General features: G+C 34.1%; 1 protein-coding gene and 1 pseudogene across 3 annotated transcripts; both read right to left on the reverse strand.

Annotated features, from left to right (window-relative positions):
* Positions 1-7,847: 7,847 nt before the first annotated feature.
* Positions 7,848-70,721, reverse strand: CLINT1 (clathrin interactor 1). 3 transcript variants are annotated; one of them, XM_003756766.4, is made up of 12 exons: positions 70,539-70,721; positions 34,147-34,251; positions 33,383-33,479; positions 31,479-31,587; positions 30,418-30,582; positions 27,092-27,269; positions 24,422-24,668; positions 22,463-22,535; positions 15,380-15,454; positions 12,392-12,669; positions 10,370-10,574; positions 7,848-9,593 (listed from the first exon to the last, which is right to left on the reverse strand). In XM_003756766.4, exons 1-12 carry the CDS (start codon positions 70,577-70,579, stop codon positions 9,247-9,249), a joined length of 1,920 nt encoding a protein of 639 aa, XP_003756814.1. In that variant the 5' UTR covers positions 70,580-70,721; the 3' UTR covers positions 7,848-9,246. The 3 variants fall into 3 exon arrangements, with proteins under 3 accessions (XP_003756814.1, XP_012407581.1, XP_031809462.1); XM_012552127.3 differs by having other exon boundaries at positions 9,247-9,593; positions 10,370-10,520; XM_031953602.1 differs by lacking the exon at positions 70,539-70,721 and adding an exon at positions 70,326-70,415 and having other exon boundaries at positions 9,247-9,593.
* Positions 70,722-116,804: 46,083 nt separating this feature from the next.
* Positions 116,805-117,815, reverse strand: LOC100929021 (annotated as a pseudogene).
* Positions 117,816-144,179: the final 26,364 nt, after the last annotated feature.

A 144,179-nucleotide genomic window follows, 5' to 3' on the forward strand; every position in this document is an offset into this window, starting at 1 on the left:
TTAGGTTCAATTGCCTTAGAGACTTCACTTCTCTGAGAGTAAACTTGACTTGTTCCCTAAGTGGTCAGATCCCTCCTTCCTCAAATTATCTCTTACCTCCTCATTTATACAAATGTTGTTTCTCCCAGCTAGGGTAGAGCTCCTTGAGGGCAGGCACTGGCTTTCATTTGCTATTATGGTTCCAATACTCAGTTCAGGGCCTCACACACAGTAAGCACTCAGTAAATTCTTGTTGCACAAGTGACAAAACTAGGAAGGCCTGGACCCAAATCTAGCTGGGTGATTATGAACAATTATATCATCACTTTACATTAGTTCCCTCATGTAAATGGGAAATAAGGAGAATGTGCCTAGCTCACAAGATTGTTGTAAGGTTCATACAATGAATGTAAATATTCTTTAAATTCTAGAGCACTCTAGACTAATTTTTGTTGCTGTTGAGTCATTTAGGTCATGTTCAACTTTTTGGAATCTTAATTTTAGGATTTTCTTGGCAAAGATAATGAAGGAATTTGCCATTTCCTTTTCTGGCTCATTTTACAGAGAAGGAAGTGGCTTGCCCAGCTAACGAGTGCCTAAAGATGAAAAGGAACTCAGAACCTAATTCCAGTTCACCTCTGCACCACCTAATGTTCCATATGTTAGTTGAGCTTGAATAAATCACTTCACTTTTCTCTTCAAAATTTTCCATTTGTAAAATGGGGATTATAGTACTTAGCTCTAATAATAATGAAGCACCCTGTGAACAGGAAATGCTTTCTAAAAGTGAAAACTCATTAGAAATGAGCTGACTCCCAGATATTAGACAGGAAGCTCACCTTTTCACATGTCTATGAATCAGATGCATCATGGCACTGAAGAATGACTCTTTAAGAAAATATATATTACTTTTATTACATATTATTATGCCCAGTTCTCCCAATCTAAGTAATTTTGATGAAAATTAAATGTAACAATAAATCTAATTATCTACTCTTTCATCATGTCAGATATTTGCCAATGAAGACTTTCTAATGTCAGTTGGGGATTATGCACTGCTTGAATTTTAGCTACTTATGGAAACTCATATATCTATATTTTACCAAAAAAACCAAAGCTTAGAATCCTTAATAAACTCTGAACTTAATATTTGTTTGCCTCACAAGAACACTCTGAGTTAGTGACCTTTAGAGAATCCAAATAGTCTATGTAAATACTGCAGAGCTTACTAAAAACAGTATTTGTCTTCAAGCTTTTAATAAATGTCTACCGAGTGGCTCACTGTCTCACACTAGACATATGGGGAAGAAAGCCATGGCAGGGGAGGGGGAAAGAAATAAATCTCTACTTTAAAAAAATTTAATTTGAGATTTCAGATCTCAGGGATGGTCATTTTTTAGTTTACAACATAATGTAATATAATGTCATATCTGGATTATTATAAGAACTATTTTTAAAGGATTAGGAGGACAAATGGAATTTCTGAGAACATTTTCTTAACACATATTTAATATCATAAAATTTTTATTGGGTTGCCATGATCAAATAAGTCTAAGTCATCACCAACTTGTAATAATAACATCTATTGGGCAACTAGGATAGGCTGTGAATAGAGCATCAATCTGGCCTCAGAGACTTACCAGATGTGTGATTCTGGGCAAGTCACTTAACTTTATCTCAGTTTTCTCATCTGTGAAATGAGTTGGAGAAGAAAATGGAAAAGCACTCTAGTATCCTTGCCAAAAAAATTCCAAGTGGGGTCACAAAGAGTTGAATGTGATTGAAAAATGACTAAATAACTAAACATTCTCATTGATATTTTTTGTTTTTCATCATTCTCAAATGTATCCATTCTCTTTCCTAGCCAGCAAGCCCTTGTAACAAAGATTTTAAAAGGGGGAAAACTTAATAAAGTATATGCGATATTCCATACCCATAATTCCCGTTCTTTAAAGAAAGGATGGAGATACTTTTTCTCAACTTTTCTAGAAGTCTCATCTTTTTTAATGCCAACATTTTTCTGCTGCCTGACTACAAATTATAGTCTAAAAGGTGACATATACAAAATTCAGAATTCCAAAGCTCCAACCCCTTCATTTTGTGTTGAAGAGCTGAAGAAATAAGAATCTGAGTGTCTTTTGCTCAAGTATTTCAACTCAATATTTCAATGTATTTCAAACTCAAATATGACCATCCTAAATCTTGTGCTTTTTTTATCACCTTAATTTATATACATTTATAGAACTTAATAGTAATTGATAATCATTTTAAGAATTCCAGAGTTTGTGCTTCAGTTTCCTCTCCTGTAAAATTGTTTATTTTTTCCAGTAGTACCCTACCCTTTGTGATCTTATTTGGGGTTTTCTTGGCAAAGATATATTTTTTTGCCATTTCCTTCTCCGCTTATTATATAGATGGGGAAATGGAGGCAAACAGGGTTTAAATGACTTGCCCAGAGTCACAGAGCTAATTAAGTGTCTGCAGTAAGATATGAATTCAAGTCTTCTTCTTTAGGTCTGGCATTCTATCCATTGTGCCACCTAACTGCCCTTCCTGTAAAATATATGTAATTAACAAGTTTACTAGATGAACAAATTTTCACATATTTCCCCAAATAAGATAAGGTAGATTGTTGATTTTGATTATGTTCCCCTTTGTAAGTTTAAGAAAACAAAAGATATGCTACGTGCCAATAGACAGTTAACAGAAGTGTCAGAGACATTTCTACAAAGTTAAAATGAAAGCTTTTCATGGTAATAATGTCTATATCTTCCAGGATGTTTTTTAGAGAACAAATTGCTCAGGGTCACCCAAGAATCATTGTATGAATGCTGATGTCCCAGTTCTTTAGAAATCCTTCTTTAACAAATGTTGCTTACTCAAGATATTCATGATACAAAGCACAATAATTTTCTTAAAACTGTCACATTTTCCCTTGAAAATAGTGGGCATTTTTCTGAATTGATCTGATTTCCTCTCTGGCACGATGACAAATCATCAAACTGGGATAAAAAAAAAATACTTGGAATTTTGTGATTCACCAATATATGGATATTAGGTCATTTAAAAGCCAAAGTGGTTCACTCTTGTTTTTCAAAGCCAATGAGGAATCGTCTAATAACTGCCTCGTTGCAGTGGTGAGTGGAAATTCGGCTGAATTTCTAAGGGCTAGATCAGCAGAGTTCTTGTTCTGACAAAACATCTACTGCGCAACAAAACCTTTGAGTACAAACCCAAAGAAAGATGTCATGTCAGTAGACTAGTCCAGCTGAGTCTGAGGAGGCTGAGCCCTTCTATCATGTGGATTTTTTTTTCTTCTACAAAATTCCCCAAGACCACCGAGTAAAGTACAAAATGACGAACTGTTAATAAAGAAAATGTCTACAATAATTACACCATAGGACCTTGAAACACCGAGTCTCTATTATCTATCCTTTATCAATAGAGACAAAATCCTTAAACACATGAGCAAAAACCATTCGTTTTCAAAACATAACCATCAGGCTAAATTACTTAAGTTTTGATAATATCTAAACAGGAATTTCACATGTGAATAAATAATAATGCCTGAGCCTAAGGATCTGAAAAAATAAAGTCACCTAACTTACCTTATCAGGAGTGGTCTGGCCTGGAGACAAAGACTTATCTTCCTGAGTTCAGAACCTGGTCTCACTAGTTGGGGGCCCTGGGCAAGTCACTTAATCCTGTTTACCTCAGTTCCTCATTTATAAAATAAGCTGAAGAAGAAAATGGCAAATTAGTCTAGTCTCTTTGCCAAATGGATCATGAAGAATTGGACAAGACTGAAACGACTACTGAACAATTGCAATTCAAGAAATTCTCAATCATATCAGGGTTTACTCTGATCCCTAAAACCAACTCAAATGAGCTAAAATAGAAGAAACAAACTTTTCTTATTAGTTGATCAGTTCTTATATGTAAAGACATGCAATGTTTTATCACAATACTGAAAAAAAAACAAAACATGAATTCTTCTAAGGCACATCAAACACTAACAGAATATTATAGTAACTACAAATATTGGTTAGGATACTGAGTATAACACACTTAGGAAAAAGAAATAGGTAGATCTTAGCTGGAAAAGGAAATGGCAAGCCACTCCAGTATTTTTGCCAAGAAATACTTCAATTTAGGACACATGAACTGAACAAAGGATTCTGCTTAGCAAGTATTTCAGATAGGATAACAAATATATCAGATAAGAAACTTTACTTTTTTTACAATCAAGCACTTAAGGTTAATTTAATGAATTATTAGCTCCTTTACATCATTCTTTCACATTACAAAATACTTATAAACAGTCTTTCTGGTTAAGTAATAGCAAAGATTATCTTTGGTCTATATACAACTTGTAGAAAAGCCTAGTTCTTTCAAATTACTTGTTGAATTAGAGATGAAATGGATATGGAGAATCATGATGATTAATTCCAAATGAAGATTTTTTTTAAAATCATTTTTGAAGAAACAAAAATTTCACAATAAATATTAACATGGAAAATTTATGTGAGATAGCTGGGTGGCACAGCAGATGGAGTATAGAAGACCTGAACTCAGGAAGACCAGAGTTCATATCCTGCCATAGAGATTTATTGTGTGAATCTTTTTGTCATTTGATTAACCTAGGTTAGGTTGTCTGAACCGAGATTCAAATCAGATCATTTGGCTCTTCAGAGGATTCATTGTAAATCACTACAATGCCTTTCAATAAATACATTTTCTCTCAGTCAGGGAATCATTAAGTCTTTAAAAATGTTTTATTAATCATCCTTTCCTCCAGTATGTATCCTCCCCCTCCCAGAGAGCCAAAAGAAAAAAACAATACTAACAAATCAATACATTGGAAAAGTCTGAAAACATGGGCAACGTACATTAGTGGCCCTCCGTCCTCTGCAGAAATGGAGTATCAACTCATCTCTTCTTCAAAATATATATATAATGTTGGTGGTAGTGGTTCTTTCCACTTCTTATACTCATTGCATATATTCTTGTCTGCTTAATTCCTAATATCAGGGCATCTAGATCTCTATCACATATGTATTTTACAACAGTATTATTTTATTACAATGTACCACAACTTCTTTAGCCATAACCCAAAAACCATCTACTTTGTTTCCAATTCTTTTCTATCACGAATAGTGCTGATGCATATTTTGGTTCACATGAGAAACTTCTTATCAATAACATACCAAGTAATGGAATCTCCAAATTAAAGGTTATAGAAATTTTAATCTTATTTTGGAATTGCCTAACTTCAAATGACTTCACCAATTCAGTTTCAACCAGGCTTATCTTATGCTTATTAGGCACTTCCCACAATCCCTCCAGAATTGACTATTCTCATGTCATCTTTTGTCAATTTGAAGGATATGAGGTGAAATTAGGACTGCTTTGATTTTCAGTTTCTTATTACTAATTTGGAACTTTCTTTCATGTGACAACTATTAACAACCTGTAATTCTCTGAATGAACATTGTCCGTATCTTTAAGTGCTTATCTATTAGAGAATAGCTATTAACCATATCTGTAGCTTGGTATGAAACTAAAAAATCTTACAAGTCAATTTCCTTGCTCCTGAAAGTCTGATGTATTTGATAGATATGGTTGTATTTTTATATCCTTAATACCTACTGAACATTATATATATCCTTAATACCTACTGAACATTAACTAGGAAAATACTGACCAACAAGAAACCAATAGAAAATAATCAGTAAAGGTTGGATAGGATACAATTCCTGAAAGATGAAGACAGCTGGATGAGAAGCTCATGTCAAGTTCTGAAAACCTACAAAAAACCTACCTCTTAGGTAACATATTCCTTGCTTCATAATGGTATTTGTAATTTTTTCAAAAGGGGAATTTAAGGTCAGCAAATGAGCATTATAGTTTAATTTCGATTAGGCTTCCACCAGTTGCAGACCTCAACTGATAAGAACTCTTTAGACAAACTCCATTAAGGAAAAGGCAAATCAAAAGAAAACCTTTTATCAGTGGTTTGTTGAAAACAATTGACTAAACTACCACCAGATTTGGTCTGAGATTTTGTTGAAAGTTAAATCTCTTAGAAACTTCTCTAGAATATCACTCGGGATCACCTAAATTAACTGCATTCAGCATATCACGTACTAAAGAATCCAGGTGTACCAATACATCTGAAAAGGTGGCCAGATCTGTGTAAATATACTGTTTCTTTCAGGTAACAGTTTTCACCTTATGACCTTAAGTTTCCTCATTAATAAAATGGGGACACTGAAAATCCCATTATCAATGAGCTATGTAGGAAGCACTGTGTGAACTGTAAAGTTTATAAATATGACCTATTATTGAAAAATAAAAGGTCGACTTTTAAACAGAAAAAATGCAGTGTTTAGGCCAAAACATTCCCAGAAGATATAAGACATGATTAAGAATCATTAAAATACAAAATGGAAATGAACACTGGATTTGGAAGCCAGTAGGCTCAAAATACATTCAAAATACAAGTTTTGCTACTTTTAATAACTATGACCTTGGGGAAAGCATTTGACTAACTTCTCTAGGTCCACTTTTATTTACCTGTCAAATAATGGATTAGACTAGATTGAGCTAAGATCCTTTTAATAGTAGCTAACATTTATATAGTACTTAATATGTATGTGTCATGTGCTAAACCAAGTATTTTACAAGTATTAATTAATTTGGACCTTACAACAACACTGGGAGAGATTAACCCTCTTTTATAAATGAGGAACATGGGGTAAAAAGAGGTTAAATGCAGTCATAGAAATTCTGAAAAAGATAAACTTGATTTTATTAGTTCATCCCCTCATTTTAAAGGAGATGAGCCAGACTCAGAATGAGTCCAAACCTTTCTTTTTCAATAAACATGAGAAGTCCTAAGAATTAGATTTATAATTGGAAGCTAGTGAGGTTGGAAATTTTTTGGGTGGGAGGGGTAGGTGAGATGAGAACATGCTCAACTTTTTAAGACTGGTAATGGGGAACACAGGTCACCAAATGTTTCTTGGTGTCAATTTCAGAAAATAGGGTGTTAGACTGTATAGATCATGAGGTTTGATCCCATAGGGCAATTCTTGTCTTTTAGAGTGCCAATAATGTTTAAAAAAAAAAAAAAAAAAAAAAAAACCCAGCATACACTATTTTCATGTTCACAAAAATGTAAGATATCTTCTCTTCTGGACTCAGGAGACATCTTTCTTTCAGAAAGACATAGCACATTTTCCCTAAATCAATTAAACATTACTTATTAAAAATGCTAATTCTTTAGGGTATGAGATATCTGGGAATACAAACTTACTTCCTCTCTCTTACAACTACTTACTCCTGAAGGTAACAATTGTCAATCTAAAGCTTAAAACAAAACAAAAAACCACGGATTCCACCCTGTCCCCCAATTTATAGATTAAAAAAAAAAAAAAAATCAGCAATGATTTCTCCTGCCCTAACACTAGAGACTGGCTTGATTACTTTGAAGTAACAACACTTGAAAGCTCCTATTCTTTGAAACTAATTTAAACACACTGAATTGTTGAAAGATTAAAAACCGCAGTCAGCTAATTACACTCTCTCTCATCTCTTATTCAGCAAATGAATCACTTTTCATTACCACTTAGCTGAAGTACATGAATTTCTGCCTAATTAGAAATGTTGTAGATGGAGCATTAGCAAGACTGGAGCAGGTCAGAATATCTTTGCTGCTTCATTTTTAATTCCTAACAGTAGAGTCAGATAGGAAAGGATAGAGAGAAGTCATTAAACAATTTTAAATTATTTATAAAAATTACTTTGCCAAATTATAATTATTTTTTCCCCAAACAGTCTCAAATGTCAAACAGAATGAAGGAAAAAGCGGTTCAACAATGATTTTAATGAATATTTTAATGTTATGTATAACAGAACATTATGAATACAATGGGAACAAAGTTTTATCAATTTAATAAAAAAGAAATCCAACATAAAGAGGGGAGGAATAATTTGATGCCTATATTATAGTGTTTATTTTCAATATTATTATTCCCAACTTGTGGGTAAAACAATTCATTTTGCATTCCAAACTCTAGAATCATGATTTTCATGTGATCTTAATGCAGAATCATAGCAGGAAAACAAAAATGCTTTTTAATTAATTTCCTTTATTTTCCATTAAATCAATAAAATCTTTGACTGCTATAGGTCTCCTTTAATAATATATATTTAACTCCCGCTACTGGAACCACAGCTTGCAAATGCCATATTTACACCAAAAAACAAAACAAACCAAAACCAAAACCAAGTATTGTATAAAATCTAAAAACCAACACTGTTGGGTTTAAACATTTATATTTAACTTAAAAATGTATTAAGGCTTTTTTTTACCTTTTTGGAAAAGATGCCGAAAAAAATAAATATTTTTGCTCTTTGACTTTTGCTGTTAACCAATGGCTATGGGAATAAACACAGAAAGAAGTCTTGTCCATCAATTACTACAAATTGTAAAGAATGCCTATTAAAAATAAAAGATGCTGGAGATCTTTTTTGAAAGGAAACCATACAACAGTCCCAAATAAAGCATTTCTCCCAGTTCTCCACTGAATGATAATTAGAGTGGAAAAAGTGGGGGAAGCCCCTTCGTATCTATCACTAATTGCTTCAAAAGATTTTGTTATAATAAAAATTTGGATAGTATAGCAGTGTGCCTGGAACATTAGCAAAAGTATATACATTCCAGTTACCTCTGATTTAGCCATAATCACATATGTAAGCCTTTTTTTGGACAAAAATAGATATTTTTATAAAAAACAGATTATCAGACTTGAATGACTTCAACTATGGACTCAAGAGTGGTAATAAAAGCAACGGGTCCAATTATGACAAGGCGATTCAGGGACAGAAAAATCAAGTTCATCAGGTAAAAGAAAAGTACAAAATTAGAGATTCAAACAGATTTGTTCAGCCCTATTTCAGTCTTTCCACAAATTATGATGAAATTGCTTATTTAATTTATAAAGGCTTTTGATGGTCTCACTACAAAACATCGTCTAGGCTCATTGGAAAAAATAATTATACTGCCTCTTCTGAAGTGCCCTGGCCTGTCCATCTGGAACACTAGATATTTTACTTTTACAAAAAAGCCTTTTTGGTTTTTTTTATACAGGTTCATTTTTAGTAATTGATAAAAGAAAAGGGTACTGATCAGCATTTTCTACCCCAACATCACCTCTCTCTGCAGCTAAAAATCCTTCATTCAATCTGGTTCTTTATAGACTCTTATTTGCTAAAGTTGGCAAAGTTTGCAAAGGCATCTTGCTTGGGTTGTACAGTTCCAGAAGCCATGGCTAGACTGGGCACTCCCATGCCCATTGTGCCTGTCAATCCCAGCCCTGCAGTTGGCATCCCCATGTTCACATTCATTCCCATCATTCCCTGGTTCATCATAGGAGTATTTCCAAGAGAGGCAATGCCCATTGTGCCAGTCATCACATTAGGCATGCCCACAGGCATAGATCCTCCCATCAGTGTATTGGTCTGAGGCCGGACAGGCATCATATTCGGTGGTGAGCTTAGGTTCACAGCTCCAAAACTTTGGGTCATCACATTCATAGGCTGTTGCATATCTATGGGAACAAAGAAAAATTTTATTGCTTTAAAATCCCACCTAGAAGCAGAGTGGAATGAGCTAAGGAAAAAAAAAAGATAAAATTCCCTTGGGAATATTTTGTTAAGGGCAGCTAGGTGGTGCAGTGGATACAATGCCTGGCCTAGTCAGGAAGACTTATCTTCCAGAGTTCAAATCTGTCCTCAGATACCTCCTAGTTGTTATGAGCTTGGGTAAATCACTGTGTTGCCTTAGTTTCTTCATCTGTAAAATGAGCTGGAGAAGGAAATAGCAAACTACTATAGTAGCTTCGTCAAGATAACGTCAAACAAGGTCACAGAGTCTAACACAACTGAAAACAACTAAAGAAAACCAACAAAAGTTAGCAGGTAGAACTTGAAGTCTTCTGCTCCCAGCTAATCTTATACTATTTTGTGGTGGACTTGATCTTCCAAAACAGTAGTGTAGATGGAAGGGGAAAAGAGGAAAACATACAAGTCCCTCTATACTCAACCTCTTACTGGGTCCATACTAACAAAAGCTGCCAAGGTAAGAAAGAGTAGGAAAATAAGTCATTTAATGTGATGGGAACAGACAATAATATGGCAGCAAAAGGAAGACAAATTTTAGGACTAACTATAGTTGGGCTGCCTTTGCAAAAAGTAAGAGACTTCATAGCCTAAAGTGTTTCTGACTTGGAATCCAGCCATAGAGCTAGAATCAGGATTGTAGAGTATAACAATGCATGAGAAACGAATACTTCAAGGCTAAGGTGAAAGGGTTAGTGGCACTTACTTTGTTGCTGGATCATTGTGTTAAGAGATGGCTGCTGGGGTTTGGAAGGCTGCAGACCAGGTAGTAGGTTGTCCAGGCTAATGTTGACACTGGGGTCCGACCACGTAGATGGCAGGGTTTTGCTGACTGATTTCTGGACCATATCTGTATTCTGATTATAGAGAGGATTAGGCTTCTGCAGCACTGTGCTAACATTTTGTAAAGGCTGGAAGAAAGAAAAATGCTCTAAAAATTAAGCCTCTTTTCAGCTGATACTAAAAGGGAAAATGAGAAAGTTTGATCATGTAGTAGTTTTGTTAAAAAAAAACAGCACCAATATATCAAACTTCAAATGAAGTCCCTGAAACCAGGCCAACCACAACTGTTTTATGTAATTTGTAATTTTTTTTAAAAAAGCTTACATTGGTAGAGAGCTTTGGGTTTATAAAGCAATTTCTTTATATCCACCTTGTAAGTTGCAAGTGTGAGATGGGGAAACTGAAATGCAAAGACATTAATAAGTTTGCCCAAGGAACCAGGTAAGAAGTAGCAGAGTTGGTCCTGAAGTCAAGCTTCTGACTTATCTTTCCCTCTTTAATCACATTTTAACATAATTTCTATATCATAAAACTTAACAATTAATTCCTGCTTTGTGTGCTAATGTTTGGTGGCAAATTTCACTCACAAACTACATAATGTTAGTCTCAGGTAAGGTTTAGGCCAGAATCTACATTTTACCAAGAAACTAAAGTCTAGGGTAGCTTGACTTTCAGGACAAATTAGTTCAAGACCCTTCCTAGTACATATGGGTACTCTCACAGTATTACTACCAGACACAGGTGTGCCATTTTTAAAGAAAATATTTTTCATGAAAATATGAACTTTAACTGAAATGATTCCTCAAAATATTCCCTGATAAAGTAAGAGGGTGAGAAATATATTTGGCGCTCTGAATGCATCTATCATATTTTTCTATGATTTCCAGAGAAAGGAAATCATCCTTAGACACCAAGATGATACAAGGAAAAAAGAAATAAAAAAGTAGTAAGACAGTAAGAAAAATATACCTTAAAAGACAGCAAGACCCAAGTATTATAGCAGAATTGACAGCTTTAGTTTACATTGCAAAAAAATTGAGATTATATGCTTGTGAGGTTTTATACAGATCCAGAAAAAAAAAAAAAAAACCTGTTTGCTCAAAGGAAATGTTCTCAATCCTGTTGGTGAAACCTTTTCCATCACTTTCTCACCTTTCTTGTCCCACTTCCCACCACCCAGCATTATAATTTGTTTTTAAACTCAATTTCTGTATACTTAAGTCACTTCTTTATGTTCTTTGTTCTCTTCCTGTATCCTAATACCTGGAAGAGTAGAACCCGGACACTGAAATTGTAAGTCAACATCACAGATAAATTTGCTCAAGAGCTAGTCAAAAAAATCAAGTTCCTCATTCAGACATTACCAAATTCTTAACCTGTAATTATTTTAAATTTAATTCTTTTCTATGTAGTAATTTAACCATATATAACAATACCTCTAAACCTTCCACTTTCATTTTGTTTATATAAATAACCTAAAGGAGTTCTGAAAGAGAAACACAATGTAAGACTAAATCCTTGAGATGAAGTGTTCACTTGAATGGTATTATTTGGAGAATAGACTTTCTAAATAAACTCGTACTCAAATTAGTTTTAATACCTCAAAGAGATAATGATTATCCACCTAAGTTTTGGTTTTAAAAGTACAGTGAGAAATTTTCATGTATGATATCATGTATTTGTATGTATGTATAAATATAATTAATTTTTTGACCACTAAAAGTGATATGCCTCAGTATGCTTCTTCATTCAAAATAATTTATTACCTTCTAGATTATTGTTACATTTATATTCTTAGTTGGAAAACCAAACAGCAGTATTTTCATTAAGTTGAAATTATCAAGCAGACAACTCAATATCTCCTGAGCTGATGAGTTTACTATTGCTTTCTTTTGGGGAGTAGGGGTAAAGGGAATAGATGAAGCACAGGTTAGATTGGACTTACCTGTGATCGTGACATGGGTAAACCAAGGCCCACCGTATTAGTGCTCATCATAGAGAAATTCATACTTTGGGAAGATGTCATGGTTCCTTGGGAGGAGCCCATTAAATCAAATAGGTCTGAAGTATTTGAGGCTACTGGAGGCTGACTCAGAGTTGGCTGTGAGCTACTGAAGAGTTCCACAGCTGGCTGGGAGGGGCTACTGAAAAGCTCTCCACCAGAAGAAGCTTGGTTGAAGGCACTCCAGTCACCAAAGTCTCCATTCCCACTTGTTGTTGAACCTAAGAGAGAGAGGGGGGGGGGGGAAGGGAGAGACAGGAGAAAAGGGAAGAGACTTTCTGAAAGGCATAGAACAAATGCAACACTCCATGAACTGAAACAAATGAGAGCTGATTTGTGTCCATCCAGATTAACATCTGCAGATACAATCTCCATCTGGACTTCATTCTCTCTCATGAATATTCCATGAGTTTTAACAAGGTAGCAATGAGAAAAGAAAAAAAAAAAAAACAAAAAAAACCAACTCCTACATATAAAGTAAAATCGATGTTTGACAGGTCTTCAGATGACACACTTCTGAAATGATAGTAAAAAAGGTTCCCTTCAGCCAAGTTTACAAATTAAAAGTGCTTCTAGCTAGATGATAATGGTACATTTAGACTAAGATTGTCAAAAAGCAGGGAGAGGTTTTCAAGTTCTAAACTGTCTGAACTTTTTCCTAGGAGTGCCAATATTCTCAAAAGGAACCTGGTAGAGAGAACAAATGTTCCTAGGATTCTCTAGGAAAGCAGGCTACTTGGAATATCTAAAACAACTTCATTAAGTTAATAGAATTCAATTAATAGAATACAAAAAAAATAAGAAGCCAGTAAAATTAAAGAGTCTTCAGACTATCTATAATACCTTCTAACTTAGCCAATTCTTAATTGCTAGCACATTTTACACAAAGTCATGATACAGTAGCTATGCTAACTCAATTCTATTTCTTGCTTTAATTGGTTGCAGTATCAATCTTTAAGAAGTCTTTCTTGACCACATTATAGAAGCAAATAAACCTAAAGATGTGTCCTTTAAAATGCAATTGTAGTTCTAAAACTGAAAATAAAACTTTGTGTGGAATATTCGATTCATAGTTAAGGTGTGCTTTAACAAAATGCATGATAATTAAGGGAAATCTTTTCCCTTTCAGTCAATAAGTAGATTGTAAAATTTTCTTAACTCTTACTTAAAATAAAGTTATTTCACTGCTCCAATCATACTCCACCTTTTCTACAAATGAGTGGTACAAGAAACAGTTAAAAGTAAATAAACCTTTGAGAAATGAATTCATTTGCAGCACTTTGACAATTTAATTCAAATAGGCTATTATTCATTACCTCAGGGCCTTCACTAAAGCTGGTCTTTGATCTTTTACAAAAAAAGAGACTTGTATTGATATATTCCAACTAGTAGTACATATTAAAATTTTAAACCCACTTAAGCTAATCTGGATGAAATGAATGTGCTAATTCTACACGTATTTGACTAAAGCATGTTTTGGAAAACGGGGAGCAAAAATGGCAAAAATTGTTGCCCATTTATAAATTTTTACCAAAGATGATTAATCAAAAAAGAGGAAAAGTTTTCTAGTGGGGCTCTTATTATTCAGAAATGATTAATCATCTCACAAGTCTCTGCCTCCCTGAATAATATTGATCAGGTCAGATTAATCATACATAAACAAATATATTATTTAAACTATAAACATATTCAAATGATGTACAAGACAGGGTCATATATACAAAAACTTTAAATATTGAAACAAAAGAGATGTTTCTGTTCATTTTGATTTTCATAAACTGAAGTTATTAACTCTTGGTTGTAGGCAATCAATCATAATTCCCAATGAAACATTTAAGTAATGAATCAAAAGCTCTGGTTTCCTATTAATCTATGTTTCTGAAAAACAGTCACTACTCTGTGCTTGAAGTAGCTATTTTAGAGGATAAAGAACCATGTTCTTTGTCAATATAAAATATATATCTATTCCATTTCAAACTGAGAAATTTTATTTCTAACTCAGGAGTAGCTTCTCATGAATGTAGGTCCAATTATGAGTTGAACAGTTGCAACTGAAAAAAATAAGGCATATTGCAACTTTTAAGAATTTTATTTCTTTTCTTTTTTTTCTTTTTTTTTTTTTTGGTAAATAGCCTGTGCCACTAGACCACTACTAAAAAGAACAATTCTAACAAAGTGTTTCTTTACATAAAGATTTTACTAGGACAAATAAATACTGAAACGATCTCCCTTATCTGCTTGCCCTAACTTTTCATTGCTTATTCTTTGAATAGTTATTTCATTATTTAGATTTAGAAAGGAATCTAAAATAGTGGTCTTACTACTTCTTGCCTTATCAAAAAGAGGTTTTCAAAATATTTTAGGGCTATTTAATGGTTTCTGTATCTTCAAGTTCTAACCTAGGTAGCTATATAGTGTAGGAATTTAAATATCTAAACAAAGCGTTTTAGCTCAACAGTTCATATGAATCTTGATTTATCCAAGGATTCTTCTGGGGAAAAAAACTATACTAATAGCTACTAAACTGAATCACAAACCAAAAGACTTATAAAGATAAAATAAAGACTAGTACAATGCCTGGTACGTAGTAGGGACTTAACAAATATTTTTGTTGATTTGACTCTTTTACAGCTTCCAAAGATGAAGAATTATTTATAATTTAAAATTCAGTACCTCCAAGAAAACTGATCTGAATTACAATATTTCTCCAAACCAATAGACATTTATACAAATAACTTATTCAACAGTACAATATGACTTATGTTTGGCAAATAATTCATTTGCCAAATTTAACTTTTTCATCCTAAATACTCTAATGAGTAAACAGGAAGTCACAAATACCAAAGATGGGAAAAAATGCTGAGGTGGAACTTAAAAAGGAAAACATTAACTTAACCCTGTAGTTCTACAGACATTAAAATCTTATCATACCTTGTGAAGTAAAGTTTCCTGTTGCAGCAGCTGATGCAAAATCAGCAAATCCTCCAAATAGATCAGCTGATCCACCTGGAAATTAGGTACAGAGAAAAAGTAAATATTATATTCAAAGAAAAGCTAGTAAATTCCAAAGCCATTTTTAACACCCTAATTTTTGGGATAGATAAAAAACCAGAATCCTCTCCCCATAATGCTTGAAAGCAAGAGTTGATCAACATTAGTTTGCAAAATGCTAAAATAAGGATTTTATGTGATGAGTGCCACTCAGTTCTATTTCTGGTGCAATAAAATGAACCATTTTGGGTCTTTTAAGTCATTACACTAAAAAAAAAATATATGTTACTGAAATTACTGTTATTAAAATTTGAAGCTGATGGGGCTAAAAAACAAAACAAATGAGGAATATATCAAAGCTCTAAAGTTTCAGGGAGATTAATTTTTAACATAAAATTCACTATTTTAAAAATGCCAATATTAAAAATATTAGGATTTATTTTTCTAATGTTTCTCGAAAAAGCATGTGTCATGCTCATTTTAAAACTAAATTTACTTTTAAGAGTCCAAATTGTCAATCTATAAATATGTAGAACAAATAATGTAAATCTAATTTTAAAAACTCCTATCTGAAATTTATGCCAAATTTAATTTCTAGCAACAGTTTCGATTGAGATATATCCTTTTAAGTTACAGTATATTGAACATTTCTTTCTCTCCATTTCAGTTATAAACTTTCTAATAGGCTGACCTAAATTCTGAAATGGTTGCTCTTATTTTTGTTTGTCCTTAAAGGATTCACCTCATAACAGTCACAACCTTAGAAGTAGCAGCAGCTCAATTATTGTGCTTTTAGTGTTATGCGTACATTATATAGGTTACATCACAGCTGCTTAGCCTGCAGTGCTTAGAAACTAGCCAGGTGGGACTGGAACATCTGTGCTGCACTCAAACACCACCAGGGACAACTTCCAACATCTGGTGCCATTTCTGAATTGTCTTATCGCTGCAAGACATTCTGCCCCATCTGCTACACTCAACTGGGTTAATTAAACTAGAACCATCTCCCCTTTTTAATAAATGGCCAGCAGTAATGAAAGGAACAATTCAGTTTCTGATAACATGTGTACTTGTATTCTTTTATAATGCTATTTTATTGTACCCAGCTATCAGCAGGCATAACAAATACCCCTTTTCCCTCCTCAAAATGAGACCTAGCATCCACTATACCTAAACTCCTAAAAGATCTTAAATCAAAGATGGAGTCATGTTTCTGTATTTTATATATAGTCTTCAAAGCATAATGTCATTACAACCTTAGTTTTCTCAGTATTTGTACATACATTACATTTTGTGCTAATTAGTAAATTAACCTGATCCATTAATTAATCCAATTTGTCTACATTAATTTAACATAGTAATTTAAAAAAATGAATATAGGTCAAAGAAAATAATTTCAAACTAACAGATTTATTTATTGAATGACAGAACTGGCATTTGTGATTCTATAGGATCACTGATTTAGAGGGTTCATCTAATTCACCTCCCTCATTTTACAGGAGAAACTGAAGCTCAGAGAAAGTGACTTGCCCAGTGTCACAGATAGGAAATAGAAAAGCTCCAAATCCACGTCTTGCAACTCTAAAGCCAATATTTTCCTCATTATACTACAATGCTTTGTATTAACAAATGTGAACAGGAGAACTATTTTTCAATTTCCTTGTATGATGAGCACAATGCAGTATTTTCACTTAAATACTACTTCCTCCCAAACAGTGAACTATAAATTTAAATGCTCCATGTCTTCACTAACTTGGTTCATTACCCATTCTCTACCTTTTTACCATAAAGGTCCCTCAAACCAGAGGCATTTGTTGATTTCAAATGTCTCTTTGCCTCCTTTAAGACTGCTCAAATTGAATCATCAAATCATCACCTCAAAGGCTCATATTATTAACTACATCCTATATAATTATGATTCTACTTAGGCTCAAAAACCCAAATACTACCTTTACTTTGATGTTTCAAAGTTTCAATTCAAAACCTTTACGTTTCAGTCAAATTTCCTCACTTGCCCAGGAAACCTATCTTTTGCTCAAATGTGATATAATTCACACACACACACACACACACACACACACACACACACACACGATTAAAGCCACTAACACCTTATAAGCTCCTGGGCTTGTCCCAGCTAATTTCTTTGATGAGAATTTTAAAAGCAATCTTCTGATCTCTCAACATTCTTTGCTGATAAGAAAAAATGTTTCCATACTCTATGCACAAAGTATATATTGGTCTATCACAAATCAAATGCATGTGAAAAGACTGTGTTAAACTTCACAACATGAGCTATCCTTCAAGATTCCCACATGAGAGCTGTCATTATAAATGAACCATTTCCATCTGCCTTCTCAGGGCAGCAAGGAGGTTATTTACAATCACCAGCTGGTAACATGTCTTTTTTCACAACCCTGTTATACAAAGGAAAAATATAGCCAAACTACATGGTGTTTAAAATACAGAGTAAATAACATCTATTTGAGAAATATTTTCACCAGCTAGGTATTAAAACTGATGGCTAAAATAAAACTGTCTAATATAGAACACCTGAATTTTGAGTTGGTATTCTGAGAATGCACTATGAGTTTAATATTAATATTTATGTGAACTACAACAACGTCTTAGCTCTATTAAAGATTTCTCTGCAGATGTGTGTTTAAGTAATTCTCTAAATTATTCATTAACAGAAAATCCTTGGTATAGATATAATAAAAAGTAATTTTCAGATATTTTGTAATTTTATGAAGGTGATAAGAATATTTTACATAATCATTTTCTTATTTTTAAGAGAAAAATTTATCACTTTACCTATTTATAATTCTTACTTGAATTCCATACACCAATAAACTTTAAATGGGTATCTCCTCTTTTTTTTCTTTCGTACACCACACCAAAAAATAGAAATTATCTTTTATGAGTGAATCAATATGGATCAGTACTTAAGAGGGACCTTTGGAACCCTAGAACTGTTTTTGAAGAAAATGTGATATATTTAGCACTAAAAGTAAAACAGGTTCCCCCTCTCATATCTAATACTTACCAAATTTACTCTCTTAAAAGCTACCAACATACCCCTAAGACATAGCTCCACATAAAAGTATCCCAAATATTTGAAAGTTCCCAAATGAATGGCTGTGTGTTAGTTTCCTTTTATTTTAAACTGTGTGGAACATTTTATAATAGTTGTATGATAGGTGTTCTCAAAAAAGGCTAACAATATGAAACTTGTCTCTCCCTCTCCCCCCCATATAAAAATTTTTCTTTTTTTTCCCTCAAAGGAGACTGTCATGTCTAAGCAGCACAGATGCCATATTTGCTTAACTTTTACAATTCATGCTCTTATTACTTGCAGGATGGCACCAGTATAAGTATAGACACATCTGCTAAACAGCACTCAAATGGCATCCCATATAGCAATGTTTATGTACACATCATCTTCAGATATGTAAGTGTATCTTCTTTCAACAGTAAATTTGTATATTATTAAAACATTTAAAGAGTGATCTAGGATTTCTCATAAGACAAACAGATTTAATTTTTGCTCAAACACAAGAGAAAATCATGTTTAATGTGGGAAGTTTTAAGTTTTCAGTAAGTACTAGGACAGAACTTTATGGTTTCTGATACCTTATCACACTGTTAATAGATTTCTATTCTGCTTGTACTTGAGGAAGAAAACCATTCAAAGTTTTCTTGCCAAAGAAGAGAGGCATGCTATTGCTCAATAATTCTCTTTGTATTGATAGCTCCTCCTTCTCCCCAAGGTTATCGTCATCCAACTGACATTCCTAGGCCTGCTCTATTAGAAACATATCATAGATATGTGAAAGGAGATATTTAATATTTCAAGCTAGGACGTCCAAAATAATTGATGCTTTGTGACATCACTTCTATATTAAAGATAAATTTCAATTTAACCATTTTATGTATCTACAGAGGGAAAAAACTCAAAACTTAAAAGTACATCAAAAAAAAAAAAAAAAAGGAAAGAAATTTAAATTGCTAAAATATTTATTACTTTAAGATTTCAAATCAATAATGCTTGATGATTTTAGATCTATCATATGAACATGAAGAAACAATAGGGAAAAAGCTATGATAAGTACAAAGGGGGACAAAGGGAAATCTACATTTTCTAATGCAAACAGGACAGGTTTATGAATGAAAACACCTTCAAGTTGTCTTCCAAGTACTTATCCTGAAATCAAATTGTTTAGTTCAAATGTGTTTTAAACATTAACTACCTTCAAAGAGTAACATTCAATCTACTCTGGCAGATTATTCATATCTCTTTCCTTACCCTGTCACTTTTCTTGATGATATGATTTCACTTAACATGTATCTAAAGTTGACTTAGTAAAATATATTTTCACTTGTTAACCTGTCTTTCACCAAAATAATTTATTATGCTACATACGTACAATCTTTAAAAAGAACATTTTTCCTGAAATCAATTTTTCAAGGTTTAGAGAATACATAAAGAACATTTAAATATGGCAGAGATTTAAAATGGAAGTTAAGATTTTGTCTTGTTTTTTAAAAAATCCTAAGCAGAATGAATAAATTGTACCCTAGGATTTCTTCTTCTTGCCTCCAAAATGAACAAAAACTTGCTTCTAGACATGTCATATATTTAAGAAAATCAAAAGAAATTATGTTCAATAGAGGACTAAAAAAACAAGCAGAACTTAGTGCCTTATCCCCTAAAGCAGGAGGTTCAATGGTTAGGTAGCTTTATAAAATAAAAAAAAAATTATTATCCATTTCTTTCCAATTAATTCAGAAAAACTAGAAAGTGACACGTGGTTTCAGTGACAATTCCACTAAACACCTATAAGCCGAATATACGCGAAAAAGATGATTTCAAAGTCAAGTTATAGCTCCTACTTTTAAAGAATTTTGATCTTGTCATGAACAGGAAATATCCATAGAAGATTATAGCAAGTAAGCATTTGACTACACAGAGCAAAGCAAGATGGAAGATTTTCCTCCAATAAGATATCTCTATTCATATGGAGATCAACATTCCTAGATAGCTCTGATTACAAAGATAACTATTCAACAGCCCTTTGATAATTAATATTAAGTAAAGCATAAAATGGGGAGACACCAAATGTTTGTCATTGTCATTTAGGGACTGTCCTATTCAAAGTTAAAATAAAAAATGTGGTCTACACGAACAGTAAAATTTTTAGAAAATTCCTTTTTGTAGACACATCAAGCTGTGGAGTTAGTTCTCTACAAGGTTTCTCAATGACATTCTACCCATTCAAAGAGACTGGCCTAATAATCCATGCAACAAAAAAGAAAATAAAAAAGCACATAAAGGAGATTATCACATTTAATGAGTGCATATTGCATATGTTATTGTTATCTTGGACAGGTATTAAAGATGGACAATGAACAGCTTAGGTCTATGATAAAGTAAAGTGGACTGGACTGCATTTGGAAAACGTACAGAATTTTCAAAGTTTCCTTGCCATGAAATCACTTACTTTTATCTCCCTACATGCAAACTTTTTTTTTGTTTGTTTTCCTTTTTTTGTACATGCACATTAATTTTTTTTTACACATTTCTTTATGAGTCATATTGGGAGAGAAAAATCAGAACAAAGAGAAAAACCACGAGAGAGAAAAAACAGAAGAAAAAGAAAAAAAGTGTTGTTTTGCATTCAGTCTTCATAGTTCTCTCTCTGGATGCAGATGACATTTTCTTTCCAAAGTTTATTGGAATTGCCTTGGCATTGAACTGCTGAGAACCACCATGTCTTTCATACTTGATCACTGCACAATCTTGCTGTTACTGTGTACAATGTATTCCTGATTCTACATGCTCAGCATCAGTTTGTGTAAATCTTTCCAGATCTTTTAAAAATCAGCTTATTTATCATTTTTTATAAAACAGTAATATTACATTACTTTCATGTACCATAACTTATTCAGTCATTCCCCAACTGATGGTCATCTACTCATTTTCCAATTCTTTGCCAAAATCACATCTTTGTAATAACAATCAGTGCGGCTATAAAATCACAGAATGCCAAGCTCATTGAATAATCACAATCAAAATGCAGGAGACCCAAAGAGAAATGGAAATTCACTTGGAGAGGAAAAGGGTGTATGAAGGTAGGCTATAGCATGCTAATATTCCAAAATAATGATTACAATAGCATAAAAGATTTATCAAAGACATATGTGACCAGAAAAAAGGGCTAGTCACAAAGGATTAACAGATGGACAATATTCAAAGACCCAGACAAATACTTCCATTTCATTCCATTTCATAGATACTATACAGGGATGTATTAAAAGACATAGATGAAAATCAAAGACTGAGAAAATATGACAGGACTATAATTTAGAAGGGTAATCTATCTTTAGGTTCATAGATTTGTCTATGTCATATATCATATGCTCTATGCCAACTAAGTGGCAGAGATTATATGTATTAGAAGAACTGAGAGATATAATCAATAAGGAGTTCATCAGATTTCTTTATCTTTCCATTACCTTATTACATCTAATGAAATAGTCAATATCATGGCAGAAGTTGAAATTAGTAGTCTCTCTTTTTCACATATACATTACATCACACATTATTTAAAGTTCCCTCTGCAGTTCCTCTGCGTCTAAGTACTGTGTTGTCTTTTACACCTTTATTTTTGCAGGATCATGAAATATATGTTTTACAAAAATTGACTGAGAGCATATAGTTCAATCCCTTCATTTTTAATGGAATGGAAGAAACAAATTTGGAAAACTTAAGTGGCTTGACATAAAGCACAGGAAAAAGTGGAGGCAGGAACAAGACAGGTCCTTCTTATCCCTAATTTAATGCTCTTTCTATTATATATTGTACCATAACCTTTTCAAAAATACTATTTTACAACTTTCTTTCTAGTTGTTTAAAAGGGATGTAATAAAAGTTGGTGTTTTTTTTTTTTTTTTTAAACTGGAGTCAAAGAGGTTCTTTGAAAATTTTTTTAGTGAGGGAAAAACAGTAAACATGAAGCTTACCTGTTGGTTGGCTGGTACCATCAAATAGTAGATCAACAAGGTCACCAGATGATTTGCTGCTAGGCACTGAAGTCTAAAAGGAAACAATGTATAAAATTAATTTGTTAAATTTTTTTGGACCACAATTCTTCAAATGAATAAAACTTAAGTAATTGAAAAAAGTTAAATGGACACAAACTCTGGCCAGCTGGACAATTATTAAGTTTTACATTTTGCAATTTATCCACCTCTACTTCTAACAAAGTGTCTAAATATTTATTTTAAATAAGGAAAGTCTTATTCTTAAAAAGACTAACTTCAACTGCTGAAAAGGCCATTCTGAAACTTGCTCTTATACAGCAGGTACCAATCTGTACTAGTTAGGATCTGGTTCCTCAGAATAAGCTTCCAAACATTAAATTATATTTCTAGTTAAAAAAAAAAAAATACTTATGCAAACACTGATAAGTCTACCATATAAACATTTTATTAAGAGGCTACAGTCTGCTCAAAACTGTAGGGATTATGACAAATATCATGAAGACCACATGATCATTATTCTAAATCAGCTCAGAATAAAGTCAAGTTGGAAGGAATAAGATGTACTTATGAAAATTAGAGTATAGTTTAAGATAAATAATAGCATGTGTGTAAGTGCTCTAGATTTTGGAGAAGAGAAAGTTAACTAGACTACAGTTGATCTCCACAAAGAAAGTGGGACTTTAAAGAATTGGACTGGTAAAGAAGAGATGAAGAGGACTCCACACAAATGCACATGAAGCCAGTTGGGCAGGTCTGGTTGGGAAAGATAGGGCCAACTGATGGACAGTGAATGTCCATCATTTTCTTTTCTCTGAGCTAATGTTTAATCTAGACCAGTGGTATCAAACTCAAATAAAAATAGAGTTCACTAAACTATACATAAAGATTCTTCTGAGCCCCATACTGACTTAGAAAACCACATATTAACCATACCTATGTCATATTTTTATTTATTTTGTGAAATACTTCTGAATTACATTTGAATCTGGTTTGAGTCATACTTGAATGTAGTGGGTGGGCCACTTGATACCTTTAGTCAAGACCACACAATCTAATACTTTAGAGATATATTTCTTATGATTCTTCTTCCTAGTCTCGTGCATGTCTACACTGTCTCCCTAACTAGACTGAATTCTGGAGTTGAAGTCTTAAAGTATCTGGTGACATGTCACATCTCCCAGCAATAGGTTTGAAGATGATTTCTCCCAACCAAGATTAGGCAGAATTATAGATCAACATGGAAGATATATTGCTTAAGTTTTCTATAGAATTCATAATCAAACCCTATGTCATGTTGGTTATATCTGGGCAAGAGATATAGCAAACTCATAAGATTTTTTTTTTCAATTTTTAAGTCAGCAAATGACGGAAGATAGAGTTGGAACAAGAACTTTAAGAAAATAAAACACTGAGAAAGTATAAACATCACACATGAGAATTTATTCAAAAAGGCAGGTATCTATATTAACTCTGTGTTGGATTTATTTCTAAAATGATTGATGAACAATTTGGAGTTATTTGATACTCTTAAAAGCTGACTGGCAAATTGGCAAACACTCAGTCCCTCCTCTCCCCCCACCTCTTTTCAAGTGTTTGTTAAATATTATCCCTATATACTTTATTTCTTTTCTTTTCTAAAATTTTCAATAATGGACTCTCTACAGTCCAAAATCCTTTTATGGCTCCAATACTGATGTTAGTTATTGCCCGAAGCCAGAGATAGCTCAAAGAAAGAAACCCATAAATGACATTCTGTTTCCTCTACATAAAATGAAGTTTTGCATTCAGAATTTGTATTCAGGAGTTACTAATTGAACATATTCTCTGCCCAAAGAGCTTTCCTCTCATAAACACATTTACCAGAGAATCCTTAATTAACATGGTTACCCACAATAGATTACTGTGTCCATGCTGAAGAGAATTTAAGGATATTCCTACCTTTATTGAAGACTGAGGTGTATGAGTTGTAGCATTTTGATCTGGACTCCCTTTATCCCCCGTATAATGTGCTGCTGCTCCAAGATCAATAGTTTTGGAAGGATTTGCTGTGCGTTTGTGTCTAGTGGTAGTTGTTTCTGTGGCCTGTGTAATATGAATATGTTTCGTAGTCACAGTTTCCTCTTCATCTTTGAATTCACTTTTGGGAGATTTACCTCTTCTTGCTTTCTTTTCTTCATCACTGTCACTAAAAGATATTTATAAAAATCAAGCAAAATAGAGGGCAACTAGTTGACGCAGTGGATAGAGCACTAGCCTTGAATTCAGGAGGACCCGAGTTCAAATCTGACCTCAGACATTTAACAGGTCCTAGCTGTGTGACCTGGGCAAGTCATTTAACCCCAATTGCCTCAGGTAAAAGCAAACAAACAAACAAACAAGTAAAATAGTAAGTGATACTATCCTGAAATAGTTATCCTTAGTGATATGTATTTAGGAATATGATTTACAGTAACATCTAAATCCCATACTTCATTAACTGGCTGGGATCATGAGAAAGCTATCTGAATAAATATTTTCGGGAAAGGAACAGCAATATATTTTGCAAATAACTCTTATGAAGTCCATTTACTGTGGAAGAATATAAAAACTTTAAAATAACTGAAAACAACTGACAAGTAACACTTTTTTCAATGTTATCACAATAAGGAAAATGACTGAGGCTTTGAGTAATTAACTTATTTACACTTTTCTGATATATTATATAACTTTCTAAAGCATATTTAATCTGAGATTAAAAAACAACCTAAGAGGATCAACTTGACTTATTTTCAGATTTCAACAGTGTAAACACCCAGATTTGGCATCCATTTTCTTGTTAAGATGCTTGCAAAATAACTTCCTGTTTGTTTCTTCTACTACATATTACTATATCATTACTAATTCACCTGAGCAAACTTTTCAAACACTACAATTATCCCCTATTTCAATGGATAATTAAGCTGATTTCTACATAACTGGAGGAAAAAAGCTCAGAATTTATTTAATTAACAAATATGCTGTATTTTATTCTACATGGAAAGCTTAAATTTATTGAAATATTTAGAATAATTATCTTCATGTAAAGTCTAAAGCAAAAGTTTGTTTTTAACAGTATAAAAGAAAATAGTCCTTTAGATGTCAAAACTCAAACACTTTAGGGATTTGAGAGAAAAGAAGAATATGCCACATGTCCAATTTTATGTAATCTTACAGTAGGCAGTTTAATTTAGAGATACTATTTAACATAGTGTAGAAAAAATTTCTCACTATAAAAATAACTATTGAAATGCTCTAATTCAGGCTAAATTCAAGCTTAAAAGCAATTTTCCACTTAAACATGAATTATTTTGGAATTCTGAAAATCTAAGATAAGGAAGACTAGCTTTCCACAAAGATAAAGAGGTTAACATTTTTTTAAGCTACATGGTTTTAAAGCCATAATTGTGAAAAGTGTTCAATGGTCCTTTTCTACTTACAATCACAACAATCATTGAAGTGAAGAATTATTATGGATCATGCTAGTTATACTAATAGAAATTTTATTTTTTACACTCCACACATTTTAGGAGCAGACTAACTTTGTAGCTTGTGACTTTTAAGCCCAAGATACCAATAATAAAGTAATGAGCTTCGAAGTTCAAGTTCTATGAAGCACAATTAAAAGATCAGACTCATTAGATTCTCTTACCCACATGACTATTTATTTTGGCCTGATGCTAAGAAGGGTCTAGCCCTGTAAAAATCTTCATACCTCATTTCCCAAATAAGAAGATAATAGATATGACCAGAAAGCTTCTGTGTGCTCTAAAGAGTAAAGCCTCTGTCATGTCAATTATTAAAACTTAATCTGGTAGGTCATATTCCCTTTCCAATTTTGCCTCTCTATATTCTTTCATATTTTTCCCTCTACTACAATCTAATTACTCCAAATCAAAGAAATGAAAACACTGAGTTCTTAGACATGTGTACAGAGGTTTTATTTTACATTTCAGGACTGAATAGAAAAAGTTAAGGAAGGGAGGAGGGGAAGATGTGAAAAAACAGAGTAAAGGGGGGGATAAAAAGGAAAAAGGAAGATCAGAACACAGAACAGAATATTAAGAATCAGAAAGTCAGATTCCTAGTAAATGGGCTGTCTATCCTATCACCTTATTTATCTTCTAAATAAAGCACTTTAATACAAGAATGCCAAAGGCCATATTTTCAGGAATGATCTTGATATGAACACACAATGAAGTGTCAGAAAGCAAAAAAAAAAAAAGATGACATTTCAAATCCTAGAGCTTCCTTATATTCAGGAGAATAATTTCAATAAACTTGTAGTACCCATCCCTATCTGAGAAGCAAAATCTTTTTCCTTCTGTGTTTCACCTGACACCTTAAGGCAACCCACATTCTGCTGCAGAATCAGAATAAATACCAGCTGTTCTTATTCTAAAAGAAATATTCACCACAAAAGAGATTAAGTGATATTGAGTAAATGCATAGAAAAAACTTTTTCAACTTTAGGAATTAATGAGAGTAACTGATAAGGAAATGAATTAATACTGTTGGCAAAACATATCTGACAGAAAGAAAAAAAAAAGCTACAATCCTTTTCAAGAGACCTAGGAGACAAAGTGTTAATACCTGCATCTTTCTGGGGAGTCTTCTCTATCTTTCCTGCGGAACTTGCTGATGGTGTCATCAATTGTGCTTCCAATTTTATCACTCAGTTCACCTAATTTATCACTGAATGGAAAAGCACTCTTGTTTTTATCCCATTCCTCGTCCCATTTTGACTTTGGCTCAGGATCGTACCTTTCACCTATATGGTGCATTAAAAACACAAGTAAAGCTAAGGACATTAAATTCAAAAAAATGCCTGCAGTTCTAATTTCTGAAGCTTTTCCTCCTACAAAACAGTTTTCAAAGCAAAACTGAAAGCTCCCACCGTGCTGAATCAACACAATTACAGCAAGGCACAGCATGTAATGCCAGTCATTAAGTGGCAGGAATGCAGATTCAAAAGCTTTTGTTTATGAAAACTTCCACAGTCTGAATGCCCAGACCAACACATCAGGAAGTTCTTAAATGCTGCTGAAAGGATCACCTCAAGATAGAAAAAAAATCAAATATAATGATAATAAGCAGATCAGAGATAGAAAAATAAAACAAAACAATTCATGGTCACTTAAAGAAAAATATTTTTTAAATATTTTAATGCTATGAATATTTGAAAACTACCATAGTCCAAAAGTAACTTTGCCTTATTAACAAAATCTTATAATATATTAGACTACATCATAATAAAACCTCTAACATCATTAAGCAAAAATCAAATTTCAGAGAAGAATGGAAAGAAAATGAGCACAACATTTAGATAAATACTGAAATGACACAAAAATATTATTTTCCAACATTACTGTATGTTTTCAACACTTAAAAAAAAAACCTGATAGCAATTTTGAAGATTTAAATGAAATAAAACCAACTATTATTATCAAAGTTATAGATTTTCTAATATGTCAAAGAAATTTTGAGTTCTTTATTTTAAATGGCAACATCATCAGAGGGATCTGCTGTGTAGTTGGGATCAGTAGTAGCAAATCAAAACAAATTCTTTCCACTCCCAGTTACACAAGAGCAGAAACAAGATGACAACAAAAAAGACCTTGGTGTGAAAGTAAACTAAACAATTAAAAACAGTACATCATTTGATCAACTATACATAGTCTAAACATACACTTGGACTTGCACTACTTAAAGACCATCTGCTTGAACTGTAGGGAGCAGCTAGTGAACAAGTCTGAGACCATAATTTCAAGAGCTTCACTTTTAGTGCAGTTCATCTGGTGGCCTCAAAGAGAAATGAGAGAAAATCGTATTAAGTGAGATCTCATTCAGTGAGTTGAATACATGTCTAAAATAAACTTAGGCAAGAAGTGAAATTTGACTTGGGGGGAGGAGGAGCGTAAGGAGGTGAGGGATTCTCTTAAGTGGACTAAGGAAAGCAGTAATAAAAGGGAATGATTTACTATCTAAAAATAATGAACTCTGAAATAAGCTAGCATTAATTATAACAGACTCCTTTCAATTATAATTTCTCAGTCTCTTAAGAATATAAACAGGGTATTAAGCACTTCTGGAGCAGACCAATATTATTTAAATATTGCCCAACAGTCTTTGAAAATAAAAAGTGCTGCATTTACAACAATATCTAAAGATTAAAAGAACTTTTTTTTAAGCCTAGAAATACTCTAACTTAAAAGAAGTAACTATATCCATGCCATCCAGACAAAACTGAACTTGGATAGGTTTATCTCTTCAGTACCAGGAATGTTTCCCAATGATGAAGTACAATCACAGGCAAAACTGAGATAAGATTTTGAATAAAAAACAAGAATTATAACTAAAAAAGATGATTATATAAATGATGTACAATGTCATTATTCAAAATTTTATTACTCAGTTCAACTAATTTATCACTAAATGGAAATTTAACATAACATCTCACAGAAAAAGGAACTCTTGGAAGAAACAAGTGTATAGGCTACACAAATAACAATTTAAAAAAAACTTAAAAACACAAACACATAATAGAAATAATTAGTCTCCAACTACACTGAATTACTGCAATAGAAGAAAGTAGCTCATTATGACAGATTTTATATGTTTCAACACATTTCAATGGTATTTCAAAGCTCTAAATCCTATGATCTTTAGTTTTCTATCATTACAGAATACCATATTTAATTATACCAACATAGAAGTATGTGTAGATTTTAAAAAATGATTTAAATTTTTTTTAAAAATAATTAAGTCTTCTAAAACTGGTCCTCTAAAAATAAAGTACACAGCTGTCTTGCTGAGATTTCTGATAATGTTCTTTAATTTTGAGTAAAGTAATTAGAACTGTTCAACAATTGCTTTTCTGTTAACACAAAATTTTTCTGACTGTAGAAGTTTCCTGGATTTTAGGATTATCTACATTCAACTCTTTTTCTTTTCTCTGTGAGGATGGAATATAAGAAATTAAAAATTCTTCATGCTTTCATATGTAAATGTTACACTTCTGTGTTTTCCAAACACCAATAAATCCAAACTTGTGTTGAGTATGAATATGAAAGTGTGTGTGTATGTGTATGCTTCCCAAGTTCGGAGGATAACTAAAGCCCACAGCATAGTATAAACTAAAAGAAACGTACTTAAAAGGAGAGCTAATTTTACATTTTTTACAAGCATAAGGTAGACCACAGATTATGGTCTATCTTGTTAAGAAGGAGTAGCAAAGCAAAACAAAAGTGAACAACTCGACTAAAATCATTCTAATTTATGTAAACATGAAACCATGTTTAGGCAGGTATAGTCAAATAGTATACAACCATATACCCAATGACTATTCAGGATCTGAATTCTGTTATTTCGCTGCATGTGGGAGGAAATAGCTTTGTTCTGCTTAAGGAAAAGACTATTTATTAAGCTAGATTAAAAAGAAGATGACTCTTAAATTAATCAGTCACCTTTTCTTGGTCAGAAGTAGTTTTAAGAATTGAGACATACAGCCTCTCTAACAATGCAAAAATTTTCAACAAAAACCACAGTTAATACATTAGGCTTTTTTGCCCCCCCCCCCCCCAAATTGTTGTTGTTTGTTTCAGAGTTAAGCTTTAGAACGCAGATATAAACTAATAGAGATTCTTTTGTTTTTGCAAGCACATTTCCTAATGATGCTATAGAATATACATTTAGTTGATGGCTAAATCTGCAACTTTATATTTTAAATCCTAGGTAGCATATTGGAAGATTCCAAGGATTCATCAGCTAGATATTAAAAAAGCCATTCACACATTTCAAAGTGTAATATTCTATAGAATCCTAAATAATTGGGCTCTAGTCTTAAGTACTTCATTGGATTTGCAAAATGTCCCATGGGTCAACTAAACATTTCTGAATGCTCTTTGCCCACTACTCACCATATCTGAACCCTCCAACACTGTCTGAAGAAACCCCAACATATTTGTCTTTGTTCTTCTTTGCCTTCTTTCTCTCTTCTCGAAGTCTATCATCATCCTGGGCAAATTCTACCATTTCTTTTACCTTTTGGCGTATGTTTATACCTTGGTCCTTGCCATTTTCATCTGTATGTATGAAAGAAGAATGTAATCAACAAAAAGCAAATCACAAAAAAAAAAAAAAAAAAAAAAAAAAAACCCAACCATGAACCAAAATCCTTCTAAACACTAAGGTCTACTAAATATCTTTTAAAAATAATAAAAGGTTAACAGCAACATTTCATTTTTAACTCGGTCCCTTCTACTGCAAATTCTAAGACAGTTTTAAAATATCTTTATAAGGAGTATCTGATTTGCTAAAAATAATTAAAGTGTAGTAATACTATGAAATAGCTTATAACCAAATGCCAGTTTGCTTTTCCCTTATATTTTTTAAAATATGCTTTTAGTTTAAGCACTTAAAAAACAAAAAAGTATTCTATTCTTTGGTTTCATTAGTAGTTCTGGAATATATTAATTACTAAAGATCTTATACTGAAATTTTTTTAAGTACTTTCAACTGGGGTACACTACAAACTGATATTTGCTTCACTCTCTAGCCTCTTTCACATTCAAAACACACACACTGGCCTTGCTGCCTTTGCACAGTAAATATTATTTGGTGGGAGGAAAAACCCCCAGCTTCAAACAGATGTGTGTGTTTTGGAGCTCTAACCTTTTCTTCCCATATGATTAAAGCTATTCCTTTATGGACACCACAGGGGACCAGTCTCTAGTGCATATTTTAATATAAACCCGAACACTCATGTTGTGTTGGTTCTGTTGTTATTAGCCAGTCTTTTCTGCAAGTTCTTGTCTTCACTAATTAATACTCTAGGGTACCACGTCTTGGATTCTGCACTCTTCACACAACCAGCAACAGTCACATTCTAATTAGAGCGGAGAAGCTTCTAAGCTGGTTCAGGTGACTGACAACTCCAACTACTGTTTTAATTTGCTTATAAGATTTTTCTATTGCTCACCTACAAAGTGGTAATTTTCCAGGGATCGCAAATCATAAATGTGTTCTCTGGCACTTGTAACAACACGCTCTGATCCGTTCCTTATGAGGTAAGCTAGGAGCAGCAACGACTATAAAAATACAAAGCACCTTATGATAGCATGAACAAAAGCTCCATCAGCATTTTAAAAGTGTTTTTCTTTAAAAACCAACTAGATTACCAAATTAATTAAAAATATAGTCTCATATCAGGCTACAAAGATTCTTACCTTAAACTATAACTTAGTTGTACAGACATATAAAAACATAATAAATAAAATTCTTATATTAAGTATAAATCAATCAATTTTAACTTTTTTGAAGGAAGTCTATGTCTAGTTGAAAAGTAAAAATTTTACTCACTCAAGATACTCCCAAATATTTGGTGTCAGGTAAACAAAAAATTTATAGTAAGCTGAATTTTTCATTTTTTATCCAAGTGACCTAACACCATTATGGAACCACGTTTCTACACTGTGGATTATAGTAACCAAGTCAATTTAAATAAACCAAGTGAGTCCTTTAAGATAAACAGAAAATTATATTTTAAAAAAGTATATGTGGATTTCCTTTTTTGGTATTTAAAATTTTAAGAGTAATGCCTTTATAGGTCCTATTGAAACTATTTTGATTTATAAGAGATAAAAATTCCCTAAAACTTGAAAAAAAGCTCTGTTGGAATTAAAAAAAAAAAAACAAAAAAAAAACATGAACTTCTTGTAACTTCCAAAAGCTTTATCTGATATGGAGAAAAGAGTATAATATGTATATAATTTTTTTTACCAGAGTATAATTTACTTTATGATTTGCCAGAAGATTTTCATGTTAAAATAGGGTATAGATGGTAATTTCAACCACATCCTATTTTCAGCTTGAAGTTTTTAAAGTAAGGTTTGTTCATAATATTTATATATATCTATCAAGAAAAGACAGCAGATGTCAACAAGAAAGTTTTTATTCAAGTACAGCTAGTCAAAATAGGTTTAAAGATTAAACTATGCCAACAGTAATAGTATCAAATTAGAGACTACAGTAATATACCCCCCCCCCCAAAAAAAGTCACTTGGAACACTCCTGAAAAGAAAAATAATCCTATACTTAAGTATATAGTTTTAGAATTCTGTATTATAACTGCACAAGGTAGGAACAAAGTATCATTTTGAGATAAAATCTTGTTAATTATTTTTATAACTCTTCCCCTCTTCCCCCAAAATCTGTGACCATTTCATTGGAATTCTACTTCAATCAATACATATGATCACCCTTCCATACTTTACCATCCTCTGTGATCTTGATACACACTAAAAAGATCACACACACACACACACACACACAACATACATTCTTGCTTTGTGTATACATAATCCAATTATAATAGGATTTTGAAGTCTACAAAGTGCTTAACACTATATCAGAACTAATTTTATTAGCTGTATAGTTTTTTTTCATGACAGAATACCATACTATGACAATATATTTTTTTTTAAAGAAAATTTTCTTTAAAGATAAAATCAAATGGGAATCAGGGTTCTGTGTTAATTTCATACACTAAAATATACATTTTGGAAAAGAATACAATGAAATGAGATCCTTATACAAAAACTTTATTCTTTATAGAAATCTAAATAAGTGAAATATTACTTAGGACAATAAACATACAATACACATTTAAAAGTATTATAATACAACTTAAAACATTTTTACATGAGTAAATAATGTTTTAAAAAGAGTAGAATACACAAACAGCAAGGCTGCCTCTAAGCATTCTAATAAATACACTGTAGCATATAAACGTGTTTTTAAAACATTTATTAGTCCACTTGAGTCTGAAACATATATAATGTATCATTAAATTAATAAAACTTTATAAAATTTCTCAAATCCAACCTTATAGACTCTTCTCCAGTTCTTTTTGTTGTCTTTCAACATTCGTGTCCAAAGCATGTTCATAAGTTCAGAAAACTGTTCATACATAAATGTGGCCCTTAAAAAAACAACAGGGGGAGTGTAGCTTGATTTTCTTGAAGGATTTACAATATATTAATTTCAACAGTAGATGGCAGACTTGTTCTAACCTACATAGTATTTTCCCATAAGCAATAAATAAATAAATAAATAAATAAATAAAGCCTAAGTATTTTTCAAATATGACCCCTGTAACTTAATGGGGACTAACTTCTTTGTAACAGTTAAAAAATAAACAAACAGGGATATATAGACAGAAAGACAAAGAAATACATAATGTGCACATAGGCAATACCCAGTTCACTGCAAGGCTCTACTATCATTAACTTTTAGATTATCTACATTTTTATTTGCTACATCAATCTTTATCCTGACTATGGAAAATTTTAAGCTTTAATCTCAGTTTCTTTTATCTGTACTACTATCAATAATCTTCATTAAACATACAATTCTTTGTGTCTTGTTAGAATACTAGAAACATAGGACAAGCAATTTATAAGTACAACCTGTATTACCCTTAAGAAGATACACTTTGCTTTTAATTTTCTGCATTACTATTTGTTCAGATATTACAAAATTAAACTATAACTGATGGAGAATAAAGCCGGAGTTTGAAAGCAAGGTTTACATTTCTGTGTAAAGAGGAACTACTTCTTTCTGCACTGCTGAGTCAAATTATCACTTACCTGGCAATCTCTCCCATGAGCTGCCCAGAAGGTCCCCAAGGATCATCGTTGGTTGCCTCTCGAACCTTAGACTCAATCTCTGAATAATTCATAACCACATTGGTGCTACAAAGGAAAAAAATTGCACACACATACACACGAAGATTAGCATCAAAACTGAGAAACACATGAAAACTTAATAATGACACTACCGGGTATCCTAATGAGATACCTCTACAGGGTGGGAAAGAAAACATCTTTAGTGCACAAGCTACCCTGAGGACACTATACTATGCATTTAAGTTATCTTTAAGAAGGTTTTACTATTCCATTAGCCTTCCAAGACTACAGATGAGAGGCTAGGGATTACATTAGAGTTGGCATAAATCCAATAAAAAAATGGCTTTTGGTCAAATTAAAATTGAAATTGAACCAATAGAGTCTATTATAAGACGAAGTTGTCAGTTTCCTGATCAAATCTGGTTTGTATGCAGACTTACATGTTGTACATTTACGAGAAATTCCATAACTCAATCAGCAAAATTAGACAGGATCTGATGATGAATGCCATGGTTTCATTTTTTGAAAAAGGACTGCAAAGGATTTTCTTAATGTGAGAAATTTGAAAAGCTTGAATATGTTTTAAAACAAGTAATGAAAAAAGCATTTTAAGCAAGAAGATCAAATTGAAAAATGAGATGGGAAGATAGCACTGATAAAACTCAATAATTCTTTTTTTTTAAATAATTAATTTAAGAGCTTAAAGACCCTTTTGGGAAAGTAATGAATAAGGTGACAATATTAAGTGTTATAATAGTATAAACATTTAAAGCACTTATCATTAAGGAGTAATACTTTAGCATATTAATGAGGGCAGCTAAAATCACTAAGTAGTCTTATAAAAAAGTCTTTAATAAATATAGTTTATTTACTGATTATATAGTTATACTGCCTCTTCCTCCTCCCTATCTATACTTGGCTTTATTCTTGTTGAAATTTTTGGAAATCACCTAAAGTTTTTTTGGACTCATAAATTCTGCTACAAATGAACAGACACCAAAAATTCATTTCAATGCTTCAGTTCTGTCATCTTCATAAAATGAAGGCCAGAAAAAAATTTTTTTGATTAAATTAAAATAGACAGTGAAACAAAAAATTAAAATGCAAAGTCAAACATTTATTTTTTTTTAATTAACCTTTTCTTCCCAAAGACAACTGCTAATCTAGGTTTGTTTGGTTTTCTTTTTAAGATCTTTAGGAAAAGTTACCACATAAAATACAACTACTTTAAGTGATGCAAATTACTTTCCCTATGACTAAAAAGGGCAGGTAAAACCTTAAATAAGTGACTTTTAATGGAGAAAGGGCAATATTTGCGAATTATCAGATATAACAAGGCAAAATAAAACCAGTGAAACCACTGTCAAATTTTCATTGAAATATATCCTTGTAATGATTTGAAAATACTTATGTATCTCAATAAATGAAGAACATAAGCTTAAGTTGGCTACATTCATAGCTAATTAGCAAAATGAGTCTATCATTTACCATAAATCAAAAAGCATGTCAAAACACAGCTGCGGGCATGGACAATAGTAATTAGGGTTATGATATTTCATTTTATAAGCATTATTGAGAATCTATTTGAAATTTGCTTATGTAGTTTAATTCATTTCACAAAATACTAGAGCTAATTCGTGCGTGTCTGTGTATATGTAGACATACACACGTATATGAAATGTTTTTATTGGAGCTTTTGTGAGCCCTACAGTTTTCAGTACACTAGTTTCCTTGTTTAAACTACAAAGAGACCCATGGGTCAAATGAAATAGGTCCTGTTTATATAACCTCCTCTCACAAAGTTCTTGAAGGTCTGTATCTATGTAGAATGACGGGAGGGGGGGAGGGGGAGAAGAGGGGGAATGTTTCCTATACTTCTTCAGATGAAAAACAATACCAAATATTTTTATTTACAAATTCACAATTAAAAAAAAATAGCAAGCATTCAATCTTTAGTGGTGAAATGATGTTCAAGAATGAATACAGGAATCACAAACATGTTAACTGGAATTAAGATAGCACTGAATAGGAAACCATGCTTCATTTCTAAAGTCAATACTGCAATAAATAAGCTTTTTGTTTTCAGCAAAATGAAAAAGGCTTTCTCAAAAATACCAAAAGATATCTTGGCATAAACAATTCTAAAACAAAATATCTTTAGGCTACATCTAATTCAGAAACAAATGTAAACTTGGGGGAAAAAAAGTTGTATAGTTTGGCTTTTTTCCAGGTCATTTAAAAATAACTTTTTTCTAAAAAGGTGGAAATAATATTTTATTCTTCCTTTCCCATGTTTTCTATGGCTTGCATTTCATGCCTTACCCATAATTCCTGTGACCTTTCCTACCAAGAAAAAAAAAAAAGACAATAATAATAATTTATGTCCAGATGTGAAGGGAGGGAGAAAGGGGGAGAGAATGACTAATTTGATTTCTAAGACTTCCTATGATCAAGAAAAAGTATAATTTAAAGAGCCTTTTAGGCACTAGAGGGAGCTCTTTAACAAGTTTTCACTTGGCACAATTTAAGCAATTGTTCACTAGCTATTTTTGCAAAAACAGTTATGACATAACAAAAAGTTATGAGAATACCTCATCAACGAAAAATTTTAAGTTATGCATATTACATTTATATTTATAGTAATACAATACAATTTAGATCATATATACAGAGAATTTCTCTTGTTAGTATATAGTCAAATTTCTAACAAACATGGATAACAGGAAAATAACATGAAAAAAGAAAAAAAAAGGCAGTCAAGTTTTCCTACAGTATACTCTCAAATTCTAGGTAGGTTGCAATTAGAATTATATGACAAGTTACAAAACTTTTGTAGATTTAATCCAAAGCAACAATTTATGATAAAATTCTAAGTCTAAAACCAGGTATGCAGAAGATATTGTTTATCAAAGATTATGATTAGTATTGATTAGATCCCATTACTCAGCTATAATGGGAACAATTCTGGGATAATTTCCTAGCAAAACTAAACTAATGAAGTATCGAAAAAAAAAAAAGTTAAGCAAGCAAGAAAGAAATTGCTCTTCTTTTTAAAGGCACTAAACTTTTTGCTGAATGACTCCACTTTAGTTTCCAACTAGAAGAAATAATTTATTAATTACTTAAGGCAGTGAGTAGTGTAAAGAACATTTTATTTAAATAAAAGGACCTGAGTTTAGATCTACTACTAATATTTGAACTTTGGGAAAATCAAAACCTCAGTTTCTTTAAAATGAAGAACTTGGGTCTAATGAATCTCTATGGTCTCTATCTTTAGTTTTAAACTGTGAGTCAAGAATTATCAAGTTCTCAAAAATATTTTAGTTATTCAAGAGCTAAACACTACAAAGCTAAGTACATTGATATACTAGATGTAACTGTGTATCCAGATGGACAATTATACAATATACAAGAGCTACAATCTCTACCCTATATTATCTTACATATGGCCTTTAAGTTAAACATCTAAAGTATTAAACAAAGGAGAATATAAAAGTTAGATGGTACTGTGGATGGAACATTGGAAGACATCTTACTGAATTGAAACCCATCCTCAGACATTTAAAAAGCTGTATGAGCCTGAACAAGTCACTTAAATTATACTGCCTCAGTCTTATCTGTAAATTGAGCTTAAGAATTGAATGGCAAACTACTTCAGTATCTTTGCCAAGAAAATCCCCAAAACAGGATCCCCAAGAGTTGGACATGACTTAAATGAATACAGGAATCAAAAAAATGTTAACTGTAATTAAGATAGCACTAAATGACAACAACAAGATAACTTTAAAGTAAGGAGTGAATTACTTCCAAGAATGGCGAGACAAGGGTCAGGTTATATCTATATAATTTCTTAAATGGGATTAATAGAAATACATATTCCCCAACAGAGAAGTGATTACTGCTTACCAACAAAGTTGGTTCTCAAAAGAATAACCACAAATTATTAAGAACCAAATGAACGCCTGCTCCAAATCACTAATAATGAAAACAACAATGAAAACAGTGACTAAAATATCTATAACCTTTGAATCAGTGTTTCAATTGCTAGGCAGAAACCAGTTTACTGACCAAAAAAAAAAAAAAAAAAAAAAAAAAAAGGCCTATGTGCCCCCCAAAATAGTGATTGATACAAGCACTTCTGATTAGGAAATGGCCAAATTGTGGCATAGAATGTCATGAAATTATGCTATATAAGAAATGATGAATACAAAGAAGCATACAAAGATTTACATGAACTGATATAAAGTAAGCAGAAAACAATATAAATGGGGAAAACCACCTCAAAACTGAATGGTGAACAAGGTGTGACAAAGAGGAACTATGAGAAGAATATTTTTACTGCTCCTTTGTAGACATGAAGATCCGTGTGTGGAATACTGCAACTAATGTCATATTTTTTAAAAATACATTCAAAGGTTTGGTTGGCTTTATTTCTATTGCTTTTGTATATAAATGTATAAGTAACCAATTATTAAATGTGCACAAAATCTAAACAGTTTTTATTAAAGTATCTTTCACTTAAGTGTTAGCCTAATATTAAAGAAATTTAATTGAGAATGGTTCCTGAATACCTGGAAAAAATGTCAACATGAAGTTAGCAGAAAAAGATTTTTTTTTTTAAAAAGGGAAGGTGTTCTGGATAAAACATTTGCAAATGACATATGAAAGTCAAACAAATTAAGAGAAAATTTTTATTGGAACTAGTCACTTTCTAAGAGTGCTGGGAAAATTTATTGCTATTTTTGTTTCTAGCCAAAATGTAAGGACTTAAAAAAAATGCAATGAAAAAACTGATATTGAGTCATACAATTTCTAGAGTTTATCAGGGTGATATACTTCAAGAAAGTCTTCCCTGTTGGCAAGCTGAAAATTTCATTGGGTATTTTCTAAAATTGATGTATATGTTCTAGTATATTGGAACCACCCACAAGTTACTAATTATATCACCTATTAATATGAAATTGATCATGAACAACCAACATCCCTCACCCATCTGCAATAAATACATATTCCTAACTGTTAGCTTAAATCCCAAGAATAAGAGTAGCTCATAAACATTCTGAGTTTTGAAAGCACATTCCCATTAAAATCCTCTGAGACAGGTTCAGTAGTAAAAACTATTAACTATCATTGCCAATTCTATTGCTGTATTTGATTACATGGGATCACAATTTACAAAAAAGCTGTTATAGAACTTGCAATGCAAGATAAAAGTATAGTATAGTTTTACATATCCTCCCCTCCCCCAACATTCAATAAACATTGCAAAGGTGATAGATAACAACCTAATCACCACAATTTGGGGAAAGAGATGTGGGGGAAGGGGAGGACAGTATAGAAAAAGGAACAGAGAATTGTTAACACTTAGGTAAGGAAAATTAAATAAAATTTAATAATAATGATAAACAATAGCAAGTCATTAATGCAAATTATTACAACAAAGTGCAAGGAAAAGTGGGAAAGGTATATTCCGATCGCTGATAATAGGATCTCCATTCATCTTGCAAAATATAAAATACATTCTTGTGAATGAGAAAGTAAGGTAATGTGATAAACTACGTTCATGTACTATAAAAAGAAACGAAAACGACTCTGAATGAGAAAACATTTAGAAACATTTCTAAAACCCAATGCCTTATTCTTTTAAATGAAATGAAACCTAGTTCCTTTTAAAATGTATTATTTCAAACCAATTATATCATGTGTACATGGAGTGCCTATGTGCATAATATTACACAGTCAACTATTACACAGAGGACCTTGCTGGATTAAGCACCTTCTGTTTTCCATCTTTATTTTCCAAGAGGGAACACTAAAATGCTAAATGCTGAAATGTGAAACTTTCTAACTCCCCTTCTTTTTCTTTTACTACTATCCTGAGTTTTCATTGAAACAGTATACATCATCCTTTCAATATCTCCTTCCGTGAGGAATAAAGGAGATTAAACAAATAAAAAGAGCTCATTGCCAGGTTCGTTGGAAAGGTTTTTCCTTCCAAAATTCAATGTTTAGGATCACTATAAATACTTCATATATAATATATAAATAAATACTTTGTGTGTGTGTGTGTGTGTGTGTGTGTGTGTGTTTTCATTATCTATGGACCAAACGGGTAGCCAAAACTTTTAAAATGCATAAGCCCTAAGCACAGAGGTTGGCACATAGATGCTTAATAAATGCTTGTTAACTTGATTTAATTTTCTAAATCTCTCCATAACTTATATACCAAGAAAACAAAGGGTTATATACTTTTTTGCTAATTTGATTGTCATTTTCAAAAGCTACCAAACATGTAAATTATAATTAACACTCCCCCCTTCACCTTTGAAATTGGCCTATAATTTGTGTAATAATCCACCATCTTGGTATTTTAGAAAGTAATTCTGAACCACAGATTTTGAATTAATCCTGTTATTTTCCTATTAGAGTAATATTTTTCTCACCATGCACTTGCCTGGTAGCTTAAATATATGTATTTTAGTTGTCCCATTTGGACTACCTTTCATGTAAAAATATAAAGATAATTTCAATGGAAAGTTTTTTATGTTTTTTTCAAGGGAAAACCTGTATATGAGGAAAATAAAGGGTTTGACAGGATTGGAACAAAATTAAGATTAATTACTATCAGTAACATTCCCATAGTAATTGAGCTAACATTTTAAGTATCCCTCAAAGGAGGTCTGTAATTAAATGCCCCAAAAAAGGCCAAATCTTAAAAGCAAAAGGGAATTAAACCCTAAAAATTTAACCTTTCATGGAAAAAAATCATTTGGAAAATCAAACATCTTGGTTTCATGCAAAAAAATCACTGGAATTGCAGTTAAGAAACTCCAATTCCAATTCCAGCTCTGTTATTTAACTAATCCTTGTAGAAGATAGTATGCTTACTCCTCTTTAAGTGATCCTTTCTCTAAGCCTTTTTTTTCCAAGTGTAAAATGGAGAATACCACTACCTACTTATTACTGGGGTTATTGTGATGATTATTGAGCACCTATGCAAAAGTTTGTAATTAATCATATCATGTAATTAATCATATTATTCCTTATAGCAAAGGTTGTCAAAATTTTTCAAGTTCTGAAAGAATGGAAAATCTGGATTGAGTCAAAAGACCCAAGTTTAAATTTCTATTCTAGCTTATCAGACAGTACTTATCTCACAATCTCTAAGGGATTCAGTTTGCTTACTGGGAGAATATCTGCACAAGGTTGCAATGAAGAAAGTATTAAATGAGTTTTAAAATACATGTCCCATTGACCTGAAGCACAGGTATAAAACAGAACGAAAACAAGCTTATTCAGCGTAGATATGCATAAATCAAAGGAAACTCCTACTTTTAATTTAATCAAAGCTGCACAAGTAAACAGGCAAGCATTCCTGCATGCATTTTCATCTGGTAAATAAAGAGTCTGAATTGATCATCTTAAACCTGCAGTACAGTAATTTACTTAAAACACAGTGTAGGCAAACACTGCTACTTAAATACCTGGATCAATGTCATAAGTCATTAAGTTACAGGCAACCCTGTATCTTAATAAAAAAATCAAATACAACTTGACCATGAAAATATAGTTAGATTCCTCCTCGCCAAATATCAGAAACAAGAAAATTAATATGGTCTGAATATACCAGTTTGTTCTTAAAGCTTGGATATTATCAGGCTTTCTCATTTTTTCCTCCTGAAAAATTATATCTTCTTGATATACATTCAGAAATTGATTTGAATTTGCAACTTTTCAAGGGAATACTTTAATAATTTATGAAGCAGATGTGCAAGGCAAACTGCATAGAAACAGATAATGAAAAAAAATCCCCTCACCCCCAAACATCCTGATGTCCACAACTGAATTATGACTACTGGGAGAAAAAACTATAAAGCTATTTCCTGTGTCTTACAACTTCAGTGGTTAGATAGCATACCAAGTAAAATAACCCATTATGTTTGTTCCCTCCTTTTTAAACATTATAAAAGACCAAGACTCCAGGAATTCCCCATCCAATATTTTTATACATTTCCTTTAATCCATTTGACTCTTTATGACTACTTGCTCAAAATAAATGCTTGGAAATTTTAGCAATTAAAAACATGAACATTGAGAGCCAAAATGTATTAAGTAAGTTATTAATGTATAAAGAATTTCATCCTTTTTGTAATTTTTAAATGAAAAACGTCATCCTTTTTGTAATTTTTAAATGAAAAACATCTGACCCAAAGGCAAAGTAATAAATTACTGTTTATTTTACAATATATATAGGTCAAAAGGTGTTCCACTATTCATCACAAGTGAACAAATGACCTTTGATACATTTTTTTCTATTTTAATGCTCAACTTCTTCCATAATTTTGTGGATAACTCCTTCTGAACCAATGTTTTATTTCGTAGCATATAAAAAATGTTTGGTACCCAAATTCTCCCCAGCTCTAATTTAATTCTTATGTAGCTTTTAGACCTACCTAGCACTTATGTGGAAGTGGAACTAAACCTTATCAACCCCTCCATGAAATAACTATTACACAAATTATGTTGCCAACATAAACAAGCATATATCATGCACTTAATTACTCAAATTTGTTTAGAGACATTCTTTTTTTAAAAACACTCTAAGAATTAATTATATCAGTACTGAGGGAAAGTGTCTGGATAAAAGATGGTATGAATTCTTAAATTGGGATTCTTTTTAAAACAATTCTTTTAAAGCAATTTTTAATTATGATCTTGACAAACATTAACATAAATGTTTCCATATGTAAACAACAAAAAGAAAAGATGATTGTATATGAAGGCACAAATTTCTCTTTACATATAGTAGATGTTCTTACTGGTTTTAGTTTTTATTTTTTGTCTCAGAGCCTTTTGGCAGTTTGACTAAGTCTTTGGAGTCTTTCTCAGAATATGTTCAAATGCACACAATAAAATACAGAGGAATACAAAGGAAATTGATTATAATGTAATGCAGCTATCAAATAATTTTCCCATCCAAATTCATAGAACACTACACCTCAGACATAATAGTTTTTGTTTAAAAATATGATTAAATTTAAAACAGGTATACCAGTACTATCCTGATGTTTACTTCAAAGATTATTTCCTTGATCTCTGAAGAAGCCTCATACCATTACATATATTTCTGTCTTCTGCTCTTTCCGTTCCGATATCCCTATCACCTTGCTGGTTCTGGTGCTGAGATGCTACTTCCCTTTTTAATTCAATACATTCCACATTATTTTGGGCTTTATTAATTGGGCAGCTTTCTATCTTGATATTATTTTCCTCTTCAGACTGGTTCTAATTTGTTGACTAATAACTTCAGCATAACTAGTTGAGTAATAAAGTATTATAGAAAAAGCACTTACTTGTCTGGCTTTCAGAGGCCAAAGTTTTAATCCTGAAGCTATATGCTCACCAAGTATATAACACTGGACATGTCCAAAACTCTCAAATCTTTATACTCCTGAGCTATTAGTTTTATTAATCTTGCCTATCTCTATATACCCCACCATATTTTAGTACCATCCTATCAAAATTAAGTGAAATATTTACCCAATGAAATAATATATGAAAGTAATTTAAACTTTAAAGTGCTATAAAATAGATTATTATTGTTATGGGACAGTTATATGATAAGATTATTGATGAACACCTCTATATTTTTGGTTTAAGAATTGCAAAACCTTAATTTTCAATGCCTCTGGCTTTGTACCTAAGGAAATCAGTACACTGAAGTTGTCTACTCCAACCACTCTGTGGTAACTTGAACAGATATGTAACATGTTCAAGGGAAACTGTTCCACACAGGTTAAGACTAGGCCAACTAGCCAAGCAGCTAGGAAGGAAATAGTGGGGAAGAAGCAACACGAATCAAGAGTTTTTAAGAGTCTAAAACCATAGGTAACCTCTTTGGAAATGGTGAAAATAAATTGTTGGAAGTCATTTTCAGAAGACTGGCTTTCTAATATTTGTCAATATACACCCTAAATAGTTAAAATTTCACTTTAAAATCAACTTGGCTGGAATTTTTTTTCATATATAATCCCATATCACTTTATATGATCTGTTTTATACTATTCATGTAAATATCTTATCTTCTGAATTCTTTACTTTATTCTATTTATCTCTATGCCAAGCACCGTGCATTGCAAATGATCAATGCTTAATAAATGCTTGTTAAATTAATGAGGACAATTTTTCTGTATTTTAAATTGTGTTTCAGCAACAGAAAAATTCAGATTAAATTTCAGATGCATAACAGCAGGTGGTCATCATTAACAAAGTTTTTATTTTATAAGGATTATATTCCCTTATGGAAGCATTCTCTCTGGCAATGAAAAAAGAACAAAAATAAAATCATACTTAACACAAAAAGCTTGCAAATAAGCATTTCTTTTCTTAGTATAGTGGGAAGGCTAAAGAACAGTGAGCAAAGAAATTTGGTTTTTCTGGAACAATAAGAAAAGCATAAATACTTCAATCTCTTTGCCTAAGCTTTGAAACAAAATCCCAGTATACCACCCATGTTTATAGTCAAGATTTCAGTGAAAACTTCAGTTAAAAATCATTTCTCTTAGGCATGCCACTCATGTCTAACAGGGGAAAAAACAAACTAGAAATACTAGTCTTTTAAGAAAATTATGGTGTTTATCAAAACTATAAATTGATTGCATTCTGAACAGTTTTTATCTCTTATGGCAAATAACAATTTTTTAAAAAGTTAATGTATCTTACTCTTCTAGCCACCAGCAAAATAAACTCTAGGTTGTAAGTTAGGAGAGTAGATTTAGTTTATAAAGTCTGGAAAGTGTTGGAATGAATGGTTGATGAACTCTATATGGGGAAAATTATCTCCTTTCAATTATGGATTTATCTTGATTGGCAGAATTATATCCTATGAAAGAATGAAATTGATAGCATAGGAAAAGCATAATATAATGAATGAGTCAAAAGACAGATTCAGAATATTTGCATCCTAGCAATAATAGTATCTATGGACAATTAGATTGTCCAACAGATAATGCAGGACATGAAGTCAAGAAAACTCATTTCCCAGAGTTCAGATCTGGCCTCAGATACTTACTAGCTTTGTTACCCCAGGCAATTCACTTGACCCTCAGTTTGCCTGTTTGCCTCAGTTTCCTCATCTGTAAAATGAGCTGGAGAAGAAATTGACAATACTACAGTATCTTTGCCAAGAAAATCCCAAATGGGATCATTAAAAAGTTTAATATGACTAAAATGTCTGAACAACCACTTTTTCCACCTGAAACAAGATGCTATTTACTTTATTTGAATATGTAAGCTCTTTGGAGATTATTAAAGCTATTTTAGAATTTAGACTTTTCAGAGGCATTCTGGCTAGTGGAAAACGTTTTATCAGCCTAGGATCAGATCCAATAAAACTATGTGAATTCATACTACAAATTATATGGTCTAATTTTTTAAATAGAAATTTTCTGCTTACACACACATATACACACAGGCAAAAAAAAAGGAAAAAAGTATCAAAAGTTTGTATACACAGATTTCTGAACAGCTGGCGCAACCAGCTGAACAACAAGAAACTAAGCAAAACCATATTCAAGGTGAAAGGAAATAATTAAGAATCATATATATTTAATTTCTTACCAGACAGGAAATCTGTATATAATATACAGATCCTTGGAAAGTCTACTTTTTCTAGATGATAAATCATAACTAATGAAAAGCTTCATATTTCACGGAATTTAGAAATGTATAGACATGTACATATATACAATTCAAATAAACTATTTTATTTTGGGGAAAGATAGACTGATTACACATAATTTTCCCCCTCCCAGTCCATGGTTAAAAAAACTGCAGGAAAATAAAATGTGTGCCCAATGACTAAAGAATAAACAAAGCAAAGAATATGGATGTAAGGGTGTATTACTGAGCAACTGGCAACAAGAATTAATAATTTAGAGAAACATGGCAAGATTTTTGTGAAACAAAGAATAGTGACATAGTGAAGAAAGTACAGACAGGCACAATGACAACAACGTAAAGAAGGTCAACAAAAATTGAACAAAATACCCCAAAATCCATTGTAGTACCATCCTCCTATCAAAATTAAAGGCTACATCTTTCCTGTTGAAAACCGCTAAACTAACTTTTTAGGGAATGTAGGGGATGTATGTTGAGAAGACATGAGTCAATTATATTTTTTCTAAAAATTAAAAATGAGAACAAATGCAACTGGTATTTCAAATGAAAACAAAATACTATAAACATATAGGAAAAGGATGAGGTTAAAGTTATAACCATTGTCAGTAACTAAATTAAATACTAAATTCCACTGTGAGTAGGGAGAAATTCTGATACCAAGCTTCAGTGATTCTCTTAGTATAAAATAAAAATTCTTCAGATCGGCATTTACAGCCCTTTGCAATCTGTCTCATACCATCTTCCTGGCTCATACTGCATACCTCCATTCACTCTAAAATCTTACAATAAATTTGCCTGCTTGCTGATCCCTTATCCTCTATGTTATGTCCTGCCTCTTGGCCTTTCAAACACAATGTGCAAAATCCTTTATGCTAGAAATGTCCTACCTCAACTACCCTCCTTGGAAACCCTAACTCCCTTTAAGATATGCCTCCTGTGCTGCCACCCAGAACAGTTTTTCTCAACTTCCCTCTACTTCCAGTTTTTATGAAAAAATGGATGTATGCTTATTTTTTATTTATTGTCTAGGTCTTACATACCCCCAGAAGCTGCTTCAATGTTTTGCTTTTGTTTTGATATTTTCAATGCCTAGTACAGATTCTTTAGACATTGTGGACACCTGAGTAATTGAAGAATTGAATTACCTAACACATAGCCTACTAAATAAAGGTTAAGAGAAGCAGGGATTGAATTTGTAAGCACTTTTTCACTGTTCTCAATAGTGCCTTGTAAGTTTATTTTCAAATATTTACCAAACTGGACACATTCAGAAAGATATACCTGATACATTTTTTAAAATGCTCACTATAAACTGCCAGTTAATAGACCCTAAAAATCTCAAACATTTTCAGAAAGAACTCACTGTAAGATCTGGACATTTATGCTATGTTGTCCAAAGTCTTTATTTTTCAGATGAGGAAAATGAAGTCCAAGGAACTTGGTGACTGTCCAAGATCACCTAATCCCGAGTCAGAATTCAAATCCCATACTTCTGAATCCAAATCCAGTCTGCTTTGCTTCATTCCCTATGCTAGTAATAGGAAAACCAATGAGCTTTATTGGTCCTAAAAAAAAGTTATCTAATTCGAAACCTTTAATTAATAGTAGAGAAAGTAGAAGACGTAATCTACCAGAAGAGCCAAGTGTTAAGCAGGAAAGTCAGGATGTGCTGCCAATTATAGCATTTTAAACTAAGCATAGGGTTCTTGTACAAAGTCATTTCTTCCTGGGCCATTTGAACAAGATAGGTTGTTTTTTTTCTTTTTTAAATGAATCATTAACCAATGACAAAAATGATGGAGGCACCTCTGACCAAAGCTTTTCTTGGTCCTTTAGTGATCCTTTTCTGAGAATGTTCTATCCCTCTGAAATATATACTTATCTATATAATTCTTTTATATCCATGCAAACCTTGAAAAACAGGATTGTTCTTTGTTTCTGAGTAGTTTGAGCACAATACATAGAACCAACAAAACCATGACTTCCTTTGTATGTGAAACTCCAGAAATATGAAATTCCCTCTTCCAAGGCAGATCTATATCTACTATGCAACTTACAGTCTTGGAGAGTTACTTAGAATAATGAGAGATTAAGGGACTTCACAGGATCATGATGCAACGAGTATGTATCTGAGGCCAAACTCAGCTCTCCCTGGCTTCAAGGCTACTTCTATGAACATAGTAAGTACTTAATAAATGTTTAATCACTGGAGCCCTATCCACTGAAAAACAATTGGAGATGAGGAAGTATCTGAAACTGTTTTAAATTTTATTCAAATGACTTCACCTTCAGGACCCGTTTCTTCATCTGTAAAGTGAAGAAATTGATCCTATAAGATTAATTCTACTTTTAATGAGCCATAAACTTATCTCATTCTTAGAAACATCTATCCACAAAAGAAACAATTTCAAATTAATTAGTGTTATGTAGTGGGGATCAAGGAGGCCAGTTCTAATCTCCCAAACTTTACCATGATCACCCACAACTCCCTGGACACCATGTTATTTTATCTCTAGTCTACGTCCTCCTTACCATTCTGGAATCTGTCTTTTAGAACTCAGACCTCCTTTTTCTGGAGGGTAGGATAAAGTTTTAAGAAACTCTATTCTTTTTTGGGAGAAAGTACAGTTATCCTTTTCACACTGTAGAATTACTTCTACAATCTGGAAATCTGTATAAAATTTTTTTGTCCCTCCCTTCATACCAAAGTAGTTTGAATTTTTTCTTTTATGAGGTGTTTACAGTACTTTAATGTAAAATTTGGGTTAAATATTTGGTTATAGGCTCTTACATCATCTGCTGGCCTTCCATCTGTGGCATCTGAGGCTTCTGAAAAAAAAAAAAAAGACTCCCCCAAAGTCCCCATTTAATTTCTTATGCTGACCCACAATATACTGAATCCACAACAAGAAAAATCATTGTGGAAAGGACAACTGGAATTACATAATGCATTTTTTAAAATTAAATTAAATTTTATTTTTTGAAAAAATAAATGGAGTCTTGAGGCTTAGATCAAACAAACATGATGCAGACTAGCCATAGGAATTTCCCCTTCCCCTCCAGGACCACTGATCAAAAAAGGGTTGAGGGGAAAAAGAGGGACCAGGAATACTAATGTCAAAATAAGTGAAAAAAATTTAAAACAAAAAATAAAGTGTTCCACTTAGCCATGTGATTAAGAAATGGGAATGTGACACCCCATTCAAAAAATACTACTACTTCTACTATAACTACTTAATAAATAATGATTTATATTATTTCCTATAAGGAAAGGAGAAGCAAAAAAGTCTGAAGAGCAAACAAGCATAGAAGTACACATTCAAAGGGATCACTCCCCTACCCCCACATAGTCACAAAGATGTTTATGGAACAACACTGGCATTTTATGGACATTTGGGATACTGTCACTAAAGAATATTTTTACAACTACAGACATAAATCAAATATCATGTCTTGGTGTTTTCATTATGAGCTGGATGAAAGAAGTTGCTTATGCCTGATGCAGATTTCTGAAAAATTATAACTATACATATAATATGGGACTAGAAATAAGACCTGTAGAACACTGAAATTGAGAATTCAGTGGCATTTCCAAGTTGTTGTTTTTTTTTTTTTAAAAGGAATTCCTTCTTATTCCCTTGGCAAGAATTATGATTGAGTTCAGAGATTCCACATGAGTGGATATTTTTATATAAGATTACATGTGTGTACATGTATGTACACATATACACACATTCTCAGTAACATTTTAAATTGTTACAATCTCACAAAAATTGCCAACTGGTAGTTGTGGGAGGGAGAAAGAGTATTTCCACCTACATTTGATTTCAGTCTCAAAATCCCTTTGAATATCTAGGAATTGAACATCTACAAATATTTAGATATATTATTTAAAATGCTTACTCAAAAAACTTTTTTGTCATTAATACAAGGAATAACTACTAAAACCTTATTACTTCTAATAAAGGTTAACATAAAAATATTTGATCAATTGTTTAAAAAAATCATTTTAAACAGAAAATAAACATTTTTATCATTTTAGAAAATCTTTAAATTAAATTAAAATGGTCAAAACAGATTATTATATTTATTTAACTCAAAATTCCAAGAGTATAAACACTGGAAAATTTCTTAAATCTCTTTATTCAATATATAAAATCATACTTTTTTCTTGAACTACAGATGAGTTGCCAGATTATTTTGCATTTCAAAGGCTAATTTTGTTTTAAATATTCAAACATCTTATTTTATTCCCAGTAAATGAAAATCAAGGTGTGAAAATATTTTCAGCATTTTTGAGAAAACTTGGTTTCTCAAAAGTCATTTCATAGGTATCAAATCAATTATTAACTGCTAAGTTTCATTAGAGCAAAGTTCCTTAATGGTTTATATTACATCCTACAAAGAAACCTATCTATGGAAAAGTTAAGTTCAACGTTTACTTATATATATATCTACTAAACAACAAATTTCTGGCTGCTAAATAGGCAAATGTCACTACTATAATAAAACTGGCATTAGAGTCAGTTCTCAAATATTCACTAATCTTTTTTTTCACATATTTTCAAAAACATGCAGTTTTCAACATTCACCCCTGCAAAACACCGTGTGCCAATTTTTTTTCTTCCTCCCTTTCCTCCTACCCCCCGCCCCTTCCCCTAGCCGGCAAACAATCCAATTTATGTTAAACATGTGTAGTTCTCATATATATTTTCACAACTATCATGCTGCACAAGAAAAATCTCATTAAAAGTCTCTGCATCATGAGACCATTGGAACTGGCCTGAATCACCTTGCTGCTGAAAAAAGCCATGTCCATCAGAGTTGATCACTGTATAAACTTGCTGTTGCAGTGTACAATGATCTCCTAGTTCTACTCATAATTTAGCATCATTTCATGTAAGTCTCTCCAGGCTTTTCTGAAATCATCCTACTAATCATTTCTTAAAGAACAATATTTCATAGCATTCATATATTACAACTTATTTAGCCGTTCTCCAACTGATGGGGATGCACCTAGCTTATAGTTTCTTGCCACTACAAAAAGGGCTGCCACAAACAGTTTTGCATACAAGTCCTTTTTCCTTTTTTATGATCCCTTTGGGATACAAGTCCAGTAGAGATACTGCTAGATCAAAAGATATGCAACAGTTTGATAGCTCTTTGGGTATAACTCCATATTGCTGTCCAAAATGACTGGATCAGTTTGTAACTCCATAAACAACGTATAGTGTCCCAGTTTTCCCACATCCCCTCCAACATTCATCATTATCTTTTCCTATCATCTTAGCTAATCTGAGGTGTGTGGTGGTACCTAAGAGTTGTCTTAATTTGCATTTCTTTGATCAGAAGTGATCTAGAGCATTTTTCATCTGACTAGAAATGGTTTCAATTTCTTCATCTAAAAACTGACCATTTATCAATTGAAGAATAGTTTGTATTATTATGAATGAGTAAATTCTCTATATATTTTAGAAATGAAGCCTTTATCAGAACTCTTAGATGTAAAAATTTCCCCCAGTTTTCAGCTTTCCTAATCTGGTCTGCATTGCTTTTGTCTGTACAAAACTTATTATAATCAAATGTACTATACTATATGATGACCAGTTCTGATGGACCTGGCCATCCTCAGCAACGAGATCAACCAAATCATTTCCAATGGAGCAGTAATGAACTGAACCAGCTACGCCCAGAGAAAGAACTCTGGGAGATGACTAAAAACCATTACATTGAATTCCCAATCCCTATATTTATGCCCACCTGCATTTTTGATTTCCTTCACAAGCTAATTGTACAATATTTCAGAGTCTGATTCTTTTTATACAGCAAAATAATGTTTTGGTCATGTATACTTATTGTGTATCTAATTTATATTTTAATGTATTTAACATCTACTGGTCATCCTGCCATCTAGGGGAGGGGGTGAGGGGTAAGAGGTGAAAAATTGGAACAAGAGGTTTGGCAATTATTAATGCTGTAAAGTTACCCATGCATATAACCTGTAAATAAAAGGCTATTAAATAAAAAAAAAATAATAATCAAATGTACTCTAATTCTTCTTTGGCCCCAAATTCCTTCCTTCTCCACAGATCTGTGAATCAGACTATCCTTTGTTCTTCTGATTTGCTTATAATATCACTCTTTATGTTTAAATCATGACCTATTTTGATCTTACCTTAGTATGGGGTGTTAGGTGTGGATCAATGCTTAGTTTCTGCCATACTAATTTCCAATTTTCCCAGCAGTTTTTGTCAAATAGTGAGTTCTTTTTTTTTTTGACATAGTAGAACCACATTTTATTTACCAAGTGATTATTATGGTTAATGTAAATATGGTAGGAACCTCATATAATAATTTTTATAATATCTTTGCTATAGAATTTTTTTTTTTATTTAATAGCCTTTTATTTACAGGATATATACATGGGTAACTTTACAGCATTAACAATTGCCAAACCTCTTGTTCCAATTTTTCACCTCTTACCCCCCCCACCCCCTCCCCTAAATGGCAGGATGACCAGTAGATGTTAAATATCAAATAGTGAGTTCTTATCCCAGAAGCTGGGGTCTTTGGGTTTATCAAACAATAGATTACTATAGCCACTGACAATTGTTTCTTGTAAACCTAACCTGTTCTACTATTTCTTAGCCAGTAGCAAATGATTTTGACAACCACTGCCTTTGTAATATAGTTTTAGGTCTGGTAGAGCTGGGCCACTTTCATTTGCATTTTTTCCCATTAATTCTCTTAAAATTCTTGACCTTTTGTTTTTCCAGATGAGCTTTATTTTTTTCTAGCTCTCTAAAATAAATTTTGTGGAAGTTTGACAGGTATGGCACTGAATAAGTAGATTAATTTAGGTAGAATTGTTATTTTTATTATATTAGCTCAGCCTACTCATAGGCTCTTGATATTCTTCCAATTGATTAGATCTGATTTTGTGTGGAAAGTTTTGTAATTGTGTTCATGTAGTTCCTGACTTTATCTTGGTAGATAAACCCCCGATATATTTTATATTACCTAGTTATTTTAATTGGAATTTCTCTTTGTATCTCTTACTACAGGAATTTGTTGGCAACGTATAGAAATGTAGATTTATTTTGTATCCTGCAACATTGCTAAAATTGTGAATTGTTTCCAATAGTTTTTTAGTGGATTCTCTTAAGTATACCATCATATCCTTTACAAAGAATGATAATTTCCTTATTACCTATTCTAATTCCTTTAATTTCTTTTTTTTTTTGTCTTATAGCCAGAGTTAACATTTAATACAATATGAAACAGTAGTTTAGAATACACTCAAGATAGAAAGTTACCACAATAGCTTACAAAGAATTTATCTCCACATTCTTCTTTGCACTCATACCATCCACTATCTCAATTCAGATCTTCCTTAAGGCATTTCATTTGGACTATTATTTCAATAGACTTTTTCCTAACTGGTATCTTCCTAATCGCTTATAGTTTCTCACCTCTCTTATCCATGCTCCAACAAAGCTGTCTTAATAATCTCCCTATGATATAGGTTTCACTTTATTATTCCACTGATGAGACAGCTAGTTGCAATGTATAGAGCATTATTCAAATCTGACCTCACTTAACTTTGGTCTACCTCAGTTTTCTCAACTATAAAATGGGGATAATAATAGCACCTACATTATAGGGTTGTTGTGAGGACCAAACAAAATAATATTTGTAAAGTGACTGTCACATAGCAGATTATTAATAAATGATTGTGTTGTCTTTTCTTTTCCTTTTCTACTCAAAAATCCCAGTAGCTCCTTATTTTCTCTAGAACACAATGCAAATTGCTCAGCCTTGCAACTATCATTCTACATAATATGGTGCCCATTTACCTTTCCAGATATAGCTTCTGTTTTTGCACAGGCATGGAATAATATATATTACCCTCACCTCTTCCTCTTAGAATCCTTAGTTTACTTCAAAGCTCAACTTAAAAGAAGCCTTTCTGAATCATACTAATTGCTATCTTGTTCCTCTCAACATATTACCTTGTATTTACCTAACTATAAACAAGATACATTCCTTCAACTGAAGATAAGCACCTTATGGGAAAGGTTTATTGCTTTTTCTTTCTAGTCCCAATGCCTAATATTACTTCTATAGTTTAAGAATTTTTTATTAAATCAATACTCTTACTCCATAACATAAGACACTTGATTTCTAACACCGACTCTTATCCAATTAAATTTGTTGCTTAACTTCCTATTTTCACTTTGTTTTGTTTTTTGATTTTCTGCTTTTTCTCTTTTACTTTTAATTTTCTTTCCCAACATGGTTAATATGGAAATGTTTAAAATGATTGTACATGTATAACTTATAGCAGATTGTCTGCTGTTTTGAGAAGGAAATAGGAAAAGGAGGGAGAAAAAATTTGGAACTCAAAAGAATTTTGAAAACTATCTTTACATGTAATTAGAAAAGCAAAATACTATTAAAATGAAAAAAATGACTTATTTTCTATGTGATGAGTTAGGATGTGTAATTCTCAATTCAAACTATCCATTTGATAAACTGGAAAAAGTTTAGAAGGGGACACAGAACAGATGTGTTGTCACTTTTTTTTTTTTTTTTGCTTTTTGAAAATCTTGTTGAATTCTTGGCATTTTATTTTTCCAAATTATATGTAAAAACAATTTTTAACATTCATTTTTAAAACTTTTAAGTTCCAAATTCTCTCATTTTCTCCCTTTGCCCCCTCAACCGAAAAGACAAGCAATTCGATGTAGGTTATACATATGTAGTCATGTAAAACATTTCCACATCAGTCATGTTGTGAAAAGAGACCAAAATACAAACAAACACGAAAACAAAGTAAATAAAGTATGTTATAATCTATACTCGGACATTACCAGTTCTCTCTCTCCGAATAGACAGCATGCCCCATTATAAATCCTTAAAAGTTGTCCTGGATCACAGTATTGCTGAGACTAGCAAAATCATTCACAGTTGATCATCTCATAGTATTGCTGTTACTTTATACACAGTACATTTCACTTTGCATGAACTCATGCAAGTCTTTCCAGGTTTTTCTGAGCATCTTGCTTATCGTTCCTTAGAGCACAATAGTATTCTATCACATAGTACAATATGTTCAGCCACTTCCCAATTGATAAACATCCCAAGTTCCAACTCCTAGAAAAAAGTATGCATGGTTCTATATAGTTCTTTGGGCACAGTTCCAAATTGTTCTCCAAATGGTTGAATCAGTTAACAACTTCACCAACAATGCATTAATGTCTCATTTTCCTCAAATCCCCACTAACATTTATCATTCTTTTCAATACTATTAGCCAATCTAAAAGATATGAACTAATACTCAGAATTGTTTTAACATGCATTCCCTCCCCGCCCCCCCTTCAATCAATAGTGATTTGGAGAACGTTGTCATATGCTTACAGACAGCTTTGATTACTTCATTTGAAAACTGTTTTTATCTCTTGATATTTCATCAACTGGGGAATGGTTTCTATTTTATAAATCTGACTCAGTTCTCTACATATTTGAGACCTTTATCTGATAAATTTGCTTTAAAATTTTTTCAGTTATGATTGCTAAATGTTATTTCCTCCATCTTATTTCCATCTATTCTGTCTTTCCTTTCATCCTGCCCCTCCTCAAAAGTATTTTGCTTCTGACTCCAGCCTCCCCTAATTCCCTTCTACCCCTCTCACTGCTCCCTTTCTTTTATTTCCTTCCCCTCCTACTTTCCTGAAGAGTTAAGATAGATTTCTATACTCAAGTGAGTGTGTCCGTTATTCCCTCTTTGAGACAATTTTGATAAGAGTAAGATTTCCTCAGTCCCTTATTTTCCCCTTCACTATTAAAAAGCTTTCTCTTGCCTCTTATAGAGATAATGTCCAATATTCCTCTATCTTTAATTTTTTTTCATACCATCTCTTTATAATCAACTCACACCTATGCTCTGTGCCTACATATAGATGAATGAATGTATAAATAGCTTCCTAACTGCCCTAATGAGAAAGTTTTTATGAATTACAAGTATTGTCTTCCCATGTAGGAATATGACCAGTTTAGCTTTACTAAGTTCCTCATGATTTCACTTTCCGGTTTATCTTTTTAACCTCCTGAGTCCTGTATTTGAAGTCTTTTTTCTATTTAGTTCTATTCTGAATCTAATTAAGATTCTTTTCATCAAGTGTACTTGAAATCTTCTATTTCAATGAATATCTATTTTCCCTCTGAAGGATTACATTTACCTGGGCAAGTGATTCTTGGTTGTAATCCTAATTCCTTTGCCCTCCAAAATATCATATTCTAAACACTCTGATCTTTTTAATGCAGAAACTATTAAATCTTGCATTATCCTCACTATGGTATTAGATACTTAAATTGTTTCTGTGTGGCTGCTTGCAATATTTTCTCTTTGATCTGGAAACTCAAATTTAGCTATAATATTCCTGGGAGTTTTTCATTTAAGGATCTCTTTCAAAAGGTGACTGATTGGTGGATTCTTTATCTTTTTATTTTACCCTCTGATTCTACAAAGTCAGGGCACCGTTCCTTGATAATTTCTTTAAAGATGTATCTAGACTTTTTTTTTTTTTTTTTTTTTTGGTTATGGCTTTCTAGGTAGTCAAATAATTTTTAAATTACTTCTCCTGGATATATTTTCCCAGTCAGCTTTTTTTCCCCAAAGAGATATTTCACATTGTCTTCTATTTTTTTTTTCATTCTTTTGTTATTGTTTTAGTGACTTGATTTCTCATAAAATCATTGTGCCTCCTTTTCCATCTTGCCAATTCTAATTTTTAGGAAAATTTTTTCTTCAGTGAATTTCTGTGCCTTTTTCCATTTGGCTAATTCTGCTTTTCAAAGCATTCTTCTCATCAGATTTTTGCACCTCTTTTACCATTTGGGCTATTTCTATTTTTTAATGGCATTCTTCAGCATTTTTTTGTTGTCTCCTTCACCAAAATGTTGATTCTTTTTTCAAGATTTTTTTTGTATCACTCTCATTTCTCTTAGCAATTTTTTTTCCTACTTCTTATTTGACTTTCAAAATTCTTTTTGTGTTCTTCCAGGGCCTGAAATCAATAAAAAAAAAAAAAAAAAAAAAAAAAAAAAAAAAAAAGGAGGTTTTGGATGTTGGAGCTTTGAGCATTATTTTCTTCTAAGCATATGTGTTTTAGTCTTTATTGTCGCCATAGCATCTTGCTATAGTCAGAAATTTTTTTTTTCTATTGTTTACTCATTTTCCAATCTAGTTTTGACTGTTAAAGGGGAGGCTAGATAGAAGATGTACTATCTCAAGCTTCAGTGGTTTTGCGCAACTATTTTAAGAGATTATTCAGGACCTATAATTTCTTCCAAGATGTTATGCTCCAAAGAGAAGTGTATTTATTACTCTCCTGGCCTATATGGCACACTTTTGTGCCCTGAAACTGTAATAAGAGTCCTTGCTCCACTGCAACTTCAAGCTCTGGTATGCTAGTGCTACTCCTTACAACCTTGGGATTACCATTCAGCATTGCAAACCAAATCTTGAATATGGGTAAAGCATTGGGTCTTGCCTTCATTGTCAGCAAAGATGTAATCTTAACAGATCTTCAACTCCCTTACCACATCTGTGGGCTGAGCGCTTCAGAAAGGAGATGATGCTTCTGCTGATTCAATGGCTCCCTGTCTGTGCTGGACTCTGCTCTATGTATGACAGACCTTTCCTGCAACTTGACTGAAAAATTATTTTATTTTTATTTTTGCGAATTCTGCTCCCCTTGGGAAGCATATTATGGCATTATTTAGGGGTGCTTAGAGAGGTTTTGAAGAGAATTCAGGCAAGTTGCTACCTTCTCTGCTATAGTGGTTCTGTCTCCTCAAGTAGTGTATGTGTCACTGTCTTGAAACAGTTTTCATCCAAATTTATCAACCCATTATTTTTTTTTTAATTCATATAAACTATGGAGCTTATGGTTTTGTGCATAATTATATTTCCTATTTCAGCATGTTTGTTGTTCCCTTTGAAAATAAGAGAAAGAAATCCTATATTACATAACTTTCTGAATTGCAGAAGGCTTTTGCCCAGATATTTTCCCTTTTTTGGCCTGGTTTTTTTTTTTCCTTAAAGATAGAATCATGTGAAGGGGTGAAGCCAAGATGATGGGAGAGTAGACACATGGCTTTATGTGACCTCTGAAACTTTACCTCAAATCAACAGCAGATTAAATCTCTAAAATGATTTTGGACTGACAGAGCCCACAAATATTTGGAATATAACAAATTTCCAGAAAAGGATACTTTCGAAGAACTTCAGGAAAGGTCTATTTAATCAGGCAAGGGAGAGGCTGATGAGCCCAGAATGCAGTGCAGGGAACTCGGGTCAAGGATCTGGGGTGGGGAGGCCAGAGCATTGAAGAGTCCATGTAGTGAGGAATCTACTGTGATGTTCTAAGGCTACTCTGTCCTGGTGGCAAGCTGATGGTTTAGCAGATTAGCCAGACACCCAAAAGCAAAAACAAAGCCACTGAGCCCCGGAAGAATGTAGGGTGGGATTACCCAGCCCCAAAGCAAACTAAAGCTGCTATTCCCACCCCCCCTTTGCCTCAAGAGCATACCTCATCCTTTTAAAAAAATGAGCAAAAAAAGCAAGAAGAACTCTGACCATAGACAGCTTTTAGGAGAGAGAACAAACCTTAAACACTGAGGTTCCTAAAGGCAAACCAGCTCCAGATGAAGCTCCAAAGGATGATATGAGTTGGTCCCCATTTCACAAAGCTCTCTTGGAAAAATTTCAAAAGGATCTTAAAAAGAGTTAGAAGAAAATGGTGAAAGGAAATGAGTTCTTTGCAAGAAGGTATGGAAAAGGAAAAACAGAATTATCTGAAAACTCCTTAAAAATAGATATGAAGAAATGGAAAAAGCATATTAACTCCCTACAAAATAGATTTGACAAAATGGAAAAGATAGTATTATGCAATGTTTCCTCTTTACATGATAAACTGGCCCCACTAACAGACCAAATAACAAAAAATTATCAAAATAAGTACAACAAAAAGTGGTTTCACTTGTACTACGTTTCTAATACTAGTTTCCAAGTTAACAAGTATTCTTGATAAAATCAGGAGCTGCTTCAGAAAAGTTGAAAGTACAGATTTACTCAAAATTTCTACCTATTTTCTTCTAAATAATCAGCATCTGGGGCAGCGAGGTGCTACAGTAGATAGAGCACCAGGAGAACCTGAGTTCAAATCTGGCCTCAGACACTTAACACTTCCTAGCTGTGTGACCCTGGGCAGGTCACTTAACCCCAATTGGCTCAGAAAACAACAACAACAAAAAAACCAGCATCAAGCCAAACCAAAACTGTTAACAGACTTTTCAAACAGTTTCTATTTGCAATTTTTAAAAAAAGAAATTAAAAATTGATAGAAACTTAATTATCACTGTTTGTAAGAAAGATTAGTTATTTTATTCTTTCTTATACCTTATTGTCACAGTATACACCATCAGTACACAGAAAGCACTCAAATATTTGGTGAATTAATGGACTATTAGGTCACCTCAAAGTAAAGCTAAAATTAATCAAGTCTGAGTAACTTTCATATATTGCTAAGGTATCAAAGGTATACTGCTTTATATGAAAAGCACAAGATTCTCTTTTCAAGTAAAATAAGATCAATTAGTAAGTATTGACTACCTATGCCATATTATTGCAGGACAAGGATAGGAGTTAAATAGTATAGGATGAAGGGGTTACAATTTGTACTGATGGAAGATCTACCTCAACAGAGGATCATAAATTCATCAAAATACCAAATCAATCATTAAGTGAAAACATTTTCAAGATTGAAATGTTATTAAATCATTTCTTCTACTTTCTTATACTATAAAAAACTCAGAGGGATTATAAGATCTCAAATACTAGACATTAGTTTTTCTGACATAAAACCAAGTTCTTAATGCTAGAATCTCTTATTATCTGAAAGTACAATTTTGGAAATATGGATATAATTAAGGGACATTTTCCTTGGTTGCTACAAGCAGCAGTATTTTGTACATTTCAAACAGTTTACTTATGTGGAAAAAAAAATTAATTTTTTTTTCTCCCCATTAGAACTACCAACCACCCACTAAATATTCTGCCTTGTAAATAAATAGTAAACTACTTAGAGATTTTCATTCTAATTCCTAAAAGGTTTAATTTGATCTGTGTCCTATTTTTCATTCAATGCCTAAAATACCGAATTTACTCTCTCCCCAACTCTTTTCAACCAATCTAATTACTTTAAAATCAAGTTAGGAATTTATCTACCACTTTCATAAAGTCTTTTCAGATTACTCTAATTCAGTTCTTTCACACAACTCCAAAGCATTTCTTAATCACATCTTTAAATTAGTATTTATCCTGCTTTAGCTTACTCTCTTAAAAAGTATCATGTACTTTTGTTTTGTCCTTCTACCTGAATTAAGCATCTTGTAGTAGAGGCTATGTCTTCTACTATGAGACTTTTATATCCTAAACTTCAGGGCAGATAGATGGCACAATTAGAGCTCCAAGGAGAGTCATAAGACTTAAGTTCAAATCCTATCTCAGACACTAATCAGTTGTATAAGTAAATCACAACTTGTCTGTCTCAGTTTCCTCATCTGTAAAATGAAAATAATAATAGCACCTACTTTCCAGGCTTACAGTGGGGAATTAGTAAAATAATCTATGTAAAACACTTTGAAAATCTTATAGTGGTATGTAAATGCTATTATTACATTATTATCTCAGATTATTATCTAAGATCATTACAAACTAAGGCTGGGAGATAACAATTATCAATGTGCATCAATTAACATTTCAAAAGCTATCACAATACAGGTATACTTAATTAGGACTGGTAGAAATTTCATGGCTTTACAACAATCATAAATGTTGTATCAAGAAAAATCAAGAATAAAATTTCATAACTAAGGAATTAACATAAGTCACTACAGTACAGTATTATAGGCATAATTACTTCATGAAAAAAGTTAACAGTGAACATACAGGCAGGGAACAGTTTAAAAAAAAAAGGTCACTAAATTTACCAAAACTGTTAGGTCATCAAGACAAGAAAGGTTTCAATTGAAAAACAGGCAGAACCCACAAAATGCATGACTATGAGATTTCTGATGTAATATTAGAATGCTTTAAAAGCTAACCAGACTAAAGATCTTACTGATGTTTCAGGTCTCATTCACAAAACTAAGTATTTAGTAGCTCTCAAGTTAATATGTTCTTGATTAATATGTTCTAATGGGGAAAACTTTTATTTTTGTTTGCTTGGTTTTTGTTGTTGTTTTTAACCTAAGTAGACTATTTGAAATGTATGGATATTATTTCTTGCAACAACCAAGTAAAATGTCCAGTTGTCCAGATTTCCAAAACCATACCTTCAGTTAATAGGAGATTTCTGGTATTAAGAACATGGCTTCTTTATGTTAGAAAAGTTAACTGTCTGGTATATGAGACTCTGGAGTCCTTCTAAATTTTATACAGAAGAAATTGTAAATGGTTTAAAAGCTAAATATTTCGATATGGGCACTTTCAAAACCTACTGTCTTAGCTATTTCCCTTTCATTTGGTATCCTGTCCATAAGTGAAAGGGGTCTCTTCTTCCCTTTCCCCCAAGTTACAGATTCATTTATTTGTACATTTCTTTCTCCATGAAATGAAATCAGCAAGGAGGATAGAGACTAAATGGAACAAAAAAATCTTTAAAAAAAAAAAAATACATATTTTCTTCTTAGGGGCCAATCCAATACCTAGGACTATTATAATATGTATACTCTACTAATACAGCAATGACCTCTCCTGAAACTTCCACTAACTTTAGAGGATTTCTACTAATTACAAAACTAACACTATTCAATTTTATTTGGGAATATATCTTGATAGCCTGATTTATATATAAATTCATTTTCAACCTCCAATGGCTGAATGAAATGAAAGGATGCTTTGGTAATCACAGACATCCAATTAGACTGGATACAGATTGGCAAAGACTGTTAAAACATACATTTCAAGAATAATAACTTTCCCATAATTTCCATTAGATGACCTCCTTTGAACAAAGTATTTAAATTTGTAAGGTAAATCACCTTAGGTAGAAATTATAGTAGAAATGAAAACTCATACTTTAAATATGCATATCTGATTATGTTCACACATACCAAAGCCACCAAGTAAGTGATATAGTTTAAATATTAATAATATAATCCTCCACTTAAGTTCTCCTTCATTACTTTAGAATGGTATGAAAAAAGGTTGCCTTAAGTTCTTAAAGACTATATCAGCAGACTAGTTCTTATAGGTGCTACATTGAGATGCTCAAAGCTACGAGAGGCCCATAGCTAAGGTTGGCGTACACTATGATTAGTTTTTTAGTTACTGCAATCTTTTTATTTTCTTTGTAATTTAATTACAAGCCTATTGTTAAAGTCCTGCTCTCCCCCCAAAAAACAAAAGAAAAATTTTGAAATAAATATGCCTATCCAAGTGCAACAAATTCTCCCACTGGTCATGTCTAAAAAAATTTATTCCTGAATTCATCATCTTTCTGCTAAGTTTCATCAGGAGTCTGCTAAGACTCCTCTGGAGTCAATGATGGTTGAGGAAGCAGTTTTAAGATTTTTTTAGGTTTTTCCCCCCCCTGTATTATTTTGTTTTTATTTTAGAAATTGCTTTCTGAGTTCTGCTCAACTTATTTTCTATCAGCTCATGTAAATTTCTGGTTTTTTCTGAAAACATAACTTGCTTATAAAAAATGTTAGGGGCAGCTAGGTGGCGCAGTGGATAGAGCATCAGATCTGAAGTCAGGAGGACCTAAATTCAAATGTGACCTCAGACACTGAACACTTCCTAGCTATGTGACCCTGGGCAAGTCACTTAATCCCAATTGTCTCAGGCAAAAAAAAAAAAAAAAAAAAGAATAATGTTCTATTACATTCACACTCCTCATTTTGCCTAGTAATTTCCCAATTGATAGGTAATTTCTTAGCTTCCAGTTCTATGTTATATCAAAATAGCTACAGCAACTACTGAAGTTGCTAAAGTAATGAGGAGCTATAATTGTCATTGGTAGAGAAGTACCCACAGTGATGAAATCAGGTCTTTGAACATAAAAACAGCTTTAACAAAGCAATGAATAGTTAAGGAAAAAATTTTTTTTAATTGAAAACACATACTTTTGTAAAATCTTCTTTTTAATTAATACCTTTTGTTTTCACATCACTTTCACATCATCCGGTCTTCTCGTTTACCTAGTAGGCCAATCCTAATGACAGTATTAAAAACAAAACAAAAGAAAACAAAAAAAAAAACTACTACACAAACATACTTTGGCAAAATCATTCATATTTCAGCTGTTTCTTTAACAGTATGTATGCAGTATTTCACAACCAGTTCCCTACCTCTACAACTAGGGAAAAGGTTGTGCAGCCAAATATTTATTTCAAAATAATTTAAAATGATAAAGGAAAATTAGTTACATAGAAAGTTGTGATATGTATCATTTTTGTTCTCAAAAATTTAAAGACTAAAATCTAAAACTAACTGAATTATTTCAAAACCATATAATTATCAAAAATAGTTACTATATGAGATCTCTGAATAGAATATGATGTAACTAAGAAATACTCTCCTGAAAATTTTGGTAACTAAGTATACCATCATTTAAATTGTTTGAAGAAAGAAAGCATGTTTACTATGGGAAACAGCATATGCTAATAACACAGAAGTAACATCTACTAAGCTGAGTTTGGTTTACCAAATTTCCTAAGATTTACAAGCTTTCTAAGATCTTGGCTTAGATAAAGAACTCTTATGAGTTATGAGTTATAAACTTATGAGTTTAGTACCTCATGGGCTTAAACCCAACACAGAAGTTATGACTTGCCACATATTAGCCCTGGCTGATTATTGGAGATAAAATAAGTACAACTCAAGGATATCAAAGTAAGCTAAAAAAAGACACCTGCCAAGTGGGGAGTGTGAAGAAAATTCTTCTTGCATTTCTGGATTGATCTCTTCCACTGAAAACACTACCAATTTCTGTTCTAAGATACTAAATATTGTAACAAATTAATAATTTCCCCCAAAAAATCAATCCTTCAAAATGATAAAAATCACTAATATAAATTTTAAATAGGAAAGATTATACAACTTGTAACTAGTGATTTTTAATGTCTAAAGCTTTTGTACTAAAAACAAATGCAGATGAAAGGTTTTTATATAAGGAAATAAAACTGTTAATTACCCAATATAAAATGCCAACAGATTGAAAAAAAATTAAGGATAGATAAAAGTTGCAGTAGATATATCACAAATTACACTGCAACAAGTCATCCTCAAATTGTATTTCTGAAACATAAATATTAAATGGCAAAGGCTCTTGATTTAAAAATAAATATTAAATCAGACTAATATGTGTAAAACAATCTTTTAATAGCAAAACTCAAAAACATCTTTGTTAATCCTCATTCTCCTTGACCTTTCTTTTCTGTAGCTTTTGCTACTATTGATCACTCTCTCTTATTATCACTCTATAGATTTTTGGAATACTCTTTTCAATTTCTTACCACTCTGACTAGTACGTCTGTCTCCTTTGCTGGATTCTCTTCAAGACCATGCTCTCTAAATATAAGTGTTGATCACTTCTCTTCTCCCTCTAAACCACGCTTCATTTGGTGATTGCTTTAGACCCCATGGATTAAATTATCATCTTTCTGCTTTTTACTCACAAATCTACCTATTACGGTTCAAATTCTCTGCTGTGCTCTATTGTATCTCACATTTTGAATGTCAGTAGGCATCTTAAACTCACTACGGACAAAGCAGAATCATTAGCTTTCCCCTTAACCTTTCCCACCTCACACCTTCCCTATTATTGTAGAGGGCAACCTCATACTTAAAAACCTAAGAGTCATCCTTAACTGCTCACTCTCTTCTCAAGCCACTATAATTAATCTGATGCCAAAACTTCTCGATTTCATCTTGCAATATTTTTTGTATAGGCTCCTCTGCTCTCCTCTGAGACGGCTACCACTCTAGTACGAGCTCTCATCGTCTTACACCTGGATTATTTTAATAGGCTGCTGGTGGGTCAACTTGACTAAAAAGTCTGTCTTCATGCTACTCCATCCATTCAGCCACCAGAGTGATTTTCCTAAGGGGAAGTCAAACATTCCTACTCAGTAAACTCCAAAGGTTTTCTGCTGCCTTCAAGATCAAATACAATAATCTTACCCCCTCCGATCTTTCCCACACTCTTAAACCTTACTCTCCCAATATATACTCTTCTAATATATTCAATGGCCTCCAGGCCAAATAAAACAACACTCCATTCTCTTTGCTCTGGGCATTTTCTCTAGCTCTCTTCCAACTACTTCACTCCACCTACTGACCTTCCCTGTCCTCTTCAAAGTATCAACTAAAATCTTATCTTTTACTGCAAGCCTTTCTTAACCCTCAAAAATTCTTAATTGCTTCCCTCTGTTAATTATTTTCTATTTTTCCTATATATAGTTTGCTTTGTACAAATCTGTTTGCATATTGTCTCTCCCACAAGATTGCAAAGCTTCTTGAGGGCAGAGAGATTTTATCTATTTTGGTACCCGCAGAGCTTAGCATAGTGCCCTGCAGAGCTTAGCATAGTGCCTAGAACATAGCAGATGCTTAAAAAAGTTTTCAGTGGCACTTTAGAAAAAACCAACTTTTGGAGTCTGTTCTCTGTGCATAATAGAAAAATACTTTACAAAGTAGGAGTGCAAGACTAAGGGAAAAAAAGGAAGTTTGGATGGATGGGTGCTAATAAAAACAAAATAGAGGTTTATTACATATGAAATATGTGTATTACCTTGAACAATTTCACAAAATACAGTTAAACAAGTTATCAACAAGTCATATTATATTTCAACCATGTTTAATATATGTTAGACTACTTCCCATCTAGGGGAGGGGGGGGTTCAGGGAAGGGGGGGAAAAATCAGAACACAGGGTTTTGCAAGATGTTGAAGAAATTATTGATGCGTGTTTTGAAAAATAAAAAAGCTTTAATTTTAAAGTCATGTGTTATAAAGAATAATATATATAAAGTTCAATGAAAATATTAACTTTTTTGCAAGACGCAACCACTGGAAATCAAAATGTTCCTTCCTTAAACATAAATTTTTATGAAGTGAAAGCTAGAGGCTATGTGTTAGATTCAACTGAATCTCTTGAAATATTATAACACCTACTAGCATTAAATAGAATCCATTGAAAGAAAAGTACTTTTAATCAAATTACCAGATTAAAAAAAGCTTGTTAACTCACACTAGAAGGTATAAGAGATAAGGAAAATTTGTTTGATACAGTAAATCATCTTTTTTAAAAAGCTGCCAAAAAGAAAGTAAACTTAAAACTTTATTTCCTACTTAAATATCTACTTATATTCTGGGTACTAGGATTACTTCACTGATCATATAATAACAAGTACTTAAATTGGGCATAAGGAATAGAGGAAGGAGAACTGAGAGAGAAACTTCAGTCTAAATGAATATTCATTCAACAAAATTTAAATGTGCAGAAGGTTTTGGGTAATTATGAAGATACAAAGATAATACAGTCCAGGTTCTAGAAGAACATAAAATATATGAAAGAGAACATATGCACACACACCCTTATCCGATATAAAACAGAACATTATAAGTGCAGAAGCGATACCAACTATGTAATATGGACTGGGAAAAATCACTACTAGTGGAAACAAAGGGAAAATTTCAGAGGAGACATTATTTGGGTTGGATTCTGCATCACTGATTTCTTAATTTTATTTGATGCTTTAAACTGTGCAAGAAATAAGGATGAGAAAGTTGTTATAATCAAAATTATGGGGAAAGCATATATGGCTGAAAAGAAAAGCAAAAAATAAAAATCACTAGCTTTGGATCACCACATATTCACTCCCTTTGAGTTTTCTGAAGGTAGAGAATGTAGCTTTGATGTTGAAAGTATATTGTAAATTTCCTAAAAATGATAAACCTCTCTCTAATGGTTGATTTGATGCTATCTAAACATTTAGGAAATTTAAAAATCAGGTACACGTGATGCACATGCATGCACACACATTTAAGTGAATAGGAAGAGTAGTCAAAACTAAAAAGAAGTCCAATACAACTAAACAAATTGCCCCAAGACGTAGACTACAATCTCAACAAATCTTCACACAGTACATTCATTTGCCAAACACTGACTAATTTTTAAAATGTGAATGAGATAATTAGCCAAATACAAATGATAATTTTTAAATTCTAAAAATGATCTTGCACTTCCTTACTTATTACTTTAATAAGCAAGAATCTCTGTTTAAATTATTATTACCTTTCACACCAGAATGAAAGAGGAGAAATCATCTAGAATCATAGTTATTAGCCCTACATGGCATAAACTGGAAAGATTTATCTATTTCACCATCCTTTCTAAACCTGAGGAGTAAACTCAATAATCCTATATTTTATATGTCAATTACTCAGATTGGTAAAGGAACAGAGGTATCCCAGTTAACTTGTTCTTCAAACGAATGCAGATAATTAGGTGATCAATGCTTAAGTAGCTTTACTGAAATGACCTTAGAAAAGAGAAGGATTATGAAGTGAAAAAACAACTGTACCTGGTCCTCATTTCTGGTATTTCCAGTCTTTTGTTCTTAGTTCCCAAGTCAAGGAATAAAAAAAAAAAAAAATCCCTCTAACTTCCCCAAATCGCACATATAAATACAAATTAGTTTATATATATTACTTTAAAAATAGTGCATAAAAACAACGCTATTCTGTCTAATATCCATCATATACAGCTTAGTATTTATTCTGTTTCTGACAAAGGTCTTAAGGTTCATATTTCAGAAGAATGTATTATTCCTGTCTTGACTGAACTTTGTGTTAGGGACAAATTCCAAATCTTTCTTTCTCTAAGTAACTATCATTTATAGTAGTAAACTCCACAGTGGTACTTTTTTTTTTTTTTTAACAATACTTTTGCAAAGAGTGCGCTCATCTAAGATGCGATATTTAATCTATCGATACTATTCAAAATTTTGTAGATTTCAGTCATAAGCATTTTGAATATTCCTAAATATGTTACTCACTTCTCAGATGGATGTATCCCACTATATCTACAAAAATTAGTTTTCCTCCACTGGGTCTTCATAGATAACATGACAAAGTTTCATCCAGAGCGCAATAAAGCAAAATGATAGTTGTGAGCAGACTACAACAAATTATAAATAGGGAATTACGAAAAAGTGGAGACAAATCTAAGAAATGTTGAGTGAAAAGACTGGAATATATTGATAGCAAAGATTACCAACATACAAAACCAAGTGCTCCACAGACATTTTTAAGACATCAAAACCTCTAGCTCAATGGTGAGTTCCTAAATCATATACTGACTAGTTGCTTGGATGGTCATTGTAAGTTTTTTAAAAAGTAATTTTGCTTTTGAAATTTCTGAAAAAACACCTACTCACAATACAAATATTTTATTTATGAATTAACATCTCTTAGCTAAAATATATGGCAAAGTGAAGATGAAAACATTTTTCAAGAATATAGCCTTCAGATAATTAGGAAAATTGTATAGTAACTTTTTTTTTAATAGCTTTTTATTTACAAGTTATATGCATGGGTAATTTTAGAGCATTGACAATTGCTGAACCTTTTGTTCTGCTTTTTCCCCTCCTTCCCTGTAGTAACTTTAAGGTGAAGCAATTACAAAATTGTAACATTAGGTATATAAAAAATACACAGTAACCATAGGATCATAGGTCTGGAGATGTTAAAGAAACCTTAGATGCTAGAGTGCCAGATCTTTTCATTTCACAGAAGAAGAAACTAAAGACTAAGAGAGGTTGTGACTTCTCCAAGATCACAGAGGAAGTAAAGAAGGAAAGGGATCCAGGTCTTTTGATTTCAGAGAGATAAACAAAATATTATTGGCAAAATTTTACTTGAAAAACTTTTGAGTCATATTTCAAATAATTTGATCTCCTAAATTTAATTTCCACCTTTACTTTTCTTGTCTTACATTCCTTTCCCCTTTCAATCTTCAACTTTCCGATCCAAATTTTAAAAATACTTTCAGATCTAGATTAGTACCTAGTTCAATTGTGTATTGGTCTATTTGTAGTATAGCACATTATATTAAGTTAAACAAAAACTAGAAGTAATAGCAATATCTACTTACAATATTGGCTTAGTGAAAAGAAAAAGCAAAAAGTAGTTGTCATTAATCTAAATAAAAATTTTAAATATTATTTCATACAAGTGAGTTACTCTAATGTAATTGATTAAATGTATACAATGCAAAACCCTAATGTAAGCGTTACACAAACATGGTACTAAAAAGAAATTATGTCATAGCCACCATCAACACCATGCTGTTTATATTTATATAATAGTTTTGAATGCTTACATTATTAACCTTATGTACTATATTTTCTTCTATTAAGGTAATTGGTTTACAAAATAAGCCAGTTTTTAGCCACCATTCCTTGCATAATCACTAAACATTCAAAAGGAAGGAGGCAGTCTAAATTTTCTAACTTTTATTTCCTGTTGGCCTAGAAAAAAAAAGTTACTAATCCTCCATTTCATCCAACTGTACTCTTAACTATCAAGGTTTGCCCAGTCTTTTCCCCATCCAAAAATTCTAATTTTAGAAAAAAATGAGTAAATATTATAATAAATTTTAATAGTGACAGATAACTCTAGTGTATTTAAAAGTAGATAACATTAAATGCTGTCCTTTAAAAAATGCAGATGCCACTAATAACAAAAGTACTTTCAGTTGTTTTGAGTGTACATTTACTTTACGGGAAATTTCTCAGCGATTCCATTCAACAAGGAGGAAGTGGAACACCGACAGCTAAGTATAATGGAAACAGGCACAACAAGTTATGGCAATGTACCTTTTCAAAGGTGTCGCAAAAGTTAAAAGAAAAAAAAAACTAAACACTGGAGTCAGCTTAAACTAGACTGTCAATCACTCTTATCAACTTTAGACAATTACTTGGGTGACCACCTGTTAAACCTAACAGCAGCATTTTAAGGCTCACTTTAAAAGGCAAAAACAAAGTTTTTTTGGTGGGGTTTTTGGATAAGAAAGTCAGGCAATTCAAAGAATGGACTCTATTCCAGGCTTCAGGGATCCTACAGTATGACAGATAGTCCTCTCACCCTGTGAGATACCAGGGTCCAAGGTCCTGCATGCAAAAGCTTCCCCTACTCCCGGCCCCCCCCTCCCGTGGTCCTGCTACTTCTCCCCACCGGCCTGGCCAACTTCGTTCCCACCCCCCTGTTCCTTCCTTAGGCCAGGGGGCTGCCAGAGGACACTGGTTGCCCCGGAGATGTGCCCAGGACGCGGGTCCGAGTAACTAAAGGAGTCGCTTCAGGAGGACAAGGAGGCCAAATTGTACCTTTGGCTCCGTCCCGCCCCCACGAAGAGAGGGCCAGGAGGCAAGGAGACCTGTCGCCGCCATGATGGGATTGGATCAGCTGGAAAAAGTGGGGGGGGTAAAAGGGGGGTTGGCCAGTGTGACGTGGGGAGGCCCCGGCGCGCGGATCCGGCCCGCCCCCTCCCTCCGCGGGCCCCCGACAACAAACTGCCCCCCGGCTTTTCCCCAACTCACGCTTTGTCCACCAGCTCCCGGACCTTCCACATGTTCAACATCTTGCCCCACGGGAGCTGGGCCTCCGCCGCTTCCTCCTCCTCCCGCTCCCCACAGACCCAGGGGCACTTCCGTGTGGGAGCAGGGGCAGGTCGCGGCAGGGGATGATGTCGCCGGCTCCGTCGCCACCCGCCGCCGCTACCTCGAACTGGCCCCTTCACTCCTTCCTCTCCCACAGCAGCGGCGCCGCCGGTGACACGTCGGGGACGTGGCGCTGCGTGAAGCGGAAGCGTTAGCTTACACTCCCTCCTCCTCCGCTCCCGCGCAAGGCACTCTGGGTGTTGTAGTTTTCTCTGCGGAAGGGGAGTCGTCCGCAATGGGTGAATTTGCTCTCTTGTCTCTATCCTCGCTGACTGACATAGAAAAGTGTTTTGTTGCGGTTGCCCTGATTTCTCTTCGACAACGTGGGTAAGACGACTTCCAAACTGTAAAGGAGATAAATGGGAACAGCTGCTGTTTCACTCATCCATCCTGTGCATTTACACAAGAGACCCTTTCAGAGGCAATTAATTGAGAGGGACCTTTTAAAGTTTATGTAGGTTGAATTCCCAATCCCTATATTTATGCCCACCTGCATTTTTGATTTCCTTCACAAGCTAATTGTACAATATTTCAGAGTCTGAGTCTTTTTGTACAGCAAAATAACGGTTTGGTCATGTATACTTATTGTGTATCTAATTTATATTTTAATATATTTAACATCTACTGGTCATCCTGCCATTTAGGGGAGGGGGTGGGGGGGGGTAAGAGGTGAAAAATTGGAACAAGAGGTTTGGCAATTGTTAATGCTGTAAAGTTACCCATGTATATATCCTGTAAATAAAAGGCTATTAAATAAAATTTTAAAAAAAATAAAGTTTATGTAGGATCATACACTTATAGCTGGAAAATAGGTTAGAGGTTATTTAGTCCAATTTTCTCACTTTACAGATAAGGAAAACTGAGATCCAAGTGACCTGTCCAAGATAGCATGTACAGTGATAAACCCGAGATTCCGTTCTAGGCACCCGTTTCCAAATCCAGTTCTTCTTCCAGGCTCATCACTCGGTATAATGGAGAGACCATAAACTCAACGCAGCTGAAATTGAACTCAATCATTCCTTCAAACGTTCCCTCTTCATAATTTTATTTTTATTGTCTGAGGAACGACCACCCGTCATTCCTGACTCTTCCCTATTACTCCCACATCCAACAACTTTAGCTTTGATCTTTGCAACTAACATCCCTAAGTCACTTTTCCTCTGACAATGCAGTGCCACTGTCCTAGTCCAGGTACTCATCATGCCAAACCTGGGGTTACTGCAACAAGCTTCTGGTTAGTCTCTCTTCCCACTCCAGTCCTATCCTCCACTAAGCTGTTAAAAGTGATCTTCCTAGAGGACATAGGTGACCTTATCACTAGCTGATTCGATAAGCTTTAGTCAATACCAAGATCATAATTTTAAAAGTTTACTGGCCAATCAGAAACTTCATCTCCTGATTGGACATTTTCACTTGCAATGTAGCATTCCTGAAATGCTCTTCTTCACCTCTGCCTCCTAGCTTGCTTAGCTGCCTTGAGATCAATCACTGCTGCAATCCCACTTACAGGAAAACTTTCTCCTCCTACTAAAGATATTAGGGCCTTTTCCTCTGAAATTATCTCCAATTTAGCCTATATTTTTTGCACGGTTATTTGAATGTTTTCTTCTCTCATTTGATTTTGATCTGAAGACAAAAATTTCTTGTTAATATATTTTATTTTTTTTTTAAATTATTTCCCCAGTTACATCTAACATGTAACATTTTCTTGATTATACATGTACATTCATGTTTTTTACATATTTCCTTATGAATCATGTTGGGAAACAAAAATCATATCAAAAGGGAAAAACTATGAGAGAAAGAAAAAAAGAAAAAGAAAAATGAGCAGAGCATGAGTTGACTTACATTCAGTCTCCATAGTTTTCTCTCTGGATGCAGACAGCAATTTCTATTCAAAATTTATTGGGATTTTCTTGGACTGCTGAACCACTGAGAAGAACCAAGAAGATAACTATAGATGATTATTGCATAATTTTGCTATTATTGGGTACAACGTATTCCTGATTCTGCTTGTTTCACTCAGCATTACTTCATGTAAATCTTTCCAGGCCTTAAGTAGAAACTTTTTGCCTTTCTCCAAATTCTTAGACTTAGCACAGTAACTGACACATAACATATACTTAATAAATGGTTGTTGACTTGGGTTCAAATATCACCTCTGAAAATATTACCTTTGTGACTTTAGGCAAGTTAGCCCCCTTCACTTACGTTTCCTCTTCTTTAGAACAAGGAAGTTGTCATTAACCTTCTGCTCCAGTAATTCTCTTTTAACAAGTAAATTAAATAACTTGTCCATAGTAGCAAAGTAGGCAATAGAATCCAAATCCCTCACTTTTTTGACTTTATCCTTAGCCTTCTTTTGTTGCTTTTGATTCCCAATTCTCAAATTCCTAAAATTTAAGCATTCTATCAATATTAGGATAGGTTGGAGGAAATAAGGATCTGTAGTTTGAAGGAAAAAAGACTTTGGCCACAGAAGACAGAACCAGGAGTAATGGATTGAAAATTGCAAAGAAGTGTATATGAGTTTGATATTAGGAAAAACTTCCTAAGAACCAGAGCAGACAAAAACAGAATTGGGGGTGGGGTGGGGGAGTAGGAAGAGAAACAATGTCTTGAGAAGTGGTAAATTTGAGAATCTTGAAACAGAAGCTGAATAATCACTTGTGATTTCATTTATTACATTATTTTATTATTATATATCACATATATGTTATATATAACATAAATAATAATATATATTATATTATTTATATATGACCACATGTAATTTTTTATCTCTATACTGACAATTCTCAGATATTATTGTCCCGTGCCCAGGGAATGTTTGAATAAATTATATGATATATAAATATAATGGAATATTATTGTTTTATAAGAAATGATAAGCAGCATGATTTCAAAAAGCTTGGAAAGACTTACATGAACTGAATCTGAGTGAAGTGAGCAGAACCAAGAGAACATTTTACACAGTACAAGAAGATCATGTGATGATCAACTATGATGGATTCAAGGCAATTCCAATAGACATGGAATGGAAAGTGCTATCCACATCCAAAGGGAAAACTATGGAGACGAATGTGGATCAAAGCATATTGTTTTCATCTTTTTTATTTATTTGCTGGTTTGTTGTTTTCTTTCTCATGATTTTTCCCCTTTTGATCTGATTTTTCTTGCACAATATGACAAATATGTTTAAAAGGATTGAACATTCTTAATCTATATCAGATTACTTACTGTCTTGGAAGGAGGTAAAGGGGAGAAAGAGAAAAATTTGTAAGACAAAGTCTTAAAAAATAAATGTTGGAAAATATCTTTACATGTTTTTGAAAAAATAAAATATTATTGAAAAAATATTTCTAGGGGCAGCTAGGTGGCACAGTGTTTAGAGCACCAGCCCTGAAGTCAGGAGGACCTGAGTTCAAATTTGTTCTCAAATTTGAGAGAGAGAGAAGAAAGAAAGAAAGAAAGAAAGAAAGAAAGAAAGAAGAAAGAAGAAAGAAAGAAAGAAAGAAAGAAAGAAAGAAAGAAAGAAAGAAAAGAAAAAAAAAGAAAAAGAAAGAAAGAAAGAAAGAAAGAAAGAAAAGAAAAAAAGAAAGAAAGAAAGAAAGAAAGAAAGAAAGAAAGAAAGAAAGAAAGAAAGAAAGAAAGAAAGAAAGAAAGAAAGAAAAAGGAGGGAGGAAGGAAGGAAGGAAGGAAGGAAGGAAGGAAGGAAGGAAGGAAGGAAGGAAGGAAGGAAGGAAGGAAGGAAGAAAGGAAGGAAGGAAGAAAAAAATATTTCTATCTTGGTCCAATCTCTCTGATGACCTCCCATTTTGTATCTCTGAGTGCTTTTCAGACATATCAAACTCCATGTCCAGTAGACATTTTAAACTCAATATGTCCAAAATTGAACTCATTATCTTTCATTGTATAGCCTCCCTACCTCCTATCTTTCCTATTAATATAGAGGGCAAGACCATTCTCCCATCCCTTTAGGCCAGAAATGTAGATATCATCCTAAATTCTATACTATCTCTCATCCCTTCTCCCCCATAACTAATCTGTTGCCAAGGCCTGTTAGTTCCATCCATGCAACAACTCTCCAATATACCTTCTCTGATACTAATGCTAATTTACTGCAGATCCTCATCACGTTACACCTGGACTATTGCTATGGCCTTTGAATGGGTCTGACTGCCTCAAGTCTCTTTCCCACTCCAATCTATCTTCTATTCATCTGCTAAAATGATTTTTCTAAAGTACAGGTTCAATCATGTCACTTCCCTACTAAGTACTTTCTAGTGGCTCCCTATTAACTCCAGTATCAAATAAAAAATCACTTCCTTGGCATTTAATAAACTTCATAAATTAACCCCCTCTTAATTTTCCAGTCTCCTTGTACCTTGCTATCTCCTGTGTTTGTACTCTTAGATACAGTGACACTGACCTCCCAGCTATTCCATGAATAAGACATTACATGCCTAGAATGCTCTGTTTCCTCATATCACCCCACTGGTTTCCCTGTTTAAATCTCAACTAAGATTCCACCTTCTACAAGAAGTTTTCCCCAATTCCTTTCATTTTCCAAATTATTTCCTATTTACTCAGTATCTAGTTTGTTTTACAATATTATTTGCTGGTTTTCTCCATTATATTGTAAGCTCTGTGTGAACATGGATTCTTTTGCCTCTTAATTGTATCCTTAGCATTTAGCACAGTGCCTGGCACATAGAAGGTACTTAATAAATATTTATGACTGATTACATTGGGGTAGAAATTTCTTTTGAACACAAGTTGGAATAGATGACTACTGAGGTCCAATACAACTGTCAAAGTCAGAGATTGTAAGATTCTGTAATTTAATGAATATTTACTAAACATTTGTATGCAAAGACACTCCAGACAAAAGAAATAAAGAAAAATAGCCCTCAAGGACCTTACTTTGTAACCTGTGGGGAAGAAAGGGAAACAATCATTTTAGTATTTTAGTGTTTTAGTATATAAAACATAATTTGACTGGGAAAAATACACCAACAGTTAAGAGTGACCTTGAAAAGCTTCCCTGGCAGAAGGAAGTACAGATGAACCTAGAAGAAAACTAAGGATTCTAAAAGCAAGAAGAGAGGCAGGAATACAGTATTATAGGCATGCAAGGCATAGAAGCAGAATATGGAATTCAGATTTCGCAGAAAAAAAAGGAGGCCCAATTGTCTGGTCCCTACAATTTGTAAAAGGAAGTCATCTGCAATAAGCCTGTGGAAAGAAGGTGGAGTCAGACTATGATAGGTTTTAAATATCAAACTGAAGTTAAACCTAGAGGCAAATGGTTACCACTGAAACCTCTTGAACAGGAGAATGACATGGGCAGACTTGTTCTTTAGGAAGATCATTTGAGCAGTTGTGTGGAGTTTGGATTGGTGAAGAGAAACTGGAAGAATGGAAACCCATTAGAAATCTATTGACTTTGGTCTGGTCAACACCTTAAAAATGTGGGATACCTACTTTAGGTACCTTAGGAACCTTCCCTGCAGAATATCAGTAAAGCCATATTTCATATCCCAGAAAGTTAGGTGAGTTTAATCCTGATTTGATTCTATGAAGTAAATTCATTTAAAAGGGCCTGAATTCATACTACTTAGCACTTAGAAGGGTAGTTATGAACTGCCTCAATGCTTATGCTCTAGTTAGTGTACAGGTCTTTAACAATAACCTGAGGTTTGAGCTTCTCAGCCCCACACTTGGAAAAGTTCCTCTCTCCTACGCTTGGGTCCTCAAGCCTCAAAGGAAGGGACACCTCATAAGATAAGAACAGTATTGTCATAAGTGTTTATGAGAAACAAAATTAAATCCAGTAAGTGCATTCTTTAACAGAATGAATTTAAGGAAAATAAATTAGAAGTGAAGATATGGCAGCAGAGGGCCTAGTCAGCTGGCTTGCTTCTTTCAGACAAATTCCTGAGATTGAACATTAACAGTTTCACAGGTGTGCAAACACTTTCCAATTAGTCCATTTAGGTGAAGATCATCTTTCATGGTCTAATACAGAAGGAAACTGAAAATGAGGTAGTTTTTTCAGAACTGAAAAATGTCTGCTGCCCCAGTGAATTGCTGCCATAGACAACTGCTGGTTCTCCTTTTTCTTCTTGTATTCTATAAACCCCAGACTTCTATAGATCCCATGCTTAAAAACAAACAAAACAAAACAAAACAACTCCATTTCTTCCCTACTCTCCCTCCCTATCACTCACTCTCTGCTCCAGGACTGATCTTGCCATTTCTTTTTGGGAAGAATACAAACCCCAGGAGGCTTACCCTTTTCAAGAGGTTGTTACATTAATATTGGCCTGTCGGTCCACACCTGCCACTGCCAGCACACTACAGTGAAATTTTGATAAATAATGTTTCCCCGCTTAAAAAAGGTGCTGATGGGAATTTGAAGACAATTTAATTCTCATCTCCTGGACAATGGGCCAGTAACTGAGAAGCCCAAGGTAGAGTGATGCTTCTCAAAGACACTAGATGAAAGTAGCAATTCTAGGTCTGGTCACTTGGAGAATCTCTGGGCAGCACTCCTAGGACTTAAAAATAGTCACCTGGGCATAGGGGAGTAAAATTTACCCCAACCTATTGATTAAGGGAAGTCCTTAAAAGAATTCTCTTCCTCCCTCCCACTTTCACTGAATAAATTTTAAGCCCTTAAAAGTCCATTTTACCTAAGGAAAAAGATTCACTGCCTATCACCTCAGATAAGCAAATTGAGCAGTCATCTTTTAGTAGATAAAAAGCCCCTCAAATTTCTGATAGAGAATGAGAAATAATACAACTAAAATCATTCAATAAATCCTCACTTCCCACTTAACCCCAAATTCAAATCTTGAATTTAACTGATCATTCCTCTTCATGGTGATCTTCATAGCAGTCTTTCTCTAATCTTCATCTCAGCAGTACCTATTACCAAACTCCCTTTTGTGACTGTTTATCCTACATTCAAGACCTCTAACAATATTTGCTATCCCTAATTGTTATATTAATCTTACCTTTCCAACCAATTAATAATTTGTCAGAGGCCATCATGATATCAAACTGAATCATAAGAAGAATAAAACTTGTCCAACAAACATCAGTCCTTAAAAGAGGATTATAAACAGAGGTCATAGGAAGCTCTTTACTCTGGGTTTGTTTTGTGAAACTCTTAATTTCACTCTTGCTCATGGCCTTCTATATTTGATCAATAATATCAACTAGTATTCTGATGCCTAGAGGCTCTTCATTAGGGCCCAAAGCATTGAGAAGAAAATCTAAAGTCTTCCAATTAGATGCAATCAAAATCTCTCAACATTTCTGAATTGCTTACTTTGTGTGACAAGATATATTGTATTGATACCATAATAACACAATAGTAGATTAATACTGAACTAATCCTTGATGGAAAGGTCATAAGGTACCCTAGAAAATTGGCATAAGATGACAACTTACGGAGATAGTACTGGTCAGTATGAGTTTCTGAAATAACCATGGAACTGTAGGTATGTCTTAAACTTGGAATTTTTCTCCCCAAATCCTATTCTCTTCTTAATTTTCATGTTAATATACTTTTGAAGACTCCACCATTGTCTTAGGCATCTAGCTTATAATTTCAATGTTATCCTTAGCTCCTCAGTTGTATTTACCCCAACCTATTCAATTTGTTGCCAATATTTTTACCTTCACAACCTCTCTTATATAAGTCCTTCTCTCCTGCTACTACCCTAATAAGGTATACTTTGACTACTCCAAGAGCTTACAGGTTGGTCTTACTGGTTCAACTTTCTTCTTATTCCAATCCATCCTCCATACTTTGCCCAAATAATTTTTCTGAAGTTAGTCTGTGTCACCCTGTTTCTTTCCTTTTCAGAAAACTATATTGACTCCTTTTTATGCCTTCAAGACCAAATATCAAATATAAGATCTTTTGTTTGATTTTGAAATTCATCATAACCTAGCACGTTCCTATATTTCCTTTTCTTACACTTTACTCTCCTCCTATGGTCTAGCAACACAGACTTTCATTCTATATACAAAATTATGAAAACTCTAAAAAGAAATTATAAAACTCTAGTCATAAAATACAAATAATGTATGTGGAACATTCTGTAATAATTAAAAGAAGACCCTGTGTGTTAACTATTCTCTGCAAGAATTCATATTAACTTTCTTTATTTGCAAATTTTGTTGAATATAAATAATATTTTAATGAAATGTTACAACTTAGAAAATGTTTAGCATAATATAATAACCACATAAAATTAATTTTGATATTGGATGTTTTTATTTGAACAAAGGTTTCTAATATTTGGCTCAACACTGGACAGTCTTAAATATTGTTCTACATTAAATTTATTTCTATATTTTGATTTAAAACAAGTGAAAATGCTTATTTATACAAATGAACAGTGGAAAATAGAATTTTTTTAACTCTCTGGTTAAGAGTTGGAAATACATTCTTAAAATTTTTTCAGTGTAACCAATCTATCAAAAAACATTACAATATGAAATATTTACTTTTGTACCAGTTAATGACAAGCATTGGATTAAATGATAAATGTACTCAAAATTCAATTGCATATGATGCTTCATTTTTAATAATGTCTATAGATTTGAACTAACTTTTATAAAGAAAGAATCTCTCAGACATGATTTTCTTCTTTTGTACAGTAGCTTTACTTTCACAGAAACTCTACTAAATGACTGGCCAGTGTTGCCAACAAATTCATTTGAAAATACATCAGATGTTCCCCAATTGATAAATGGCCACAGGATATAAACAGATGATTTTCAGATAAAGAAATTAAAACCATTTATAGTCATATAAAAAATGCTCTAAATCACTACTGATTAGAGAAATGCAAATTAAAACATCTCACATCCCTCAGATTGGCTAAGATGACAGGAAAAGATCATGAAAAATGTTGGAGAGGCTGTGGGAAAATTGGGACACTAATACATTGTTGGCAGAATTGTGAAATGACCCAACTATTCTGGAGAGCAAGTTGAAACTATGCCCAAAGGGCTATAAAACTGTGGATACCCTTTGATCTAGTAATGCCACTATTGGGTCTGATTCCCAAAGAAATCAAAAAAGAGGAGAAAGGACACATGAGTGCAAAAAAATGTTTTTACCAGAAATTTTTTGTGGAGGCAAAGAATTGGAAAATTTTTGCCCATCAATTGGGGAATAAGTTATGGTATATGACAGTAATGGAATATTATTGTTCTATTAAAAATGAGAAACAGGCTGATTTTAGAAAGGCCTGGAAAAATTTACAAAAATGATGAATAGTCTGATTTTAGAAAGGCCTGGAAAGATTTACATGAATTAATGCTGAGCAAAACAAGCAGAAGCAGGAAAACAATTTACATTGCAACAGCAAAATTGTACAATGATCAATCAATGATCAAAACCAGTCTTGGTTCTTCTCAGTGGTTCAATGATTCAAGTCAATCTCAATAACTTTTGGCCATCTGCATCCAGAAAGAGAACTATGGAGACTGAATGTAAATGAACACATGCTATGTTTATTTTTTTTCTTTTTCTTCTGTTTTTTTTTTTTTCCTCTCATGTTTTCCCCTTTTATTCTGATTTTTCTCTCCCAACATAATTCATAAGGAAATATATTAAAAAAGAATATACATGTGTAACCCTAACAAAACATTGTTTCTATATGTAACTGGGGAAATAAAAATTTTAAAAATCAAAAAAAAGAAAAGAAAAGAAAAGAAAAAGAAAATACATCAGATGGTGGAACAGTAACATAAGTGAAGAATAAATTTAAAATAGAAGACAGTCTTAATATTAAAAGGAGAGATGATAAAAAGTTTGTTTATGGAAAATAGTTTCAAGATATCTTATAAGGGTCATGTGCTCAGTGATCATGGTATTTACACAACTTGATGTTTGTCTACAAGAACAAAAATGTTTGTTATACTATGATCATATGATCACATAGTTGATGGGAAATGGTTTTCTTTTCAAAGAAAAAGGGAACTGCTCTACTGAATTGTACAGAATGCAAATGAAGGTATGCACATATATCTGATCATCTATTGAGAATATATTTGAGCTCCAATTTTGAATTCCTGTGGTGGTTTGGAAACAATTTGATGACAAGTTGAGAAACTGCAAGAACATCTTATGCTTAATCAGGAATTGTCAGACTTTGATATAATCATTGTACCAAATACCAAATCATTGAGTGCATAAGAATGACTGTTTCAAATCACTTTAGAAACACACATGTAAATGTCAAACCTGCTCATTCTTGATGTTACAGAAGAAAAATAAACTTGTAACATAATTGGATAATTATTAGTTGCTTAATGCACCACTGCAGAATTTTTTGCACAAACCTTGGACTATTGTTGAAGTACACAAACTAGCAAAGGAGAACTACTACCCTACATATAATAGGTGTTTAACTAGTTGTTATTGAATGGTTGAATGAATCTTTTATAACAAATAGGTGAAAATTGAATTCATACAGTCCCAGGCAAAATTAATTTTCATTTCAACTATTTAGAGGTAGCTTCCATTTCTACCATTAATCCAAATTCTACCGTTAATCATTTTACTCAGCAAACATTTATTAAGCACTCACTTTGTGCTAGGCATCATGTGTTAGGCATTGGTGATTAAAAAATACACACACAGAAAAGAAATAATCCTAATTAAATAATCCCTACTTTCTAATAACTTGGCTATACAGTAAATAGGTTGCTGATCCTAGGGTCTGAAAGAATTGTATTTAAGTTGAGCCTAAAACATTAGTTTTTTGTGACAAATTACTTAATATCTCTATCTGCTTTAGTCTCCTCAATTGCAAAACAGAGATAATAGCCTCTTTCTCCTAGGGCTGTTTTAAGTATAAAATGAGATAAGGTTTATAAAATGCTTTTTAAATCTTAAAGCAATATATAAATTCTAGCTGCTGTTATTATTATAGTTTTTGGTATTGCTGTTATTTACTTAAGTAAGTCCCATCAAACTATCAATCAACAGCAGATGACTGTCTTATAAACACTGTGGGAAGAAAGGAGAAATATAAGAATTGGCTATTGCTGTCAGAAATTTAGTCTAATTGGAAGGATGGGAACATGAAAAATATAGTAACTAAGCAAGGAAAGTGTGATGAGGGGGAAATGAATGTTTTGGGCAGTAAATGCTATGGTGTAGTTAAAGGAAAGAAAGACTGCTATAGTGTAGAATGGTCAGGAAAGACTTCCTAAGTAATACAAGCTTTGAAGAATTATGGAGAGGAATTAGTTAAGGAAAAAAAGAAAGGGAAGGTATTTCAGGGGGCAAAATCATGGAAGTAAGCAAAGGAATAAAAAAAAATTTAGAATGAGTATAAAGTTTGCAATAAGAGGACCTGAAAAATAACTTCTCTGAACTTTTGCTTCTTTATAAAATCAACCTGATTTTTAAGGCCGCTTTCAGCTCTAAGTTCTATGATCTTATGATAAACCCTATCTTTATTTCTTTCTTGCATCAGAGAAGACCATTTCCTTTGAAATCAAGCTACCTAATCTCCTAATTGCTCTCCATATATATCACAATCATTACTTATTTATCCTTTCCATACTTTTGCTCAAATTATTCCCACAGCCAGAGATTCCCTGCCCTCTTTTCTTTACTATATAAATTATACTTGTCCTCTAAGTCCCAGTTCTAACCCTGCCTTTTAAGTTACCCCTAAGTATTTTACCCTACTTTAGTATACTGAGGTTATAGATGTGAAAACACTTTGGAAACTTTAAGTGTTATGAAATATAAAATTGTATTGTCTTTTATATTAGGTAAGCCACTGAATGTTAAATAAAATGAACTTTTGTAAAACAAAGAAATTTGGGCTAAGTGAATATGTGTAATTTCTTTTATGATTTCTACTATTAATAGCTTCCCACTCAGTTCTATGCCCATCCCATTGTTAATCTGCATTATCCAAAGAAGGTATGTATACTGATTGATTAAATCAATGTGCCCACCATCTGCCTACATATTGTAATGTGGTCTACTCAGAATTTTCATATATTTAATTTTTCTCTTTTGAATGACTTTGAATCTCTTGAGGGAGGCTCTGACATGTTTTATAACTAGATGCATCAGCAAAATATCACCCACAATATAAACATCTGGTAGATGTCATCATCCATAGGTAACTCTAAATCTAGCTGAATTCTTGTTCAGTACCCCTTCCATGACACTGATACTTCTATATCATTATATATCATGTAATAGTGCAATTCCAGAAGAAGCAAATTAGCAAGTGAACCACAAAAGAATGGAAAGATGAATTTTTGGTCTGAGTAGGCTGCTGGATATTATCAATTATGAATAATTTTAGAAATGTATAAAAATGTCACTAAAGACATGCATATCTGAAAAGAGGTAAGACCTAGTCACATAACAAAAGTTGGAGTTAATGATAGACAGCCCAAGGGCTACAATGATGTAGTATACAGAGTATTAAGATATCTAAAGGAAGGTCTTCAGTTCACTGGAGAATTCTTTTTTAGAGAAGGAAGAACTATTTGCTGAAATAGAAATGATGAGATACATAGGAAGAAGTAACCCCTCCATCTTCTAATTGGCAATAGAAAAGAAAAATGTCAAATATTGTATGATTTGCCTTAGATTTTTGGAAAGCAAAGTTCAAAGATTTCAGAGAAAAGATAGATAAGTTTCATGGCTTCGAATCTTTAAGATCAGTCCAAAAGTGAAGGAAAATCCCAAGAAAATAAATTCTAATGACACAAAAATAAGTTATTCTGATGAGGAATAAAAGGAAGAATCATCTTATAAGTTTGACATCAATGCACAAAGAACTCATCTTCTAATCTAGATTTTAAGAAGACATAACATAACATTGGAAATGAGGATGACTACAAAAAGGAGCTTTCTTTTAAGAAGTGTCAGAAGTATTCAAATTAAGACTGAGCTGAGTCTGCCAATGGATGTTAAGGACAATAAATGCCAGGGATGAAAAATATATCAAAGAAAAGACAGGATCATTGTTCAGGCAATATGGGGTAATGATAAACAATGATAAAGATCAAGCTAAATTACTCATCTCCTATTTAGCTTCTGTTTTCTCTAAAAAAGAAAATGATCTTTGGGCTGGGTAGAATTCATCAAAAATAACTAACATGGTATTAAAACCCAAAATAAGATCACACCTCACTGTCCTTAGTGAGTTCAAGACATTAGGCCTAATGTATAATGTGGGTAGAATACTGAAATTAGTGTCTCATTTAATTAATAATGCACTGTTAGTGATTTTTGATTTATATGAGAAATGTCATAACCCTGGAGTTGGGAAAATGTCCTGATTTTCATAAAAAGATGGAGACTTTGTCCAATAAGCTTGATTTGAATTTCTACAAGATTTAGAATAGTTTATTAAAGTCATGATTTGAGAGCATTTACACTAACAGCAAGCATGAGTTTGTCAAGAACATGTTAAAACAGACTTCCTACATGAACTTTTTGGTTAAGGTTACCAGAACATAGATCAGAGAAATGCTAAAATACAGAAAATCCTAACTTGGAAGAGATAGCTAATATGTTGAATGGCATAATCAGTGTCCAAAAAGATTCAGATAGTCTGGGATAATGGGCTAAATTGAATAAGATGAAACTTAGTAGATAAATAGAAAGGGCCACATGGGTTAAGTGTAAGATAGGAAAGAATTGCTTAAAAAAAAAAAAAGTTCATATGAAAAAGTTGCGGGGTTTCTAGTGAATTATGTGCTCAGTATGAGTCAACAGTGTAACATGGTAAACAAAAAAGGCTTTATGACCTTAATTATATTAAGAGAAGCATAATACCTATAATATACTTTCACTGGACTGTGCTGTGGTCAGATCCTATCTACTGTATTATTGTGGTCAGAGCCAGGAGGCATATTTCCGGAAAGACTTTGGAGAAATGAAGTATGACCAGGATAGTGTGGAGGACTAGAGAACCATGGATATGAAAAAACTAGGGATATTAGCCTGGAGAAAAGTTGCAGGAGAAGGATAGAACATAAACTTGTTTTCAAGTATTTGAAGAGTTATCATATGAAAGAATTAGATTTATTTTATCTGTCTCCAGAGAGATAAACTAAGAGCAATCGATAGCTAAAAATTGCAAAGAGGCAAATTTTTGGCTTAACACAGAAAAAAAATATTTAATGATTTGAGCTGTCAAAAAGTGTATTGGATTGAGTTATGAATTCCCCATCTTTAGAAGTTTTCAAGTGGAAGCTGGAAGTGGGGATATTGTTCAGGGATTCCTATTTAGTTAGTTATAAGTTGGAATAAATGACCTATTTAAATAGTAGGTTGAAATAAATAACTCTGAATTCTCTTCCAACTTTGGCATTCTGTGAATCTGAATGTCTAAAAAGACCTAAATACGGTATGAGAAGACACTCATACTGGGAAAAGTTTTCAGTCTTTATGGGTACAGGGAGTACTCCCATCACTGGCACCATGGATTCCTTTGAAGTTTCAAAGCAAGATTAGTCAGAGACAGACTGAATCACTATCTTTGCTTACAGTTTAATGTAGTACAATTTGGTCTAAATAGTAGGTGCTTAATAAATGTCTGTTGAATTGAGATAAATGCTAATTGCAGAGAAATGAATTAGGAGGAGATACATATAAAAGACATTCAATCAGTCACAAAGACACACTAAGAAACTATTATATAAATTATAGTAGAGTGCCATGACATAAAAGTGGAGGTTGATGAACACGTGGAGTAATTGCAATTGAGTTAGAGAAAGCTTCATGGATTTGGAACTGTAAGGGACCTTTTAGGACATCTAGTCCAAACTCATTTTTTTCGGATGAAGAACTTGAGCTTCATAGTAAGTGTTTGAAGTGAGATTTAAAGTTTCTGATATTCCTGATTCTAAGTTCAGCACTCTCACTACTACACGATGAAGAAGAAAAACTGAAAAATTATCTAGTAAGATAAGGTCAGAAAAGGCTTTCATATCTAGAGAAGAATGCAGAAGGTACCCTCTCTTTTTGGGCAGAAAGACCACTTACCTCTGCTGGTCCTACTCAATTCCAAGAATTTGTGATTTCATATCTATGTGTATTTCCTTTATTGATATGGATTGCAACTAAAAATTTTTTTTTCCCATGATAGATGGTTGTTTTCAGTTGTGGTCAAAAGCTTCACCATCTGATGGCCATTCTTCAGAAAATAATCCTCTCTGATGAAATACCAATTTTTCTCAATCAACAATGTATTCTTAAGCCCTACAAGGCTTTTCACTTTACAAATCTTACTTGTTAATATGTTTTTGGAATTTTCCCTTCCAAATTTATTTATTTTAAGCCTAAATACAAAATAAGAAAAGAAAAAAAATTGCCATGTGCCTAGTAAAATATAACAGGATTCAAAATACAAAGGAATTAATTTCTATTTCAAGAAAGCCTATATAATAAATAGTATAAATTGTGTTCAGAAATGTCCATCTTTTATTTCCTTCCTTATACATTTTTTTGTTCTCTGTTGCTCACTTTTTACTCTTTTTCCTCCTTCTCCCATCCCCGACCCTCAAAGGCTACAGTTAAACACGGAGATAGATAGATAGATATACACACACACACACACACATATACACACATATATATATGTAAATGGTTATATACACATGTGTATATATATATATATATATATACACATGTGTATATAACCATTTACATACTGAAAGTAAATGACATCTTGCTTCATAAGTCCAAATCTTTCCTTATTTTTATAAATTCACCAGCTCATCACTTCCTATACCATAGCAATACTCCAACCTTATGCTGTCTCATTATTTTAGTCTAAAACAATATTGATTAATGGCAGTGTATAGTGTAGTTTCCCTATTTTCCTGTCCTGATTAAATCAATTCTAACTTTAACTTTGTCAGAGATCATGATTACTACCCCTGCTTTATTTACATAATAAATTCTATACTTGATCTATATTTTGTTTTTGTGTATCTCATTTTTATAACATTTCTTAAAAATCACATATTGTTGAGTTCAAATTTTTTAATCTAATATCTCTTTCCATTTTATGGGTGAATTCAACCAAATCACATTCTAAACTATAATTATTTGTTGTTTATTTTCTTCTTTTCTATTTTCCTCACTATCTTCACTCTATTTCAATCCCTCCTAACTCTTCAACTTTACTTTTACCCACTACCTTACCCTCCCAGCACTTAACTAAACCTCTTCCAAGAATCCTTCCTTTTTCCTCTCCCCCTGTTGTCCCCTTGTCCTCTTGTTTCTACTTGAATTTAAAAGACTTTTATACCCTTCCAAATATATATTATATATTGTTCCCATTGCCATTAATCTGCACACTCTTCTATACACTCCTATCCCATTCCCTCACCCTCTTGCTTTTTTATAAATTTTTTTTATAAATTCCTTGTCTCATCTTCCCCTCCCTATCTCCTTACCCTCTTATTTCTTTCTATTTATATGTGTATACACACACATATATTTTGTTTCAACATAATAAATGCTGTCTAACATAAACACAAGAAGAAATTTTTGTTTGTTTGTTTGTTTGTTTTTTAATTATAGCTTTTTATTTACAAGTTATATGCATGGGTAATTTTACAGCATTGACAATTGCCAAATCTTTTGTTCCAATTTTTCCCCTCCTTCCCCTCACCCTCTCCCCCAGATGGCAGGTTGACCAATACATGTTAAACATGTTAAAGTATAAATTAAATACAATATTTGTATACATGTCCTAACAGTTATTTTGCTGTACCAAAAGAATCGGACTCTGAAATAGTGTACAATTAGCCCGAAATTAAAATGCAGGCGGACATTAAAATTAAAATGCAGGCGGAAATTAAAAATGCAGGCGGACAAAAATAGAGGGATTGGGAATTCTATGTAATGGTTCATAGTCATCTCCCAGAGTTCTTTCACTGGGTGTAGCTGGTTCAATTCATTATTGCTTTATTGGAACTGGTTTGGTTCATCTCATTGTTGAAGATGGACACATCCATCAGAATTGATCATCATATAGTATTGTTGTTGAAATATATAATGATCTCCTGGTTCTGCTCTTTTCACTCAGCATCAGTTCATGTATCTCCAGGCCTTTCTGAAATCATTCTCTTGGTCATTTCTTACAGAACAATAAAATTCCATACCATTCATATATCACAATTTACTCAGCCATTCTCCAATTGATGGGCATCCACTCAGTTTCCAGTTTCTGGCCACTACAAAGAGGCCATAAACATTCTTGCACATATAGGTCTCTTTCCCTTACAAGAAGAAATCTTAAAAAATACCTTCCTCACAAAACATTTAGCTTGTTGATTTTTAACATAAAAGAAAACTTTAACTTCTTTGGCTTTGCTTTATTTTACAGAAAGAAAATCCTTTCACTCTGGCAATACAATGTTACTATTAAAAACAGCAATCGCCTAAAGTTTTGTTGTCTTTCTATATTGATTTTATTTATATTGTGGAAATCTTTGTATATACTGTCTTTCAGTCCTGCTTTTTCCCCTCTATATCACTATATGAACATTTTCCAACATTTCTCTGATTTCTTCATACTCTTTTTCCTTTTGGCACAGGGGTATTCCATTACATTCATATACTATGATTTGTTTGTCCATCTGCCAGTCACTAAACATTCTTTCCCATCATTGTGTTCACACACACACATGCTGTTATGAACTTTTGCTGCATATGCTTTTGTTGTCAGTCATCTCCTTGGAGTTGGTCTTTTGCCAGTATTCTCTTCTCCAATTCATTTTCCACACAGTTATTAAATTAATATTCCTAAAATTGAGAAATGGCAATGTTATCTTCCTGTTAAAAAATATTCAGTGGTTCCCTATTGCCTGTAGGATAAGATACAAATTATGTAGCCTGTAATGTAAAGCTCTCCACTAGCTGGCTCCTATCTTCCTTCCTGGTCTTATTTCATATTACTCCTCTTCATGCATTCACCTGTCTAATCAAACCATGCTATTTGCAGATTTCCGTATTGACCATTTCATCTTTTACTTCTATGACTTTGCACAAATTGTCTCTCATATCTGGAATATCTTCTCCTCACTTCTGACTTCTTTTGATTCCAAAGAACTTTTTACTCCCCTTAAAGAGGAGTTCAGGTTCTACTGATGCACCTTCTTATTACTAGTCCCCACCCCCTTTTGAATCACTTTCATTTATGTTGTATATACTTTGTATTTACTTACTTGTTCACATGTTATATCCCTATAGGAGAATATAAACTTTTTGAAAACAGACACAATTTTGTTTTTGTCTATAGCAATACCTTTTACATACAGACATACCCAGGAATTGTGAGTTTTGTTCCAAACCACCACAATAAAGCAAATATTACAATAAAATAAGTATTTTTTTTGTTTTCCCAGTGCATATAAAAGTTATATTTACACTATACTGTAGTTTATTAAGTGTGCAATAGTATTATGGCTAAAAAACTCATTGTACATACTTTAATTAAAAAATACTTTCTTGCTTTAAAAAAATTGCTAAGCATCATCTGAGTCTTCAGTGAGTCATAAATATTTGCTGGTTGCTGGTTGCCAAATAAATATAATATTTGCTGGTGGAGTGTCTTGCTTCAATGCTCTTGATGCTAACTGAACAGGGTGCTGGTTGCTGAAGTTTGGGCTGTGGCAATTTCTTCAAATAAGGCAATAATGAAGTTTGCTACATCAGCTGACTCCTCCTTTTACTTGAATACTTAGGGGCCATTATAAGGTTATTAATTGGCCTAATTTTAATATTTGTATGTCTTAGGAAATAGGGAGGCCTAAGGAAAGAGAGATGGGGAATGATCCTTCAGTGGAGCAGTCAAAAAACACACATTTAGTAAGTAAGTGTGCTGTCTTATGTGGCATCTCAAAATACAGCAGAAACATCAAAGAGTACTGATCATAGCTCACTATAACAGATATAGTAATAATAGTAATAATATGGTAATAACAGAAGGTAATAATGAAAAAGTCTGAAACATTGAGAGACAAAATGTGACACAGACACAAGATGTGAGCACATGTTGTTGGAAAAATGGCACCAATGGTTGGTGCAGGATTATCACAAATCTTTAATTTATAAAAATAAATAAATACTCCCCTCCCAAAAACAAGCCATCCCCATGCCCCCATTAATATCTGTGAAGAGCGATAAGGTGAAGTACAATATAAAGAGGTATGCCTGTAGTTGGAATTTTAAGTAATGTTTGTGGAATTAAATTGAATAGAATTCAACCAGGATCTTATTGCAAAAGCTGTACCTTTGAGTAAGAGAATATAACCAATTTAATAATTTTTCTCACATATTTTCAAATCGTTTTCCAGAGCAGCTGATCTAATTCACAGCTCTACACATTATGATTACCATGCCCATCTTTCCACAGCCACTTTAACAAAGAGCTTGACAATCTTTTCTGTCTCTTTTTTGTCTTGATGAATGTAAAGTGATATCTTCAGGTTGTTTTAATTTGCATTTCTGTTTTATTAGTCATTGTTAAACTTTTTTATTTTATTTATTTTTTTATTATAGCTTTTTATTTACAAAACACATGCATGAATAATTTTTCAACACTGATCCTTGCAAAACTTTCTATTCCAAATTTTCCCCTCCTTCCTCCATTCCCTCCCCTAGATGGCAAGTATTCCAATACATGTTAAAATATATGTTAAATCCAATATGGGTATAAATATCCATACAATTATCTTGCTGCACAAGAAAAATTTAAAATAACAAAAAAAAACCAAAAAACCTAAGAAGGAAAACAAAAATGCAAGCAAACAACATCAGAAAGAGTGAAAATGCTATGTTGTAGTCCACACTCAGTTCCCACAGTCCTGTCTCTGGGTGTAGATGGCTCTCTTCTTTACTGAACAATTGAAACTGGTCTGAATCAATTCATTGTTATTGAAGAAAGCCACGACCATCAGAATTGATCATCTTATAGTCTTGTTGTTGCCTTGTACAATGATCTCCTGGTTCTGCTCATTTCACTTAGCATCAGTTCATCTAAGTCTAGTTAAATATTTTGAAATGATTATTTATAATTTATACTTCTCCTATGGACTTTGGATGTCAAGCTTTAATCAGAGATATTTATAACTATTTTGTTTGTTTGCAATTTGTATCTTTTCTTTCAATTATTGTTGATTTTATCATGCAAATGTCTTAATTTTAGTTAATGAAGATAGTTTCTTTAATCTTTTCTTATTTCTTCTACCTGACACGTGAATTTTTATCCTAACCTTAATTATAAAAACTAAATCACTTTTAATGCCCATCTAATTTTTATGTTTTGATTTCTTAGATTTAAATAATTTGCCCATTTGGAATTTATTCTGATGTAAACTTTAGCATAAGATAGAAATCTATTTTTTACCAGACTGCTATGGATTCTGCTTCTATACTTCCCTTTCCCAGTAGTTTATGCTAAAGTGTATTTTAAGTTATTTTAATTTGTTTCTAGGTCTTACTAGTTCCATTCCACAGATGTATTTTTTAATCTAGTACCAAGACGTTTTGGTTGTTATTGCATTCTAATACAATTTTAAATTAGGCAGCACCTATCCCCTCTCTTTCCCACTATTTTATTATATCTCTTGTTATTTTTTTACCTTTTATTCATCCAAATAAATTTTGTTTAATTATATAAAGTCTCTACTTGGCAACTTAAATGGAATAGCACTAAATCCACAAGATAATTTTACTTGAGTTGACATTTTTACTAAATTAACTCAGCCTAGTCATGAATATTGAACACTTCTTTAGTTATTTAGGTCTTCTCATATTTCTGTAAAAATTATTTTGTAGCTTTATTTACATAATCTTGCATATGTTTTGGCAGATTTGTTTAAGAAATTTTAATACATTCATTGTTATATTAAATATAATTTTTCTTCTTATCTCTTTCACCTAAGTTTTGTTAGTAATATCTAATCTTGGCAAACCACTGTTGAGTCCACAGGGATTTAGGATGCTGTGCCCACTCCTAGTTTATACCAAGGTATGCAGTCTATATCAGGTTTAATTCTAGGAGAGTCTAACATCTCATGAGAAAATTTCTCCCACTTTTTATCTCATTCCCATTATTAGCTTAGATTAGGGCTCACATCTAGGGTTTCCCCAAAATAAAGGAATAAAAGATAATCAATGTACAAAATAAATCAGGTATGAAACATATTTATTCCTGCATTAAAAGAAATCTAAACATAAAGGATATAATAGCATGTATTAATAATGACTTAAAAATAAAATATAGTAACTTAATTTAGAAATACAAGGTTACAAGTTGCCAGGAGGTTGGTATTTAAACTTTATTGAAACAGAAAGTAATTCATAAACATTTTATATCTTATTTCAGCTCTCCACTTTCCAAACAATTCTTGGTCCATGTTAGTAAAGATAGTTAATAAAACAATCATTTGGGGCCAGTTCTCATTTGGGTGTTCATTTCCTCCAAAAGTGCTAAAGTGGTTACTGAAGACTTTCTTTCTACCAGTTAAGCTCTAATATGATGGGATCCATCTTAAACTTATAATATTGTCTCAAAGTCTGAATGTGTTCATCTTGGCATAGATGCCTAATTGCTTAAGATCAGAAGGGGATAAACACAAAAGTAGACTAGGCATCCAAGAACCCAGATGCAAACCTAATAGTATATGTACTAGCAGTCATAAAAGGATAGTCGCCATGATGCTATTATGGAGAAAGACCATTCTTTCTCCAAACTTTACAAGAAGTCTCTGAGTTTTATTATGCTAGCCCAAGAGTTATCTCTTCTTTTAGCTGTCAGCCTCTTGCCACTGTCACATATGGGTAAAAGATCAAGCAACTACTCAATGCTTGTCATAAACACTAAGTTCTCCCAGAGCTGGGTCACAACAAAGCCAGAAGATCCTAAAATTTCCATGTAATGAACCAGAACCAGGAAGGGCGTCTTTGAGCACACTCCATGGGATGGCCTCATCTACAAATATATGAAAAAACTAATAATTTTACTGTATTTATTTTGTGTCCCACTCTTTTACTAAAGTTACTTATTGAAATTAATTCTGTATTTTTGTAAAAGTGTCTACAATAAGCAAAGAAATGGATTTGAATCATGAGATACAAAGACAAAATGAAAAACATATTCATGTCTCAAGGAGCTTATATGTAATAAAGGGTATGTAACATGCACCTAGCAAAGTTTAAGAAGGAAGGGAACATTGAAAACTATGAAAATAAGAAAAGATTTTCTTTTGAAGGTGCTACCTGAATCTGAGTTTGGAAAGAATCTAAGGATTCTGAGAAGCACAAATGAGGAGAATATTCTAAGATACAAGGATAAATCTGGGCAATGGTGTGAAAGCAGAACTGGTGCAAGTCAAGTTTGACCGGAATATAAAATGTGAAAGAGGTGTAATACAAAATAAGATTGGAAAGACAGGCTTGTGTACCTGTAAATGGCTAAGTTCTGAGTTGAGAATGTTGTATCCTAGAGGTATCTTAGAATGATTCATGGCTACACAACAATGCTAGAAAAAAAAATAGTGGTTTAAAATATTGGAGTTAATTTTAGGAAGAAACTTGGAGTCATTAAAAGAAGTTTTCAGTTTCCCAAAGACAATCCAGACTATTATCTTTTTCAGTTCTGGCACCAACTCATAGATGCAAGTCACAGATAATTAGTATGAAGAACTAAAACAAAAGCTCATAAAAGGGCAATGGAAACTGAGGAACATCATGGATATGAATGAACTGTAACATACAACAAAATTTCAAGGTAGACAGTATAAACCATAACATTAGCAAAATATATGAGTCAAGAAAGCAAAATACTCAATAGACATTTATTAAGTACCTACTATGTGCTAGGAATTGCGCTCAGTTTTATGAAAAACAAATACAAAAAAGACAGTTCCAGGTCCCTACCCTCAAGGAGCTTACAACATATTTGGAAAAGACCAAAAAAACAGAAGAAAGCTAAAAAGGTGGTAGGGTGGTAATGGTAGCAGTGGTGTTGAAGGTACTTGACAGCCTTATGGTGGAGAAGTCAAAAAAGTCCAAAGTGAATGCAGCCAGGTAAGAAATGAAAAGATATCTTTCTTGTCTCCAAATAGATGATGAGAAGTTCATGGCTTCCTCCTACAGAGGAGCAGAGGATACCCATGAGGAATGAGTACTGATGAAAATGATGTGGACATTTGACAGGAGTAAGTTTTAAGTAGTATACATCCTATTAGCTCCATTGGTAACTTTGTGAAATGTCAGTTGTTGTTTGTTCTTCATTCTCAAAGAAAACGGTAACATCAGGAAGGTGATGCCATGACTTGTGAGCAAATTGCATTTAAGTGAGGAAGGTTGTGCAAAATCACCCATCGCATTCTCTACTCAGGAGCCATCTGGGTTCAATGGCAAGATATAGATCAGGATGATTGGAGTCAGTTTTGGATGCAGTGGGAGACCTTGATTTTTTTAAGCTAAGGTCGTTCCCAGGTCTCACTGAGTCTGATTGAGGCAATGCCTGTTTAGTGATTAAGGGTAAGTAAGAAATGAGGCAAAGAATGGTCTCTTTGATCTAGCTTAAAAAAAAAAAAATCTTATCTGAGTGGGAAAGACACTCAGGGTTTCTGGCCAAAACAGAAACAGTTGCCATTTACATTCATTCTGAGCCATTCAGGCCCAAAGACCAAGTGAGGTTTGGATTGGACCTATTGTTAGCCAATCAATGAGAGAGACAGAGTGATTTGAATTTAAGGTATAGTCCTTAATAAAGAAATCTAGCCTGTAAACTCCAGGATATTTTTTGAGGATTCTGTGACCAAAATTTACATTCTTTTGGGCAGAGAACCCACAGATATGGGCATGGTAACCTATGTGGACAGAGGGAGAAGGAGGAAGAGGAAAAAGGGAAGGAGAAAGGAAGGAAGGAAAGAAGGAAAAAAGGAAGGAAGGAAGAAGCTGTTGTCCAACTGAACTGGACAGTTGGGTACCCATACCCATAGACCACTTTTTATTTACAAAGCAGATGCATGGCTAATTTTTCCAACATTGACCCTTGCTTAATCTTTTGTTCCATATTTTCCCCTCCTCCTCCCCCTCTCTCCCCCAGCTGTCAGGTAGTCCAATACATGTTAAATATGTTAAAATACACATTAGATCCATATATGTATACATATTTATACAGTTATCTTGTTGTACAAGAAAAATAAGATGAAGAAGGAAGAAAAAAGAGAGAAAACACAATGCAAGCAAATAACAATAAAGAGAGTGAGAATGTTTTGTGATGTTCCACACTCTGTTACCATGGTTCTCTCTCTGGGTGTTCATGGCTCTCTTCATTACTGCACAAGTGGAACTAGTTTGAATCATCTCAATATTGAAGAGAGCCACGTCAATCAGAATTGATCATTGTATAATCTTGTTGTTGCCATGTATAATTATCTCCAGGTCCTGCTCCTTTCACTCAGCATCAGTTCATGCAGGTCTCTCCAAGCATCTCTGAAATCATCCTGCTGGTCATTTCTTATAGAACAATAATATTCCATAACATTCATATACCATAACTTATTCAGCCAATTCTCCAATTGATGGACATCCACTCAGTTTCCAGTTTCTAGCCACTACAAACAGGGCTGCCACAAACATTCTTACACATACAGATCCCTTTCCCTTCTTTATGATCTCTTTGGGGTATAAGCCCAATAGTAACACTGCTGGATCAAAGAGTATGCACAGTTCGATAACTTTTTGAGCATAGTTCCAAATTGCTCTCCAGATGGTTGGATTTGTTCACAACTACACCAACAATGCATCAGTGTCCCAGTTTTCCCACATCCCCTCCAACATTCATAATTATTTTTCTCTCTCATTCTAGCCAATCTGACAGGTATGTAGTCTTATCTCAGAGTTGTCTTAATTTGCATTTCTCTGACTAATAGTGATTTGGAGCACCTTTTCATTTGGCTACAAATAGTTTCAATTTCTTCATTTGAAAATTGTGTTCATATCCTTTGACCATTTATCAAATGGAGAATGGCTTGAACTATTATAAATTTGAGTCAATTCTCTATATATTTTAGAAATGAAGCCTTTATCAGATTATGCAGGATATTTTTATTAAAAAATTTGTAGAGGTAAGAAAATAGACATGAATCAGTAGTTACTGATTTTATCTTGATCACCATTTGAGAATAATACTACTATTATGAGAATAAATACTACTATTTATTTAAAAAATCATTTAATTCATGACTCTAATTTATAAGAAATCAAGCCATTCTCCAATTGAATGCCTGCCATCTGGGAGCACAAGGGAAAAAGGAGGGGAAAAATTGGAACAAAAGGTTTTGCAACTGTCAATGCTGAAAAATTATCCATGCATATATCTTGTAAATAAAAAGCTATAATAATAATAATAATAAAAAGAACTAGAAGGAAAGGAAAAGAGGAGAGAATAATAATTTCTGTATCAAGTAGTATGGGCCAGGCACTGTGTAAAGCAGTTTTACAAAATGTATTATTTAATTTTATCTAATAAAAATGGACATTATTAAGGGTCATTTTTTAAAAATCATTTAATTCATTAGAGTAAAATGCTCTTCATACTATACTTATCCCTATGATATCTATACCAACAGAATGTCTTCAATTTATATCAAAATCATAAGATTCCCAAAGATTTAATGAGGGACATAACCTGATTTGACAATCCTCTGATTATTAATATCAAAAAATGCATAAAACAGCTCAATAAACAGGTTTACTGCTAACATGGAAAATGTACAGGTAGAGTCAAATTGAAGAAAGGTTGCCTATAGATGTTCCTTATTATGAATGATATTGGGTTGATTTTATCAGACCTGGAACATTGTAGAGCAAAATCACTCAAAGGTTTAACTTTAGCTTAACATCCACAAAAGAATATTTTCTGTCCTAACTATAACATGCAGCTGGATGAACCATCCATAGTGTTCATTTATCAATACATTTATCTTGGTTAGACAGTCAAAATAGACAATGTGCGTTCAGAATTGAACAGAAGGAGAGTGGGCTAGATTGCCTTTAGGAAATTGCACAATTCTTTTAAAAATCACAAGCTTCTCTTCGAAACAAAGCCTCATTTTTTTAAACACAAATATTTTTCTTGTTATTCTGAATGACTGTGAATCATGGAATACCAATCTTTAAAAAACTAAAGTTGATCATCGAAAGGGCAGTGGAAAAACACTTGATTGGGGTGAGCATGCTCATTACCAAATTGAAACTGTGTACTAGAAGAGGTATAAAGGATACAATTAGAGGTCTGTATTGCTTGAAAATAATAGATCAGTTGGTTAGGTCGTGAGATTGAAGGAAAACTAATGGACACCAGTGTATTCCATTGGTGATCACACGATGTCAAGAAATCTGAAGACTTCTAAAATGCTGGATGGATTTAAGCTAAGACACCAACTATAGTCATAGAGCCCGGGATGATTGTGAGCTACTTCATTAGGACTGACTTCAGAGATGAAATTACATATTCAACAAATCTGAATTCAACAAAGCAACTGAAGAATTGCTTTAGCTTAGTGCTATGTAAAATAATAGGAAAGACAGTAGACATCTTTATGTTTCCTTAATCCCTTTTTTGGGGGGTCATGGGTTCTTGGGACTCCATTAAACCTATGGACACCATCTTGAAAAAATGTTTTCAAATAAATGTAAAGTAAAATGTAGAGAGATACAAAAGAAAACAATTATTTTAAATTATAGCTATCAAAATATATATTTTAAAAACCAAGTTTGTGAACCTTAGGCTAATAACCCCTTGTTTTAATCTTATTAAGAAATCTTCAAGTTTCTCCTTTGAAAATAATGCTAAATTTTAGAGAGATACTTTGATCAACTTAAAGACAGGTACTTTTACTTGTCTCATTTTTAGAATATTTAACATAAATGAGTATAGCATTTCTTCAAAAACTTTTTCAGCATCTATATTTGTAATTATGTGATTTTATTGTTGTCATTAACATTTATTATGGTTGTTATTTTTCTAATGATGAATGATTCTTACATTTCTGATTACTTAAAACTTAGTTCATTATGATCAAATTTATCACAGCGAAAGTTTTTTTTTAAAACATATTGCTGAAGTCTTTTTGCTAATATTTAATTTAATATAATTGTTTCAATATTCTTTAGTGATATTATTTCAATTTTCTTTTTTTACTTTTATCTCTCTTTGACTTGGGTACTAAGATGATACTAGCCTCTTAGAAGAAATTTGATATGTCGTCTTTTCTTATTTTTGTGAACAGTTATTGTGACATAAGAATGTAACTTAAATGTTTACTATAGTTTATTTGTAAAATCTACATCAGGGATTTCATTTATGGCTTGAATGATTTATCTCCCAAAATTTAGTTGTATACCAGGACTTCTTAAACTTTACCACTCATGACCCCTTTTTCTCTGAGAAATTTATATGTGACTCTGAGTATATAGGTAAATAAATAAGCACACAAATCAAAAATTTACTGATAATAATCATAATTTCATGATCACCACATTCAGTTACAAAACCCTATATGGGGTTCTGAACCACTCTTTGAAAAGTTGACAGGCAGACTTTCTATTTCCTGTTTTATTATCTCAATATCTTTTGTTTTCTATAAATGTTTTAAATTTCATTTAAATTTTTAGTTTTGTTAGCAGAAAATTGAGTGTGGAAGTTTTTGACATTTTCTTTAATTCTTTTTCCTTCACTTTGACATTCCTTTTTTACTGTTAATTTCAGTGATTTAGTTTTCCTTTTTCTTTATGAGAATACATTATATTAGCTAAATTTTATTCATTTTATTGGTCTTAAAAAACCCAGACTTAGCTTGTTTTGTTTATAGTTTGATAGTCATGCTGTTTTCAATTTTAATTGTTCTTTGATGTTCAACATTTCTATTTTTGTGCTTGCTTTGAATTTATTAAATTGTTGATTTTCTAATGATATTTACATGTTTGCTTCATTAGTCTTCCCTCCCTTCCCCCTTTTTGTTAATAAAAGGATTCAGGGATATATATATATATATATATATATATATTCATGCTGTTTTAGCTGATTCCTACAAATTTTGTATTGGTGGTTGATTGATACAATTATTTATTGTTTCCATGTTCTTATTTTTACCCTCTCATTATTTATAACCCTATTTAATTCCATTCTTTATTTTTTTCTTTATTGATTTCAATTTTTATTATATTGTGATCTGTGGAGTTCCCATTTAATATTGCAGTTTTTCTGCATTTATACATATAATCTTTAGCATGTGAAATTAGATAGATAGTGAACAAGTTTTTATCAGGTCCTTATTTTGTTCTATATCCAATGTTAAGTGTTGGAGATATAAAGAAAGGCAAAAACAGTCTCTTCTTGAAGAAGCTCACATTCTAATGAAAAAAAATAGCATGTAAATACAATCAATCCCCAACTTTCATAGGGGCAGCATTCCTTAGAAATGGTGTGATAGTAAAAAACATGAATCTGAGACATTGAAATAATAAAGTGTCAGGTTCCCAGATACACCAAAATTTGTAATCTTTTGCAAAAGAGTTGATGAAAATACATTTTTACATATGATTCTTTATAACAAAACATGAAATATTACAGAAATGTATTACACAAAATAAAATTGGTAACATGCAAAACATTTTTTCTTACTAGTAATACTCTATAATTTGATGACCTTTTGTGCTAATATTGTAATAAAAAGTGATTGATTTCTGACAGTATTTACTTTTCACAACACCTGAAATTTATAGTACCATAGATACTGTATAGCAAATAAAATTCCTTTTTTTTTCTTTCTTACTTTTTTTTTAAATAGCCTTTTATTTATAGGTTATATGTATGAGTAACTTTACAGCATTAACAATTGCCAAACCTCTTGTTCCAATTTTTCACCTTTTACCCCTCACCCCCTCCCCCAGATGGCAGGATGACCAGTAGATGTTAAATATATTAAAATATAAATTAGATACATAATAAGTATACATGACCAAACCGTTATTTTGCTGTACAACAAGAATCAGACTCTGAAATATTGTACAATTAGCTTGTGAAGGAAATAAAAAATGCAGGTGGGCATAAATTCCTCAGGGAATCAAGATAAAATGATTTCATTCTGTTATCTCCCTGCATCCTCTATTGAGCTGAAAATTACTCCAGGACCACTCCTACTTAGCTGGAATTTAAGTGATCTCATTCAACTGGAAATCCGGGCCTGGGAGCAGTGACAACATTGAAGGAATCTCATTCAATTAATCTCTTATAAAAAAAAGGCAATTTTAAACTCATAATTTATCTAAGTCCCAAGTGGCACAGCTGCCTACCAGGACTCCTGTCCACTGTGAAGAGACATCCTCTTCTCAGTGTTAACACTTCTGTTTATTTTTCTGCTAGGACCTTTATCTCTCTGCCAGGACTTTGTCACTCAGAAGTCAGTCTTCCTAGCAAAAGCTGACTTCTGCAGTGCCAATAAAAAATTCCCAGTTAAATATTTCAGGTTAGTGAATTCTTTCACGTTGAATCTCCCCCGATCAGAAGGAGATTCTCACACCTCAACTCTCTGCACTGCCACTGACCGCATCACTTCCCCATGAGATTTTATACTACATCTCTTCGGATTACATTTAGGATGCTGATGAAATAGCAGCCATATTCTGGAAACCCTACATACCAGTGCAAGTAGGATTGGAAGAGTAAGCCTAGAGCCTGTAGGCTATATACAGAAGTGGGAATTGAATTGACTTCAAATTTGATGAATTTCCGTGTTTCTTTTCTCATTCTTTGAGACTCTTTGAATCTCATATATACAGACACAGTTATTTAAGAGTTTTGTTATGGTACCTGTTGTTCCTTTACTTCTTTTAACATTTATTAATTTCTCTCCTGATACAGTGATTACAGATTTTTAGATTTCTAAAGCTTAAAGGGACCTCTCTGCTTAAAAGCAGACTCTCCCCTCTTCAAACCATCCTTCACAACAATCTTATCATGTCATGTCCTTGCAAGAAACTTCACTGTAAAAAGCCAAAATATCTTACTAAGAACTCCACTGATTCACTGATAAATGCAGGGAAGATTTATTTTACATATTTGCAAGAATGGGTGCCTAGATGAGTAGACACGCCTTTGAAATTCCAAAGGCAGCATTTTATTTTCTTTCCTGAAGCATAAGTTCCTCCCCTGATTCCCCATTAATTAGAAGTTACAGGACATGAATCACCACCCCTCATTACATAGTCATTCCATCCCCCAAAGGAGCTTACATTCTAGAAGAGGAAAGCTAATAAAGGAAGACTCAAGGCAAAGAACAAAGGCTTTTTTTTTTTTCAAATCTCAGGCCACCATCCCTGATTGCAAAAATTAGTTCCTGCCTCCAAGGAGCTTACATTCTTTTGGGGGAAGATAACCTCCATTTTTGATTATTCTTTGATGCTGCTGGGGAGTTTCCATTTTCTAATTTAAGTTTCATTTCTCCAATTTGATTCTCAGAATTGTGGAAACCAAAATGCCCATCCATTTCTCACATTTACTCTCTGCATATTTCCTCTAGTCTAGACAAACTCCTCTGTTTTAGAGCTGAGGGAGGAATTGACTTGAAATGGTGGAGGCTTTATCAAGGTCACAGAGTGAGTTAATGGGAGACCTGTGATGAGAAGCCAGGTCCCCTAGAACATCAGAACATGTCATCTGGGGATTGTTGCCCCCCCCAATTAGGAGAGGTGGCCTAGAAAGGGGCACATTGGGCCTTGGGGGAAGCTGCTTGGCAGATGTGACTGAGATGGCAAAAGAGAAAATTTAGAATTAAAAATATAATACATGAATGGAGTATCTCAAAATTATATCAAGATAAGAGTACTTTGGCAAAGAGGTGGTGCAGATGTGAATGGGGAATGGATGGAGTAGGCAAAGATAAATCTTAATAGGTGGGGCTAGGGTTTTCAAAAGGATTCATTTATTATTTCCAATTGAAAAAAATTGCTGAAGATTCAAAGGCTAGAAAGTGTCCAGGGCTCATAAGACAATGGGACTCAGATTATACCTGCCAGGTGAGACTGTCCTGCCAGCTTCCCACACCAAAACAATAACTACTTTATATAAATAAGATCTTACTTTCTTACAATGGGACTCAGATTATACCTGCCAGGTGAGACTGTCCTGCCAGCTTCCCACACCAAAAAGAGTTTGCACATTCACCGCATGTGAAGATCGTGTATTTTAAGATCAGCACGAGACAGGAATTCAGGTTAGGGGAAAATCGTCAGTCTTTATTCTCAGTGAAGAAGGATCGGAGGTGGAAGAGAATCGGCGATAGCAATGTGTGCAGCTGAGTCAAGAAGCTAGATCGACCAGCAGCCACACAACCAGCAGCTCGGAGTCTCGAACCCAGCCCAATCACCCCCAGCTTCTCTTCCTCCCTCTCTCTCTGCCTCCACCCACCAAAATCTTCATTTCCTATACAACACATCAGGACTTGCATGGAGAGTGGGCAGGGACCATTCTTTATCCAATCGTGTATATTAATAGAGTATAGCCCAATTACTATCTAGCCTCATGTACTTGGGACCTCAGTGCATCAGCTCAAACCTCAGCCTATTACAACCGCATTATATGAGAACCTGAATACAAAATTATTCAGCTTTGTAACATGCGATTAGCCAGTTGGTTGGAGAGGAATACATATATTCCAAAATTATAATTTGTAAGATTTTCATGTTTGCCCTGGTCTGCTTAGGTTGTCCCAGTGCAGAAAATGATGTGTGTGCCATTCATTCAAGAAAGCCCAAAATAGATGGACCAAAATAAAAAAAGAATACTGTAATAAACCTTCTCAGGGGAGTGTCATTTAATGTCCTCATCAACAAAGTGTTGCTGAATTTGTCTGTAGAAATTACTTTTCTTTGCAAGAATTTAGAGGTTTCCATAGAAACTGCTTTGCAATTTAAATATATGCCTGTTGGAAAAATAAATAGGAAACCAACTGCCACTCCCCCCAGAAAAAACCCCAAACCCCAATATATGTATTTACCAAATAAGATGATATATTTAGCAAGACTGAAACCTATGCATATTTTGAAAGAAAAACTATATACAGCTTCGTGATACTTATGTGCAGAAAAAAGCTATAGAAGATGGACACTATCTCCTTTTATAATGTGTTGAGGCTCTAGGTGTTTCCTCCATTCAATTTTTATTTCTATTTATTTATTTTTTTGCTGAGGCATTTGGGGTTAAATGATTTGCCCAGGATCCCATATCTAGGAAGTGTTAAATGTCTGAGAGCAGATTTGAACTCAGGCCCTCCTGACTTCAGGGCTGGTGCTCTATCCACTGTGCCCCATCCACTGTGCCCCTACCTCCATTTAATTTTAAACATATATTTATGTCTTGCTTTCAGGAAAATTATGATTTAAACTAAAATTAATTCAGTAAGCATTTAAGAGCACCTACTATGTACTAGGAGCTGGTGATTTAAAAGAATTAGTTAAAAATTAATAGTATTAAAAAGAAATAGTCCTTGCTTAGTGGAATCTACTAATACCTACTATACACTAGATTTGGACAAAGGCCTTCATACTAGTAAAGGATGCTGTTTCTTTAGATAGATTCATTAGTGAGTAGAGCACTGTTCTTGGAATCAGGTGGCTTGGTCTCAAGTTCCTTGCTCTAATACTTACTAGCTGGGCCACTCAGGGCATTTTTGTTTTGCTTCTCTGAACCTGTTTTTTTTTTTTTTTTTTTTTTTTTTTTTTTTTTTAGCTGTTAAGAAAGGAGATATAGCATTTTCACTTTATTTTGTAGTTATGAAGAAAGGATTTTATAAACCTGAAGGAACTATAAAAATGGAAATTATTATTGGGACAGAAATCCATGGAAGCATCTGGACTGAAGGAAAAAGGAATATTTGTGTAAGAATAATTGAAAAGAGAGAGGAAATGAATAGGGAAAGGTGTCCTGAGTCAGGAAAATTATGCTTTTGAGTTGCAAACACTGTGTAACTTGTAAGTTGATCACTTAGGTATGCCCCAGCTCATTCTCTGTTCTGCTCCATGGTCAGGCCCCTTCTAAGATGAAATTGAATCCCCTTTCAGGTAGTCATCAGGGCTCAAATGGACCAATTCAAGAAGCAGGCTAAGCATTGTAAAAGGTATAATCAAATCAAAATTCTCCTGCGAGAATGTGAAGGTGCTGACAAGGGGTAAAAGGAATAGAGAGAGGGAGAAATATTATAGGAATGATGTTCCTGCCCCCTCTGGAGCAATCTCTCCATCTATTTCCTGGCTATGGGGTAGAATAGTGTAAGTTACTGGCAGGTCTTCAGCAAAATCCTCTTCAAAAGGAGACAGACTGCTGCTAATGAGGAAAGCTGGGGATTGAATGATTCAGAGAACTGGTCATGAAGGACGAATTTGGTGTTACTAGTTTTTGCAAGTAATTTCCAACCAGGAAACACACAGGAGCAATGGACTGAATTCTGGGAAGAGCTGTCCTCAGACTCAGTTCTCTACTCCTACGTAGAAGTAAACTGAGATCCAGAGGAAAATGCAGCAAGTTTATAAGCATTTATTGTGCAACAGACTTTAACTTTTTACCAAAAAAAAAGGCAAAAACTCTGTTCCTGCTTTCAGAAAGGTCACATTCTACTGGGGAGAAACATGTAAACAACCTCACACTTAAAAAGACACATGTAATTGTGTATGTGTGTTGTATGTAGTGTATATTGTCAGTGACACAGTTCCCTTTTGATGTCCTGACCTAGTTTCCCCATTGTCCTATCTGCCTCAGGTCATAACCTTTCCCTCTTACTGTTTGATGGGATAAAGGTCTTTATCCATTTTAGACATCATTAGCATATCAGGAGCCTCTCCTGTATCTCCCATTATGTCTTCCTAGGTGTTTCCCCCCATTAGGCCATCCCCAGCCAGGTACCTCCCCCATTATGTCATTGTTTTTGTTACCCTATACAAGAACCTTGTTATTTGATATTCACTGCTGGATTCTTTGAGATGATAGTTTCCTTCAGCCCTGGGACCAACCATGGATCCATTAAATTATAAATTGTTCTCTAATCTCTGTGTTGCTCAGTTTCTCCAGCATTACAATATATGCATGTATGTGATTGTCTGTGTGTGTGTATATACATACATATATGTATATTTATATGTATATGTATATTTATATTTATATTTATATGTGTGGACATATAATCTCAGTTACAATCAGAGGACAATCAAGTCCTCTGTCTCCTGTCAAGAACCTTTCCCTTATATGTCAACCAATCTAACTGGTGTTTGTCAGGGGCAGTGTGATGTGATAGAAGAATCATAGATGAAACTATAGTAGAAAACATGATTTTCACTCTCAGCCTTGTAAACTAGTCATGTGGCAAGCAAGTCATTTAATCTGGTGTCTGAAGGACTGGAACTTGTGGGGATTTTTTTCTCATCTCTCAAAAGGTAATAATATTTTCATTACTTACCTCACAGAGAGATGAGGAGAGTGTTTTGTGAAGAGTTTTGTAAGTATGAGTTATAATCTGGACAGGAGTCTATTATTCAGCTCCTAATTCTTTGGATCAGCTAGTTTCTTCCTCTTAGGGTCTTCCTCTCCCAGATTTATTTATTTATTTAGATTGTTGTTTATTTATTTATTTATTTCTCTCTCTTTTTGGCTAAGTGAAAGAGGAAATTCTTCACCTAAATTTTGCCTAACTTGCTAGCCTTAATCATGAATAAATGTGTGGCTTCAGTCAAACTGAGACCATTGAAGATCTTAGCTTAAAAAGGTTAAGGTCTCCCATTTCAGAAAAATCATCTTCAGTCGTCTTGATCTGTATCTGACCACTGGACACAGATGCCTGTGGAGGGGAAAGTGAGGCAGGTGCTCTTGCACAGCCCTCCCTCACCTAAATCCAATTCACCTGCATGTCATGATACTCTTCGAGAACAAAGGACAAACCAAGCTACCTTGTGTGTGTGTGTGTGTGTGTGTGTGTGTGTGTACATACTTAGGTATGCATATATTTGTATTTATTTCTTTATATTTATGCTGAATATACTCAAAAATATACTGTGGCCTCCCCCATTAGACTAAGTATCATTCTTTGCACATATTCTCAGCACCTAGCTCAGAGCCTGACACATAATAAGTACTTAATAAATGTTTGTTGGCTGGTTTATTGAATAGCATAAAAATCATTTTGTATTAGCTATCACCCACCATACTAGCCTAATCTGAAAAATGAGCTAGAATTTTGGTTTAAAATCCAAGGCCAAATAGTCATTCAGGCTTTGATCAGAAGATGAAAGAAAGGGAAACCAGTAATTTTACTTTTCTTCCCAAGATCCTTCAAATTTCACTGTCACCTTTCTTCTTTGTCTCTTCTTTCACATATTAGGACACAGCCAGCACTCCAACAATAATACTTTCTAATGTGTTGGGAGACAGTGGTTATTGAGATGAGAACCGAGAAAACAGAGGAGAAAAAGATAGTTATATTTCTTAACCGTACTTACCCTCTACAATTTTAATGAATTATTTTTGTGTATCCAAAGTAGACAGTTATGGTTTACAGGTTTTTTCTTTATGATGCAATAGTTAAAAATCTTTCTCTATCTCCTAACTTGTCCTTAAGGCCTAGGAGGCCTTCAGAGATGAGGAAGTGGCTCAAAAAAAGGTCAACCATAGTTCTTCCTCTCTTTGAGCTAAATGAGCTAGCTAAAAACTATTTCTGTAAGTGCAATTATAATTTCAAAGAGAATCCAGGTCTGCAAAAGAGGACCTCGGGTCCTCTTAACTTAGAGAGTGTTTCTCTGTCACGATAAGGTGTTCTCCCTGACAAAAGGGTCACAGTGCCCATCCTCAGAGCTGACTCCCATAGTCCTAGAGTCCCAGAAAAAGTGGGGTCCTCAGCAGAAATGACACAACAAACTTGATTCCTGGGAATCCCCCGAGTAAGTCTGATCACTAGCCTCCAGTTTTGCTAGGTGACCAACAAGCCTTGGAGGAAAAAAAAAATATTGGATTTCCCCAAAATAGCTCCTCTACCTGTAGAAATGGGACTTAAAATTGGGGGAATCCCTTTACTTTTTTGGCCAGTAGTTTCTAGCTAGACTGAAGGAGGTCTAGCAAATTAGCAATTCACTTAGCAAGTAATTCTAATAATCTACAAAGTGGTAAATGAGAGTTAAGGAAGATGTTAAGTTGGGGGAAAGCTAGACTGAAGGTCTAGCAAATTAGCAATTCACTTAGCAAGTAATTCTAATAATCTACAAAGTGGTAAATGAGAGTTAAGGAAGATGTTAAGTTGGGGGGGTTCTACTGGAGACAAATAAGGAGCAAAAGGTTTTCTTTGTTTCACAATCCTTGGTTAGACAGTAGACCCTGGGCTGTGACCCATCAGTAAAATAGGCAGGAAAAGTAAATGGATTTAGATTTGGGAGAGCAATAAACTGTAAAAGAATATTATATAAAAATAGTATATTTACAGTTCAATTCAAGCCAGATATCCATTACAGGTTACTAAGTTTTTGCAATTTTATTATGTAAACAACACACAGGAAGTTAGCAAGAAAGGGTTTTTTGTTTTGTTATGTTTTTAATAATTATAAGGGGAAAGACAAATTTTCTAGTGGAACAGAATCAGGAGGAACAAGCCATTAAAGGGAAGACCCTCAGGTATACTTATTGTGTATCTAATTTATATTTTAATATATTTAACATCTACTGGTCATCCTGCCATCTAGGGGAGGGGGTGGGGGGGGGTAAGAGGTGAAAAATTGTAACAAGAGGTTTGGCAATTGTTAATGCTGTAAAGTTACCCATGTATATATCCTGTAAATAAAAGGCTATTAAATAAAAAAAAAAAAAAGAAAAGAAAAGAAAAATCTATTATTTTTAAAAAGAAAAAAAAATAAAAAATAAAAAAAGGGAAGACCCTATGGAGGCTGGAATACATATGGGCTAAATTCAGAGAAGTTTATTACACTAACCCCAAAAGGAGGTTAGCAGAGAAGGGATTATGGGATTAATTGACTAAATACCCTAAAAGGTATTTAGCATCCTAAAAGAGTTAGCTATAACAAGGAAAAAGACACCAGGAGGTCAGAGTACCTCATGGCAAGGTTAGTTCTAAAAAGGACTTAACTAAAATCTATACCAAAAACAGATCTTTTGTAGGGGAAATATAACCCTGGGGTAAAGAGGGGAGGTTGACATCATAAATTCACTTTCTGATTAGATAAGTAAAAGTGGGATTTCCAGAGACTCCCCACTTGGGATGGGATATAATTGAAATCCTTTTGAATTACAGACTTACTTAAGACCAACACTCAAGGCTGAGGTTGGATCCTGGAAGTGCCCTTTCCTGCTTTGCCTCAGATAGTATTATAATCCGATAAGTACTTCAGGCTTTCTCAGCCAATGCCCACCTAACTAACTAACCATCAGTTGGGATATAGAAGAACACAGAGAATGAGAACAGTTTGGATGTAACATGGGATATATAAAGGAGGTGAATAAAGTGAAATCAGTCTGAAAAGATAGGTTGAAATGAGATTTCAGGTGATTTAAATTCCAAACAGAGGCATTTATTATTTATCCTGGGGCACTTGGAAATGACTGAAACTTTCAGAGCTGCTGGTTGATATCAATCATTCAATCTAGATCACTCTCTTTGGTCTATCAGGCATCTGTCCTGGATCCTCTTCTCTCCTATGTTTATATTACTTCACTATCAGCTCCCATGGATTTAATTATCATTTCTATGTTAATGGTGTTTAAATCTACCTTTCCTACCCCAACTTCTTTGTTGACTTCTAATCTCACAGTTCAGCGACCTTTTAGACACCTTGGACTAGATGTCCAGTAGATATCTTTTTTTAAAGTTTTTTTTTTTTTAATTTTTAAAACATATACAAGGATAATTTTTTCAACACTGACCCTTGAAAAACTTTATGTTCCAATTTCCCCCCTTCCCCCCACCCCAACCCTAGATGGCATGTATTATGTTAAACTTGGTAAAAATATATGTTAAATCTGAAATGGGCATACATATCTATACAATTGTCTTGCTGCACAAGAAAAATCAGATTTAAAAAAATGAGAAAAACTAAATTCAAGCAAATGACAACAAAAAGAGTGAAATGCTATGTTGTAATCCACCCTTATTTCCCATAGTCCTCTCTCTGGGTGGAGATGACTCTCATCATTTTAGGATCATTAGAACTGGTTTGAATCATCTCATTGTTGAAGAGAGCCACACCCATCAGAATTGATCATTATATAGCCTTGTTGTGGCCGTATATAATGATCTCCTGATTCTGTTCATTTCATTCAGCATCAGTTCGAGGCCTCTCCAGGCCTCTCTGAAATCATCCTGCTGGTCATTTCTTATAGAACAATAATATTCCATAACATTCACATACCGTAATTTATTCAGCCATTCTCCAACTCATGGTCATCCATTCAGTTTCCAGTTTCTAGCCACTACAAAAGGGCTGCCACAAATATTTTTCACATGTGGGTCCCTTTACCTCCCTTAAGATCTCTTTGGGATATAAACCCAGTAGAAACACTGCTGGGTCAAAGGATCAAAACAGTTTGATACCCCTTTAGGCACAGTTCCAAATTGCTTATCCCACCCCCACTCAATCAATAGGTTCCAGAGGCTTCCAGCATCAAATACTGAATACTCTATTTGGCATTCAAAGCCCTTCATAATCTCAATCTTTCCTACTTTTCTAGTCTTCTTATACCTTCTTGTTGAAATTCAGAAGGAGACCCCAAAATATTGGGGTGGCAGACTGATTTTGCGAGGTGTCTCAAAAGAATTTTCAGGCTTGAACCCAACTCCAAGTCAAGGAACAAAGTTTATTGTATTTGCAATGTCAATTGAAGCAGGCTAAATTCCAAGAGGATTTAGTAAAAAATCAGGAGCAAGAAGACAAATTTATAGGAAAAGACAGAGAAATCCCGTTCATGTCATCAATATGCTAATTTTATGACCCAGAGGTAGAACTGAAAGAGTCGTTATTCACTGTTGTCTCAGAATAGTGGTCAATAGTCAGTATTGGTTATCATTGACCAGCAGATTATCTGTTTCTAGAAGACTTTAGAATAATAGATAGACAGATTGTTAGAATAATAGCACTCCAAAGTCAGGGGACCTCGGGATCATTGCTATATTTCCCTAAAGCCTAGGGGAAGAAATATATAACTATCTTTGACAGATTGTTAGAACAACAATATTCTAAGGTCAGGGGAGGATCACTGTCAGCCTTTAGAAGCTGTACCCTTTTCATTCTGATATTTATTTCTTCATCCAGTGACATTGGTCTCCTGGCTATTCCAAAGAAAAAAAAATTCTCTACCTCTCAATTCCCAGCAATTTTCAGTCTCCTTTGCTTTGAATGCTCTCCTTATTCCAGTCCCCTATTGACCTTCTGGGCTTTAAGTCCCAACTAAAATCTCATCTTCTACAGGAAGTCTTTTTGATGATGTGTAGAAATATGAGAAGGATCCCCTCTCTGCTTGGAGACACAGGTCCAAATGCGAAAGAATTCCCAAACCCTGAAGTCTGTAGCAAAAAAAAAGAAGTTATATTTTTCACTAAGAAGCTCCCTCCCTCTTAGCGGGCAGATTTCTTAATGAAGAACTTTGCAAAGAATGAGTTGGAAGAAACCTATTTTATGAGCAAATCTGGGGACAGTTTGAATTGATTATCAGACCAAGATCAACCAATTGAATGATTTTGAAGGCTTCCTGAATGGGGATCCGGCTTCCCGATGTGTGTGTGGGGGAGGTGATTTGCCTTAGAAAAGCCCTGGAAAATATTCCTTCTTCTAGATGCTATGGAGCCTGGGAGACCCCAATCTCTCTTCTTTTGCAGATCAAAGGGGACACAGTTTCAGTGATTGTTTTACAGATTAAAGGGGACACAATTTTTACAGAGTTCAACTGCATTATTTCCTAATCCCTCTTGATTCCAGTGGATTTTTTTTCTTTTAATTATTTTCTACTTATCTTTGTATATATTTGTTTGCTTATTGCCCTTTGAGGGCAGGGACTTGTCTTTTGCCTCTTTTTGTACCCCCAGTTTAGCACATTGTCTGGCACATAGTAGGAACTTAATTAAATTTTTATCAATTGATATTATATTCCCCCCACCTCTCATCCCAGGACAAATCTGAGGGGGTCCTGGGATGTCTCTCCCTAATGCTCATGAGTTCCTATTTGTACATTTTCACTATGATTATCAACTGATACCAGTTAACTGGCCAGATCTAATTAACTTTGAGAAATGGGTTTTTTACAATATTATAGCTGTCAAAACATTTCCCCCTTTTCTCCAAAGTCTATGGCACATTCTTACGAATGTTTGTGGCAGCCCTTTTTGTAGTGGCTAGAAACTGGAAACTGAATGGATGTCCATCAGTTGGAGAATGGCTGAATAAATTGTGGTATATGAAAATTATGGAATATTACTGTTCTGTAAGAAATGACCAACAGGATGATTTCAGAAAGGCCTGGAGAGACTTACACGAACTGATGCTGAGTGAAATGAGCAGGACCAGGAGATCATTATATACTTCAACAACAATACTAGATGATGACCAGTTCTGATGGACCAGGCCATCCTCAGCAACGAGATCAACCAAATCATTTCTAATGGAGCAGTAATGAACTGAGCTAGCTATGCCCAGAAAAATAACTCTGGGAGATGATTAAAAACCATTACATTAAATTCCCAATCCCTATATTTATGCACACATGCATTTTTGATTTCCTTCACAAGCTAATTGTACAATAATTCAGAGTCTGATTCTTTTTGTACAGCAAAATAATGTTTTGGTCATGTATACTTATTGTGTATCTAAGTTATATTTTAATATATTTAACATCTACTGGTCATCCTGCCATCTAGGGAGGGGTGGGGTAAGAGGTGAAAAATTGGAACAAGAGGTTTGGCAATTGTTAATGCTGTAAAGTTACCCATGTATAAATCCTGTAAATAAAAGGCTATTAAATAAAAAAAAAAAAAAAAAAAGTCTATGGCACATTCTCCATCTATATTTATACAGTTCAGTGAAAAGTGAGATCAGGCTTAGAGGACAAGTGGCAAAAAAGGATAACTCAGATACTAGAAATCCATTTATTAATTTCAAAATATTCTACTTAGGTATAGTGCAGTTTTTCTTCTTGGATCCTTAAATCTGTTTTTCCTCATCTCCTCTCACCTGTCCTTGGCTTCCAATGAAGAATATAGTTCAGTTGTTCTTTGGATGCTTTGTTAGAAAAGTCTGGCAAAGAAATTATTTTACATATATTTCATAGGCTGAATTGATAACTATCTTTTCCCTCACATTACAGGAAGATAAGCATACCAAAATCCTTTAGATTTTTCAAAACTTATATGGTAGTACGCTAATGGACTGAGGAACCAGGACAAAGCCTGGGACTGAGGCTACTACCAAAGATATGGATGTAGTTATTTTCTTCCCCATCAATCAATTCCTTCTCAAGGATTTTCTCTATGCTTGCATATTCTGATCCTTGATTCCACACTAACATTCTAAGTTTATAGAAGCCCCAGAGAGTATGAAACCTGTCAAGCAACCTGAAAAGACTTCTTTTGTATTATCTAATGATTTTCAACGATTTCTAAATTGATCAACAACTTTTTATACTTAATCTGAAGCCTATTATTGATTTGATAGATATTTGAGGCTATTTGGCTCCTTGGTTTCTAATAGGAACTAGTAGCTGATTTCTACCTCAATTTGCTTTATCAGATATATGTTCTCACTTGACAAAAGTATCAAGGATAAGTGGTGATGGGATTCAATCAATTCCTACCCTTATAGAAAGAATTGGTAAAAATTTTCTAAATAAATTAGGGAATTTCTGCCTTAGAACTTATTTTACAGCTGACTGGCTGAGTTCCTCACCTAGCTTTGCATCCTTAGGATTATGCCCAGGAGTCCCACTGCCACAGATGCCAAATGGATTTGGCAGAATTAATGATTAGCTGTAGAGACCTGTCGGGTCTGCCTATCCATTCCCATCCAGCAGGTCTAGAGGCAAACTGGGCCTCTGTTCCCTCTGTAATTCTGCCAACATTCCAGCCACTGGTATACTTTAGATAGTCTCATTGGACACAGCATGAAAGTCAACTCCCTACTGGCTCACTTAGAATGCTAATAGAATGTTTTTAAAGAATGCAAACAGCCAGAATAGTGTCCCCAGATACTTTTCTGAGCACTGTTCTTTTCCAGGTTAGCTCTCTAATGATGGGCTGATGTGTGCTGAATTAAGAAATACAAATAAAGCAAGGCCAAATTAATATAGCACATTTAAAAGGCAGGACATCATTATTAATGACAATAGTAATAGTGGGAATTATTATTGTACTTGTTAGCTTGCGTCAGGCATTTTTCCTCCTTCCTGTTCAGCCCTAGACATTTTGGTTCCAATCATTGCCCCAGAATCACTGACTCCAGAAATTTTCTTGTCAGCCATAGTAACAAACCTGGCAAGGTGCTAAGGTGGTAACAATAATAACAGCTTACTTTTCTATAATGCTTTACAATTGACAATAATAGTAGGATGGTAAGGACAGAAAAAAAAAAAAAATTGGCTGCCTTGTTCCAAAATACTTCCCCAGGTCAATTCAATCAGCTTGGTTCAATTCAATTCAACAAACATTCATTAAGCACTAATAGGCTAGGCACTGTGCATACAAAACCATTTCTAGCAGTACAAATTGCAATAGTAAAAAAAAAAAATACTGGAAATAAACCAGGTGTCCAGTGATTAGTGAATAACTGAATATATTATAAGTTCGATATATGAATGTAATGGAAGTCTACCAAAACAGTACCAGAAGACTACCAAAGCACACCAAAACAATAATGAATATTTTTTTAAAAACCCAGAAATACAGAAAGATGTATATGAAATGATGCAGAACAGCAAAAATGGAAGCTAAAGAACAAAGAATGTCCTAATTACAACTATATGATTAAAGACAATAACGGCAACAAATTCATGTTTTTCTTCTAAAAGGTCTAAAACAAGAATTTTTTTTTTAATTAAATCTTTTTATTTTTCAAAACATATGCATGGATAATTCTTCGACATTAAACCTTGCAAAACCTTGTGTTCTAATTTTTCCTCCCCTAGATGGCATGTAGTCCAAGTAAACTTGGTAGAAATATATGTTAAATCCAATATATGCATACATATTTATACAATTATCTTGCTGCGCAAGAAAAATCAAATCAAACCAGAAAAAAAATAAGAAAGAAAATAAAATGCAAGTAAACCACAACAAAGAGTGAAAATGCTATATTGTGATCCACCCTCATTTCCACAGTCCTCTCTCTGGGTGTAGATGGCTCTCTTAATCACAGGATCATTGGAATGGGTTTGAATCATCTCATTGCTGAAGAGAGCCGCGTCCATCAGAACTGATCATTGTATAGTCTTGTTATTGCCCATGTACACTGATCTCCTGGTTCGGCTCATTTCACTTAGCATCAGTTCATTTAAGTCTGTCCAGGCCTTTCTAAAATTATCCCGTTGGTCATTTCTTACAGAACAATAATATTCCATAACATTCACATACCATAACTTATTCAGCCATTCTCCAACCGATGGGCATCCATTCAATTTCCAGTTTCTTGCCACTATAATGATTTAGACCACCTTTTCACATGACTAGAAATGGTTTCAATTTCTTCATCTGAAAATTGTCTGCTCATATCCTTTGACCATTTATCAAATGGAGAATGGCTTGAATTCTTACAAATTTGAGTCAATTCTCTATATAGTTTAGAAATGAGGCCTTTATCAGAACCCTTCAATGTAAAAATATTTTCCCAGTTTATTGCTTCCCTTCTAATCTTGTTTGCATTGATTTTGTTTGTACAAAATCTTTTTAACTTAATATAATCAAAATTATCTGTGATCAATAATGATCTCCAGTTCTTCTTTCATCACAAATTCCTTCTTCCTCCACAGATTAGAGAGGTAAACTATCCAATGTTCTTCTAATTTGCTTATGGTATCACTCTTTTATGTCTAGATCATGAACTCATTTCAACCTTATCTTGGTATATGCCATACTAGTTTTCAATTTTTCCAGCAGTTTTTGTCAAATAGTGAGTTCTTACTGGTTCCATGAACTTTTTTTTTTTTTTTTTTACTCTTTTGAAGCAAATAGAGTTCAATGACTTGTCCAGGGTCATACTGCTAGGAAGTATTAAGTTTCTGAGGCTGGATTTCAAGTCAGGTCCTTCTTGACTTTAGGGTTGGTGCTCTATCCATTGCTCTATCCATTGTACTATTTACCTACTCCAGTCTATGAACTTAAAAAAAAAATTTTTTTTGATAACTGTTTTTCGAAATGTTTCCTTTGTAATAATGATACAAGCAATATTTTAACATCAGAAAGATGTAATGGATAATGGTTGTGGTGGCTGGCTGAAGAGTCAGAAAGTTCTAGATTCAAGATGAACTTCTTATATATACTGGCTTTGAGATCCTAGGTGGGTCACTTTCCTTCTTGGATCCTTAGGCTAAAGTTTTTAAAGTCTTGAAACTGAATATAGGAGTCTCAGCATTATAATTTATTGTCAATAAATGTTTGATTTGTATACTTATATATTTGGGGTCATTAAAAAACTTTCCATGTGAAAGGTCTTGAGTGGGGAATGTTTAAGGAGCCCTGCCTTAGGAAACTCTCAAAGTATAAGTTGTAGAATATTCAATGATTTGCAACTGGAAGTTCCTTGCACCAGCCTTCTCCAAAGGAGGGCATACATAGCCCAAGAAGGGTACATTTCTTTGGAATGTGGGAAAAAAATATTAGAACATTTATTTATATTTATTTTTAAATTAAAAAATAAGAAATGAATTAAACTTCATTAATGTTTAATATATTTTTGGTACCTATAGCTGGTTCAAATATCCAATGGTTATATTATATGGTATGGAAGGTAACATAAAGGAAGACTAACATGCAGGTGTTTGTGGTATTTTAAGAGAGTTGTGATATATATTTTTCTAATCAAATGGTTTTATGCATTGCATGATCAAGTTTTAACTTGACTAATCCTTACAAAACAGAGATATGGCATTAGGATTCTTGCAAAGAAACTATAATTGGGTATAATGTTAATAATATGAGTGAATTAAATGTTGATGCTTCCATTCAACTCTTCATAAAACACATTAGAAAATAAAAACAAAGATCTAATTGGATTTGAAAGTTGACCTCCTAAAACTGAAATAAACAAGATTGTTTGAAACACAGATTTATATTCATTATTATTATCTTTATCCTAAATGTATATTGTATCTTAAGATATTAACTAATGATACTATGAAACTACCATGATTAGTAAGACATTTAAAACTAAGATTTGGTTATTAAATACTATGTAAGAGTGTCATCTATGGAAAATATCTGGATACCTAAATAATTTAGAAGTAAAATTTTCTAATCTCTTTAAAATTCTTTCAAATGAAAGTGTTCCAGTGGGTTTTGAACCCATTTGTTAAAAGCATAAAGATGCAACATCTTCTGATTAGTTTTAAAAAATTGACATCCAAGATGGAAATTTACTAGGAAAATTTTGCCAGAAAACCTTTATTTTATAAGAAAATGGATTTGACAAATGAAAATCATGAATTAGTTAAGTATAGCCAATGTTGAACTTTTTTAGTATCTATGTATCTAAGTAAAGTGTGTTTTTCAGCTCTGATAAGACATTAAAATCAAATATCAAATAAATCAAAATCAGAAACAGTCGAATCACTGGATCATAAAAGCGTTAAACTAAAATGCATTTTAAAAAATGAAGCATATTCAATGACACTGCTTCCTAAAATTTTCGATAACACTTTTTATTGAGAGCAAAAAAAGCTTTTATATTGTTAATGAATGACATATTTATTTCATTTTTAGATTTTTTTTTTTTAGTTTCTATTTTTTGTATATATTATCATAGTAGGAAATGGATGTACATTGCAGACTATTGACTCATTTTTCCAATCTTATCTCTTTCCAGTAAATGGGGCCTGGCAGACGGCTCCAGGTACAGTGCTGTTGAGTCACCAACTTCCACTGGACCACCGCACCATTGGTTATGGAGGCAATTGGGAGGAGTGGGGTGGTTCACCACTGATCTTGCAGCACACTCTGTGGCTGCTGGGGCGAGTGGAGGTGGAGGCTGGTGGGCAGAAGGGGAGCGAGGGGCTACTTTGTAGAGAAAATGAGGGCCACAATCAGGCCGTAGAGGCCGAGGACCTCGGCAAAGATCAGGATGAGGATCATGCCCACGAAAAGTCGCGGCTGTTGCGCAGTCCCCCAGACACCGGAATCTCCGACGATGGCGATGGCAAAGCCCGCTGCCAGCCCGCTCGGGCCCACGCTTAGGCCCGGCTCCCAGGTGAAGGAAGCTCTTGAAGAGGCTGATCCCCGGGGTCACTGCGTTGGCGATGAGGACGGCCACCACCAGGCCGTAGATTGCGATGATACCAGCCATGATGACCGGAATGATTGACTTCATGATCACGTCGGGTCGCATGACTGCCATGGCGGCAATCCCGGTGCCGCTTTTGGCTGTGCCATAAGCTGCACCCAGGGCACTGAAGATCATGGCGGCCGAGGCGCCCAGGACACCGAAGAAGGTCGAGTACTCTGGGACCTCAGACATGGCTGCGTAGCCTGGGAGGCTGGAAGATGGATGGGGCTGGGAAGGAGGCTGAGCACGGGACCCGGCAGCGCGGCTAAAGGGCTGGAAGTCGGAGTGAAGTCGGGAGACCTTTGGGAGATATTTATGTATTAAGAAGATATAGCAGGGACTCAAATACAAAAAAATCTACCCTAATATTGTGATGCACTCTCTCATCTGTACTTTCACTTGGTCATTAAGGAAAGTATTTAATAAATACATTTAATTTATAAAATTCCCTCTCCCCAGCCCAAACATATGGTATTTTCTGGCCCTCGAGGACCTTTTTTCCCTCCCTCCCCCTTTATGGAGTTCCCACTACAATCACTTCCAAGTAACAGAAAGATGAGTAACTTTCTTGCCCAGTTAATGAGCTACTCCTTGCTGGGCGAGGCCAAGCACATTACTCTGCCGGGTTTCTTTGGGGTGTTCTCACAGGGTTGGGGTGGGGGTGGGGTTCAGTGGATAGAAAACCAGGCCTGGAGTCAGGAAGATGTGAATAAAAATTCTCCCAGATACTTACCAGCTGTGTGAACGTGGACAAATTACTTAATCCTGTTTGCCTCAAGTTTTTTCACTAGTCAAATGAGCTGGAGGAGATGGCAAACCATTCCAGTATCTTTGACAAGAAAACCTTGAGGGGGGTCACAAAGAACTGAAAAACAGCTGAACAGCATTTGAAGATTATAGTAAATACCAATATTGCTTAGGATACTGAGTGTTTCAAACAAATTTAGAAAATAGAAATAGGCAGATCTTAGCTGGAGAAAGAAATGGTCTGAGACCATTGGGGTCTCAGACTCTCCTCTAGGAGGGGCACACCCTTTTTGTCCATAAGGGAAACTCCCAAGATAAGTAATCTCATTCAATTTTTAATTGAATTGAATTCAATTGAATTGAAAATCAGTCTCCCAGATTCATCTGGTGATAGGCCCCAGGTTCCCAGCCAAAGATCAAAGCTTATGCCCAGACATCTTTGCAGAAGTCCTAACAGAATTTTGCCTGCAAAGAAAGCTGTCTTTCTTAGTGTACTGTTTTCTTAACCCACCTTTGCCAATTCCTACTGAGGAGCCATTTGCCTTTCTGGACTTGGCCCACTGATGAAGATATTTTCTTCTCGGTGTAAATCCACCTTCAAAAAACTAAACTGCCAGGATTCTTGGCCCACAAAGAAAGCTGTCTTCAGTGTAAATAAATCCTCTTTTGCCACACAAACTTCAAGTTTGCGAATTCTTTCACAAGGGATCTGCAGTATCAACCAGAGGGGATCTCTTACCTTTAATTCTTGCACCTCATCAATATGACTGAGACAGAAAAAATAAAGATGCTTTATAGTCATGATCACATTGTAATTGAATTAGTTCATATGAGCTTTTAATTTTCTTGCTGCTGGGGAAGAAGATGAGAGGTTGTTCCAATCTTTTCTATATCCAGTCAATTCTGGCTTAACAGCCAGTTAAAAGATGTTTCTGTCAACATGCAATATGCAGACAGAAAAATGTCAGAAAATGCTTGCTCCTGTTGTGAAGTGGAAGGAAGAGTCCCTCCATTACTCATATATGGAAGCAGGTTCACTAAAATTTTATATATTAAATGTATTCTGTATAATCAACTAGGAAAGGCAAACTCCTGCATGCTAGTCCTCCATTATACATGTGATTTATAAATAAATATGCCTCTACTAGGAATGTATACTCAGTTTTTTTTAAACTTATAATGGTGATAGTTCAAAAAAAGTTTAGAGACTACTGTCCTACACCAATGAAAATCACAGATCTAGATACATATTTATATATACATTTATACATATATATTTATAGACACATGCATTTGTATCTCTATATATTCATGCATGTGTATGTATTTGTATTTATATAATACCTATACAACTGGAAAAAAGATGCATGCAATCTGCCAAAGTTAGAGCTTTCAGCCTAATTTGTCATGGGTAAGGAAAGCTTGTTTGGTGTAATTCTAGAGACTGGGTAGTTCCCATTGCCGCAAAAAAAAAATCATTGAACATATTTACTGATTCTTGAAATTTCCTCTTTAGAGCTTTAAAGTTTTTAATATGCTTCATTTTCCTCTCTCTTCTGTGAAAGCTCCTTTGAAATATTGATACTTTTAAGGCCTCTTATAGGAATTGGGTATTTGGGGATTTTAATGGATTTCTGATTTTCTTGGCTTGATTACTCTTGCTAATGTAATCTTGGAACTTAACATTCTTTCTCTGTGATTCTCATCCATATCTTTTCCTTAAATATTTCCATTAAACCTCCAGAGAGGCATTTGCCTCTCTGAAGGTCTATATTTTGTTTCCTTCTCTTTTTAAATATCTTAGGGATATCAATGTAGCACTTAGTCTATCCATATGTTATTTCTCATTCTCCTTAAGTGACTAGTTATTACTACTCAATTCAAAATGAGGATTTAAGAGCAGATTTCGATTTTGTGGATAAGAGGGGAGAGCCTCAGATTATAAACTGAGGGAGGGGGAAGGTTTATCTAGTCTACATTCATTCCTGGGCTTGGCCCTGCTTTATTGGTTAGGCCTTAGAGTTCCCTGGAATCCTTTGTTAAAATAAAAATACTAAGGCTGGAAGGGCTAGGGAATTAAACCTTTCCTAAAGATTAGTTAATCAGCATTTTTTCTTGCTGAGAGGTTTTCTGGACAGATAACCCTGAAGGAGGAGACTGAGCTAGTAAGGAAAATGGGGACACCAAAACTGGACTTTGTAACTTACATAAGATTGTACTGGGTAGACTTGAGTCACAGAATCTATTTGGAATCAGAGGATTTAGGATTAAATCTTGTTTGTCACTGTGTAGGTATTTGAATGATACTGAAACCTGGCTCTCACCTGATGACACAGCCTTCTTACCACACTTTCCAGTACTAGTTGCACCTCTATTCATTCTCCGGTGCTCACTGGTGGAGGAGGAATAGTTGGGAATTCTCCTTGCTCTCCCTCACCACTTCCAATTCTCTATCTCCATTGTTCAGTAATCTCTTTTTCTTTGAGGTTTATGCTATTCATATTTACTACCCAGTTAAAATCTCAGTAGCATATATAGGGCCATCATGTAGAAGTAAGTTTGAGAATGATATAATTTATTGGCTTGTTGGAGAGGTTGATAATTTATTTGTCAAAGATTTTCAAGATGAGTCAGTCATTACTCAAATACTCAAATAGTTCTGATTGAATTGATTTGCAAGTTATCTCCAGTAATGCAGATCCGAATCCTATCTATATTTATCTATTCTTGTGACCCATATCCATGTCCTCCCATAAATTCACCAAAGGGGATTTGCCCTCCATTCTGAAAGGAAAAGCCACATAAAGATTACAAAATTACTGAATAATTTATGTATGTTTTTATATGAATCAATTAAAATTTGATAACTTTGTTATATACATACTTCAAGAAAGGCAAGTGCTAGGGATAATTTGATATCTTTGATTTCATTAATGTAGGTATTCCTGCATAAAAGTCAGGCCTTCCTCAATACACCCTATGTGAAAACCACCTCATTAGTGAGAGATAGTCCTTGTATAACTCCTCTACCTGCAGACCAAGTTATCAAAATAGGATTTGAGTTAAAAGGGAAACTGAGGACTTCTCAGAATAATAACCTTGAGTAATTCAAGACTCAACACCAAGGTTCTGTTTAATTATTAGGCTCTGGGAGAAGAGCAAAGACTTGTTCTTCCAGCAGAAAACACTTAAGAGATAACCTCCTTACTCAACAGTTTAGAGAAAAACCTGACTAATTGTTTTATGTCCTAGAGATATCTAGCCACCCCTATCTGATTGATTGAGAAAAGCCTGAAACAGACCAAATTCTCTTAGTTACTAGCTCAGTTATTTAGAAACTTTTAACCCCTCTTGCTTAATTGATCATTTATCTTTGAGGCAAAACAGACCCCTTTTTCTTAATAACATTTTGAAATACTTATTGCTTAACCAAGACCCTGGTACCTCAAAAAACCCACCTGTATTCTAAAGACAAATAAGGAATAAAGATTGAGTTGGCCAATGATTTTAAAAGGATTAATAGGAGGTGGTTGGGTGGAATAGAGTTTCTGTAAACCTCTACTTTATAACTGTGCTCCTTACTTTTATAAAATTGGCTTTTCCTGCTCCAGACTTTCTGGTGAAGGGACTGCCACGCTTCTCGTGAGAATCAAAATAAAGAAACTTTCTATTTGTATCATGCTTTTGAGCAGTCAATTTGAGTTAGGATCTTGCATCCCACACAGACTGGAAACTTGTGATGCTACTTTTTAAAGTTTTTCTCCCTTCCTCCTTCTGTCCTTCCCTAGAATATGGCATTTGTGTCCTTCATTGCTCTTCAAACCCTTTACAAGTCAGACGGCTTGGCTAGCTCACAATCTTTTCTTATGGATGGCTACAGCTCACTGCAACACTGCTGTTGCTCCATTCATACTTGATGAAAGGTCATTGGCCCATAATTTTAAGCTTTAAAGAGTTTTCATTGAGTGAAAGAAGGGAATAAGCTGTGGCCTGCCCTAAGTATCTTTCACTGGCTAGACAGGTTTTTCCTGGTGGAGCAGCCTAGCTAGCCACTCTTCTTCAGAGGCCTTAGTGGAGACCAAACTGGCTCATATCCTTACTGTTGTTAAAACAGGGTTAGGGCTACACTAGCAAACTGGTTTTTCCAAGAGAGATCAGTAACTTGAGCAGTGACTTTGCCTGTAAAATCTTCTCTAATTCTCCTTGCTGTTTCCTAGTGAGTTCTACTTTTAGATTCCACTTCATATTCAAACCCAGTCACATATCTGCTCGAATTCTTTACAAAAGGGAATATATCATCTAAGAGTCAATCCAAAAACATTTTAAAGATGTTCTTTAGTTCATAATGTTATCCCTAACTGGTTACTATCTTATTAGATATTAGATATCAAGATAGGGAAGAAAAAAGATGCTGAGAGAAAGTGCCTTTTTTTTTTTTAAAGAGAAAAATCATTTTAGATATTAGTGTTTGTTTTGATTGGAAATAAATTCTTTTTTATTGAAGTTTTTAATTTTCAAAACATATACAAGGATAATTTTTTAACATTGACCCTTAAAAAACATTGTGTTCCAATTTTCCCTCTTCTCTTCCCCCCACCCCCTCTCTTAGATGGTGGAAAGAAATTCTTACAAGCAATACAATCCACACACACACACACACAAAAAAGTCATTTAACGAAGTGCTCTTGGATGGAACAGTTCCTAACTTTGTGCTGGGCATATGTACTTCTGTATTTTTGTAACAGTGATTACTCTGGATCCTATTACTTGAGGACCTGGTATTATACATTTCTATCCATCTCTCAGGGTCCTTCAGTACCCTTAAGGAGATTAGAAGATGTTTGGCTTCTGTCATTGGCTCAAGTCCTCAATATTATGTTTTGTCACTTTAGCTTAGTTTTCACAAAGGAACATTTATTTTAAAGATATAGTAACAAACAGACCAATATCTTTGCCTGTTTACCTTGGTGATATAATCCCCCTTGGGTGTTCTCAGTTCCTGAGCCAATGAAGATTATGATTCACAATTTAACTTGTTCCTATATAGTATGATCCCATCAGATTCCAAATCCAAAGCTCTCTGGGTTTGTGTCCTCTCTGGCTTCCCTGGAGTGAAAGCATTATCTGGAAGCTGGCAGGAAATCCTGCTTCTAAGGTCATTGTGATTTAAATTTCCAAAACCAGGAACTCTTACCTCTTTTGTCAGGAGATTAAAAAGATAAGCGTACCTGATCAAAATCCCAACTTTGTATTTTGGGTCCTAAGGAGAGGAGGGATGAGGACCTTTATCTCCTCTTCAGCATAGTGAATGGTTCCCATGTTATGGGTAAAGAAGATCTCACCTCTAAACCAGAAAGAAGCATACTGAGACTCTTTATGTGGTGGTTTTACAGATACAGCCCATTCTGATTACGGGAAGAAGCTACTTCTACTTGTGGTAGGGGAATGCAGAATGATTTCTTCCAGAAGCGGGTATCTGTCTTCTCCAGCATAGGTACCCCTATAGTTGATCTGGGTATGTACCAAAGCCTGATTATACTTGGATGGATCAGTGACTTCAGTGTGGGTGCTTGCTTTTGTAGTACAAACTAAAACTTATCTACTTCATCTGTATGGCTCTTTTCCATATCTCCTCTTAATATGTGGGAGCCTTTCCTTTGGATCACTTGGCAATGTAAGGATACACAAGTGCTACGCATGTTATTTCCTGCCCACTCATAATCAAACAGATCTGTGCTTTCCTCAATCTGGGCATGCCATACAACAGCAACATATGATTTTTGTCCATGTTTCATAGGGAATTCATTCATTATAGGAAATTCACCCAGTGTTCTGGGGGCTTTCATTGATTTTTTTTTTTTTTCTGCAAGAATACCTGTAGAGTACATGGGTCCATTGGTTATCCCTTGCTCTCTGTACATGACCAGCCTATTTTCTTTTTGATTGAAACATTTCTTTGATGACACCATTCTTTTCCTTTTCCTTTATAATTCCTTGTTTGTATTGTGTTACATTATATTCACATCATGCACTTCTTCATTGAATTCTGAATGATATTCATGCTCATTTTTTCAGAGTGTAGTATTCTATTATTTGTAGCCATTCAAGATGAAATATGTAGAGATGAATAAAATACCTGTTTATTGTGCTGATTTCTATTTTTGTCTACAAAAAACTTGATTTATTCTAACTATACCCTCTCTCTTTCTTACATAATAAATCTTAAAAAAAAAAAACCAAAAAATTCACAAAACAAAAACTTACCACAAAAGATACTTCTCTTCCTTCACTTTTTTTTTTTTTAATTTCACAGTATTTAAGAATTAATTAATGAATCCATTTATTAAATACTTTGTGTTTTGCCACACACTATGCTAAGCACTGGGTTGGACAAAAATAGAAAAAGTGAGACAATCTCTGCTCTCAAGGAGTTCACGCTAACTGGGAAAACAACACACACAAGAAAATAAATAAGAAATAATTAAGAGAGGGAAAGCCACTGAAAGGAATTAGTTGCAGAGTAGATGAAAAGGCCCAGGAATCCTAAGGTTGAGCAACACAGCAGGTGATAAAGCCTAAGGGTTCTTATGATTTCAGTATATCAGCATACTGAATGAACAGTACTGGAGGAAGAGATACTTGAAGGTAATAGAGGAAGGGCAAAAGGTAAGAAGACATGGGGACTTTAGGAAATGACAATAGAGGTAGATGCTAAGGCCTGATTGTCTTCCATCTCCATGTAGGGAATATAGATGGATGACTCCCATCTCTTATAAGTAGTGTGAACAGTAATGCAGCACAGATAGTTCCTGAACACCTGAGACTAATAAAGTTTGTGAGAAGAGAAGGGTGTTGTCTGTGGTGATAGGTCTTCTTGCCTCCTAACTGTCCTAGATGGATTCATGTTCATGTCATTTTATAAAAAAAATAGATTATATATTCAGGATCCTGATTTAGATCTTGTTTGTAATAAAACAGGATAATAATACTTTTATTTTCTACTTCACAAGATTGTTGTGAGAAAAATGTTTTTGTGAAGTAGAAAATGCAAGTATTATTGTCCTGTTTTGCAAATAAGGAAACATTCAGAATTAGAATTTTGTATTAAAACCTCTTTATACTTTTGGGAGGAAGGTCAGGGATTTATCTGTCATGATTTGGTATTTTCTAGATTCCTCCTGACAGCTGACAGTTTGTGCTGGGTATTGTGCTGTACTCTTCTGTGTTTTTGGATCAGAGACCTGCAAACTTTCACTGCACCCTAAGTAGTTTAGTCTAAGGTTGAAGTTTGCTAGCAACCAGGCAGTATCCATCCTAGACTGAGTTTTTTTTCCCCCGAGGCATTTGGGGTTAAGTGACTTGCCCAGGGTCACACACTAGACTGAGCTTTAAAAGATCCTGACCCTGATTTGGGTCTGGGGAAAATAACTCAGCTTGTCCTTGTTTGAAGCCCCAATAAATTGCTGCTGGTCTTAGCACTTATCAAGTACCTGGAAGGCTCTCTAGTTTCAGAGTGATGGAACTAAAGCCCCTCTTTTAGCCTGAGTCCCTAGCCTAGTCACTCAAGTACCAAATTCCGATTAGGCTAGGAAATAAATCTGTAACTTCACTTTGTGGTTAGTGCTGTCCCTGCTTCTTTCCCAGAAAATAGCCATAATCCACGTCTGAAATGGGTCCACCTAGTATTGTTCTTTGCATTGGTACTTGACCACAAATCAACCTTGTGCTTTCTGGTTTTCCTCTTCCAAATTCAACTTGAGTTAGCAATCCTGGTGCAGGATCAAAATGACACAGCTGCAGGCAGGAACTCTTACAACAAACTACACAATAAGGAACTGTCCCAAATACAACTGCTTCAAGGACACAGCTATAGGTCAATCCTACTCCTAGTTGAAGATTCCTTCCCAAGTATATGTTCTGTTCCTACTCCTGGGCTGGGAAAATAACTCACTGTATTTAATTTTCGGATTTCCCAGTCTTCTTATTTAAGCAATATCTTATTAATCAATCTTATCAAACAATCAATTAGTAAAGACTTTCAAAGTGCTTACTATGTGCCAGGCAATGAACTAAGGGTTGGAGATATAAAAAATGCAAAAACATTTCCTCCTCTTAAGGAATTTATAAATTAATGGGGAAGACAACATGCAAACAAATATATGGAAAGCAAGCTACAGACAGAATAAATAGGAAATAATTAAGAGAAGGAAAGCCACTGGAAGGAATTAAGAAGACTCAGGGAAAGCTTCTTATAAAAAGTGAGATTTTATTTGAGATTTAAATGAAACCAGGGAGGTTAATTGATCCTTGTAATATTTGGGCTAAACTGCTTCCTACTCCAATATCTTTACCCATCTCCCTCTTTGGAGAGTATGTGTGTGCAGCTCTCTTCCTTCCTTCCTTCCTTCCTTTCTTCCTTCCTTCCTTCTTTCAATAATATTTCATTATATTCTTCTACATATTTGCTTACCCATTCACTAAATGATGGGCTCCTCTTTACATCCCGCCCCCCCCCCTTGTTTTTTGCTATAAAAAAAAATACTCATTTAAATATTTCATATATATAGGTCCTTTTCTTTGTTTTTTTCTTTCTTTGATCTCTTTGATGTATGTGCTTAAGTGATATACACAGTTTTGTGGGGTTTCTATATAATCGCAAATGGTTTATCAGAATGTCCAGGACTGTTTTCATATCCATTCTAATAATTCTCTTTTTAAAAATTTTTCCTGACATCTTTGCCAATCTTATGGGTATGAGGTAGTATGAGGTAGTACCCTAACTTACTTTTCTCTTTTTATTAGTGATTTGGAACATTTTTTTCAACTGGTTATTGATAGCTTGTATCTCTTTCCTTGAGAACTGCCCTATACATGTCTTTTGACTATTTATGAGTTTGGGAATGAGTAGTAATTTCAACTCAGATCTCCTGGCACCAAGTTCTATATGTTTCTCACTATATTACACTAACTCGTGTTCCCCTCAATCCTCATGCTACAAAAGTGCATATACAAAGTAGATTATATGGTTTTAGAGCTGGGACTTTCTCTAGTTTAATCCTACTCTTATTACTGAGACCTAAAGAGATTTAATGATTTCCCCAGTATGAACAGCTTCCTAGAGTCAGGAGCTATTTTATACGCACAATGGAAAGACCATGGGTTTTGAGTCTGAACACTTTGTGGTCTTGCTCAGGTTATTTAGCTTCTTGGGCCCCAGTTTACCCATCTTCAAAATGATAGGGTTGATTTAGATGACTTCCGAGGTCTCTTCCTGACGTATATCTGTGATGTACAAACAGATATAAGGGCAGAGCTAGAAAGTTTGCTAGAATTCTCCTTGTGTGGGTTATTTGCCACCATTTTCTTTTATGTTTGAAACAGCAGAGACCCTGCCACTCTGAATGAAAGACAATTATCAGGTCAGGGAAGAAAAGGAAAAGAGCAGTAAGGTAAGAGTTCTGCAGAGTCAAGAGTTGTCAAAAAGCTTTGTCCATCAAACAGGAAATAGAGGAACTGTAACAGAAGGATTGGGCAACAGTCAAATGAAACCATGTAGGAAGCTGACATGAGGCTCCTCAGAGAATCGTAATACTGACAAAAGACATGCAAACTTGAGAGCTGTACATTTGTATGAAAATCCATTACGACAAGAAGCCACACTTAAGTCACCTACAGGGTTTGGCCTCCGGGCCAGAACTCCATTGTCCCTGCACATCCAATGAAGTCAGCCATGGATAAAGCAAATGACCAATGAAAGGGAAGTGTTTCAGCAAGCTAATCTTTCAAAAACAATTTAGCTTCTTTCTCCAGAGTCCTGGCTGTAATTGACAGGTATTTCTTTACCTGTCTCCTTAACCAAACAGACACAAAAGTGCTGAGCCATTTTAAATGTTCCCAAAGCCTGGGTTTATCTTGGAAACAGAGTTTTAGGTATCTCCTGCTAAGAGATCAGATCTACCTTCAGAACTTTCAGTCATTATTGGTATGAACAATTTGCCACAAAATTTCTTGACCTTCTGTGCTATGTATGATTTGTAATATCCGGGGAGAGAAAAGGAAGATGTGTTGTGTTGGGGATAGAGAAAGATGTTATTATACTTTCCAAATCTGTTTCCCCATCAGTGAAATACAGATGATAATGACTACCTCTTGTGAGTGGGTGAGGGCTAATTAGTTATCATTTTTGAAATCTTAAATATTATTAAGAGATTTTTGCTGAGGTTGGATAGGAGGCTTTCATGTCTTAGTGGATGAAAATGATTACTATGGAAAAGTTGGAGATTTCTGAAAACTGATCTCTAATTGTGTTACTTTCCAGATAGTTATCTGCAGAGTCCTTAGATTTAGAGTATTTTTGATTATGTATTTCATAGAATAATAGGTATATGACCACAAGGGACTTTAAAGATAATCTAGTCCAACTCCATCCTTTCACAAGTGAGGGGGAAAGGGCCCCAAAAGGGAAGTGACTTGTCCAATTCACAAGGTACTAATTAGTGAAACTAGTATTTGAACCTAGCAGAGAGTAAACTGGGACTTTGTTTCAAAGCAAGATTTTTCTGAGAGGTTAGAGATTTGTCTCCTTGCAGGATACTTAAAAGGCTTCTGATAGTGTTTTTCCTCTTCTAAAGAAGTCATACATGTATAACTAGCAAAAATAAATTTATAAAAAAGGAAGAAAGATGTATGGAGGGGGAAATGTGGTCCCCAGTGGTGGGATGGGAGCAGAGCTACAGTTAGGTAGAGATGAGAGTGTTAGAACAGATGGGAAGAGTAGGAATGGGAACAGATTAATTGTACTTTTACTCAGATGAGTGAGAGAAGTAGTTGATAGAGCTCTGGACTGGTTGGGATTTCCTGGTAAGGGAACTGATGTACTTTCAGGAGTCACTTCATAACATGTCTCATGAGTTGGAGAGAGGGAGCAATGAAGTTACTGGTTAATCTACAATCTGGAAAGTGGGGCTCTGCAAACAATTAGTTTCACAAATTAAACAATTAGTTTGCAGAGGTGTGGAAGCCATCAAGGAAGACTTTAAGACCTGGGAAAAGAGAAAGTACCTTAGCCCTTTAGTAGAGGGACCTAACTTCTTGAAGATACCTGCCCAGCCTCAAAGATTTGTTCTTTTCTTGTAAGTTTTGCCTTCTTTAGCTTCTCAGAAGAATGGAAGATGAGAGTGGGTGGGCAGGAAGCTGGAGATGAAAATTTGGAGGAACGTCAAGGATGTTGAAGGGCCTCAGGGGCCAGAGGATAGAGAACTAGATGCCCTAGGGAGGGAGAATACTAGAAGTTTTCCCCATAGATTCTTCAAAGCATGTTTAGTCCTGGAAGAGAGATAGTGTGTGTGTGTGTGTGTGTGTGTGTGTGTGTGTGTTTTGAGATTCAATCCCTTCTTCCCTGTTTAGCTGCCTATTCTGCGGCATGAGAACAGGGCAACTGCACAGTAAAGCCAATGTCTTGGAGGCTTAACAAACTGAAGGAGGACGGCTTTAGGCTTCAGAAAACATATGTTTTAATTCGTCTTATTTCACCAACTAGGAGTTGGGGGGGGGGGGTCTCTATTGTCTCTTCTATAAAATGAAAATCTTGGACTAGGATGTCTCTCTCTATAATCCCCTTTTTGGGGAAGTGGGGGGTGTATGTCAATTCTGGAGTTAAAAAGAAGTGAATTCAAATCTACCATGAGACACTTTCTAGCTATGTGATCCTGAACAAGTCACTCAGCTCTATTTGCCTCACTTTCCTTATCTATAAAATGAACTGGAGAAGGAAATGGCAAATCACTTGAGTTTTTCTTTTTAACCAAGAAAATTAAAAATAGGCTTAAATTACTGAACAAAATAAACATAGGTACTTTTCATCTCTGTCATTCATAAGTTCATAGATCTTGAAATAAAAGAGACCTTCATTTACTTTTTACTTTACAAATGGGTAATTGAGACTGGGAGATGGAAAACGATTTGCCCAGATTCAGAGGCAGGACTGGAAAAACCAGCTCTCCCAAAATGCATGATACACTTTTAAGTTTTGTCAGTATTACTGATATTTTCTCTACCACTTTTTAAAAGTTTAGACAATTGATCAAACAATAAATCGAGCCCTGATTTGTAGTTTTCCAATTTCCAAAGAATTAATTGCTCGTCCTGAAAATGTAATAAGTGGTTCCAAAGGAGTTAGCTCCAACATACCCATGCTCTTAGCTCTGATGATTGCTACCTGTGTGATTTTTAGGAAAGTCACTATGATGTAAACTGACTATCTTCCCCTGTCTGGAAGAAGCCCATCTGGCTATTATCAGATATAATCAAATTCCCAGACTATCTTTTTTGAATACATCAACATCACTTAATCCCCTGGGCCTTAGTTTCCTTAACTATAAAATAAGGAAGATGAACAAGGTGACTTCTGAGATTTCTTTCAGTTCTATATCCAAGATCCTATGATTCTTTCAGTCGCTTCCTCCAAAAAGGCATCTATCTGTTTGCTGTAAGGATTTTTACTCCACCTTTTCCCTCAATTATCTCAGTGAAATAAGCTTCTTAGATGCTAAATGTGAAGAAACAACTCACTCTGTCCCCTAGTTATAGGGAAAAAGAATTATAAGAAGCAACCAAATGTTCCAATCTTTCTGGCAGGATATCTATCTGATTATACCAGGGATTTAGAATTTGAAGGAACCTTGGAGGTCAGTCCTTTGGTCCAATCGAAAATGAGACTTAAAGAGACTGAAGGACTTGTTCAAAGGCTCAAAACTACGGAAGTGTTCAGGGCATGATTTGAATATACCATCCTGACACCAAGTATAGTGATTGACAGAACCATAATTTGAATCCAGAGCACTTGACTCAGAATCCACCGCCTTTTCCTCTGTACTACACAAATAGGAACAAGCAGGTTTCCAGATATTCTGAGGTCTGTTTCACTTTATAGGGCAGTTTCTGACTACCAATTTTATGTCCTGACCCAGTTTCCCTAATTGTCCTTTTCAGTTACTCTGCCTCAGGTAATAACCCTTCCTTCTTAATGTTTGATAGGATAAAGGGCTTATATCTTAGACATCATTAGAATATCAGGAGCCTCTCTGGTATCTCCCTCCATTATGTCATCCTAGGTGCCTCCCCCCATTAGATCATCCCCATCTCAGGTACCTCCCCTATTATGTCATTGTTCTTGTTACCCTATAAAAGAATCTTGTATCTGACATTCACTGCTGGATTCTTTGAGACGACAGTCTCATTCAACCCTGGGACCAAACCATGGATCCATTTGGTCTCAGTAAATCTCTCCCTTTCAAATAAAATATTAAATTGTTCTCTAATCTCTATCTTGCCTCAGGTTCTCCAGCATTACACAAGTCAATGTGCTTTTTCGTGTGACATTTGATCCAAGGATACTTTATATGCCTGTCTCTGCTACAAAAATTCCTAGGGATGGCTATAGAATTCAAGTCTTTTGATGACCAGATTTCATGCTCTTTCTACTATTCCATGTTGCCTTGGAGTACTTTTAATTATGCATTTTATAAATTGTCAGGGCTTTGTGGGCTCATTATTTTAAAAAATAAAACCCATTCCAATAACCTGGTAACAATTTACAGTAACAGGCAGATTTTCAAAAATATGATGGCATTCTTTCAGTGGCTTCTTCCAAAAAGGCATCTATCTGTTTGCTGTAAGGATTTTTATTCCTTACCTTTCTCAGAAACTACCTCAGTGAAATAAGCTTCTTAGAAGCCAAACGTGAAGAAACAACTATCCCGAGGCAATTTAACCTAGCAAAACATTCTGAGTAAGAATGAGTTTCTTTCCCCTTTCAGGAGGAAATGCATATTGGATAAACCACTTAAGGTCCCTCACCTCTTTAACTGTGAAAGAGAATTAGTCACATTACACTAAACTGTTAGGAACAGCTTATATAGTGTTGCAGAAAGACATTTTGTCTTTGATATATTTTATTTATTTATTTGAATTATGATCTTAGCTTGCCTTCATTAGATAAATAAATATAAAGAAGGGAACTTTATATTTCTGTAGCTTTGTTCTACATGACCTAAACAGAGACAAAGATTTCAAATATATCTGGAAGAGACCAAGTTAAAAAAAAAAAAGAGGAAACATTTACAGGTGGCAAGTGATTTGGTTTTTGTCCTTCCTCAAAACTGGTCACAAAACTAAAAAATAGCAGAGACAGGATTGAAATCTACTTCCTCTGATTCTGAGGTGTCAAACTAAAATGAAAATGATCTCTGTGTGTATTGATTTAGAAAACTACAATATAACATTATCTATGTTATTTTGTATTTTTAATTATTTTATTAAGCACTTCTCAATTGCATTTTTAAGCTGTTTTGGGTTCACTCTGGTGGTTTGAGGGTCATTTGCATCTATGTGCAATGAGTTTGATATCTCTGTTCTAAATCACTAGCAAGAGTAATATTCTCCATTTCCCTGCTTCCTCACACCATCTTTACTTTGTAATAGTGAAAATTAGCTTCTTTTTAAAAATAATAGCTTTTTATTTTCAAAATACATGCAAAGATAGTTTTCCAACATTCACCCCTGTAAAACCTTGTGTTACAAATTTTTCTCCTTCCTTTCTACCCATCCCTTTCCTCTAGATAGCAGTAACACAATATATGTTAAACATGTGCAATTCTTCTATACATATTTCCACATTTATCATGCTGCACAAGAAAAACCAGAATAATGGGGCAGCTAGGTGGTGCAATGGATACAGCACTAGCTCTGAAATCAGGAGAGTTCAAATCTGCCCTCAGACACTTAACACTTCCAGGCTGTGTGATCCTGAGCAAGTCATTTAACCCCAATTGCCTCAGTAAAAAAAAAAAGAAAGAAAGAAAAAAAAAGAAAAGAAAAAGAAAAAAAAAAGAAGAAAGAAAGAAAGAAAGAAAGAAAAGAAAAGAAAAGAAAAGAAAAGAAAAACCAGAATTGTAAACACTGAGTTAGCACCCTGGATGTCTTAGAATCAGCTGGAGTCAGGATAAGCAAAAGTCCTTGGTCTTTATGATTAGAAGTGAATCAGATGGAAGAAGGATCTCCTCAACTTTCCTTTTTCAACTCCACTGGCAAAGTGATCTGGCTTGTCTTACTCCACCCCCTAATCCTTCCCACAATTCTCTGTATATACCAAAAGATTGAACCAGCACAGAATAGTGGGAAGGGCCATTTTCCAAGCATATGCTAATAGAGTATTGTCTAATCAGTAATTAGCCTTAAGTGCTAGGTTGTCCCACCTCAGTACATCAACTCAAGAGTTTCAGCCCTTTACACAGAACAAAAAGGGAAAAAAATGAGAAAGAAAGAGAAAAAAAGCAATCAAACAACAACAAAAAAGGTGAAAATATTTTGTTGTGATCCTCCCTATAATTCACTTTTTGAATGCAGATGATTCTCTTCATCACAATTCTGTTGGAATTGGCCTGAATCACTTTGTTTGTTGGAAAGAGCCTAGTCTATCCCAATTGATCATCACATAATCTTCTTGTTGCTGTGTATAATGTTCTCTTTGTTCTACTCATTTCATTTAGCATCAGAAAGTTTTCCCAAGTCTTTTTGAAATTATCCTGCTGATCGTTTCTTATAGAACAATAATATTCTATTACATTCATATACCATAACTTATTCAGCCATTCCCCAACGGATTGTCATCCACTAATCATTTCCAGGTCCTTGCCACTACAAAAAGGGCTGCTATAAACATTGAAAATTAGCTTTTAATCAACCAATTAATCCGTTTTGTTCCATCACATCCAATTCTTCATCACCTCATATGGGGTTTTCTTAGTAAAGATACTAATGATTTGTCATTTCCTTCTTCAGCTCATTTTATAGATGAGGAAACTGAGACAAACAGGGTAAAATGACTTGGCCAGGATCATACAGTTAGGAAATGTCTGAGGCTGGATTTGAATTCAGGAAGATGAATTTTCAGGCTCAGAACTCTGACTACTCTGCTACCCACTTGCCCCATAATTAGTCTTTACTCATTTATTAAGAGCTAATTTGTGTCAGCTATTGTGCTAGTTTCTGGAGATAACAAAGACAAAAAAAGCTTTCTAGTCTTCTTAAAACTTACTTCTAGAAGTACATTCTTAGATTCAGTGGTACTAGCCTCCTGGTTCACATATAAACCAGACGCTCCATCTTTAGGTTCCTTGCATTTTCTTTGGCTGCTCACATGCCAGGAATGCCCTACTTCCTCCACTTAATCTGTTCTCTTTAGCTTCTTTTAAGTCTTAATTAACATCACTTCTTTTACTGGCAGCCTTTCCTAACTCCTCTTAAAGCCAGTGCTTTCCCTCTATTGCTTGTTTCCTATTTATCCTGTGTGTAGCTTGCTTTGTTTATATTACTTTAAAGATTGTATTTTCCATTAGAATGTAAGCTCCTTGAGGGCAAGAACTGTCTTTTGACTTTTTGGATATCTCCAGTTTAGCCCAGTGCCTGGCACATAATAGATGCTAAACAACTATTTATCGATTGATTGTAATAGCCTTGGGCTTCCAAGGAGTTTACATTCTATCAGGATAAATATTAAATACTCCACGATAAATACTAAACATTTTCTTTGCCAACAAAAATAATTAGGATTACTTTCTTTCTTTCCTTACTTTTCTTATTCTCACCTATTTCACTTCCTCATGCTGGCATTTGAGCTAGAGGATAACATAGCAAATTGACACTAACCTGATCTGAGGAACAAGTAGGTATAAATTGTTCTTAATATCTGTAATAATATGATAATATCACAAATTTGTTAAAGTAGGTACTTAAATTTTATTTAATTAGGACTGGAATCAACTCCCAAATGTCAAGTATAGCTTTTCAAAAGCACTTTTCTCCATGACTAATTCTTCCACAGAAATCCCAGGACCTATCATGTTGCTATTCATAGAGGGGTAGCATGTTTATATCTGCAGGCTACCCAATTACTTTTTAAACTCAAGCTTTAAATTTTCTCATAGTCTCAATAAATATTGAATTGACTCTAGATGCTTAATCAACAGATATTTCTTAAGCAGCTAATCTGCATCTAGCACTGTGTGAGACACATGTAAAGATATTTTTCAACATTCATTTTTGTAAAACTTGTGTTCCAAAATTTTCTCCTTCCTTTTCTTATTTCCTTCCTCCTCAAGACAATAAGCAATTATTAGGTTAAATATGTGCAATTCTTTTAAACATATTTCCATATTTCTCATGCTGTTGAAGAAAAATCAGAACCATGAGAAAGAAAAAAACCCAAGCAAACAACAACAAAAAGGATCATATGCTTTGATCCACCTCCAGAATCCATAGTTCTCTCTTTGCATGCAGATGGCATCTTCTATCCCAAGTCTATTGGAATTGCTTTGAATCATCTCATTGTTGGAAAGAGGCAAGTCCATCACAGTTGATCATCACATAATCTTCTTGTTAGTGTGTACAATGTTCTCTTGGTTCTGCTTACTTCACTCAACCTCAGTTCATGTAAGTCTTTTCCAGCTTTTCTGAAATCAGACTGCTCAATCACATCACTTTTTTTTTAAATTAAAGCTTTTTATTTTCAAAACATATGCATGGTCAACATTGACCCTTGAATAATTGTGTTCCAGTTTTTCCCCTCCTTTCCCTCACCTCTTCCCCTAAATGGCAAGTAATCCAATATATGTTAAACATGGTAAAAATATATGTTAAATCCAATATATACCAATATATATAGGCCATTTAAATCCAATATATAATCCAATATATTTATTCAATTATCTTGCTGCACAAGAAAAATCAGATCAAAAAGGGAAAAAAATGAGAAAGAAAATAAAATGTAAGCAAACAACAACAAAAATAGTGAGAATGCTATCTTGTGATCCACACTCAGTTTCCACAGCCCTTTCTCTGGGTACAAATGGCTTTCTTCATCACAAGATCATTGGAATTGGACTGAATCATCTCATCGCTGAAAAGAGCCACATCCATTAGAATTGATCATCGTATAATCTTGTTGTTGCCATGTATAATGATCTCCTGATTCTGCTCATTTCATTTAGCATCAGTTCATGAAAGTCTCTCTAGGCCTCTCTGAAATCATCCTGCTGATTGTTTCTTATAGAACAATAATATTCCATAATATTCACATATCACAATTCAGCCATTCTCCAACTGATGGGCATCCACTCAGTTTTCAGTTTCTTGCCACTACAAAAAGGGCTGCCACAAACATTTTTGCACACGTGGGTCCTTTTCCCTTTTTGATTATCTCTTTGGGATACAGACCCAACATACAAAACCTTTTAAGATGTACTTCCTTTCCTTCAAGGGAATTTATTGTCTATTTAGAGAGAGAAGACATTTGTGTCAAAAATATAAGCCCAAGGCAGTATGTGACAAATGCCCAACTATCAAATCAGCCATTCCTGAAGAAATAAACCAGATGTTAAGACCAAAATGGAAGGAGGCATCAGAAATAGAAAGAATACAGAGAATAAGGGCTACAGAAAAATGCAGAGGGAGATTACTATGGGCTAGGGAGACTTCATGGAAAAGGTAATTACGCCTTGAGTTGGCCTTTATCATTTATGCATTTAATCAGGCAGCAAACATTTAGTGCTTGACAATACTGCTGTTGGGATGTTTTGAGTGTTTAGGGTTTTCTGAGCCCCTTTCTGGGCTGCTCAGTCACTTCTGGTGTTTACCTGGCACTTAACTCTCATCTCTGGCTCCAAGAAGCTGTAGGATGCATAACCACCACATCCCAACAAGCTACCTCAGATGGTCTAACCCAGGTTAAGTCCTCAAGCTCATTGGTGAGTTAGGGGGAATATCTAGCATGTGAAGATTTCTCCTGGTGGAATGGAACAATTTCTTCCAACAGCCATAAAGGCAATTGGAGCAGATGTTGTAGAGTACTTAGAATTTGGTCAGATTTTTAAATCTCCAAGGTCATCCACTGAATCCTGGTCCATGGCCAGTTATCTTGACTTTTGTCTTGTATTGGTCTCCAGTGACTCTGGAAGAGAGAGTGAGGCTGATGACTTTGTGTAGTTCTGCTTCCCTTAAATCCAAGAAACTTGAAAGTCAAGATGTCCCCCATGAAGTCACTGGTCCTTTTTGAAAAGGTACAACAGTACCTGACAATTGTGTACTGAACACAATAATAAGCACTCATTATTCTAGTAAAGGGATCAGAGAGGCCAGTCTGACTGCCTTTTTGTAGTTTGTTGAAGCAATGGGAGAAAAGGAAGGGAACAAGCTTTTATTTAAGTGCTTACTATTGTCCAGGAACTGTGCTAAAAACTTTACAAATAACACAGAGAGAGTAATATATCAGCTATTATTATCCCTTGTTCAGTAACCTTCAGGGCATTCTTTCCTGTCACATTAAGGCTAAATCACTCTGACCCATTCCTCACCATTCCACAAATAGCAAGTTCATTTCCACTTTTCCACTTTCCTTGGTAAAGGTCTCCTTGCTTTCTTCTGTGAACACAAATACTTGACAGATTGGCTTAGACCCATCTTCTCCATGAAACCTTTTCTGACTACCCTAACCCATATTGACCTTGCCTCAGAACTCTGAACAGTAGTCACAGAATCCAGCCCTTAAAAATATACTGCTTTATATTCACTATTGTCATTGTTTGGTTGTAGGGTTGAACAAAAGGTTCTCAGAATTAGGGGAGATGTTTTTATTCCATGTTTTTTTTTTTCTTCACAGTGCCTAACACAGGGCAAAGTCCAAAATAAACCTTTATAAAGACTTGTTGAACTAAAAATAAATTGTGGAGTGATTATATTGACATTTTTTGGCCCCAAGAAGTACCTTCTTTATTTCTGCAGAGAGAAGGGGATAATGAGTTCAGAGTATTATATTCTGTTAGAAGGAATAGTACCATGTCTGTTGGTTTTGCTTAATTTGTTTTTGTAAAACAAGGTAAGCCTTATTTTTCATTTGGTAGTGGTGAGAATCTCATAGTATGTTTTGGTCATGTATATTTATTGTGTATCTAAGTTATATTTTAATATATTTAACATCTACTGGTCATCCTGCCATTTAGGGGAGGGGGTGGGGGGGGTAAGAGGTGAAAAATTGGAACAAGAGGTTTGGCAATTGTTAATGCTGTAATGTTACCCATGTATATATCCTGTAAATAAAAGGCTATTAAAAAAAAAAAAAAGAATCTCATAGTATATCTGAAAATGATTATTATATAAAAACAAAAGGCATCCAAGAAATGAATTTGTAAGAACAGAAATAAATTCTTTTTGAGTTGTTGGTTAGAATTTTTAAAAATGTTATCTTACTTTATTAACCAACAAGAAATTAAAAGGGGCTGGTCAGAATTATGTTCCTACTAGATACCTTAATCAGAGCAAATTTGGTTTTATGGTGGGAACTAGTATCCTTTATTAGATTTTTTTTTATCATCTAATTGAAAATGTGCCTTTCTCCTTCCTGTGTATCCCGATTCATCCCAATCCCTGCATTATAAACAGCAGCGCTATCAGTAAAGTTGTTAGAGTGAGCTAGTCGACAGAAATGAAGCTCACGTGGGGAAAAAGCTGGTTTGCAGCTCAGATATGTGCCTGTGAAGGAAAGACCATCCTTGCCAGAGGCAATGGCATTGGAGCCTTCAAGGGAAATACATGATTACAGAAAACAGAAGAGTGGGTGGATGTGAAAGCTATCTGAGAAAGTCCATAATAGAAGTCAGCCTCTTTTGAAAAATGACAATCACTGTTCTGCCTAGCATCAGGTATTTTATTGGTAAGACTGAGTATTAATGAGGCCAAGGTCAAGGTTTAATATTCGCAAGGACCCTTCAGCTTCTTACTGAGCAATTCTAAGACCAAATACCCCCATTCCTCTCCTGACCCCTAAATCAAGCTAGCCAACTTTCTTTCAAAGGGAAAATATGGCAAGAGACTGTGATCTTTCTAATCTAATCTAATCTAATCTTAATTAGATTAGATTAAAAACTAATAACTACCACAAGTACATGCTTTTACTAATTAATCTGATAAACAAACATTTAAAATTTTATTTTTTGAGGTAATCAGGGTTGACTTGCCCAGCATCATACCACCAGATTTGAGCTCAGATTTTCCTGAGTCCAAGGTTAGTGCTCTATCCACTGCACTACCTACTTGACCCTAACAACAAGCTTAAGTACCTATTATGTATCAGTAACTGTGCTATCTATCTATTGATGGTTGGTTCTATGCAGGGAGGTGCTTATAAATGTTTAACAAATATATACTCACAATGCAGTTTTAATCCTTATCTGCATTGTTGACATTTTCTCCATTTCCTTAAATCTAGAAATTAACAGAATAATAAATAAAATCCTGATGTATAGTTTTTTGTAAATTTCCATGATATAAATGCTCCCACTAAAATTTAACCTAACCATTGCTCCAGCTGATGAGAACTGGGTACAACTGAAGGATTTACCGAGGGATATAACGTGTATTTTGTACATTGATAAATAAGAACAAGATCATTTGAAAAGGGAGGGAACACAAACACCTGGAAAGGTCAGGAGAGGAGTGAATAGATCAGCATACCCTGGATATGTCATCTTCCTAGAGAGTGGAAGGCACACATTTCTTTCTTTCTTTCTTTCTTTTTTTGCATGTAGTGGTACTTAGGCAGAATCTTCTGCCAGCATGGTCTAGATGCCCCACTTAGTCTCCACCTGTGCTTTGACAGAGTAATAGCGACTGGCATTTAACCTACTTTAAGGCTTGCAAAGAGAGGAGTCATTTAACCTCTCAAGGCCCCGGGCAGTTTTCTAAGACTATAAATTACATAGTTGCTGATCTGCTTTGGGAGTCCCCTTGCTGGGATTTCCCTCTGCCATTTTATTAAGTGCCTATGTTGTGAGGGATAACATGGTGAGACTGGATAGAAAGATCTACAGCCTCAGAGCCAGAGACCTGGATTCAAATCTTACATTTGATCCATATTAGAGGAATGACCCTGCATAGATCAGCATTTTTTGGACTCACAGGCAGCTCCCTTAAGTCTATGAATTTTAGAGAAGGAATAGACTTGCAGGATATAGGAACACTGGCATTCCCTGCTACAGTGAAACCACAGACCTAGTTCTTTTCTAATATTTCTTTAAAGATAGGAGACATTTTTCCTCTTCACTGAAAGATAGAGTAGAAAGGAAGACCCAAGAATGATCAGAAGAGACAGAGGAAGTATTTAAATCCTGATTATCTCCTGTACCAACCCATAGAAGGAGATCAATAAAAAAAGTGAGTTGAAGAGAAGTCCATACTAGGTGAGAATGGGGAATTATAACTACTAAGTGCATAGTTGTTTTAATTCCCCATAGCTTCTCCTTGTATGAGCAGGCAAAAAAATGTCAGCATCACAGTATTCCCAGGGTGAAAGAGACAGATCTGGAGTTCAGGTCTGTCTTGAGCTTACCTAGAGCTGAAGAGGATGAAGTGAGATAATATTGATAAAGTGTTTAGCAGAAGGTCTGACACACAACAGGTGCTTAATCATTGCTTCTTTCCTTTTTTCCCTTTGAGGCTACCTCTCTTTATACATCTCATGTGTACATATGTAACGTGGGGCTCAAGGTCATTTGTGTTAAACTTTCCTCATTAATAGAAAATGATTACTTGATTCTCAATGCCTCTGTATAGGGTAGAGTTGGTAAAAACTTGGGAGAGGAAAGAATTCTTACTTCTTTTGGTTTCCAGCTTTGAGAGTAGAGACATGCAGTTGCGCATCCTTTTTGGAGAGATCCCCAGAGTCTTACTCTCCAGAAAGAAGCTGACGTGTAAAGGAACCAGCATCTTGATCATGTCCAGATTCCCACTTTATTACATTAGAGACTTTAGGGAATTTTCACTTGGATGAGATCTGGGACTTTTTCTTATGATTGAGCTGAGATATCTCACTCTCAATGGGAAAGTTCATTTATTTTGTGTGTTGTCTGGTATATTCTAATCTGTATCACTTCTCTTTGCTCTTGGTTTGGATAAATGGATTTATATGCTATTTGTCTTTGTGGAATTGGGATTTAGTGGGAAGAAAGTCACGTCTATTTAGCTTAGGGTACTCCTTCCCCATTAAGGGAGAGCAACTAGGAGAATGACTTGAAAAAAATGACTCAAAATGAAATTTATTTTCCTTAGACTAACAGTGCAGCAGCTAGATGGCTACAGGGGGTAGAATGCTAGCCCTGGAGTCAGCAAGACTCATCTCCCAAGATTCAAATCCAGCCTTAGACATTTACTAGCTATGGGAGTTAAGGGAGTCATTTTACCCTCTTTGCATCGGTTTCCTTTCTGTAAAATGAGCTGGAGAAGGAAATAGCAAAGTACTCTATTATCTTGGTCAAGAAAACCCCAAATGGGATCATGAAGAATTGAAAAAGACTGAAATGACTGAACAATAAAAAGACTAAGAATATTTAAGAGGGAAGATGGATATAATTTTAGCTTGGTACCCCCCTCTCTGGGGAGAAGAGAGTGGCTAGCTTTGGTGCCCCAATATGCTCTCTTGGAGAAAGTTGGGAAGAAGAGACTAGAGATATTTCACACCTCCTTGTAAACCATATCTATACAAACCCATAAAAACCATAAACAAAACTTACATGGGCTTACACATATAGTTGTTTCCATGCTGTAGTTCTAATTAAAATATAAGCTTTCTGAAGACAGGAACATGAAGTTTTTGCCTTCCTTTGTATACCCAGAGCTTAGTACAGTAGTGCCTAGCACAAAGTAAGTGCTCAATGAGTGAAACATGACTATTAATGAATATTAACTGACTGTTGTAATCTCTGTTTCCTGCAAATATTTAAAATTTTACCTGTGAATGATAGCAAAGCTGTTTTAGGTTATCCACTAATGTCTTAGTATGGATTATATTATTGGATAGTTAGTTACTATCTTACAAAACAGGATGTGGAATGATGGGTAAGTAGTTTTTGATTAATTGAAGGGGAGAGGAGAAAATAGGTTCAGTGTATGAGGAAACCAGTCTAGGAGTCTAGGAGTGGCTTTGTTGAAGAAGCATTATAATATAGTAGAAAGATCATTTCTCATGGAGTCTGAAAATAAGGGCTTAAGCCCCACTGTGTTATTGTGAGCAAGTCACTAAAACTTTCAGAAACTCGGTTTCATCATTTGAAAAATGAGAGTACTAATATATGTAAAATTGACTTCAGAGGGTTATTGTGAGGTTTTTGCTTTAAGAAAATTGCTATATAAATGTGAGCTATCATAATTGATGAATGGGTGAAAGATAAGGCCATGTTGAGCATTTTAATGGGAAAGCCTGGCAGGCACCTATTAAAACAGGGACACAGTTAAATGGGCATAGTAGAACTCTAGAAAACTGAATGAAACTTGAGCGAGAATACCAACAACTATTTTAAGAACTTTACTTAGGGAAAGATAATGTGGAATGTTGGAAGGGATGTGGGAAAACAGGGACACTAATACATTGTTGGTGCAACTGTGAATACATCCAATCATTCTGGAGAGCAATTTGGAACTATGCTCAAAAAGTTATCAAACTGCGGATACCCTTTGATCCAGCAGTGTAACTACAACGGGGCTTCTGTCCCAAAGAGATCTTGAAGAAGGGAAAGGGATCTGTATGTGTAAGAATGTTTGTGACATCCCTCTTTGTAGTGGCCAGAAACTGGAAACTGAGTGGGTGCCCATCAATTGGAGAATGGCTGAATAAATTGTGGTATATGAATATTATGGAATATTAATTTTCGGTAAGAAATGACCAACAGGATGATTTCAGAAAGGCCTGGAGAGATTTACATAAACTGATGCTGAGTGAAATGAGCAGGGCTAGGAGATCATTATATACTTCAACAACAATACTATATGATGACCAGTTCTGATGGACCTGGCCATCCTCAGCAATGAGATCAACCAAATCAATTCCAGTAATGAATTGAACCAGCTATACCCAGTGAAAGAACTCTGAAAGATGACTAAGAACCATTACATTGAATTTTCCAATCCCTCTATTTTTGCCCACCTGCATTTTTGATTTCTTTCACAGGCTAATTGTACAATATTTCAGAGTCCGAAGCTTTTTCTACTGCAAAATAATGGTTTGGTCATGTATACTTATTGTGTATCTAATTTATATTTTAATATATTTAACCTCTACTGGTCATCCTGCCATCTGGGGGAGGGGGTGGGGGGAAGGAGGGGAAAAATTGGAACAAGAGGTTTGGCAATTGTTAATGCTGTAAAGTTACCCATACATATAACCTGTAAATAAAAGGCTATTAAATAAATTAAAAAAAAAAGAATTTTACTTAGGACTGGCCCTGCTTAGTTAGTTTCCTCATCTGAAAAGTGATAATAATAATGAGTATACTTCCTATCTCACAGAGTTTTGTGAGAAAATTACTTGGAAAACCATAGGCCAACATAAGGACACTGGTATCTGGAATTGAGGATGGAAGTAGCAAAATCAATGAGGGGGTCTTAGGAAAAATGTTTCAAATTTTAAAATTTGACATGAGCTGGCCATGCTTATAAATAATAAAATGTAATTAAGGCCACAACTTGTTCTGTTTTCTTGATATACCTCTCCCTTTTATCCAGTCGAAAAATAACTCTTCTAGATTTGGGGTATCTCTAAGAACTCCTTGGGGCAGCTCAGTGGCACACTGGATAGAGTGGTGGGTCTGGAGTCAAGAAGAAATGAATTCAAATCTAGTATAAGACACTTACCACATACCTCTAGAGGGCAAGTCACTTAATCGCTGCCTGCCTCAGTTTCCTCATCTGTAAAATGAGCTGGAGAAGAAAATGGAAAACCACTCCAATATCTTTGCTCAGAAAATTCCAAATGAAATCATGAAGAGTCTGACATGACTGAACAACAGCAAAAATACATTGATAATAGGAAATTTGCCTCCTCAAAGCTACTCTCTAATTTCACAATTTCTGGTCAGTCAAAAATCAGATTGGAATACTAATACTAATAGGAAGATTGGTAACCACTTGGGGGGGGGAGGGTGGCATTTTCTACTTGATTCAACTCCAAAACTCATTGTCATATTTTTACTAAACTTTTTTTTATTATTTTATTTTTCTCAATAGTATGTAATTTTTCCAATTACATGTAAGGATAGTTTTCAGCATTCATTTTTGTATGATTT

The sequence above is a fragment of the Sarcophilus harrisii genome, chromosome 2, assembly GCF_902635505.1.
Source record: "Sarcophilus harrisii chromosome 2, mSarHar1.11, whole genome shotgun sequence".
Lineage (NCBI taxonomy): Eukaryota > Metazoa > Chordata > Mammalia > Dasyuromorphia > Dasyuridae > Sarcophilus > Sarcophilus harrisii.

Bases quoted from the DNA above. Each gene is read 5' to 3' on its own strand.
- CLINT1 (XM_003756766.4), bottom strand. From the start codon at position 70,579: ATGTTGAACATGTGGAAGGTCCGGGAGCTGGTGGACAAAGC. The intron at 30,583-31,478 runs GTGAGCAATAGA...TCATACATACAG, and splicing joins GGAAAATTACCACTTTGTAG to ATGAAAATGGCAAGGACCAA. The intron at 15,455-22,462 runs GTAAGCTTCATG...CCTAATTTCCAG, and splicing joins TGGTACCAGCCAACCAACAG to GTGGATCAGCTGATCTATTT.